Below are 144,179 nucleotides of genomic sequence, written 5' to 3'. Positions count from 1 at the left end.
GTTCTATTTTGTAGAAGGTATTAGTCCCTTTGCCAATCAAATGAAAATAAATTATTCATTAGAATTTAATCTTAAGGTATCCAAGAACTGGAAGCTAATGGACAACATGTGACTAACGAATAAATTAGCTGAGCTTTATTCCAAGAGTTGCCACCAAGAACTGTATAATTTCAGCCAGGTCATCCAAATTCTTTGAATTTTTTTCATGTGTGGAAAAGATTACTTTGGGACGAGGCCTAAAAGAAGGATCAAACCCTTGTAGTCTTTTTACCTAAAATGTAAAATTAACATGTTATTTGGATTATTTATTTATACTCCCACCTTGTTTCAAAAAGGATTTAAAGTAGATTCCATATTATTATTTTATTAACACATTAAGAATCCCTTAGAAAACCCATGAGAATTATAGAGGTTTCCCCTATTATAATTCTTTGTTTTAAGCATATTGTAGAATTTTTTTCTCTCAAGAATTTTATACAAACTGAAGTGAAAATCTCTTCTTTGGAATCCAATAATACTTAGAAAACATAGCAACAAAGAAAGAGGAAGAGATCATAATTAAAGAAAGTAAGTATGTGTTTGACTTCCAACATGACAAGTTTTCTGATGCCCTGTTCTAAATATCAAAATAATTGTATTTACTCAAATATAAAATAATCAATCTCCATAAAATAAGGATTATGATTTGATTGTATGTATCTTAGATTATTGTAGAGTATGTGTGAATTAATGATATCTTTTTTACCAACTAGTAGAAAACATTTAATATCTATTATAGTTTTAGCCTTCCAATATATATGTATATGGTCTAAAATATAAAAATATCACTAACCTTACAGTATAATTAAATATAAAAGGTGATTACCTTTAGTCAAATACATTTTTACACCCTAATTTTAACCCCTCAAAAACTAGATAAATATTTTAAAATTATTCTTTTTGTAAAATACAATTCTATAGGGTATACAATTATACTTATGGATTTTCAGAGGTCTTCATAAGAATCATAAATTATTGTATACTTCCCAATTATTGTTTCATTTCATGAGGTATTTTGTAAATTTGACCAAAAAATTGTATTGGATAGAGCATGGGGTTCAGAATTAGCCAAGCCTGGGCTTACCAGTGATGGGGTTCAGGACATACTACCCCAAAAATGGCATCTTGGCATATTGAATATCTTAAACTGAAGGAGTCTGAGAAAATGGCAGATCCAGGAAGATACTTGGATCTCCCCACCACTTCACCTTTCTTCCCTGAAAAGGGTCATAAAACTCCCATGTGGAACGTACCCTCCCTGTACCAGGAAGAAGGAAGACATTCTTATCACTGGAAATGAATAATTGGGGGCTGAGAAATCTGTACAAACGAACCTTGTTAAGCTAATCCTTATCTTCCTAATTACTTCTTGACCATTTGTGAAGACTCCCATGCACATGTAAAAATTCAATAAACCATGTATGGTTTTCTCCTGTTAACCTGTCCTTGGCATTTTAATTTTCAGAGCCAGCCGGGGACCCCAGAGTCCAGGAAAACTTTTCTGTCTCCTACACCAGCTTAACTAAGCACATATTGGATAACCCTGGATAATTTATCTACTTAAGTTGAAGAGCAGGTAAAGTGCCTACCAGAAATCAAGTACCTGTTAATTAAGCCTTACTTCCCCTTTCTTGAACCCAAATTTCTAGTAAATGTAAAGAGAAACAGGCACATTGAAGAAAATTTTCTTCAACTAATATAAAACAGAATATTTGAGGATTTACTCATTTATCTTAGTCTGTAGTTTGCCTCACACTATTTTCTTGACTAAGGATACCAAAACTAGACATTGTTTTTATCTCTGAATTTCAAGTCAGTTGTTACGAGTTGTGATTAAACTACTCAAGTCTAGAATCTTGGAGGAGGGGTGCCTGGGTGGCTAAATCGTTAAGCATCTGCCTTCAGCTCAGGTTATGATCCCTGGGGGCTCCCTGCTCATCTCCCTCCCTCCCTAGGGGCTCCCTCCCTCCCTGGGAGGCCTGTTTCTCCCACTCCCACTCTCCCTGCTTGTGCTCCCTCTATCGCTGTGCCTCTCTCTCTCAAATAAATAAATACAATCTTAAAAAAAAAAATCTTGGAGAAATAATGAACACTGACTACAAATTAAACTGATTATCACATATTCTATCTGGTGATTTGAGAGTCCACTTCTCCTTGTACACTGTAATTCAATGAAAAGATAGAATACAAAACAAAACAAGCACTTAGGAATAAGAAAAGTACAGACTTCAAACAGGCTGTTAGTGTAATGCACCGTATTAGAGATGAATAATAATTAAAATGTGCCTCAAGGGCTATTTCCTTCCCTCTTTTTTTCTGTTTAAAATACTACAGAGGAGGGTTTTGGGTTTTTGTTTTTGTTTTTATTTTTGTTTTGGGTTGTTTTTTTTTTTTTTTTGGATAAACAATTCAATCAAAATGGCCAAATCAATGATGTCTAAGGGAGTTTCCTATTCTTGACATCTAAGCCTTATTATAATGCTCTATTTCCTATATTTCCTTGCTTAAATAGATTCTTGCTCCAGGCAACTTATTTATCTGAACTTCTGTGTGTAGAAACCAGAGACTCTTATTGAATTGTTTCTCACTGGCTACTTGATGTTAACAAAGCACTAAAATGGGACTGACGCCCTGGGTTGTGCAATGGGGTGTTCCAGCCCATCAGTTAGCTGCACACCGAACACACACAGCTCATCTGCGTCAGGGCTAAATGCAATTAGGGAACCCAGAGCTAATAAACAGACTACTTCTCTTTTAAGCAATTCACCTCAGAATCAGTTAACCCTTCACTCTTTATAAAATAATAACAAAGTAGGAAACAAAGATACTACCTAATAGGTAGGTCTCCCAAAATAGATACTCGTTTAAAGGTTCATTGTTTTTAGTAAGTTACCTGGAATTTTCTCATGAAGGGAAATAAATGTTGAACAATGGTTACTTTTATCACAGAGCTACAGTTTGCAATAATAAACAGAAAGAAATTACTGTAACAAAACAATAACTGAATAAAACATAAATTCTACAAAATGATATAGAAAAATCAGTGCTTTAAATTTATCCAGATATAAATGTAAAGAGAATTAAACTGAGCATGAGAACATGGGGTTTCTAATCTTTGTACTGCCACTAACTACTAATGTCACCTTGAGCAAGTTGCCTGGAATCATATTTGGTAAACATGAGAAAGAACAAGTTCTCTTTTAAATTCTTGAGAATTGGTTTTTAGCTCTCTCCTTTGACAGCTTGCTGAGTAATGTAAAAATAAGAGGGAATTATTTAAACTTAAATCCTTTATGAGCTATATTCTCTATCTAATTTGTATAAGATTAGCAAATATTTTGCTGACATTTATTGACAAATCATAAATTCTTGTGGATTTCCCAATTGCTCCATTCTTGAGATATTTTATAAATTTTTGTGAAGGTGTATGGACAGTGAATGAACTTCTGAATGAGCCAAATCTGGGTCTACCAGCTTAACTAATACACTTGTATAATCTTGGATAGTTTATGTACTTAAACTGAAATAATCCTTTTAATTCCTTTTTAAAAAATTCTGCATCTTGGGTGCCTGGGTGGCTCAGGTGGTTAGGTGACTGCCTTCAGCTCAGGTCATGATCCTGGAGTCCAGGGATGGAATCCCACATCGGGTTCCCTGCCCGGCAGGGAGTCTGCTTCTCCCACTGACCTCTCTCCTCTCATGCGCTCTCTCTCTCTCTCTCTCTCTCTAATAAGTAAATAAATAAGAAAAACATTAAAAAAAATAAAATTCTCCATCTATTGGGGGGCCTGGGTGGCTCAGTCGTTAAGCTGAGCTCAGATTATGATCCCAGGGTCTTGGGATAGAGCCCTGTGTCTGGTTCCCTCATCAGTGGGAACCCTGCTTCTCCATCTCCCACTCCCCCTGCTTGTGTTCCCTCTCTTGCTGTCAAAAAAATAAAATCTTAAAGTAAATAAATAAATAAATAAATTGATTAATTTTATTTTGGATCTTTTGTGTTGTGAGTACTGTAGTTGGGCAAAATATTTTAAAAGGTTCTTCATAGAAGAAGATATATGATGATCAGTATCATAGTCATTAACAAAATATAAATTAAAATCAAAATGAGGTATCACTTTATACCCACTAGATTTTCTAATATTTGGAAAGCTGTCAATATCAAATATCGGAAAGGATGTAGAGCACCTGATCACTCATGCATTGTTGATGGGAGTGTAAAATGTTACAGCATTTTATAAGGCTAAACATACCTTTACTATATTACCCCAAATTACCAAATGTTCACTAACAATAAACAACTATCCATATAAAGATTTGTCTATGAATGTTCACAGATATTTATAATAGCTGAAAATGGGAAACCAGTAATACAAGCCCCAGTAATACAAGCAAATCAATAAACAAATTATGCCCTATCGATTGAATGGAATACTCTTCAACAATAAAAATGAATGAATGAATGAATAATACACTTATTAATATGGATGTATCTCAAAATCATTATCCTAAGTTCATGAAGCCAGGTACAACTAATCACATACTAAATGGCTTCATTTGCATGAAATTTTATAACAGGCAGATTTCATCCACAGTGACAGAAAGCAGACTAATGCTTGCTTGGACTTAGGGCTGAAGGGAGACTGACAAGGGAATACATTGGGGTGATAAGAATATTCTATATCTTAATTGGCAAGATGGTTATAGGATGTATATCTTTTTCAAAAACTCATAAAGCATACACTTCAAAAGTGGACTGCCAGATTGCCAGGAGCTTAGGAGGGAGTGAACAACTTTGAGGTAAAATGACCAGAAGTTGAACTGATGAACTCTTTAAGTCCAGGGAGCAGAAGCTTGCTTGCAATGACACCAGTCATGTATGAGCTGAAAGAGGCCTTTCAACATTTCAACATTGGCATGAGTTGCCAACATCTGGTGCAGCAAAAGAAAAAGGGCAGAGAGGTTAAGGAAAGAGAGGCAAAGCCCACCAGTGCTCCCACTGCCTCCCAGTCCAAAGATGCCCACCACTTTCATGGCAAGCTTTAATGACTAAACCAAGATTCTTAAAGGTCTATTACCTAATTGTTACAGGAGCTGTTGGAAATGTCATTTGGCAACAGGGGAACATTTTCCACTGAATAAATGTTAAAGGGAGAAATAAGAAACAAAAATAAAGTTGTGTTTTAATTACAGTGTCCTTGTTATGCCAATGCAACTTCAAGACAAACAAGGTACCAGCACCAACCATCCCCAGCAACTCAACTTTTTTTTTTTTAAAGACCTTAATTTATTTATTTGACAGACAGAGATCACAAGCAGGCAGAGAGGCAGGCAGAGAGAGAGGAAGGGAAGCAGTCTCCCCACTGAGCAGAGAGCCTGACTCGGCTTGATCCCAGGACCCTGGGATCATGACCTGCGCCTAAGGCAGAGGCTTTAACCCACTGAGCCACCCAGGCACCCCTAGAATCAATAGTCTTAAAACAAGTCAGACTTTTTCTTGTTTCACTGTGTTCAGTGAGAGGGACCTAAGTTCTCCTACTGAGAAATAGTAGACTCAACACAGAATGGAATTCCACTCTCCAGAATGGAATCTCGTCTCTGGGAAAAGAAGAGGAAGGAAAAGATGGATGAAATTCATTGAGAAGATGCTAAAAGAAGAAGAAGACGATGATGACGACGACGACGACGAAGAAGAAAGGGTGGAGGAGGGGAGGAGGAGGAGGAGGAATTAACAGATTTTTATCTGACATAGACCTTATTTGGGCTGGCTAGTGACATGATGAGAAAAGTTTTTAAATATTTGCAACACCCTCTGGTGTAGCCAAAGTGACCGCCTAGAAAGTCTGAGCTCCCCACAGTATTGATCCCAGGACCTGATCTTCCTACTTCTTAAAGGACCAGATCATTGGATCTTGCAAAATGAATTATGAATCATTTAACTACAAAGGACTGCATTTCTCTGACTGTGAATTTTTTTTAAAGATTTTATTTATTTATTTGAGCAAAAGAGAATGAGGGAGAGAGAACATGCTAGGGGAGAGGTCAGAGACAGAAGCAGACTCCCCGTGGAGCAGGGAGCCCGATGTGGGACTCGACCCTGGGACTCCAGGATCATGACCTGCACCAAAAGGCAGTTGCTTAACCAACTGAGCCACCCAGGTGCCCCTGACTATGAATATTTTTATAATCACTGAAAGGAGTTAAGTTGCAGTCTTCAAATCTTATCAGCTGACATATCACACACAAAAGGATTTCAGTAGCACACCAGAAAACTGACCAAAGAAAACTTGAACCAACAGAGAATCTATCAGGATTGTGGAATAATAATGACTTCAGAGTCCGTTATGGTTTCCATTTCATTTTTTACATGATTTTATAATTTACCTGTCCCCAGTAATATTTGGGGAGTAAATAACAAAATAGACATATAAAACAAGTATGTATAGTCAAATGGTACTTAAAACAGAAAAATTTTCTAAAAATGGACAAATAAAAAAAATTGTTGTGCTTTTTTTTTTTTCCTTTTGCTGAATCGGTGGAGTTATGGTATCCTGCTATCCACTGGGTATTTAAGATAAAAGAAAAAAGTGTACATGAGCTAGTTTCACCCACTCCAACATGGAACATTGAGTTTGGAGTGTGTGTGGGTGGGGGTGGAGGACTTGGGAGGTATGTATTAAGCTTATTAGATTACTCTTATTTTTTTCCCAGTTACCCAAGGGGAAATTCTACAGTCTTTTAAACATTTTATTTATTTATTTGTCAGAGAGAGAGAGCACAAGCAGGGAGAGGAGTTGAGGGAGAGGGAGAAGCAGGCTCCCCACTGAGCAGGGAGCCCAATGTGGGACTTGATCCCAGGACTCTGGGATCATTACCTAAGGTGAAGGCAGACACTTAACTGACTGAGCCACCCAGGCGTCCCTCTACAGGCTTTTTTTTTTTTTTTTCCTCTACAGGCTTTTACATAGGATATACTTCACACCAGAAAGTTAACAGATTTTTATCATTAAATTTTAAAACACATGCACATACATACAAACACACACAATGTGTCTTCTTGCAGTTTATTGACTCTAGTTGTTGCTACTGTTCATAAGTCCATGGTTTCCTCCTTTTAGATAATTTACATTTTTAAAGGAAATATGTTTTATATTATTTAATTGCCATTTTTTTCTGCCTTTTGTAGCAAGGACATTTGAGGTCAGCCCAACGTCATGCAGGCAAACACTCAACAAGGTCTTCACTGCCCTGTGCTTCCCACCACATCTGGGTCAGGTCCCAGCAAAGCTAGGGCGTGAGAATGCGGCTGCTCTCTGCTTTGCTCGTTAGTCCTTAGGGAAATGCAGGTCATTTTGGACATGAGGTTGAGGAAGGTAGTAGTATTTAGAACAAATACACATGGATTCTTATCATTCTTGCCCATACTATTTTAAAACTACTTTTTATAATAAGGCTGAGTTCCTCACTGGCTGTGTGGTAAGAGGCCACTTTGTTCACACTGACATTTTTCTAGAAAACATCCTACATGGAGAATCTTGAATGAGATAAGTTCAAAAAGCTGTGAGAAGAGGCCACAGCTGGGGAAGGGAAAATGAAAGTGAAATGAACTGAAATTAAAAACAAATGTCTTTTTTTAAAGGGGGGGATGAATCAAGTAAAAATGCTTGCTTCACTCTTGTTTTCACTTCATTTTCCCACATAGCTTTCAATATAGAGAAATCAGCCACCAAGAAGGAAACTGCTTATTATAACATACTATTTTTAATTTCATGAAACACTCTCAGTGCTTTATATTTTTAAAATATTTTGCATCTTTGCAAAGTGAGCACCTTTTCTACTCTCTGTCTAGTAATACACCACAGTACCTCCACAGTTAACAGGAGGAAAGTATGTAGTCAAAGACAATATTACAAACAAAAAAGTAATGAGAAATAATAATAAAACTAAGTGGAATCAACCTCATCTATTTCTAAACAACCTTTTCTCTTTCTTATTTTATTTAACTCTATAATACATATTTCTGCTTTATTGCCCATATTAAAAATTGCCAGGGTGCCTGGGTGGCTCAGTGGGTTAAGCCTCTGCCTTCAGCTCAGGTCATGATCTCAGGGTCCTGGGACTGAGCCCCACATCAGGCTCTCTGCTCAGCAGGGGCCTGCTTCCCTGTCTCTGCCTGCCTCTGGCTACTTGTGATATCTCTCTCTCTCTCTGTCAAATAAATAAATAAAATCTTTAAAAAATAATAATAAAAAAATAAATAAAATAAAAATTGCCATAACCTCCCCTCATCTTACTTTCAATGATCAAGGACTAACTCAAGTCCTACATAGGGTGATGGAATTAGGGAGTTAGAAATTCCAAAAGAAACTTAAAATTACTTAGTGTTTCTATATATGCCGATCATGGCTCAGGCCACTGCCCCAGGCCCACCTTTAGCTCAAACTGCTTTCCTCACCCTTATTCCCCAATGCTTGAGAGGGAAGCCACAGTAGCTGGTCCAATGATCTGGCTATTGACTGGATGAGAGATTGGAACCTAACCCAAGGAGATCACATCCCTCTGCTGGCAGCATCCCAAGAGGAGGTATGGATCAAAGGGCTGGGCTCAAGAGCTGAAAACATTTAGCTGAGCTTGTCAGATTCACTTCCTCTAGAATTTGCCTTGGAGAATTGAGAGCCATACTGGTCACTTGCCAGAGAAAAATGGATAAATCCACAGAGAGAAGCCAAAATTCTGTGAGATAAAGATTAAAAAGTGGCCATGACAGAGAGAATAAATATCCAGGGTTATCTGGAACCCTGCCAAGTTTTCTGGTCCTAGATCCAGTATATAAATTTTTCTAAAACTACCCCTCCCCATTTCTAAGGAAGCACAAGTTCAGTTTCTGTTACTTATAAGCAAAGGACACCCAGCCCCTTTCCTATCCCTCATCATCCCTATAACACTCAAAGTACATTCCTGCCCCTTGGTTATGCCTACATTTAAGTATTTCCAGTAGAAATTACCACACAAGTTATCCCAATATACTTCCAGGTAATGGAATTCTAAAGCTATTTCTTTTTTCTTTTCTTTTCTTTCTTTTTTTTTTTTTTTTAAAGATTGTATTTATTTCAGAGGAAGAGAAGGAACACAAGCCAGCAGGAGGGGCAAAGGAAGAGGGGGAAAGCAGACTCCCCACTGAGCAGGGAGCCCAAAGCTGGGCTCTATCCCAGGACCCTGGGATCATGACCTAAGCCAAAGGCAGAGGCTTAACTAACTGGGCCACCCAGGGGCCCCTAAAGCTATTTCTTATATTGAATAAACCCTTAATCCCCTGAAACATAGATTCTCCAAGTATTTAAGCTTCATGAAACCTTCCGTCATTCTGATTCCTCCCTCCTGATAATGTTATCGTTTATTTGTAAATTTTCCAAATAGTGGCTTCTGTAGCTGAAAATAATAGGTGATATAACTACCATAGATGGTCTGAACTACTACTTTCCTTGTTGTGTGTAAATATTTCAAGTACTGCTGCCCAAGACTGCAATAGACTTTTTTCAAGACACTCTCAAATCATTTTCAATTTATTGTTAATCACAAGCTAACTTCTTTTGAAATTAGTTTCAGACAACCCACATGTCCCCACCTTACACGTATGTAGTTCATTTTTTGGATCTAACATTAGGATTTAGGTTGATATTTTAAGATTTTATTTATTTATTTGACAGAAAGAGATACAGCAAGAGAGGGAACACAAGCGGGGGGGGCGGTGGCGGTTGGGGAGTGGAAGAGAGAGGAGCAGGCTTCCCGCTGAGCAGGGAGCCTGATGCGGGCTCTATCCCAGAACACTGGGATCATGACCTGAGCCAAAGGCAGCCACTTAATGACTGAGCCACCCAGGCACCCCTAGGTTGATATTTTATAAATTTAAATCTTTGCTAGGCTAAACTTTCTCAGTTTCTTGTCTTTCATCAAATGTCCCTCACCAACAACCCCTTTGTGAACACTCAATCCTCTGAATTGCTTTAGCAAATATATCTGTTTCACTCATTTGGTATATCACTTATACTACCTAATCAACTTTTTCTTCTTTAAATGAAGGTTGGCTCCAAAGTACAGCATTAACATACTTTGTTCTCACAACCTATAGTAGGCTGTACACAAAAAATTTACTTATAACTAATAATAATCAAATAATGAGAAAAAAAGAATATATCCAGTGGATCATACACTCTTTGGCTAGTCAGTACTTGTGAGCTTCCGGCTATGTGACCAAAGTGGGGCTATGCAGTGCATTCTGGTACGTTCTTTCCCATCCTTATATAGGATGAGTGGACAAGCCTCATGAAACATGAGTAGATAATATGCACCTTCAACTTTCAGGATTTCAGATATTCTCGGCATCTTTTAAAAATATTTCTAATAAACATTTGTATTTTAAGATTGTATTTATCTGAGAGAGAGAGAGAAAGAGAGAGAGCATGAGCAGGGGGAAGGGCCGAGGAAGAAGGATAATCAGATTCCGCAATGAGCATGAGGTCCAATACCAGGATTCATCCCATGACCCTGAGATCATAACCTGAGCAGAAATCAAGAGTCAGATGCTCAGCTGGCTGAGTCAACCAGGCACCCCTCTAATAAATATTTATAAGACAGACAGTACCTGTCCCAGTTGACAGGGTCATTTGGCTTGAGTCTTCAATGCTTGAAGAATCTCAGATTTAAACCTTAACTCAAATTAAAGTTACACATACAGTTATAGAGATACACTAAAGAGATTAAATCATGTCACTCAAACAATTTCAAACTCATGTCCCATTGAAACACCACCCCACTGTTACATGTTATGGATAAATATATTTTAATATATCCTATAATTACCATATGCACAGCAGAATGGTATTATACTGTATTGGGGGATTAAAATGAAAGCATTAATTTGTTAAATGAAAACATTTAAAACTGTGTGACAACTGTATGTCACTATTTTCTGTAATTTCAACATCAATTCAATATTCACACTGAATATCAATATCAGTATTATTTTTAAAAATTCTGATTGCAATCATAAATGGAGATGAGCCAGGCCTTTCTCAGTGTCTCAGAAGCCCTAGCAGCAAATGAGCATCATAATCTCATTACTGAAATGTTCTCCTGATGGCCCTTATTTCTAGCCACATTAAACTTATTCTCATTTAACAAGGCTTTTTACTAGCTGATACCTCTTGAGGTGGTTTCTATTTAGGACATGTTTAATGAGCAGCAGTAATTAATAACATCATCAATAGAATATATAAATGTGATCCTTCCCCTCAAGTATCTTCCCATTCCTAAGAAAGTCCACAGTTATATATGGCACAAAGTAAAGGAATAGGAATCACACTTTAGGAATAAACAAAATTACCAAAGACCAGAAAGAAAAAGATGGTCAGGTTAGGAGACATGGAAAAATTTGCCAGCCCCTCATGTCTATACTGTGAGCAATCCCGACTTTAGTCACAAAGGTTTTTTGGTCCCTATATTCCCGTTTCTTGATTTCAGCCCCACTTGCCATTCTTATTTCTGGCACACATCACACACAAGAAGGCAACGTTCCAGCGAGGAGAGGATACACAGTCACAGTTGTCCCTAATGCTTCCCCTGCCAAGGTTCCACCCCACTCGGCTCCAGTTCTACAAGTTCTTGAGCTGATATGGTTCAGTGCAGTATCTTGTCGAGGCTTGGCTCTTCTTAGCCAGTCTACCCAAGGAGTCCACAATATCCTTTCTCCCAGTTTATTTCAACTGGGCTTCAACAGGGCAAATGGAACTTTATTATAATCAAAGAAAAAGGAAGATCAAAATAGGTAAATGAGCTCTTACTTATTCTAGGGTAACTACCACTGATGACCTTGACTAAAAGCACCAGAGTACAATCACTCAATTTCATTTCTTCAACCCCGTCACCTTAGGTGAGCTTGAGAATATTTATTAATGAGTGATAAAAACCAGTGCTACTGGGCGCCTGGGTGGCTCAGTGGGTTAAGCCTCTGCCTTAGGCTCAGGTCATGATCTCAGAGTCCTGGGATCAAGCCGTGCATCAGGCTTTCTGCTCAGCAGGGAGCCTGCTTCTCCCCCTTCTCTCTGCCTGCCTCTCTGCCTACTTGTGATCTCTCTTTCTCTCTGTCAAATAAATAAATAAATAATCTTAAAAAAAAAACAAAACAAAAACAGCGCTACTGAGGATATATCATAGCTCATTCACCTACTATTTTAGATCATGTTCACAGGACCGTGGGCATGAAGTGACTGAGCTGTACTAGACAATAACCTCCAGCTTCTGGAGCCTGGGAAACGGTTTTGATCTTACAAAGTAAATATTATAAGTTGCAAACATGAAGGACCAAATTTGAATTTGTATTCCAGTAGAAATATGTCTTCCACAAAGACATAAAAGTACGTTCTGTCTCACATATGCAAAGAACACAGGCGGTAGGGCAGAAGATACTTAAAGTCATCTCAAGGCAGAGTCAGAGCTGCAGTTTTTCTGGGTCAGTCCTCAGGTTAATAATAAAGACCAGTAACTCTCTGTGATAAGTGATGTAGATCCCAAAGCAAGACATGGGCAGCCAGTGCTGCCCAGACAACTAAGTATATCTAAAATTAAGCCCAACATGGGATACACAGAGGGAACCCACATCATACACATCTGAATTGGATGAATCCCATTTGACCATGTTTTAGTACCCATAGGAGGTATCTTAATAAGGATTAGATTTGTCCATAAATGACATAAAACCCCAAATAACAGAAGTTTAAATAAGACTAAAGTTTTTTCTTTCTCATACTACCTGAACAAATCCAGATCTGACATATCTGCCATGGACCCAGGCCCCTTTGTCTGGTTACTCAGCCCTCTTCACTACGTCCAACAGAATGGTTGTTCTAGAATAAAGCTCCAGCTTCAACCATCGCATCTCTGTACTCCATCCAATAGGAAGGTGCAAAAGAGAGGTAAATTAGTACCCCTCTTTTTAAGGACATGCATTCTACCTTTATCCTCCTGGTCAGAACTTAGCCACAACCAACTGCAAATGAAGATGTGAATTTTATTCCTCTTTCTAGGTGGCTCTGATCCAGACAAAAATCAGAAGCTCTATCATGGTAGAAGAAGGGAGAACAGCTATTTAGAGCCAAGTGATGGTTTCTACTATAGTAACCCAAACTCCCTCCACATTATACAATTTGCTCTAACAAAGCTTTCTGTTTTAAAAAAAAAATTTATCTAATTATTTTTATTGATAGAGAAAAAGAGAGCAAAAGGGAGGGGCAGAGGGAGAAGGAGAGAGAATCTCAAGCTAACTCCGCACTCAGCATGGAGCCCCATGGGGGCTCAATCTCAAGACCCTGGGATCACAATCTGAGCTGAAACCAGAAATGAGATGCTTGGCTGATTGTGCCACCAGTCACCCTCTAACAACGTATTTTGATTGTGGATTGAATTGTGTCCCCCTATAAGATATGTTGAATCCTAATTTCACTATGGACTCAGAATGTGACTGGACCCAGTACCTCAGAATATGACTTTATTTGAAAGTAGGATCTCTGCAGGTGTAGTTAAGATGAAAGCATTAGTGTGGGCCCTAATCCAATATGACTGATGTCCTTAAAAAATGGGAACTTGGACAAAGACACAGACATGCACAGAGGGAAGAGTATGCAAAGGGACAAAGAGAGAATGCCTGTGAAGACGAAAAATTGGAGTGATGCATTTACAAGCCAAGGCATATTAAAGATTGTTGGCAAACTACCTGGAATTAGGAAGAGGCAAGAAAGGATTCTTCCTATAGTTTTCAAAGGAATTGTGGCTGTGTTGATACCTTGATTTCAGACCAATAGTTTACAGAACTTCAAGAATAAGTTTATGTTGTTTTAAGTCACCCAGTTTACTGTACTTTGTTACAACAGTAGTAGGGAACTAATAAAAATAGCTTATATCACTTGATTCCCACAACTACTGCTATGAAAGAGGTACTGTTTTTCTTCTTCACTTTGCACTAATAAAGAAATTAAGGTTAAAAAAGTTAAGCAACTCACCAAGATCCTTTGAGTTTTGGTTCAAACCCAGGTTCTTCTGCTTGCAGAGCCTTAACTCCTCATCTGCTATACTAGCCAAAGAATAAACAAAAATTTGTGTTTTGGGGGACCTGGGTGGCTCAGTGGGTTAAGCCTCTGCCCTTGGCTCAGATCATGATCTCAGGTTCTGGGATCGAGCCCCGCATTGGGCTCTCTGCTCACCAGGGAGCCTGCTTCCCCCTCTTTCTCTGCCTGTCTCTCTGCCTACTTGTGCTATCTCTCTCTCTCTCTCTCTCTGTTAAATAAAGAAATAAAATCTTTTTAAAAATTGTGTTTTTGGATCTTCCATCCAACAAACTGAGAAGTGCTATGCAGATATTAGGTGGTTTTATTATTCTCCCAGATGCATTTTAGTATGATGATGTACCCGGTCTTTCAAATTGGGACACTATTGAGAATGAAAAAGATGCTATTCATAATTACACTGGAAAAAGAAGCCTAAACCATCACTGTCTTGGTGAAACCAACACTATTTTTAATTCATTCCTCAGCACCCCCTCCCTCAGACTCCCAGCCAGAAATGACAATATGGTGACTTTACCTAATTCTAATAATTACAGTTAGAAAACATCCAAAATACCTAACAATGCAATAATAATAACATGGTACCACAAGAATATTTCTTGATGATGAGCAATATACAGATCATAAAAGATAGTTATAGGAATGATTTTGTAATATGATTAATCCATAAAAAGAGAGAATACATCTTGATTACTTAGCTGAAAGTATCTGAGCAGTCCTTCCAGACCTCTAAAGACTGAAGGACCCCATTCCTGGAAAGTTAAGAGGGAAAGGTAGGTCTCTCTTGTTTGAGACTCTGCATATTAAGGCTCTAATTATTATAGTAACCAAGCCAATAATCTAATATTGTGGAGAATGTCAAGCATACATTTTTACAAAAAACAAATTTGCTCCTCTTCCAAACTCCTTTCCAAGGTTAAGGAAAAAGGAATTTTCCCAGAGATGTGGACTGAAAGTTGTTATTTCTAGTCTCATCCAAACTTGAGCCTTAACAATGAGAGAAAAGAGGTTAGGCATCAGAACGAACTCATAAATTCAGGATTCTGCCAAGATAGAGCCCTCTCTGATCATTTCTAGGAGAGCTAGGTGCTCTTGGAGGTCACCTAGTCTGGACTGTATCTAAATAATAAAGTAATAATCTTACATGAGCATAGTGTACTATTATATAATTATACAATCTGATAAAAAGCTATAAGTACAGCTCTCTACATTCCTGAAAGTCTGGATCCCATGGCCTTATATCTGAGGCCAAGATGGACTCCGTAAAGCTGTTTATGTGCATGTAAACATGCAAACAACAAATATTGTATAATCTGAGTAAACTGTAGGGTTCTAAAAATATTAACTGTGTTTACCTTTATATGGAGGATTTCCATTAATTCTGTGTTCTACTTTCTTCCTGTTTTCTCACTGAGAATATAGTACTTTTGAAATTATATTTAAAGAAATAATACTTTTGAAATTAGAAAAAAAGTTCTTTAAGAAAGATCATCAAAATATGTATAAAGAACTTCCAGTTTCTGGCCCAGCATATAAAAAGCTGGAATATGCCACTCCAAAATAAAAACAAGGAAAAGACTGACAAAACTGAAAAATCAACAACTCTTCTTAGGTCCTTAAGAGAAGTAAGGTCAGAGGGCAAAACACAGCCTCCAAAATTAGACCAACAGACAAATACAGAGAATCTCTAACCCCCACAGGAACCCAGTGCTAAGGGAGGGCAACCTGAACTATAATGGACGAATTGCTGGAGGCTTAGCATTACATGCTTGAGAGGTTAGTCCAGGAGAATATAGTCTTCAGGGGTCCCTACGCTTTTATGAGTTTTCCCTCCAGAAAACCTCCAGGTTTTTACAATAAATACTAGAGAAAAATCTCTTATTTACTGTAAGAGGAGAGGAAAGGAATCATCTTTAAATACTCCAAAGCATTCTGTTCCTCTTAACAAGGTCTGCCCTCAGGAAAAGCTATCTGACCAGAGGGTAGACTGCTGTGGTTTTATCCGAGCCTAACTGACCTAGGGAAAGAAAACAAATAATGCCAACCTCCTCTAGCCATCTTATCCCATCTAAGGGGGAAGGTAGTACTGAGAAGCACACATGGAGTTCACCATCCAGAGGTACATACTCACTAAAAGACAGAAACTTACTCATTGAATTATAGAATGCTTCCGCTCCACTCTCTTCATCATCACATTACTAAAGGCCTATGTATAGCAGTACTTTTTATCCACTAAATCACATCCAGCTATCAAGATAAAATTACAAGACATACCAAAAGGCAAAAAAACACAGTCTGAAGAGACAGAGCTAGCTAGCATCACAATCAGACTCTGCTACAGAAGGGAGGTTGGAATTCTCAGACAAGGAATTTAAAACAACTATAATTAAGATGCTAACAGTTCCAGTGGACAAAGTAGAAAGCATGCAAGAACCAATGGGCAATGTAAGCAGAGAAATGAAATCCTAAGAAAGAACCAAAATGAAATGCTAGAGATAAAAGACACTATGACAGAAATAAAGAATTTATTTAATGGACTTATTAGTGGACCAGATGTGGCTTAGGACATAATCTCTGAACTTAAGGATATCAAAATAGAAATATCCAAAATTGAAAAGCAGACAGGAAAAAAACAGAAAACAGAAAAAACAAAAACAAAAACAAAAAAAACCCACCCAGGACAGAATATCCAAGAAATATAGGACAACTATGAAAGGTGTAACATATGCATATTAGCAATAACAGGAGGAGAAGAAAAAGAGGAACAGAGGAAATACTAAACAAGAATGACTGAGAATTTCCACACCCAAATTAATATCAGACATCAAACCACAGATCCAGCAAGCTCAGAGAACAGCAAGCAGGATAAAAGAAAAAAAAAATTTAGGAATATTATTTTCAAACTATAGAATTTCAAAGATAGAGAAAAAGTTCTTAAAAAAAAAAAAAAGCCAGGGAGAAAAATAACTGGCCTATAGAGGAACAAAGATAAGAACTATACCCAACCTCTCCTCAGAAATTACACAAGCAAGAAGAAAGTAGAATGAAATCTTTAAAATATAGACAGAAAACAACTTACCAACCTAGAATTCTGTACCCTGCAAAGCTACCCTCCAAAAGTGAAAGAGAAATACAAAATTGAGGGAATTTCTTACCAGTAGACCTGCCTTGCAAGAAATATTAAAATGGGTTATTTAGAGGGAAGAAAATGATATGTCAGAAACTTGGATTCATATAAACAAGAGAAGAACATTGGAGAAGTAAGTGAAGGCAAAATAAAAACTTATTTCTCTTATTCTTAACTGATCTAACACATAACAGTTTGTTCAAATAAGAGCAACAATGTATTCAATCAAATATGCTTATATGTGTAATATACAAATGTATGCTTATATACAAATGAATGAATGACAAATGATATAAATGATGGGAGAAAGGAATTGGGATTTTTATATTATTATAAGGTATTTGCACTACTTCTAAAGCAGTATAATGTTTTTGAAAGTGGACTTGGATTAGGTATAAAAGTACTTTGTAAACTCTATGGCAAGCACTTAAAAAAGTAAAAAAAAAAAAAGTACAACTGACATGTTAAGAAAGGAGAGAAAATGGAATCATGCAGAACGCACACATAAAACCATAAAACAGAAAAAGTGTGGGAAACAAAAATAGGAACAAAGAACAGTGGCAACAAACAGAAAACAGTAAAGAAATGTGATAGATATTAATCCATCTATATTGCTAATCACTTTGAAAGTCAGTGAAGAGACAGAGATTGCCAGAGTGGATCAAAAAACAAGACTCAATTATACTTTGTATACAGGAAACAAAAGTGAATGAATGAAAATATACTATGCTAACACTAATCAAAAGAAAGAAAGAGGGGCACTGGGTGGCTCAGTTGGTTAAGCAACTGCCTTCGGCTCAGGTCATAATCCTGAACTCTTCGGATCTAGTCCCACATCAGGCTCCCAGCGCAGCCGGGAGTCTGCTTCACCCTCTGACCCTTTCCTTTCTCATGCTCTCTCTCACTCTCCCTCTCTCAATTAAATAAATAAAATCTTGAAAAAGAAAAAAGAAAAGAAAAGAAAAAGAAAGAGCAGCTATGTTAATTTCAGACAGAGCAGACTTCAGAACAAGGAGAGTCCTCAGGGATAGAAGAGTATTGCATAATGATAAAGGGGTCTCTTCTACAAGAAATCATAATAATCCTCAACATGTATGTGCCTAATAATGGAACATTAAAACATGTGAGACAAAGATAGAACTCCAAGGATAAAACAGATAAATATACTATACTAGCATAGATGGAGATTTTTAGGTATATCAGAGATGGATATATCCATCAGGCAAAAAACCAGTAAGGACAAAGCTGAATTCAAAAATATAGTCAATCAACTGGATATAGTTGACATCTAGAGACTACCTCACCCAACAATAATAGCAGAATACATATTCCTCTCAAGTGTGCATGGAACATTTATCAAGATAGATGACATTTTGGGTCATAAAACACACCTTGACAAATTTAAAAGAATAGAAATCATACAAGGTCTGCTTATGGACCAAAACAAAATTAAACTAGAAATCAATGATAGAAAAATAGCTAGAACATCCCAAATACTTGGAGATTAAATAACATAAAAGACTGAAAAAATCAATAAGCCTGTAAGTAGGCTAAGAAAAGAGAGATGGCACAAATTAATAATTTCAGAAATGAGAGAGGGGACATCACTATAAATCTCTTGGACATCAGAAGCATAATAAAGGAATATTATGAATAATTCAATGCTCATATGTTTAATAACCTAAATGAGATGGACCAATTCCTTGAAAAATAGAATCTGTCAATTCTTCTTATGGAAGAAATAGTGAATAGGCCTGTATCTATTACATATATTAAATCAATAATTAATAACCTTCCTAAACAGAATGCACCAGGCCCAGATGGATTCACTAGTGAATTCTACCAAAGATTTAAGGTAGAAATTATACCTGTTCTCTACAATCACTTTCAAAATACAGAATCAGAGGAAATACTTCCTAAGTCATTCTATGAAGCCAGTATCTAATACCAAACTAGACAAAGACATTACTAGAAAAGAAAACTACAAACCAATATCTCTCAGAAACATAGATTCAAAAATCCTCAACAAAATAAGAATAAATAATGAACAAAATAATGAATTGTTTTTGAATAATTGAATATTCATAATAATTGAATATTCAATAATTGAATAATTGAATTTTGAATAATTGAAAACAAAACAAAATAATGAATCCTCAACAAAACAATTCAATTTGTTCAATTAAGTATTATTCAAATTCAATTAAATTGAATCCAGTAGTGTACAAAAGAAATTACACACCACAATCAAGTGGAGTTTATCCCAGGTATATCAGTCTAGTTCAAAATTCAGAAATCAATTAATGTAATTGATCATGTCAACAGGGTAAAGAAGAAAAAAAATCACATGATGATATCAATAGATGCAGCAAACACAGTTGACAAAATCCAACGCTTATCATGATAAAAATTCTCAGAACACAGGAACGGGGGTAACTTCCTTAACTTGATAAAGAATACGTACAACAAAACTTCAGCAAACATCATGCTTAATAGTGAGAAACTCAAGCTTTCCCACTAAAATCAGTAACAAGGCCTTTAACAAGGCCTCTCATCATTGCTTTTTAGCATCATACTGGAAGTCCTAAATAACGCCAGCAAAACAGGAAAAGGAAATAAAAGATGTACAGATTGGGAAGGAAAAAATGAAACTGTCTTTGTTCACAGATGATGTGATCATCCATGCAGAAAATTGGAAAGAATTGGAAATAAAAAATTCCTGGAACTAATAAATGATCATAGCAAGATTTCAGGTTACAAGGTTCATAAGCAAAGCCAATCATTTTCCTATAAACTAGCAAAGAACAAATGTAACCTGAAATCCAAAAGCACAATACATTAGCACTCAAGAAATTAAATAGGTATAAATACTTAGAACTGACACTACCTGACTTCAAGATTCACTATAAAGTTACAGTCATATATACAGTGAGGAAATGGTGAAAGACTAGATAAACAGATCAGTGGAAGACACCAGAGAACCCAGAAATAACCCTACATAATATAGTCAACTTATCTTTGACACCAAAGACATACAATGGAGTCTTTTCAACAAATGGTGCTAGAACAATAGGACATGTACTTGTAAAAAAAAAGAAACCTAACACAAAACTTAACACCCTTAAAAAATTAATTTAAAATGGATCGTAAATTTAAATGTAAAATGCAAAACCATAAAAATCTTAGAAGATAGCATCTAAAATCTAGATGATCCTGGGTTTGGCAACAGCTTTTTTTTTTTTTTTTTTAAAGATTTTATTTATTTGACAGAGAGAAATCACAAGTAGGCAGAGAGGCAGGCAGAGAGAGAGGAGGAAGCAGGCTCCCCAAGGAGCAGAGAGCCCAATGCGGGGCTCGATCCCAGGACCCTGAGATCATGACCCGAGCAGAAGGCAGAGGCTTTAACCCTCTGAGCCACCCAGGCGCCCCTTGGCAACAGCTTTTAAATACAGCACCAAAGGCACAATCCATAAAGGAACACTTGGTAAATGGGACTTTATTAAAATTACAAACATCTGCTCTGGGCGGGGGGGGGGGGGGAAACTGTCAGGAGAATGAAAAGAAAACCCACCGGTTGGGAGAATATATTTGCAAAAGCTATACCTGATAAAGAACTGCTATCCAAAATATACAAAAACTCTTAAAACTCAACAATGAAAAACAACCCAATTACAAAGACCTTAATAGACACCTCACCAAAGAATATACACAGGTGGCCAATAAGTGTATGAAAAGATGCCCCACATTATAGGTCATCAGGGAAATGCAAATTAAAACAACAATAAAATACCAGTACACATCTATTAGAATGGCCAAAATACAGAACTTTAACAACATCAAATTCAGGCAAGGGATATGAAACAACAGGAAATCTCATTCATTCATTTTACCATGCAATGCAAATGATACAGCCACTTTGGGAGACAGTCTGATGGTTTCTTACAAAAGTAAACATACTCTTACATAGAACCCAGCAATCCCACTCCTTGATATTTACCCAAAGGAGCTAGAAACCTTTGTCTAAACAAAAACCTACACACAGACGTTTATAGCAGCATAATTCATAACTTCCAGAACTTGGTAGCAACGAAGATGTCCTTCAGCAGGCAAATGGATGAACTGTGGTACATACAGACCGTGAAATATTATTTAACACTAAAAGAAATGAGCCATTAAGCCATAAAAAGACATGAACGAAACTTAAAAGCATATTACTAAGTACAAGCAGCTGATCTAAAAAGACTACATATTGTATGATTCCACCTATATGATATATGACATTTATATATATATCTGAAAATATATGAATAAATGAAAAATGAGTTAAAAAATAATGAAAAATGAAAAATATATATCTGAAAATAATGGTTTTACTTCTACCTTTCCAATCCATATATATATATATATATGGATTGGAATATATATATATATATATATATATATATATATATATATTGGAAAAGACAAAACTATAAGATAGTAAAAATAGGGGCGCCTGGGTGGCTCAGTGGGTTAAGCCGCTGCCTTCAGCTCAGGTCATGATCCCAGGGTCCTGGGATCGAGCCCCGAATCGGGCTCTCTGCACAGCAGGGAGCCTGCTTCCCTTCCCCTCTCTCTGCCTGCCTCTCTGCCTACTTGTGATCTCTGTCAAATAAATAAATAAAATCTTAAAAAAAAAAAAAAAGATAGTAAAAATATCAGCTGTTCCAGGGATTAGGGGGCAGGGGGACAGGGATAAAACAACAGAGCACTGAGAATTTTTAGAGTAGCTGAAACAAGTCTGTATGATACAGTAATGGTGGACACATGTCATTATACATTTGTCCAAATCCACAGAATGTGTAACATCAACAGTAACACTAATGTAAACTGTGGAGTACAGGTGATAACGATGTGCCAGTGTAGGTTCATCAATTCTAACAAATGAACTTCTCTGGTGGGGGATGTTAATGGGAGAGGCTATACCTATGTGGGGTCAAGTAGTATAAGGGAAATCTCTGTACTTTACACTCAATTTTGCTGTAAACCCAAAACTGTTCAAAATAAAAATAAAACATTCAATTTTTAAAGTATAAATAAAGACTTGAACAACAACTATATATATATATATATATATATATATATATATATATAAAATCCTCTCAGTTATCTATCACTGTATAACAAATAGCCCCAAAACTAATGGTTTCAAGCAAAAATAAACATTATCTCACATTTTTGTGGGTCACGAAGGAGCAGTTTGGTTGACTGGCACTGGTTCAGGTTGCAGTAGGAATGCTGGTTGGGGCTACAGTCATCCAAAGGCTTGACTGGGGCCAAAGGATTCCCTTTCACTATATCTCACTCACATGGCACTGGCTGGAGGCTTCAGTTTCTTGCTACGAGGACCTTGAATGCACTTACGACATTGCAGCTGGCTTCTACCAGAGTGAATGATCTGAGAAAGAACAAGACAGAAACCACAATGACTTCTATGCCTTAGAATCAGAGGTTATACATATAACTTCCATCATACCCAATTTATTACAAGAAAGTCACTGAGTCCAGCCCTCATTCAGGGAAGGGGAAAGAAGCTCTACTTCCTAAAGGAAGGGGTGTGAGCAAATTTGTAGATATATTTTAAGCTACCATAGAGACCATATTCACAAAAAGAAAAAAATGCACACACATACACAAACACATATAATATATTGAAAAAAGTCTTAAAGATAATTGAAAGTAAAAATACAGTCATTTAAAATTCTTTCTCCTTTTTACTTTATTTTACACTTTTTAAAAACAAACTTTTTTCATAGTCAGAAAAGGAGGGCACCTAGGTAGCTCAGTCAGTTAGGCATTTGCCTTCAGCTTGGGTCATGATTCCAGGGTCCTGGGGTTGAGTCCTGCACTGGGCTTCCTGATGGGCAGGGAGTCTGCTTCTCCCTCTGCCCCTCCTCCTACTCGTGCTCTCTCTCTGGATCTTGACCTCAAAAACAAATACAATCTTAAAAAAAGTAATTAAAAAAGGAAAAGTTTACAAATTTTACAAATTTACAGTCAGGGATATTTGTTGTCAATATAGTGAAACACTGTACTTAATCAATAAGTCAACATGGACAGAATCGATATCTTTATTTATCCTACTTATCCATGAATTTGCTATTTCTTTCCATTTATTTAGACCTTATTTAATTTCTCTTGATTATTGTAATTTTTTCTAAACAGACTGTGCACATCTTTGGTTGAATTTCTTCCTAAATATTTCATTTTCTCTGACAATATTAAAAATTAGTTTATTTTTGTTATAATATCTAGTTGTTTGTTGTTGCTGTAGAAAAATTAATATATTTGCAGGTAACTCTTGTATCTAGGCAACTCCCTAAAGTCTCTTATTACTTCTAATATTTTCCCTTCTAATATTTTATTCTGATCTTTTTACAAAAATAATCTTATTATCTGAAAATGATGGCTTTACTTCTACCTTTCAAATCCTCATATCTCTAATTTCTTTTTCTTTTCTTATTGCTTAAGGCTACAGACTCCAACATCATGTTAAATAAAAGTCATGATAATGGGTATTTTTGTTTCATTTCTTAATTAAATGAATGTGCTCCTAAAATTTCCTCATTAATGAAAATATCTGCTATAACTTATTAGTTTAAGGAAGTTGTCTTCTATTTCTAATTTACAAAGAGGAATTTTTCAATTGTGAATTCAACATTATCAAACTTTTTTCTGTTTTTAGTAAAATAATTACATGGTTTTTCTCATAATCCGTTAATGTGGGAAGTTACACTTACAGATATTTTTTAGTTAAGCCACCCTTTCGTACTTGAGTTATACCCAACTTTTCATGATATTGTTAACTTTTCATACACTATTGGAGTTAATTTGCTAATATTTTATTTGGAATTTTTGAATCTATTTTTTTAGTAAAATAATGCTGGAATTTTCTTTCTCTTAATGCATTTGTATTAGGATTAAGATTACTAATTTTGATTATCAAAAATATATATTTTGCGTAATAAAAAATGACACAAATAGTTTTAAAAGAAAGAAGCTGGGAGAATATATGTGCAAAATATATGACATAAAATTGGCACCCCAAATATATAAGTAACTCTCATAAATCAATAAGAAAAAGACTAACAACCAAAATCAAAAGGGCAAAGGACATAAAATGAAATTCACAAAGAAGACAACCTAAATATTTAATTATATTCATGAAATAGTATAAAAAGATTCTCAACCACACTATAGACTGGGACAATACAAATTTATACAATAAGTATATACCATTTAAAAACCCATTAGAATAACAAAACTTAAAATAAAAAAAGGAAGTTCTGGTGTTTAGACAATGTAAAAAAACAGGAATTCCATCACTGCTGGTGGAAGTGTTATTGGTACTACCAATTTGAAGAGCAATTTGGGAATATTTTGTGAAGTTTAAATATGCATGACTTATTTCCTAACAATTCTACTGCTAAAGAATCTGTCACTTAATATGCTCCAGAAGGGTGTAAAATTAGAACCTTAACAACCTTCCTTCAGTAGGAGGATGGCTAACTGAACTGTGAGAGATAAAATGAATAAACCTGCTTATATCTATATAATATATCTTGAAAACTACATATTGGGTAAACAAACACTAATGCTAGTGGGAAAAATAACATGTACAATATGTACAAAAATAATATGTACATATATTATTTATGGCTACAATTGAATGAGTTAAAATATAAAGCATGGATAGAAAAGATATACACCAACTTCATAAATTAGATGACTTCAGGGATGAAGAGAAAGGAATGGGGATGGACAAAGGGGTTTCCATTGGGACATTAAATGTTTAGTTTTTCAGTAGAAGAAAATATGACAAAATGTTAACATTTGTTGGGGTGTCCGGGTGGCTCAGTCTGTTGAGCTATGACTCTTGATTTCAGATGAGGTCATGATATTAGGGTACTGGGATCCAACCCGGGGAAGGGTTCTCTGCTCAACATGGAGTCTCTTGGGGATTCTCTCCCTCTCTCTCCCCTTGCTCAAGCTCTCTCTCTCTCTCTCTCTCTCTCTCCCCTCTCATAAATAAATAAATAAATAAATAAATAAATAAATAAATCTGTTTAAAAATGTTAACATCTGTGGGGCACCTGTGTGACTCAGATGGTTAATCAACTGCCTTGGGCTCAGGTCATGATCCCAGGGTCAAAATGGAGCCTGGAGGGGACTCTGTGCTCAGCAGGAAGTCTGCTTCTACCTGTACCCACCATGTTCTCTCTCTCTGAAATAAATAAAATCTTTCTTTTAATGTTAACATTTGTTAATTTGACATAGAGCATATTTTATAATTCTCTTTAGCTTTTTTCATGTTTTTTAAATGTTTCATAATTTAAAGAACTTCTTTAATACGTATTTGGTAAGTAGGGTATTATATTACCACTCTTACTGTCCTTGAAACCTTTCTCTATGTATTCCCTTTGTGATTGAATATTCCCTGGGCCAGTTTCCTCATCTGTCATACAAGGGTGTATAGGTGATCACTGAAGATTCTTTCTACCTCAGATACTCTAAGTGCTTTCCTTTTCCCATCCCCCTTACACTTCCCTCCTACCTGCTTTTAAGATTCACTACCTGAATCCATCAGCGATCCATCTCCTTTTCCACTCTTAAGTCTCCTTTTCTGAAAAGTCATCAGGAAACATTTAACCGAAGCATGCTTAGTAATCAACTTAGCTAAAACTCTAGAAAAGTTTTTGTTTGGTTGGTTGTTTTACATTTAAAATAAAAGTCCTACATGTTCATCTAGCATCTCTGATGCAGAAGATGTGTAGGGAGTAGGAGGAGGTGGTATTAAGTAAGAAACGATGCTCCACTGGAGCAGAGGTACTACTGCGTTCTTACCTGGACGTCAGTCTCCAGCCAAAAAGCTGCTAACTGTGGGATGGACTCAAATGAAGGCACCGTAACTCTTTTCACAATCTGGGCAAGGCAGCGTGGGGCGGAACACACTGTACTTTCCAACTGGAGGTAGGGTGGAAAAGGAGGGTGCAGGGAAAGAGGGCTGCCCACATCAGAAACATCCTGTAGCATCCCCTCGTATTAGGAAGGTGCATTGGCTGGGCAAGCTCCCGGAAGAAAGCGCCCCGGGCTGCTGCTGTAGCCGAGGGAGCTCTGAGCTGCAGCCCGCGCGCCAGGGGAGCCGAGGAGGTGGGGCCAGGGGCGACCGCCGGACCGCTCGCTCCCCTCTCCCGTCGCGTGCGCGCGTGCGCGCGTGCGCGCGAACTCCAGCTGGAGGAGGTCGCCGAGGAGGATGGTCAGGCTTGACTAGGCTACCGAGGCCCTCAAGCCTTCCACGTGCTGAGGACTCTGTAGCGGCCATGGGCTACCAGGCACAGGGGCCCGTCATCCCGCAGCAGGTAAAGCCGGGACGTGGGGCAGCTTCTGAAGCCAGGTCCTTTCCAATTTCATTCAGCCTGCAATAGAGAGCCGCTGACTTCACCGGAGTCTTGGTTTAGCACCGCGGAAAGTTCTCCAGGAGAAAAAGTTTTGCCTCCATCTTTTTTTTTTTTTTTCTCGACAGGCACTTTTCAATATAACCCCTTTAATTTCACAAAATCGCATCATTGACTCCCTAAACAGATCCTGTATTCTGGGATTCCGTGCGGCAGCCCTTGAACTTGGCGCAGCTGTAATTGGGACATTTTAGAATGGAGTTTGTCTACAATGCTCTGTTGAATTACCTGTTACTCTTAGTCATTATGTTCTTATAGTTACTGACATTACTAATTATTACTACTAATGTCGTGTGGGTGTCCTGCATTGCGTATTTGTCTGACACTTTTCTAATTTTTTGACCTAGTGAATATTTAATTGCCATCTTATATATTAAAATAGAGCAATCTAGATGACAGAGAAACCCTCGTTTCTGAACAGAAGCACAAAGGGAAAACTTATCACCAGTTCACAGCTGTTTTTAATGTTGTCAACTCGATTATAGGATCTGGTATAATAGGTAAGTGTTGTTTTGTTTTGTTTTGAATTTTAAGTGAAAAGACGAAATTTAAAATGCTTACCATGTTACTAGCATTGATTATTTTTAAGGAAAAAAATCTTAAATAATAAAGTTGGTAATTTTTCCCATTAAAAACCTTCCTTTTTTCCCAGTGTAACTATGTGAATCATACCAACGTCTTTTATGCTGAGATGGGACTGTGATTCAGACTTTTTCCTCATTTGAGAGCATCCTTCGTATGTGATAGATTAAGGTGGAACTGCATATGGGATATGCCAAATTTATTTTTATGGGTTATATGGTCAATTGATAATACTACCTAATATACTTTTTCCCTTTTCCTGAAATATCTACCATTACTTAAACCACCTTTCTGTGACCTTCTAGAGTGTAAATCTCCAGATATTTGGAAGTATTGAAGGTACATAAGTTTAATGTGAAAACAACAGTCTTGTGAAAATTAAATACATAACAGTATTTCCTTACCTATCTATACAGTTTTAATTTTAAAGTACAAACTTATAATGATATATTAATTTAAAGTATCACTTAATCAATAAGTAGATATTGGTTAAATGAAAATGCATAGATTATTTTATTTATCAAAGGAGCCAAATAATCAGTAGATTATTCATTGTAGACAACGAGCATGAAAGAAATGAGCAGCTCATATTTTCCCAGTTTGAACCAAGAGGAAAATTCTGACAAAATAAAGTGTGTTGCATTATAGTAATTAAGGCAATTATTTTTTCAGTGCTGATTTATCTTTTTTTAAGATTTTAATTATTTATTAGAGAGAGAGTGTGTGCACAAGTGGTGGGGGCAGCGGGAATGGGAGAAGCAGGCTCCCCTCTGAGCAGGGAGCCTGATGCAGGGCTCCATCCCAGGACCCCTGGATCATGACCTAAGCTGAAGGCAGACACTTAACCAACTGAGCCACCCAGGCACCCCTAATTATTCTTTCTTTTATTTGAAAAACCCAATTTAAGAAAAAGCAAGGACAAAACAAAATCCTGCAATATGCATTAAGAACACTACTTTTTCCTGTAAAGTTTTAACATTTTAATTACAGTCATCACTGAACATTTACCTGAATTGAGTTACTTTTTTCACCTTTTGCAAGCTGATGTGTTTCTTGATATTTCCTGCTTCCATATACAGACATTCTTTTTAATGGCACATAAAGTAGAGGTACGTGAGGCAAAGTAATCAAGTAGGGGCAAAGATTTGTTTGAAATTCTACCCCTATGGATTAGGGAGTTGTAGACAGCTCTACCTGGCAGAATTCCAGAGTTAATTCCTGAAGTTTAAGCTGATTCATGTCAGCAACATTAAAAAATATCTCTTAATTATGTTCAGCAGATTTTTTTTTTTTAAGATTTTATTTATCCATTTGACAGAGATCACAAGCAGGCAGAGAGGCAGGCAGAGAGAGAGGAGGAAGCAGTCTCCCCGCTGAGCAGAGAGCCGGATGCGGGGCTCGATCCCAGGACCCTGGGATCATGACCTGAGCTGAAGGCGGAGGCTTTAAACCACTGAGCCACCCAGGCGCCCCTGTTCAGCAGATTTTTAAGGGAAATTTTTCCAGAGAATAAAAGTTCTGGGTGGATATATTTTAAATATGTTTTATGTTAAATATTTTATTGCCCATAATCTAAAATTGACCATTTCCAAAAGAAATTCATAAGAAATACTTTCATATACCCCTTCAGATTTATTAAAAACACTTTTGCTATGCCCAGGTGGCTCAGTCCATTAAACATCTGCCTTCGGCTCAGGTCCTCATCCTAGGGTCCTGGGATGGAGCCCAGGGTAGGGCACCCTCCTCAGCGGGGAGTCTGCTTCTCCCTCTCCCTCTGATCTTACTCCTACTCCTGTTCTTGCTCTCTCTCTTTCTCTCTCTCAAATGAATAAATAAATCTTTTTTTTTTAAATATATAAATAGTAAAAAAAAATTAAAAATTATTAAATAATAAAAAATACTTTTGCCTTCTCATTTTTCTCTCCTGGTTACCCACTTTGATTCTGGAGTCAGTCTTTCCTTACATCCCATAATCCTTTCGTGCTCTTATTTCTGCTTTCCCAGCTAGTGTGTAAGGAAAGCTTTAGTTCATTACTTTCTGTATATTCAAGTTTATATTCCCTCCTGAGCCTGAAGTGAACATTATTTGTGTGAACTGGCATCTGTTTTTCATTTGCTCCTTTCTTATTCTTATTCCATCGCCTTAAGAACTTGCTCTCTTTTTTTTTTTTTTTTAAAGATTTTATTTATTTGTCAGAGAGAGAGAGGGAGAGAGAGCAAGCACAGGCAGACAGAATGGCAGGCAGAGGCAGAGGGAGAAGCAGGCTCCCTGATGAGCAAGGAGCCCGATGTGGGACTCGATCCCAGGACGCTGGGATCATGACCTGAGCCGAAGGCAGCTGCCCAACCAACTGAGCCACCCAGGCGTCCCAAGAACTTACTCTCTTGACCTGTCCTTAGCTTGCATTTTCTTCTGAAATAACATTAATATGTTAACATTTAATTTGAGTAGCTGTATGCACTGTTTACAACCATGTCCTATAAAATGTCAATTTACTTAGCCTGTTATATACAGGAATTGGGGGGAGGCTTCTATATTTCTATATGTTTTATTAATGTGGTGGGTGGGGCGTTTTATATTTTTCCAGGATTGCCTTATTCAATGAAGCAAGCTGGTTTTCCTCTGGGAATACTACTTTTATTCGGGGTTTCATATGTTACAGGTAAAATACTACATAATTGCTTTTTCCTGCAACTTAAATTATGCAATGATGATTACACACACACACACACACACAAAATAATTGAATTTCCTAATTAAGAAGTGCATCAAATAACTCTAAAGAATTCAGACATTTACATCTGAGAAGATTTACTCTTCCTGCTAATCCTCTGAACAGATTAGAAAAGCATTATATATTACCAAGCCTAAATCCTTTTCATGTGCCTTTTTCACTTTATGCATAGAATGGTAGACGGGGGAGCCATTTTAAAGGCTGATTAATGCTGAAAGAGACTGCTTTGAAATTGTAGACAACCAGGCCTTCTTTTCCCACAAAAACCTTAAGCAAGTGTACATGAATGAGCAACATTTTCTAGCAATTTTGGTGCAGGTACAACTGAAAGGGCTGGTGCTCAGCCAGCTGGGTTTACCACCCACTCCCCACCTCTCCTGTGCCTGCCCAGCCTCTCTGCCTGCCACTATCTTTAAGCAATAAGGTGCTTCTGTATCACTTCTGCTTTCCTCTTCCCGTGTAACCTGTTCGTTCACACTCATGTTTTGCCATTCCTCCATCTGAGTGCAGGCTTTACAACTCGTAGTCACCTCCTCTTTCTGCTGTTCTCATCCCTGCCCTGTCATACCACCAGCGCACCTCATGACAACCACAGGGTCCTTCCTCTACCTTAGAATTACTGTAGAAAAGGCAGTGATCACAAACAGATACCACCTGCAGTGGTTCTTTTTACGGTGGCCACTATGTGTGGTCACTTAGGTGCCCTTTTACCGGGGAATGCAAAACACCCCAGCCTTGTTTTTTCAGTGTTGACCTGGCTCTCGATGGCACCAGCTTCCTGTGAAGTTACAATCCCCAGCCACCATTTCCCCACAGCCTTCAGCTAATGACTGTCTATTAGGAACATAAAAGCTGTGTGCGCGCGTGCGCACACACAGGCACACCTGCGCCCCGAGAGACCAATGCGTGTTGCAGGTGCAGCTACTCTCCATCAGAGACAATCTCCATGCCGAACTGTTTCTCCAGCCCTAACCTGTCACTCCCATTCTCTTGAAGAGCTTTCCTCAAAGTCCCGCGTCCCACGAATCTCTGACTCAGCTCTGCTTCCAGAGACCCTGATGGAGATGCCATGTCCTCATAAAATCTCAGGTTTTGAAGGCCAGCCTGTAACTCTGCCATTTTTTCCCCCTCAGGCTGAGGAAGAGAGAATAAAGCATGCTATAGATACCCAAAGCACTGGACTGCCTTCCTCCCTCCTTTCTTCCCACCTCCTGTTCTCCCTAAACCTAAACTACTTTGAGCCTCTACAGCTCTTACTTTGTCACTTAACATCCATAACGTAGTAACTTGGGATCTCTAACACTGCTTATTCAGGGTTGTTGGTGTTTAAAAACTGCACTCCATTCACGAGAGCATTCACCACACTAAAAAATCCCACTCAAGGATTACCCTTGTCATTTTTAATTTCCTGTTTCCCAGTCAGTCAGCACTGACAAATAATTAATTTCCACCCGGGCATAATAACCATGGCTTATTTAAGTACATAGTAAACATTTGCGCACACTGTAAACTGTAGGGAAAAAAAATTTTAAATGTGTATCACCTAAGAATTAAATAGTTGAGGTGAATTAAGTCACATTATACACAAATAAATCATAATGTGAATAACTTTCTCAACTAATGCTATGCATATACTTGCAGCAATGACTGTGAGCAGCCCTTTGAAAAGTTATATATTGCAAATTTATTAATCAGTAAAAATTACTCTTGTTAGTTCAGTTGCATGATCAAAATCTTTAAATGATTTTGATGAATAAAGGATGACCACACAGAAGCAATAAAATGCATAGACTATGATTCATTTTATTTCTTAATTAGGCTTTTAAGAGGAAAATCTACAAGTAAGGTATAATATTAAATCTTTCTTTAAATTGACACTTTAATTACACATTGGTTTTTCTCTATAATTATTATTTTGTCTTTTTAAGTCTCTAATGAGATATGTTCAGCTCAGCAGCTAATTTTTCTAAGGCCTATTTTCATGTTTGTGAAATGTTATGGAATAAGAACAAATTATTTACAAAAAATGTTTCTTTTAATTTATGATTTTCATATTTGTTGGTTAGAGTGTAATAATTTTTATTGTCCAAACGTACATACTGATATGTGTGAAATGATAGAGCTATTGGCATTTAACCCAGTCTCAAAGAAGCAAGTATGTTTTGGGGACAAGGAGGCACCTCCACTGACTGTTTATTACCGAGCAAAGAAAATGGAAGGGCACTCTGAGGAGATGGAAATGTAGAGATGCGTAAGAGAACTGTGTGAGTGATTCCATCTGCTTAAGCATAGGGTTGATGTTTGTGAGTGGAGAGGGAGGAAGTTAGAGGTTTGCAGAGGCATTTATGAAGGCTCCCATGTAATGATAATCATTACCACATCCTGAGGACTAGCTTGATGCTGAGCATAATGCAGCCACTGTATCTAATCCTTCTGACTTCATGAACTAGGTGTTCGTGTTCTACTTTAGCGGAGAAGGAAACTGAGACTTTAGCAGGTTGAAATGACTTGCCCAGAGTCACCAGTTACTAGCAACAGAGTTGAAACTTTGATTAAGTGCATGGATTTTGGAGCCAGACTACCAGGATCTGAGTCCCAACTCTTCCTTTCTAGCCCTGTGAAGTTCAGCAATTTGCTTAGCCTTCTGTGCCTCACTTTTCCCATCTATTAAAGGGGGGAATGGGAGGTAATAATTGCACCTACTTAGAGTTGTTGTGAAGCTTAAGCAAGTTAATATGTATAAAGCATTTAGAAAAAAGCTTGGCACGCAAAAAGTGTTATAAAAGTATTTGCTAGTATTTTTGTGGTTCTTCTCATCGTTATTATTATCAGACTCCAGATACGGTGCTTTCTCCACCACCAGATGCAGCCTATTGAAAATAGCCAAAAGTAACACCAGTTCTCATTCATTTAGCCTCCATAACATGCCAGGCATTGTGGTAGACAGATACATCATAATATTCACAGACTTTTCAAGGTTTGGTGTATGGTTTTACTTTACAGAAGAGACTCAAGAAAGTCAAATTTTTCACCCAAGATCACATAACTAATAAATAATTTTATCTGCCCCATGAAAAGGATTATTTTATCTGAAAGTATTAGAGGATTTCCCTGGAGGATTTTAAGCAGAAGACAAGGTCAGATCTATTATGGTATGGTCAGATGCATCTGGTAGAAGAGGGATGTCAAGAAAATCTTGGTAGGGTGGGAATGTTAAAAGTGTTTTGAAGGGAGGCCACATTGGTGGATGAGAGAATAGGTGTTTTCACAGTAATCTAGGCTAGAAATGATAAAAACCCTAAAATAGAGTAGAGATTAGAAATGAGGGGATATCATTGAATAATCTATGATGCAATTGTTAATGGATTTAGTGACCAAAAGAAGGTAGCAGGTAATGGGTAATGAGAAGTCTAGGGTGATACTCAAATTTCTGTTGGTACTGTTCACAGTTTGGAGAAATAAGATGGAGAAGCAGGTTCCAGAACAAATATATAAATTAGAATTCAGACATTTGAATTTGAGATATCTTTGAGATCTCCAAGATAAATGTTCGTTAGATAGCTAGATATAGAAATTTGGAGTTTGGGAGGAGTCTGGGTTGAAGATGAAGTTTGAGGAATTAATAACATCTGTGTGAAAATTAAAGCTGCAGGCATGAATAAGATCATAGTAGGACATTTGAAGAGTGAGAAAAAAGTCCAAGAATCCAGGTTTTCAACAGAGTAAAAGAAACCGATGAAAAACTATATGATTGTTAGAAAATGTAGGAGGAAATCCAAGAGAAAGTGATGTCACAAAGACCAAGGGAAGGTGATTGAGGAAGAGGAGAATAGTAAACAGAAAAAAAAAAAAGTGCTACCGAGGTAGCAAATTAGATTAAGATTTAGGAGGTGTCAATTTGATTTATCAACTTGGAGCTCATTGGTGAATTTGTTGAAAGACAATTCAATGATTTGGGAGGGAATCAAGGTGGAAAACACATTATAATGATTTCTGTTTTCTTCTTTGTATTTTAATGGATTTCCAAATTATTTAAAGGATAAAAAAAAATCAACGGTGATGGAAGCATGAGCAAGAGAAAAGAAAAAACAAGAATCACACCCTGTGCATAGCTGTGTACCCAATACAACTTAAGTGTCATTCTCTTAACCATAGCTATAAAAGGGAGCTACTAGTAGTACTTCATTATAAAACAAATGATCTGATTCTCCTCAATCTATTTTTTTTCTGAATGCTTACATCATTTTTCATTCTCGGTTTTCACACATTGAACGTTTATGATATATTTGATTACCTACATTCTGCTGCTTGGACAGCTGAGCTGCAGCCTGTTAATAGTTGTTACACTAGCTGGGTTGGGAAAGTAAAACCTGATGCTTTGACTCTAGTCTGCATACCCTCTTCTGTCCAGGTCATTGCACAGATATGTTAAGTGTATTTGCAACTCAACTGAAAAATACATAACTGGAAACACTACTGTTTCATGAAAGGTAATGTTTTATGAAAGGAAAGTAAGCCTTGCCAAGCCAACTGACTGTAGCATTAAACTGAACTCTTCAAAGTTTCTTTCTTTAAGTCAAAACACAAAAAACTTTTGTATTAAATGTAGTCTGACGTTTGTTTAATGGCTGTTTTTGCCACAGACTTTTCCCTTGTTTTACTGATAAAAGGAGGGGCCCTCTCTGGAACAGACACTTACCAATCTTTGGTCAATAAAACCTTCGGCTTTCCAGGATATCTCCTCCTCTCTGTTCTTCAGTTTTTTTATCCTTTTATTGGTAAGTTGAATGTGAAAATGGAAAGTGTAACTCTTTCATAAACATATAACTATTTCTTTAGAAGGTAGTTTTAATAGGAGATTAAAAGTGAATGGGTAAAATTATAGATTTCTTCCGAAGCTGAAATATGTTTTTTTTTGAAAACCTAAGGGTTTGTGGAAGGCATGTGCAAGGCCAACTTGTAGTTTAAATCTGCACTGTAATGGTGGACATGTCCCCTAGCACTTCTTACATAAATTGTTAACATTCAACAACTACCAAATTGACATCATTTTTTAAAATCAGTAATACAGAAGCTATTGGTCAAACCATTAGCTCCTTATGTCTCCACGGAAGGCTAAGAATGTATTTCCCCAAAATCTGACTTTTTCAAATGAGTGAATATTTGGGAGCCTTCACAGTTTTCTATTATTGTTCCTCACTTAGAGCAACGTGTGTATTCCTGAAAACATATGTGGAAACTGAACTTTAATAACAAAAATCACATTTTAAATGACTACAGAAACTCGCTGTTAATTAAAGTTGTTCTGGAAAGAATTCATGAAGTGAAGATGTTTTTGTAACATAAATTGATATTCTCCCATATATTTGTTGACTAGTTATTTTTGAAATTATACATATTTATACTCACAATATATATTTGAAAGAAGTAGGATTATGCCAATATTTGGGAGTAACTGATTACTTTCAAAATAGCTTAAGGGTATTAAGGAGGGCACTTGTGATGGGCACCAGGTGTTGTATGTAAGTGATGAATCACTAAATTCTACACCTGAAACTAATATTACACTGTATGTTAACTAACTGGAATTTAAATAAAAACTTGGGGAAAAAAATAAAGTGTTAAATGCAAAAAAAAAAAAATCAAAATATTCATGATGAAATATATGCTGGCTTCTTGGTGACTGTATTGTTTTAATTATGTTTTTAGCTATGATAAGTTACAACATAATAACTGGAGATACTTTGAGCAAAGTCTTCCAAAGAATTCCAGGAGGTAAGTCCATGTACTTATTTTATGTGATATTCATAGTTAATGTGGTTCATAATAATTTACAACCAAAATACTTACAAGTGTAAGAGTTGGATGACTTCAAGTATCTAGCAATATCCATGATCCATTCTGATCCTAAAGCATTAATCTATTTTTTTAAAGATTTTATTTACTTATGTATTTGTCAGAGAGAGAGAGGGGGAGAACACAAGCAGGCAGAGCAGCAGGCAGAGGCAGAGAGAGAAGCAGGCTCCCCGATGAACAAAGAGCCCAATGTGGGACTTGATCCCAGGACCCTGGGATCATGACCTGAGCCGAAGGCAGCAGCTTAACCAACTGAGCCACCCAGGCATCCCTCAGCATTAATCTATTTTTATAGATAGTTTAGTTCTTATTTAGCTGTTTAAAGGATATCATTACAATTCATCTTATGCTATATATCACCAACTCTATGTAGTAACATTTTTCATGTACTGTTTTTACTATGCCACTTCTAAAATAAGCAAGCTGACTTTTTTCTCCATTATTTGTATTAAGATATAATATAATATAGTAAAAATTAGCCCTTTTTATTTTATTTTTTTTAAGATTTTATTTGTTTATTTGACAGACAGAGATCACAAGTAGGCAGAGAGGCAGGCAGAGAGAGAGAGGAGGAAGCAGGCTCCCTGCTGAGCAGAGAGCCCAATGAGGGGCTCGATCCCAGGACCCTGAGATCATGACCTGAGCTGAAGGCAGAGGCTTAACCCACTGAGCCACCCAGGCACCCCAAAATTAGCCCTTTTTAATGTTTAGTTCTGTAACATATAGTGTAACAAATGCTTATAGTCACATATCCACAACTACAATCAAAATACAGAACAATTCCTTTATCCACGCTCCAAAATTTTCCTTATTTCCCTGTGTACAAACCTTCTGTCATCTACAGCTCTGGGCAACCACTGATCTGATTCCTCTCCCTGGTTTTACTTTTCCCAGAATGACAAATAAATGGCATCATATAGCACGTACCCTTTCACGCCTGGCGTCCTTCACTTAGTATATTGCATTTGAGATTAATCCAAGTTCTGCATTGTATCAGAAGTTTGCTCCTTTTTTTTTTTTAATTGCTGAAGAGTATTCCATCATATGAATGTACAACAGTTTATCTGTCCCCCAATGGAGGGACATTTGGGTTGTTTTGTTTGGTATGATTCTGAAAAACCATTTTGAACATTTCAAGCAGACCTTTTCAACATGTGGCACAACCCCATTCCCTCTTCAGCCTTTCACCATATCATGGCAGTTTGAATAATTCCAAGATCATGAGTCTTTTTGTTTGAAGAGCTTCTCACCACACTACACAATCCTCATTTCATAGTGACCTACTCTATAGCTGTTATCATAGTTGAAAATGGTAAAAACACCTTTCCTCTTAGTCCTGAATCACTCCTTCTAGAGACAAACTAACCAAAATAAAACAAAACCTAAAACTAGAAATTGTACTTATTCCTTTCATAGAGTTTAGTGGAAACGGAAATCAGGGAGACTTGAGCATCCAGTCACAGAGCCACTGCTTGCTTGCTGTGTGACCTTAAGAAGGTTAATGCCCTCTCTGAGTTTTAGTTTCTTCATCTCTGAATAATGGAGTATCACCTGCTTCATAGAATTATTGTGTGAAACAACAGAGGTCATACACACAGCGCTTGGCATGTGGTAGGCTGTCCCAACGCCGTTAGCTCTTAGCAACATCTTCCATTCTAGCCACCAACTACAAATCTTGCTTTCATAAACTGAGATCATGAGAGTAGATAGAATGCTAAGGAAAAATGCAAAGAATATACTGTCATATATAAAATTTGACCTAATTATGTAAATTTTCTATTTTCATAACCAACTAAGGAAAAAACAAGAAAAAATATATTCACATGTAAACTGTGATTATCTTTTAATTACAGGATTCATGAGATTTTTATTTCCTTTGTCTTCTTGGTCTTTCAAAGGAGCATATATTAATTTAGAAAAATCTTGTTATCACTTTATCTTCATTTAAAATGCTTATTAAGGTGTATTATTTGTTAGAAGATCAGGATAAATAATAGATCTCACCATTAGATCCTTATTTAAAAATGTCCTTTATGGTAATAGAAATCCTTTGTTACTAGCCTCCTCTCTGCTATTCATAGCATTCTATTTCAGTGCTTTTCTAGGACTTAGAATTTTCTTAGTGAAGGAAATCTATATTTTCTACCAAACATATTGGTAAAGCAAATGATTTGAAAGGGTAAACAGAAACAAATAGGCAAGTAATTTAATTCAAATTATGCTCACCAGAAATATGTAAATAGTTGAGTTCAAGGTTTCTGGAACTTGAACTTCCTGTTTTAGTGTTTTGATTCACAACTTTATGATGATTGTTTAGTTATATCTGAGTTAAGCAAATATTCATGATTATTTTATTACACTATATATATAAGCATGTCACATTTACACTACTTTGAAATTGTATCTGGAAACGTCCCTGTAAGTGAGGTTATTAACCATATGAGAAAATTAGTCTCACTTAATTTTCCCAGTAATAAGTTTCTTTCTTTTTTATCTTTTTTTTTTAAGATAGATTTATTTGTTTATTTATTTATTTGACAGACAGAGATCATAAGTAAGCAGAGGCAGGCAGAGAGAGAGGAAGGGAAGCAGGCTCCCTGCTGAGCAGAGAGCCCGATGCGGGGCTCGATCCCAAGACCCTGGGATCATGACCTGAGCCACCCCAGCGCCCCTCTTTTTTTTTTTTTTTTAACCACATTCACTTGCTTATTCTGTAGACTTTAGACTTTGCAGAAATAAATGAACAAAGACTTGGTACCACTGGGGACATTTCCCAAACATAATGATATTCCTTCTTTGAAGGAATTCAATAGGAGCTAAAAAATGTAAGCAGTGGTATCTTCCTTGGAATAGCTATATAGCTATATGTACTTAAGACTGTGATTAGCACAGCCTTAAAAATATATAAATCCTTGGAAGTTTGTCTTATTTTATGTTTACAACTTTTGCTTGTATTTTATGATAGGTGCATGTGCACATACAGGTACAAACCGCCTCCCCAACAATACACAATTATGTACTCATTGGGACAGCCAAGACTCTGCAGTGGATACTGCTTTCAGCAGGGCTTCCCGATGGCTTCCCTATTTTGCTTCTGTCTACTTCTCTTCAGGGAAACCACTTCTTTCTCAATAAAAGTATAGAAATAGAATATTTTTATCTAAGGCTCCAGTCTTGAAGTTTTAAGCCCTACTGTTTCAATCTCTCTAGGATGCAGAATTTAAATTAAAAAAAAAAAAAAAAAAGAGGCTCAGAACATGCCCTCTTTTCATGTAGCTTACTTCCTAGAAAAAGAATTTGCCATTAGAGGGTTTTAGACAAAGGCTGACATCGTGTTTTTAAATCTCTGTACCTTCTAGGTTAAAAGTATATTCTAAGGGGACAACGGAAGGGTAGAAGCAGGAAGACTGATTAGGAAGCTCAAAATAATTTGAATGAAAAATATTGTAAGATTATTTGAACTATAGGTTCACCCTTAAGTTATATTGTATTTACATTTTTGTGAGTTATTTCAATTTTTACATGGTTTTGTGGGATTTATTTACTCAAAATCTTTGTCATTTAGATAACATTTAGTTATTTAAGTCCTTTTTGCCCTTAAATATTTGGCTGTTTCCTTGTATGGCTGGTGTGTTAACTCATACCTATAAAGACTTTATAATATTTATTGTGTTTTAGTTGACCCTGAAAACTTGCTTATTGGTCGCCACTTCATTATTGTGCTTTCCACGGCTGCCTTTGCTCTGCCTTTGTCCTTGTATCGAGATATATCGAAGCTTGGAAAGGTAACTTACATCTTAAAAAGGCTCAGAAATGCACTTTGTTACCCTGCACTGATTTTGTCAAACTTCTGTCTATGTGGCCAAGTTCTTAATTATAGTATTTGTCTTAGTTTCTTTCTTACCTTTCTTTCTAAGGTATATACTCTGATGTCAGACACCATACTTCCAATTTAGAAAATAAAAAGAACTATACTTACACCAAGTCTAATTTACTGAAAAAATGTTCTATCATTTTTTATGGATAGTGGTTTAAACAATTTAAGTTAGACTAAGTATAAGAAGTAAGGATGAATCACTTCACTGGCTCAAAATTTTTTTGTAAACTACGGTGTATTTTAAGTATCAATATGTCATGGCTCAATTCACGAGAATTTGGTCAGTGTATACGAATCTTATTGCTAAAGAAAAATGATGATGCATTTCTAATGAAACCAACAAAATAATTCTTTAACTACCATAAGGTATCATTAGCCTTTATCTATCCATATTTTTATTTCCTTACTCTAAAGGAGTGTTTGTATTTTATGCAGAATATTATTGGCATTATATCTACATTATGCCAAGCACCCTGATGAGTTTTTTAAAAGGGCTCTTTATATATTTTTATGTTCTAATTTGAAAAGTTAAGTGGAAAAAAAAAAAAAAAAGAAAAAAGAAAAGTTAAGTGAATTTTACTTTTCACTGTGATGTTTCATGTGTATCCACAGTTATGGATCCTTCCTTAAGGATCTTGTTATTGGTCCTATTACCCATGGTCCTTCCAGGTAAAGCTGAGAGTGAGAAGATACTCCAAAGTATTCTGACCACTCTACCTTTGTTCCCTAACAGACTTCCAGAAATAAATAAGAGTTCATCAAAAGCAGCTTTTTTGTGAATTATCTGAAATGCTCAACAATTTTCCATTTCCCATGTTGTAGGCATAAATGTTATCTTCTGAGAGCAGAAGGCCAGGCATTCATGAAAAGAAAGCTAATATTCTATCATATTACTAATACCTAAACATCTTTCCCTAAGTGTTCCTTAAAAGTGTCATCTTGGAATATTGAAGTAAATCTCCCAGTGAGTAAACCTAGAGCAGCTAGGAGCCCTGATCTGGAGTCAGGGTGCTTGCATTTGAATTCTTCTGCCGCATTCTGTGTGACCTTGGAAATGTTACTTAAAATCCCTTCCTCTGTAGATCAGAGGACTCATTACAGAACATTCCTTCTAGTTAAAAACCAACAACCCAGGAAACAAGGTTAATGATAACCAAATGAAATAAAAGCAAATTTACATTATGTTTTTCTTATTAGAGAAAGAAGTCAAAAATGTGCTCATTTATTAAAAACAATTAAGGGCAGAAACACAGATATAATAACAAGTGCACAGAACACATACACACAGACCAGTTTATATTTTAACCAGTTGAAATAGTGACAGACTAGAAAGGAAAAAGCAAAGACTTTAGAAACACAGACCAAAGGGCAAAATCAAATAGGAAAACTAGACTAAAAGAACTAGAGAACAGAAGGGAAAAAAGAGAGGCACCCCAAAAGTGTGTGTGAGTGGGTGTGTGTCGGGGGAGGGTGTGTGTCTTGATAGGGGGAGGGTAAGGTAAAGACAAAAGCAGAAGAAGCAAGTATAGATAGGAAAAAAGCACAAGTCAACACCAAAATAGGACTGAGGAAGAAAGAAACAACTTTCATTTGAATTTTATAAACTAAAACCACCAGTTTTGTTTCGTATTCAGTAGGCCACTAAAAACATTTAAAGCCATGTTGCAAGATTAGTCATATATGATACTTGCCTCCCTATTTGGGGGGAAAAAATGATACCATTTTCAATAAAAAGTTACATGCCTGAGATTATCAACAACGGTCTATAAGAAAAAACTACTACAGGATTGTCTAAACAAAAGCTGTATATATGTTTACTCAAGTAAAAAGAGAAACATCTAATATTTTCAATACAATAATCTCTCTTCCAAACAGATAATGCCTTTACATTTTCTTTTGCAGATCTCTTTTCTTTCTACAGTTTTAACAACGCTGATTCTTGGAATTGTAATGGCAAGGGTAGTCTCATTGGGTCCATATATGTAAGTTTTGTTGCTATATTGGTTAGTCTTTACTTTATAGCCTTCACATAGATATTTATATGACATATGGTAAATGCTGAAGTATAAAGTAATTATGGTACCAGAAGCACCATTTATCTTTAGTATTTGACAAAATGAGAGAAGATAATTACATCTACACAGACAGGCATTTTCCATTTGGCCCCTCTATGGCTGATGAAATTAAACTGAGTTTACTTTGTATGTTAATGACCGGTCCTAAGAATTAGAATAAGGAAGAGATTTCGAATAGTGAGACATAGGAATGAAGTGTAGAGCACTTGGGAGGGAAAATGGTAAATGGCAGAAATTTTTATATCTATCCCAGAGAGGGATTTGTTCTTAACAGAGTTTCACCAATATAGGCTGAAATGAGAAGAATAAAGAATATAGTGGAAGTTTTCTCCATTAGAGGACATGTAATCACTTGGCAAACCACCCTTTATTCTCTACTGAGGTTATATTCTTTGATTATTTTGTGTTAAAATGCTTTTGTCATTTGTGAACTAATGGCGGTAGCCTGTGAATGTTGCCTGTGAGGGGGGAAAGAAAAGGAAACCTGTTGAATAACTACCCGTGATAATGTGGTTCCCAAGGTAACTTCTTTTTCCTATTGATTAACTGTCATGCAAGATCACCTCATTTGCAACTTCATGTGCTTCTGTCTGGTTTCTTAGTCTACCAGGAAAGTTCCAAAAATTGTGCCTCAAATTTATTTGGAAGGAATTATGAAACATATAGTCTAATTGTATTTGCTATAATCTTTACTTTGAAAAAAATACCTATTTTTTAAAGGATTGAAATAAAAGAGAAAAGCATAAATATCTATCGTGTTTATATTAATGTTTTTAAATAACTGAATCCTAGTTCATGGTTGTATTAGCTTAGGCTCCCAGAACAAAATACTATAGAGATCTTAAACAACAGAAATTTATTTTCTCATAGTCCTGGAGGCTGCCAGCATGGTCGGGTTTTGGTGAGAGGTTATCTTCCTAGTTGCAGAAAGCTGCCTTCCTGATGTATCTTCTCGGGGCAGATGCCTAGAGAGACAGCAAGCTCTCTGGTATCTCTACTTAGAAGGACACTAATCCCATCAAGAATGCCCTGTCCTCAAGACCTCTTCTAAACCTAATTATCTCCCCGAAGTCCACATCTCCAGATACCAGCATAAAGGGGCTGGGGCTTCAATATATAAATTTTTGGAGGGAACACAATTCAGTCCTCTGCAATAGCATTTTTGAAATGCTCCCAGTTCCCTTTGCTGTGGCCATTTATTCTCTCATTTAGTGAATGCATACTGAATGCCCGTTGTGTCTAGCTATTTTGCTGCACGGTGAGAGAAAAAGAGCAGAGACAAAAGTCAGCACCTGTTGCAAGTTGTTCATAATCAAGTAGAGAACATTTTAAAAACAAAAAAGAAGAAAAAAGAAACAGCAGTGCAGTAGAAGTGCAAAATAGAAGCATTAGGAGCAGGAGCAGCGCCAAAGAAGAGAGTGCTTAAGAGTTTGTCTGGATCAGGAAGGGCTTCCTGGAGGGAAAAAAAATAGGATATGGGTGTTTTGAAAGATGAATCTGAATTGTTTCAGATAGATAAAAGTGTAAAAGGCATTCCAGGCCCAGGAAAGGTAAGCATAAAAGCCCAAAAGCTTATGTTAAATTCTATTGACATTTATTTAGTATCTCCTGTAATGGTACTGTATTCATCTCTGATTTTCTGAAGCTGAATTTATGCCACAAAAAGCCAATAAGTATATTGAACAGAATACAATACAATAATTGTTGGTTAATGTTTTTAATTGTGTAAGACAGAACTTTTTTTTTTTAGATTTTATTTATTCATTTGACAGAGAGCAAGAGAGCACAAGCAGGGGAAGCTGCAGAGGGAGAGGGAGAAGCAGGCTCCCCGCAGAGCAGAGAGCCCAGTGCATGGCTGGATCCCAGAACCCCAGGATCATGATGAACTGAAGGCAGATTCTTGACTGACTAAGCCACCCAGGCACCCCAAAACAGAACTTTTTTAATTGGAACTTTTATTATGAAAAGTGATTCTAGAGAATAAATTATTAGGTTATAATAAAAGGTCTTATAGGTCTTGGCAAATATAGTACTGTGAGGCAATATTGAGGAAAAAAACCCAAGTAGATAAAAGTTGGAGATAAATAAATTAATCATTAACTGAGCCCCAAGGGGGCAGTTTAAAACAATGATTTTTCAACTCTAACGTCACATTAGATTTACCTAAGTAGCTTTAAAAAATACTGATACCAGGGCCCACCTGCAGAGATTCTGAGGGTCTTGGTCTAGGAACCAATTCATTATTGAGCAGCTGTGAGTTTGTGAACACGCATCTAGAACTTCTTGGTTTCAAGAGATTAAAATCATGAGTACACCTTTGAACTGACATATCATTTCTAAAAATAGACCATAGATTTTGTGTTATTTTAGGCACTGTTGTGCCATTATTTTTAAGGATTCATTCTCCACTTACTGTTTTTATACAACATGTGCTTGAGATACTATTGTGAATACAAAGAAAAAAATATCTCTGCTCTCGGTGGCTCACCGTTTAGTGGGGAAGAGAGGGAGCACAAATGACTGTCGTTTAGCCTAGCGTATCTTGATACAAAGGAAAGAGGAAGGAGAGGCTACGTCCTGTTGGTACTAATTGAATTGATTTTATGGCCAAAGAGCTGTTTATTTCTGTTGTAAACAAAATGTGGTCTGTATCTTCTAACCTTCTTTGAGCGGTGATATCAGACTTCATCTGAGCCTTTGAAATTTTTCTAATAACAGGGATTATTTACTTAACTCTTTCAATATTTAGATGTTAAAGGTGTGTGTGTGTGTGTGTGTGTGTGTGTGTGTGTGTGTGTTTAATGTGTGCTGCCTTTTATTTCTGTTTGAATATTACTGCAAACAACTTCTGTTTGTCCAGATTTACAATCAGGCTAATCAAATCCCACGTTCAAGGGTTGGCATAATAGCTAGTCCGGCAGGCTTCTTTCTGAAATATGACAGCCATGAATGCTTATAATCCATAAAACATGAGAAATTCAATACTGCATGTGTGTTCTTCCTCATTTTTGGTTCAGAAGAATGATCAGAAAAGCTGTACTTTTTCACAGGGCTTTTTAAATAGTATTTGGAAAAGATCTTTAAACCCACTATCAGAAAAGAGGAAGGTCTGTAATGGCTACTGGTGTTGACCTTGTTACTATGGAAACATCTTTTTAGTAGTTTGTGTTTTAAAAATAAAACACAATTCAATTTCCTTTTCTCTAACTCATAAGGCTATAAATTCTGCTTTTTGATATGATTTCAAATATCTTATAGTCCAATGACTTTCAGTTCTCTTTGGAAATAATGTTCATTTTTATCGTATTTTCTAACCTTTTGCTTTCTTAAAAACTGAGGTGGCAAGGCAATTTAATTGCTTTCTAGAAAGTGTGCTAGTATCAAAATGCAATGACAGTTCTTTCTTTTTTTCAAACTACAATTGAGGGCATTATTACTGTGAAAACCTTCATTCTGTGCCTCATTAGTATTCCATTCTTTACATTCAGAATGGAAATGATAGCATGCAGTCCAAATTTACAATTGTTTTCTCTTTATCTAACATCTCTTTTACAGCATTTTAATCCTTAATGTGGTATTCCAAATATAATTCCAAAAAGTGTGTCCGTACTTTCAGCAGGCATTTATGCACATAAAATGTGCCATCTCCAAGGATCTTGAGGCATATTAGTTTCTTTACCCCTTATCCATTCTAGCCATGAAATTCTACAGTTTGATGCTCTCATAAAGAGGATCTAGAGGGGATTAAAAAAAGGATCAGAAAAAAAATTGGTAAAGATAGGGGAATGGTGCATATTTGAAAAAGGAAATATTAGTTCTGTCATACACTACCCATTGATTTTTTTATGATTAAATTATTGCCCTTTTTGTTACAAAAGACAGCAACCATAGAACCCTAACTGCTTAAAAAAGAAAATCTATTATCTCTCATAACTTTAAAATTCATGAATATTCCTGTTATTAGATTTGGTTGCGTTTAAGAGTTTAATCAATGAAATCGGACATGGTTTCTTTTTTTTCACTTTTTGGCTTTGATTCCTGTTTTGTCACCAGTTTCTGGAAGGTTCTCCCCTCATTGTGATGAGATGACAGTGGGACAAGCAGCCTTCATCCATCTATTCAAGTCCAAGTCCATAAAAAGACAATGAGCTTTCTCTTTTATATTACATCCAGCCTTACTTCCAGTATTAGTTCTGATTACCTCCAGTGAGGACCCATTGTGATCCCAAACCCTAACATCATGGCCTATGCTGACTTGCTCAGGTTTATGTTATATGCCTACACTTGATGCTAAGGATATGGTCAGCCCCCCACCCCCTAAAGTACATGGACTGAGAGTAGAGGAAAAGGTGGTCCCAAAGTCAAGGCAATGATGCCAGGAGAAGAAGGAGTAGCCACCAGCATAGTACAAGCTATAGATGTCCACTTCAGCTGACAGGAGGTTGTTGGTAACCTTTAGGAGTAGCAATCAAATGATATGGGTGGACATCAGGTTAGAGAGAATTAAGATGCAAGTGAATGATAGGGAAGTGAATTGGGCAAATACCTATCTCCTTTTGTTTTTTAAGAGCATCAAGGAATGAAAATAACATGACAAAATAGTGGCTTGAGACAGTAAGGTCTCCAACAAATACTTTTTTTTTTTTAACCATGGTAGATATTGAACTTGTTACTTGTTATAAGTCAAGCCATAAGATGGAACCCATGTCCACCAGGAGATCTTGAAAAGTTGGAATTTATAATAAAGAGCAATCCTTAAAGAAGAATTGGGATGCTTCTTCTTCCTCTTGAAACAATAAGATCAAATATAGAGAGTAAAATATGGTTACATTTTGAAGACCAGTGAAAGGCATTTGAATGTACATGGCCAGTAGGCTCTGTTTTTTAGAGATGAGTTTTTTATCTTAGAGGGTGGTGGACAGAAGTATGTTCAGAACCTGAATATTTTAGTTGGTTATATTTGGAGGTTTCACCACAGGAAGTGAGAAGGGATCTACACAATGGAATAAAATAATCATACTATATGTTAAATTATCTTTATTCATATTTTATGTGTATTCTTGTATATTTTATGTCTTTCAGACAGTTGTAAGCTCCATGAGAACAAGGTCACATTTGCTTTTTCTGCATCATATATCCATTATTCAGCACAGTGCCTAACACAGAAGTAGAATTGCAGCAAAAAAATTGTCAAATAATCCCTTGAATAAACCAATGGGCCCTTGAGCCTTCTGTTTTTGGTTGATTCAACCTGGAAATTAACTAACCATACTTTTGAAGTAATGAGACAATAAAGATTATCCTAGGATGATAAAAATTTCATGCAAAATCATTCCCTGTCAAAAAAAGTTTTCCTAACCCTACTTCCACGCTAGCAAAATCAGCTAACTCATTTGCTAAAATACCATTTGACTCCAAGCTTCAGCAACACTGTTAGAATTAGTAGTACATTTAACCAGACAGATTGCCTACATGAAGCAACAAATAGAACCATCGTTTGGCTTAAGCCTACAAGCAAATAGGAAAAAACAACTGCAAGACGATATATTCTCAGAGAAGATTAGTCCAGTCACTATGCTAGTGGAGCTGGAGGACTAGTCTAGGCTACTCCATGCTAAAACTTATTCCACTCATCATCAATTATTTTTATTAATGGCTGCCATAGTGAGTTTTGCCACCTGTCTGTTATTTCCAGCAAGAAGTCAGACTGGTCTGTGATTTATAGATTCATAACCAAAGAGCAAAAATAGTATAATCTCTTGTTTCAGTCAACAAGCATTTATGAAATATCTAGCTGATGCCAGTCACTTATCTAGGTATTCAAGCTATGAAGATGAAGAAAACACAGTCCCTGACCTTAGATACCTATAGTTTATGGATGGGGAAGATAGACATTTGGAAGAGAATTTCAATATAATAATTCATGGACTTACGGGAAAGTGCCTTGGAAACAGAGAAAGGGCCCTTAGTCCAACCTGGGCAGGCAGGTAATATTTCAACATAAGCGAATATGTAATCTGCTGCTTGAAAAAATGTATGAGTGTTAGTTGGATCAAAAAGGAAAGTGGAGAGAGGTTGAAATCTATTGCTGGCAGAAGTGTGAGGCCCAGACATGTGATGTGTGTATTGGCAGAAGCAGTTCAAGGTTCGAACACTGGGAGGGACTTGGAGAGGAGGGATACTGCCATTGTTTGGGGAACTATCAAATGAAAATAAAGTGCTGCCCTTGAGAATTTTCTCAAAAACTATTTTGCTTACATTACTCCTCAAATATATATTTTATCACAGTTTTAATGACAGTCATATCTCCATGTTGCCTCATTTGAAAAACTACTGAAGATGGTACTTTCCTGATCCACTGACCCCTCTCCATTCTCCCATCACCACCACCTCTGTAGCTTGTGTGTTTAAGAACTAACTGGACTGGTGATTCTGAGCTGAAAGTTTGGCAAGACTGTGCAAAGAAATGATCGTAGACAGGTTGGCAGAGACCAACAGGAAGGAAAACTTCATGTGTAGTGCTAGGAAATTTGAATTTGTTCTTTAGCCGATGGGGCATTGTTTCTTCAGCAGGAGAGCAACTGGAGCAAGTCTCTATATCAATGGACTCATCTTACAGCAGAGGTGAGGATGGACTAGAAGTGCAAAGACTTGGAAGGAAGCTATCTATAGCAAGCATCCAGCAAAAGAAAACAGTATAAGCACAAGGCTGGTAGAAATGAAGAAGAAGAAGAAGAAGAAGAAGAAGAGAAAGGTGATGCCCAGGTGTCCAGCTTGAACAACCAGACTGTTAGATGGTCCAAAACTCACCATCAAAGGGAGAAAATGGGAGAGTCTGTTTAGGCAATTAGCATTTGCTTACTGGGTCAGTCACCTTTTTTAGGATCTGGGGCTATGAAGACCAATATAACACAGTCCCTGTCTGTGGATCTCTTATAACTCATTGGGGGTGAGGTAGGGCAGATAAACACATAAAAGGTAACCTCAAAAAACTGTTTAATAGAATTAAGAGCATGGTGCTATAGAAACATAGAGGAAGGACCCTAGCTTCTTTTAACAACTCCTAGTTGCTAACTAGGAGAGGAAGCAGGTCTGGGATGATAAATGTTTAATGTTTTAATATCTTAATTTTGAATAACTCTTGGAATGGGGAAGAAAACAAAGGAGAAGTCATTCAGTGTTTTGGAAATGCAAGTTGAGTTTAGGGAGAGTCTGGAAGATTGTACAGGAACAATGTGTAAGGTGAAGAATGGTGTAACCCAAGGAGAACCCACTGAAAAATAATTATCTGGAACTCACATCTGAAATTCACATTGTATTTTAATTTAATAACATTTTGTGATAAACATACTAGAGAACCAAAACAACTCATAATTCTAACAAATTTTCATTCCATTAAAAAGTGAAGTGTGCCCCCTCACATCCATTCTCTGCCTTTTAACCCCAACTCACAGAAACAGTTAACACCAACTTTTAAATAGTTCACAGTGGAATTGGAGCCAATAGTGGGAAAAAAGGAAAAAGTAGATAAAAGAAAAAGAATTAAAAGTGATTGGTGTTCCAGATGGAAAACAGGAAGTATTTGTCATGTTTATGGTGCCAAGTTGTGCAAACTTTTTGTAGGATTCATATAAAAAAACAAAATTACATTTTGCCCCCCAAAAATCAGCATAATGTTTTATGTAAATTTCAATTCAAGATTAGCTTTACATAAAATTTGTTTTTTTAAAAAAAAGAATCAGCTTTGACCTTTCGAGTGATTCCCAAGAAGAACTTTCTTGAACAGCTTTATATGTTCACATAAACCACGATTGTTTATAGAAGAGAATCAGAAGAAACCAAGCTGGGAACAAAGAGGTGGCAGAGAGCTGTCAGCTGATGCCCCAGCTGGGGAAATGGACAGACCTACATGTGTCATTAATAGCTTGTGTATAATTCCTGGTGTGACAGGAAATGGGAGCCTTTGTGTACCAGCCAGACCACTTAACTCCTGGATGTGTATGGTTGAAGAGGTTACTATGTAAGTCTCTCTCAGCAAAAATGTAGGCTCTGCTGAGATTATATGATCCAGGAGGTGCCTACGTGTAGCCCCAAAGAGTCTGTTCAGGTACTACACAGAAGTGGATGTTTGATCCTCCTGATCAGAGGTCTGACGTTCTGGGGATCAGAAGCAATCCCCTTGAAGCTTGTTTTCATAAGTATGTGAAGACTGGAGATATATTTGATGGGACCTGCTTTCTGCTGTTTTGCCTTATTACTACTCAGCTGTTGTGGAGATAAGGTGGAGTTTGCCTTTCAATATAGGATGAAATGTGAATCCAAGAATCCAAACTAAAATAATTTTGCAAAGTAAATTTATCTCCCCTAAATCTCCCCACTCCCATCTACCTCCACACCCACAAAAGGTTTCTGAAAAGAATATAACTAAGCATCTGACTGGATTTTTTAGAGTTAGGGAAGCAGTCATTCTTTTGAAAGTAATTTACCATACAAAGATGCAAAGCACTATAAGCCAATCTCTATTTTTGTTAATAGTAAAATACATTAAAACACTTGAAGCATTGCGCCTTAAATGATTTAAATCTTATAGTAAACCTCTGTTATGTGGCTGTGATCTATTTGAAATTTTGTAAGACATTTTATAGGATCCTACTTCTTCCTGGTAGTGCTTTATTTGGATTTAATTTTTCCCAAAAGAATACATTCACATATTTTTATAAAATCAAATATTATAAATGACTTTTAATGAAATAGAGACTCCTCATACCAAATCCTTTTCTATTTCAAGTGTGTCTTTTGACATTTACATCTTCACTTCTGCATAATGTGCTTGTTAACTGTTACTTCTGGATTCTCATGCTTTTCTTATATAGTAGATGAAGATTTCTCTCTCCTAAATTATCTTACTTTTTAAAATGAAACAAGACGAAACCAGAGAGGGAGACAAGCCATAAGAGACTCTTAATCTTAGGAAACAAACTGATTGCTAGAGGGGAGGTAGGTGGGGGGATGGGGTAACTGAGTGATGGACATTGGGGATGGTATGTGTTGTAGTGGGCAGTGAGTATTCTATAAGACTGATGAATCGCAGACCCGTACCCAGGACGCAAGTAATACATTATATGTTAATTAATTGAATTTAAATTAAAAAAAAAACTAAAATAACTAACTAAATAAATAAATAATATGGAACATTTAAAAAAAGAAATATATCCAAAGAAAAGATGAGTACAGAATGACAGAATGTCCACAGCTGTGGCCAACTAATCCTAATTCCTTTTTGTGTACCAAAAAAAAAAAGATAAAAAAAATTTATCTTTCCTTTTGACCCTACCCTAATATGTGGAGATAAATACCATATTCAAAAGTAGTTATATTTCTCTTTTGGAACAATCTTTTTCTCCTAGAATGAGTACTTGCTTTTGATTGTAGTGTTTTGTTTTGTTTTTAAGATTTTATCTTTGTATTTGAGACAGAGAGAGAGAGGAGAGAGCACAAGCAGGGGGAGCAGCAGAGGGAGAGGGAGAAGCAAGACCTTGGGATCATGACCTGAGCTGAAGGCAGATACTTAACCAACTGAGCCACCCAGGTGCCCCTTTGATTCTGTTTTTAACCATGTTTACCTGGATGTCCAGTTTAGCTTTTTCTTTTCTTTTTTTTTTTTCAAAGACTTTGAGTTTTTTTTTTTTTTAATTTTATTTTTTATAAACATATAATATCTTTTCATCCCCAGGGGTACAGGTCTGTGAATCGCCAGGTTTACACACTTCACAGCACTCACCATAGCACATACCCTCCCCAATGTCCATAATCCCACCCCCCCAACCCCCCTTCCCCCATTAACCCTCAGTTTGTTTTGTGAGATTAAGAGTCACTTATGGTTTGTCTCCCTCCCAATCCCATCTTGTTTCATTTACTCTTCTCCTACCCCCTTAACCCCCCATGTTGCATCTCCTCTCCCTCATATCAGGGATATCATATGATAGTTGTCTTTCTCCGATTGACTTATTTCGCTAAGCATGATACCCTCTAGTTCCATCCACGTTGTCGCAAATGGCAAGATTTCATTTCTTTTGATGGCTGCATAGTATTCCATTGTGTATATATACCACATCTTCTTTATCCATTCGTCTGTTGATGGACATCTAGGTTCTTTCCATAGTTTGGCTATTGTAGACATTACTGCTATAAACATTCGGGTGCACGTGCCCCTTCGGATCACTACGTTTGTATCTTTAGGGTAAATACCCAGCAGTGCAATTGCTGGGTCATAGGGTAGTTCTATTTTCAACATTTTGAGGAACCTCCATGCTGTTTTCCAGAGTGGTTGCACCAGCTTGCATTCCCACCAACAGTGTAGGAGGGTTCCCCTTTCTCCACATCCTCGCCAGCATCTGTCATTTCCTGACTTGCTAATTTTAGCTATTCTGACTGGTGTGAGGTGATATCTCATTGTGGTTTTGATTTGTATTTCCCTGATGCCGAGTGATGTGGAGCACTTTTTCATGTGTCTGTTCGCCATCTGGATGTCTTCTTTGCAGAAATGTCTGTTCATGTCCTCTGCCCATTTCTTGATTGGATTATTTGTTCTTTGGGTGTTGAGTTTGTTAAGTTCTTTATAGATTTTGGACACTAGCCCTTTATCTGATATGTCATTTGCAAATATCTTCTCCCATTCTGTCAGTTGTCTTTTGGTTTTGTTAACTGTTTCCTTTGCTGTGCAAAAGCTTTTGATCTTGATGAAATCCCAATAGTTCATTTTTGCCCTTGCTTCCCTTGCCTTTGGCGATGTTCCTAGGAAGATGTTGCTGCGGCTGAGGTCGAAGAGGTTGCTGCCTGTGTTCTCCTCAAGGATTTTGATGGATTCCTTTCTCACATTGAGATCCTTCATCCATTTTGAGTCTATTTTCGTGTGTGGTGTAAGGAAATGATCCAATTTCATTTTTCTGCATGTGGCTGTCCAATTTTCCCAACACCATTTGTTGAAGAGGCTGTCTTTTTTCCATTGGATATTCTTTCCTGCTTTGTCGAAGATTAGTTGACCATAGAGTTGAGGGTCTCTTTCTGGGCTCTCTATTCTGTTCCATTGATCTATGTGTCTGTTATTGACTTTGAGTTTTTTTGAAGCAGTTTTAGGTCCACAGCAAATTTAAGAGGAAGGCACAGAGATTTTCTATATACTCACTATCCACACACATGTATAGCCTCCCCCTTATCCAGATCAACCCCCCCAAACTGGTACATTGGTTGCAATTGATGGACCCAGATTAGTATATAATCGTCAAGGTCTATAATTTATAACAGAGTTCACTTTTGTGTTGTACATTCTGTGGGTTTATACTAATGTATAATGTCATGTATCCATCATTATATTATCAAGCAGACTATTTTCTTCACTGCCCTAAAAATCCTCTGTGCTCTGTCTATCCACACCCTTTTCCCAACCTCCAACCCTAAGCAACTACTGATCTATTTTCTGTCCCCATGGTTTTGCCTTTCCAGAATGAAATATAGTTGGAATCATACAGTGTGCGTGTAGCCTTTTCAGAGTGGCTTCTTTCAATTAGCAATATGCATTTAAGATTTCTTCATGTCTTTTCATGGCTTAAAAGTACTTTTTTTTTTAGCACCAAATAATATTCCTTTGATTGGATGTACCACAGTCTCTCTACTCACCTACTGAAGAACATCTTGGTTGCTTCCAAGATGGGGCCACTGTGAATAAAGCTGCTGTAAACATCGTGTGCAGGTTTTTGCCTGAACAGAAGTTTTCAAATTATTTGGTAAATAACAAGTAACGCAAGTGCTGGATTGTATGGTTAGAGGGTGTTAGTTTTTTAAGAAGCCACCAAACTGTCTTCTAAAGTGGCTGCATGATTTTGCATTCACTCCAGTAATGAATGAGTCTCTTTTACTCCGCGTCGTGATCAGCATTTGGTGTTGTTAGTGTTCTGGATTTTGGCCATTCTGATAAGTACATAGTGGTATCTCATTATTGTTTTAATTTGCATTTCCTTGATGACATATGATATGGTGCATCTTTTCATACACTTATTTACCTCCTGTATATATTCTTTGGTGAGGTGTCTGTTAAGATCTGTGGCCCATTTTTATGTGGATTGTTTGTGTTCTTATTGTTGAGTTTTAAGTGTTCCTTGTACATTTTAGATAAGAGTATTTCATGAGATATGTCTTTTGCAAATATTTTCTCCTAGTTTAGCTTTTGATTTTGATCATTTTTGTTATTCCTTCCCCAAATGCTCAAACATGTAAGGTAATCTACAGATGTTATTATTTCTCCTGGAGACCTCCCTCCCAGAGCCTTCCACCTCCTTGTTCCTTTCTGAATGGATTGATTTCCATTTCCTGCCCCAATGTCATTCTAGGCTTCCTTTTACCTCTTTTTTGTGTTTGATGCCTTATCCCTGGATCTCATGTCTTTAATTTTTCTTTATTTTCTCCATTTTCCCCAGCATCTGACATAGCTTTTTGTTGTCTGTGAGTATTGCACACACGAGAGTTTCAGCTTTTTCATCATGAGCTCCTTCTATGTGCTGGTTACTTCTTCCATTCTCTGCAGTTACCATTTAAGCATCTGCTTTCCTGTTCCCAAAGGTCTTTTGCACTGATGGCTCTTTTCCATTATCCCCTCCCCCATGGATGTATCTCCACTTTAAATTCCTTTAATATCATTTTAGTAAGGTCTGAGGAGGTAAAGATAGTAAATGTATGTGACCCATCCACCATGTTCTTTAGATGTCCAAGTTTAACTTTTGATGGATTAATTTGCCTGAGGATTTAAGTAAAAATTCAGACATTTTTTTGAAAATATGTTCTTCTCCTTAGAGAAGTTATTATTATTATTATTATTATTATTTATTTGTGTGTGTGTGTGGAGCTTGCAACTATGACATGATGGAAGTAGACCTACTATACATGTACCCCAGTGGAGGACAATTAGAAAATTCTGTCTCAAAATTTATCCAATTACTGGATTATGCAATCCCCTTCTCTAGTTCTTAGTTTACAGCTGCTATTATGCTATTACTGGATTGAGAGATTAGGAAAGAAAAGAAAAAACAACTACCATCTGTATTGGCACTTGATTTAAAACTTCATGAAGAAATAGCTATGAAAAACAATGACTAACCTAAGACTTTATCTTTTTTTGCTGGGTATTTCTTTATTCAGCACCCAAAATGGGGAATTGATTATTTCTGCCTGTCCTTTATGCATTCAGCAAAAGTTTCTTTGTCTTCTATATGGCAAAAATCATGAGAAAATATTTCCTATTGCTTCCAAAGACTATTAAATACACATATGCACGCACACATGCATGCCTCAAGATTTTATATGTGTTTGGCTATTTCACCTTATTAAAGCAAAATACAGAACTTCCAAGTAATTGATGAAAGTGAAACTCTTGAGTTTTCTGATGAGGTTGGTAGCCTCTGGCTCTCTCTAAGAAGGTAGTGCTAAGTGTTTAAGAAATGAAATTAAATGTCACTATACTTATATTTTATCAATGCCAATGATAAAATATATTCTTTCATAATTTTCTCTGTGGTAAAATACAAAAAGAACTTTTATCTTAGCAATATTGACAGAATAAAACCTTTTCTATAATTTAAAATTGATATAACAAAAAATAATAAGAACCCTTGATTTGTGTATGTGATCCTGCTTGCGTGTATGTATAGATAGAAGCTTTAAAATGTAAAATTTTATGTAAAATTTTACGTAAAAATGTAATTTTAAACTTTTTTTCTTTTAAGTTATTAGTCTAAGATATTATCTGGTGATTAAATAATCTGGCAAGATGTCAAATATCTTCAGGTTTAATGAGTGCCCTCTTTTACTGAAACATTTAATTATCTTCCCTTGGTGGTAGTCTCCACACCACCTAGCAGATCTTACCAACACAGAGCTACAGTTCTGGGGAGACTGAGGGCTGAGCTAAGGTATAAGCCCTGGAATGAGGTGAGCAGCTCCCTGTACGCTGAGATTGTCAAAAATGGCTTTATGAGGCTGGAGTTTGCACCAATTCAACAGACCCACTTGTGCAGAAAATTGGTCTGTTGGACAGAATACTGAATATTTACTGTGAATATCCAAAGAATAAATGAATCATTTCATCGTTTTCATTATTATCAACCAAATGATTGCCCATTTGGTAGCATGTCTGTCTATTTTCAAGATTTATCATTCATTTATTTTAAGCAAAACAGCTCATCTTCCTCAAGGTCCCTTCATTCTCCAAAGGAATATAAATACCATGAGGAAGTTTGCATTTTGTGTACTTGCAGGTACTTACAGCTAGACTAAGACATGTATTGTTACTTTAATGATAACATAAGGAAAGGGATAAAGAGTAGAAGGAAGTCTCCTCCAACATTGATTGTCCACTATATAATACACTCATTCATTTTCTCATTTAACCTTATGTCAGATATGTAAATAGAATGAATAATATTGTCTCTATTTAACAGAGAAAACTGAAACCAGTGTCATTAAGTAAGCTGCCCCAACGTACTCTGTTAGTATAGAATAATGCCAAGATTTAAATCCAAGTCTGTCTGACCTCAAAGCCTGGTTTTTTTGTATGTTTGTTTTTGTTTTTTCCATTATAGCTTTTTGTTTCCCATTTGGTTTTTCTTAGTTGTGAGAAAGGTTGTCCTTCACAGAGGAAATTAAGTTCATTATTATTTTCGTTGTCCTTTACCAATATTAACCACAGTTTGTCTGTGGTCAGCAAATAATCACAGTAAATAAAAGAAGCAGGTAGAAACCACGTAGAGGTAAAAAGCTAGTCCATTCATCAGCAGGTAACATTAACACTTGCTGAAGAGATGCTATTGACCTCAGTGGACTAATTTCAGAACTATTGGCTTCCATTGCAAACTCCAGACACACACCAGTGAATGCAGTTGGTTTCAGTTCCTCAGGGAAATAAACTTCAACAGTAGCAATAGAAGAATCTAAAACAAAGACGAATTGGAGAGTAGTTCTTATTTGGGGATTTTTTCAGAAGAAAACTTGCCTCACTTTGTACAAAATAAATACTCCAGAAGAGTTGTATGTTAATTAGTATGTTTGAATTTGAATGATCATTTGAAAGCCATTCCCTGTTTATGGATAATTTAATGTGAATTATACTTTAAGTTTTAAAAAAGCACTCATCCTATAATCTGATTATTTAATACAAATTAAATTTCATTTATTTGATTCATATTTTATAGTATTTCAGTTATGACTATTATGTACTATGTCTTTTCTGCCAGGTCTCTATTCATAATAACAATTTCAGTTTGTTTCTCCCAGTTTGTTGGCGTTTTTGTTGTTGTTATTGTTGTTTTGCTTTTTTTTTTAATTTTGAAGACGCTCTGATATTCATGGTTCTTTATAAGTTAACAAAGTATTTTTTCTGTTTATTGTTATACTCAACTCCTCCATTCTTCTACTTGCCTTCAGAAAATTCAAGTGGTAAACAATACTGAAATATATAGCATAAGCTACACTATAGGAAAAAAGGTTTTTTAAGCTTTTATTAATTTATTTGACAGAGTGAGAGAGCACAACAGTGGCGGGGGAGGGACAGAGGGAGAGGGAGAAACAGGCCCCCCACTGAACAGGGAGCCCACCAAATGGGGCTTGGCCCCAGGATCCCAGGATCATGGCCTGAGCCAACTGAACCACCCACGTACCTCTACGCAATAGGAAAAAATTAAACCTGTTTAGGTAATTTCTTTAATTCTTTCAGACAATTAGAAAATAATTAGGTTTCCCAGGTGACTGGGAGGCTCAGTCAGTTAAGTGGCTGCCTTTGGCCCAGGTCATGATCCAGGGGTCCTGGTATTGAGCCCCTGCTTGGTAGGGGACCTGTTTCTCCTCTCCCTCTCCCTCTTCCCCTCCCCTCCCACTCATGTTCTCTCTTTCGCTCACTCTTTCTCTGTCAAATAAATAAATAAAATTTAGAAAAAAAAGAATTAGGTTTCTCAACAAAAGTTATCCATATGATTCCTTCTAGCTCTGTATTGCCCAATATAGTAGTAACTAGTCACATGTGACTCTTTAAATTACATAAAATTAAATAAAATTAAAAATGAATTCCTTAGAGGTGCCTGAGTGGCTCAGTCAGTTAAGCATCTGCCTTCGGCTCAGGTCATGATCTCAGAGGCCTTGAATCCAGCCCCACATCCAGCTTCCTTCTCAGCAGGCAGTCTGCTTCCTTCTCTCTCTCTTTTTCTCTTCCCCTTCCTTTGCCCCTCCCCACTGCTCATTCTCTCTCTCTCTCAAATAAATAAATAAAATCTTAAAAAAGAAAATTAATTCCTCAGTCACACTAGCCATCATTTCAAAGGCATGGCTCAAGAGCCACATGTGGTTAATAGTAACCATATGGGATGTCAAAGGTATAGAATATTTCCATCATCACAGAAAGCACTATTATACGGTGCTATTCTAGATTATGATACAGAATATACTCCAAGATAGTTGATTTCTTTCTTTTGTCTTTTTTTCTGCAGTAGCCTCAGTGATTTATAACAGTGATTGCTACATTGGTAGTGGTCAACAAATACTTGTTGAATATTGAATGAATTGAACAAGAGATTGGAAAGCAGGAGGAATGTAGTATCCGTAGAGTATTTATGGAAATTTAAGGCTAAAAATTAGGTTCAGATCCAGAAAGGTTTTATGTAGAAAATATTGTATAATCCTATAAAGTTCAGGAAGCGGAAATTGGGCTACGTCTTTTTGAAATAATTTTCTATATTTACTTCAATATTTATCAGTAATAGATTATCATATTTAAAAGTCAATCCATTTCTCTTTCCCTAGAGGTAATTATTATTCTTAAATTGGTTTAAATCATTTCTGTTTATGCTCTTATACTAGTACTATGCATTTATGTATTGACAACAATATCTAGTATTAATTAGTATGTTTGTGAAATATACATAAATAAACACTCTGGCAAAAAAATGCACATTCTCTTCTATAACTCATCATTTTTCCTTTAGTATTGTATGCCATATATTTCCATTTTGATACAGTTAGCACTGAGTGACTTTTTAACTGCACATAAGACACAATTTTATGATTATATCATGTTTTACTTATGGATTGATTTATCAATTCTTTGCTTAAAGTTGAGGTAGTTTCCAAAGTTTGGCTAATATAAACAATGCACTAGTGAACATGCTTATCCATATCTTTGTGTGCACACGTGTGCTTTCCTAGCCTAGAATATATATGTAGAATCGTAATTGTTTGCTTGCAAGCTTCAAGTACCTTCAGCTTTACTAGATACTATCAAACTCTTCTCCTAAGTGTTTTATAATTTATAGTTCCCTCCATAATAATTGCAAGTTGTCCTTTCCCAGCAATTTATCAACTTTGCTATTGTTGAATTAACTGTGAAATGTCTTTATGGATTTCATTTGAGTTTCCCTGATTATAAAGGAAAGTGAGCAACTTATAGCATAATTATTGACCATTCTCATTTCCTTTTCTGTCAATTGTCTCTTGTTCATTGCTTATTGGAGTATCTTCTATGCATGACAAATTTCATTTCCAAGTCTTTAGCTTATCTTTATATTTTAACTTTGTATATGGATTATTTTACTATACAAACATTATCAGGTTTATCAATCCTTACTTTTATGTTGCTTTTATGGGTTTTTTAAAAACATATATTTTCTCTTTGCATATCATATTTTATTCTTTGAATTTAAATATTAATTTGGTGGAGAATGGACATCTACATGATATTGAGTCCTCCTATTCATAAATATGGATACGGTATATCCTTTCATTTATACGTGTCTTTCTATACAATTATATCATGCCATTACAATTATGCATATCTTTTAAAATATGTAGTGTTTTTATTACCACTGCCATTTAAAAAACATTTTAATTGGTTATTATTTATGTACCTCAACCATATTGATTTTCATGTATCAAATATATATATTTCATATATCCAGTAACCTTGCTAAATACTCTTATTAATTCCAGTAGCTTGTCAGTAAATTCCCCTGAATTTTCTGTGTACACAATTCTGTTGTGTTCAAATTATTTATCCATTTCCAATGATTAAGTATCTTATCACTTCTTATTTTATTGCATTAACTAGGAATTCCTGTAATATAGTCTGGAAGCAGTGATAGTAAACATCCTTATTTGATTTCCACCTTTAATTGTAATATTTCTAAATTTTCACTTTTTTATTTTACTTTATTTTTTTATTCATTAAATTTTTTTATTATTTATAAACATATTATTATTAGCCCCAGGGGTACAGGTCTGTAAATCACCAGGTTTACACACTTCACAGCACTCACCATAGCACATTAAATTTTCACTTATAAATGTATCATTTGCTATGGATTTTGGAGATATTCCTATCAGATTAAAGAAGTTCTATTTTATTAATAGCTTGCTTAGCATGTTTTTTCAAAGTAAATACTAGATTGTAGGCTCTTCTACATATTTTGAAAGCACATAAGCATTTTTTCTCAGTTAATCTGTTGATGAGATGAATTGCATTAATAGATTTTTCTGTTATTGAACAACCTTTGCATTTACTTTAAAAACTCTGCCTAGTTCATGACTTTCTCTTACACACTGCTTATTGCATTTGATATTTCATTTTGTGTTTCAGCATCTGTAGTCTAAAATCAGAGCAGTATATAACTTCATTTTCTCAATCATTGTGGGTATCAAGTTTCCAGAAATCTCTAAATATGTCAAGAAACTTAGACACACACTTACACTCTCTTCTCTCTCTCTTTCTCTTTCACACGCGTGCATGTGTGTGTGTGTAGCTAGTTGATTCTGCAACTAATTCTAATTTCAGGCTATTTTATAAAATATCAGAAAGCCATATTTAATGTCCCTTGCCCTAGATTTGGATGCACATCCTTTCCTATCTGCAGCATCTTTTTTTATTATTTTCTATCTTATAAAATCAGCATCATCGGGGTACCTGGGTGGCTCTGTTGGTTAAAAATATGACTTGATTTCAGCTCAAGTCAAGATCTGAGGAGTGGTGAGATCTAGTGCTCAGTCAAGCTCTGTGCTGGGCGTTGAACCTGCTTAAGATTTTCTCTCCCTCTCCTTCTGTCCCCTGCCCCCGCCCAGTCACTTGCTCTCTCTCTCTCTCTCTCAAAAATAAAATAAATGAATAAACAAATAAATCATAAAATCAGCATCATTAAGGTAAACACAAAAAAATTCAAAATTGTCTCTATGTACCAGTTCATACTCCATCTTGGAATATATTCAGTGCAATATATGGACAGGAAAGAGTTTAAAAACTTGAATGGAGGAAGAAAAATGAAAATCAAACTCCTACATTTTCATTACTAATAAATGAGTTTAAAAGTAGGACACCACTATAATCTGTACTTAAGGGAAAAATGAGTATTAATCATGTGCAAATACCCTAACAGAGAAAGTAGATATTTTAAAACATATTAAAAAGCTTACAATCTTCCAAGTTTCTGTAGTTTTTAGTGCTGCTTGCTTTTCTGAATCTTTTTTTTTTTTTTTAAAGATCGTGAACAAAGTCTGTGGTTTTCCATAATAACCTTGGAATTTGACAGGTGCTCTTATCAGTTCATGTTCACTGCAGTAAGAATAGTGGAGGCAGCAGGTGGCAGCAGCTCCCACTCAAAAAACTGGGAATCACAAGTCTTAGAGCAGCCTGAGGCCTCCCTCACAGGCGAGCTAGTTCTTTTGTGCCTGTAACTGCGCATTTCAAATATGGGGGGGAGAGAGGGAAATAAGACAATGCATAAATCCCACTAACTTTGACAAAGCAAATGAGACTTTTTTGTGTGTCTGTTTTACTTGGAGAATGACTGACAAACTTATGAAATAGGTGGGTTTACACCTATTGCCTTTATGCTTTCTGTGGCCCTTCTTCCCCTTTTCCCCTCTTCTATCTTAATATATTCTTTTGGGTTTCACTCAAGCCTTTCCTTTTCATGGAAGCTGGACATATTTTAGCCATTTTGTCTACTTTTATTAAATGACAATGAATAATAATAATAATGAGCTAATAATATTAGTGTCCAGTTATTAAACACTGACTATAATATGTAAGTCTCTCTTTCAGAAATCTTACATATTTTATCTCATTTAATTCACACAATAACTCAATGGATTAGGTACTATTATTATTACTGTCATTTTATAGATATCAAAACTGAAGCACAGAAAGTTTCATAACTTGCCTAAGATCACACAGCTAATAGGTGGAAGGGGACAGAAAACTAACACAGGCTGTCTGATCTCAGAACCTAGACTCTTCACCGTTATTCAGGGATACGTTAACCAGGGAGACCAATCTCTGCCAGCAGACAGGTTGGCAAGTATTTTAATTCCACTAAGAAATAGAATGTTCAGATAATTTAAAGTTCATATATTTCCAAAATATCTTTGAGAACTATTTCCACAGGTGGGAATTTGAGGTCACTGAAAGTTCACTGTGAAAGAGATACTGGGACAGACAGCAAATCTCAGCTTCACTTATTATCTGTGGAAGCTTGACAAATTTTATCACCACCCAGAGCTTAACTTTCCTAATGTATTAAATAGTGACAATAATATTTGAGTGTTACTGTGAAGATTGAGAAATCATAAGATAATTCCCAGAATATAGTTAAGTTAATGTTTAGTTAATATTATATTATATATAATAATATAGTTAAGTTAATATTCAGTTAATATTAGTTCATGTCTACCCTCTTTAGTAAACTGTAGTGGCAACTATGAATTTCCCTGAGGTAGGATGAGCCTGGAGAATAAGTTAAAGGGGAATGAAGGATGTATTGATTAGCTGAGGAGGAACATTGCATTATTAATTTTTGTATCTCCCTCAATCAGTATCTTCAAGGATGAGTGCATAACAAATGTTTGTTGTTAAATCGGTGAGTAAAAAAATCATAAAATTAAGTAGTCAGTGGATATTTTAAATATGTAAGAATAAAGTCTTCCCAAGTATTTGGCATGCATTTTAGAGGACCCGAGGGAACCATAACATGCATGTTCCTGGGAAATTATTTATAATTAAAGAAAATTAATGGGGACCCCTTATTAATTCTGACTTAAAGATACTCAGTTTTTATTGTGACACCATTTCTTGTTCTCTGACATGCTTAGGCTTGCATTTGTTTGCTCATTCGTTAAATTACCTGATTTATCTTCTAGACCAAAAACAGAAGATGCTTGGGTATTTGCAAAGCCCAGTGCCATTCAGGCTCTTGGTGTGATGTCATTCGGTGAGTGTATGATTTCACAGGCCCTTTCTCAATATGGAATCTTCTGTATAATGAAAAAGTTTCATATTTGTGTCTGGAAAGCAGATGTCAAAGTTTTATACTTCCTATTAGCAGCATATGATCTAGTTTGTGCCAACATAAAATTAGGCTCAAACTTTTCTCACTCATCACTAAAATTTGATTTAATTTGGACAAGTCTCTTTCTCATGCAGAAAACTCATTATGGTCATCTTGTTTTTTAACTGAAAATCTAGCAAGTGTTATATGCTTATTTAAAACCTTGCACACAAGGTATTACAAATTGGCCAGATGTCTAAAGCTACTCTGTTATATCCCAGATTGGAAAGGAAGCCATGGACGGAAAATATAGTGTTGTTTAGATTTCCCTTAAGATTGGAAGGCCACCAGGAAACGGAAAATGGGAGAGAAAGTTGGATAGAACTGGTTTGTATCAAGAGTGACAGGAAGAGACCACATAAGTCTAACATGAGTGAAATTTCTCATTCCTACAGTTGTTAAAAAAGTTATTTTCTGACAGAGCTAGTAAATTTATGTATTTGAACTTCAGTTCAGTAGCATTCCAAACTCCCATACATCTCTGAATTTTTGGAGGAAAAAAGAGAATCTTAGTGCTTGTGATGAAGGACAGTTGGAAAGCAGGCAGGCAGGGACAGGGGGCCCCTGCTCTAAGAAGAAACCACCCTTAAAAGGATCTTACACCACGGTGGAAGGAGCCCTCCACCCTTTCCCATGTGATAGGTAGATGACAAAAATGTGCTTGGATGACAGGTGCCGGGAGGGTTAATCAGATTAAAACAGCCCTCCAACAAGCCCATAAAAACCCCTATAGCTTTAGAAACTCTAATGGCAATCCTCTTGGGTCCTGCTGTCCTCAGAGCTTTGTACTCTCACATTGCTGTTGCTCAATAAACCTCGCTTTGCTGCTGCCCACCACTCTGATCTACCTCTTCTTTCTTCGAAGCCCTGTGACACCGTGGGCCCCGAAGGAGAAGGAAATCCAGTAACACTTGCTTTAATGGTGCTCTTTTTTTTTTTTCTTTTTTGTATTGCAGCATTCATTTGCCACCATAACTGCTTCTTAGTTTATGGTTCTTTGGAAGACCCCACAGTAGCTAAGTGGTCCCGCATCATCCACATGTCCACCTTGGCTTCTGTACTCATCAGTACTCTCTTTGCTACATGTGGATACTTGACCTTTACTGGCTTCACCCAAGGTAAAATGAGAGATTCGGTTGTCATTATATTTTGTTACTCGTGGAGTGGTTCTGTCACTTCTCATTTAGGGCACAATTATACCCAGTGTTCTACTTCAGCGTATCACTAATCTCTTTTATCCATTCTCTCCTCTACCTTCCCACCTGTGCTGTTTCTGTTTTCTTGGTTTTCTCCCTTTTCAACTCTCTTCTTCCATTGTTTCACTTAAAAGCACTTGAAATCTGGCTTCCCTCTCCACTGCTCTACTGCAGCTTCACTTTCAGAAACGCCAGCATTCTCCCACTCTTCAAAGTGAATAATCTTCTTGGTTCTGATTCTCATGCATCTCTGTGAATCACATGACAGTTCTGAACGTCCTATCTTTCCTCCTATAGAAGAAGGAGCACTGCCATATCATCATTCACTCTGTTAATATTTTCTTTCTCCTACCTTCTCTCCTCTTCTTCCCCCACCTTCCATTAACTGGCTCAGACAAGTTGCCTTCTTTTCTCTCAACAAATTCTCTGGAGATTGTCATTGTTTTAAACTCTAGTCCAGACCTTTCTTTTCATCTCCAGCCTCTTGCCTGCAGGACATTCCTACTGAGTTATCCCATTCTTGCTTTAAGCACAAAACATCATCTTTCCCACAAAACCAGCCCCACCCCTCCCCCTCTCCTCCAACACACCACCCCACACTGAATTTATTTCTCTTTCCCCTGTTCACCCAGGCCCAACAGCGGAGTGGCTATCTCTTCTGCTTCCTTTGACCTGTGCACTCACTTCTCTGTGTAGTATAATACCCAGGGTAATCTGACAGCCCACTAAATGCTGTGATTCAGACATGTCACAGCTTTTGCCGGTCTATTATCTCATTTGACCTTGAAACAACCCTATGAAGGTAAGTGGAATAACTAGTTTTACCCCCTGCTTAAAACACAAAGCGGTGAAGAAACTTGCCCAGGCTGGCTGGTGACAAAGTAGAAAACAAGTCTCCTGACTTCCAGTTCAATTTTTTGTTCCACTCTCTCTTGCTGTCTAACCTACTTTGGTCAAGTGCAACCCATTAAAAGCTGTCTCTTACCCTCAAGCTCCTCTTCACTTAGTTTTCATATGATACGAGGTACTCTTGGGTGTATTGTTTCAAATAGTTACAGATGACTATGATTATAGGCAGAGATTTCTCAAGAAATAAAGAAAAAAGTAAAAACGGCTTCAAAACAGTGTTTAACATAATTCCAGTGCCATCGAAAATATAATCTGTATATGTGCCATTTGAGTGCAGCAATAAAGTGACTGTGAAAGTCTTGGTAAAAATTATGTTTCAAAATACAGCCATGTATCACTATTGCTACATCATTTGCCAAGGTGAATGGCCTGTAGGGGCCAGTCTGTACAAAATCTTGGTTTTTAAATGCCTTCCCTGTAAGACATAAACCCTCTTTCTTACTAAAACCTTCCTGGTGGTGTTATCGGTGGTAATTGCGTAGATACAATTAAATCTTTATATAACAAAGCTGACAGGTTGGTTTTGGTTTGGCCTTTTTGTTTTTTTTTTTTGTTTTTTTTTTTTTGAGTTTTTTAACTTAGCTGTAATTCCCAAAGATATACTTAGACGCAAGCTGGAATAAACTTGACATTGTTTCTTCAGGCCATTTCATTTTGGGCAAATCTGGTCTTACCTGTGCAAACTGCATGCTTTTTTTCTTTTCCCTTTTAGTAGATAAATTTTAGCTTGTTAGGCAGTAAAGAAGTCGAGGATGTTCTTGACATTCTCAGTCCCTTTGGAAAAGGTGTAGGATCCATTTTTTTTAGTGAACGTTGGTGATCAGAGACCTTCTGTCCTCTTCTCTGAGTGGTAAAATTTTTTCAGTCAACCTTGAAGCAGGTCTCTGTCAGGACTGCTTTGTGGTTTAATCCCTTTCTGCCCCAAAGGGACCCTAGAAAGTAATGTACATTGGTTCCAATTTATAGGGGGAGGGGAGAAGAGTCATTAAAGTAAGTCTTGGCAGAGGGCGTCATTTAACTTTTTAATGAAAAAAAAAAAAAAAAGAACAGAAGTATAGTTTTGTTTTCTTCTTAAACATTGAAGTACTATGTGACTTTGATCTGACTTTTTCTTCAGTCTAACTGGAAAATATGACCCAAATTTTAAAATGTAAGTGTGTTATATTTAGGAAATAAATAAGCCCAAATAGTGTTTGTTTCAGTATTGGGAAACTTTTTGCTGACATGACTTTTGGACCCTCATCAGATCCCTCCATTTCTTCATAGATATCTGAGAAAATAGAGTCTCTAAAAAAAGAATTGATTCAAGGTGTACATGGTCCATTGTTTAGTTTGGAACTAATTAAATATAATGCTTTTCCTCAGAAATAAACATATTTTTACAGTTTTGTATCAGTGCACTTGCACTCGGGTACATGTCAGATACCATAAAAGGTGAATCCTTACTGTGGCCCTGGGTCTGGGATTAAACCCGATAGCATGATTACAGGAAATTCAGCTCCCCAGATGTACTGGTCTACTCTTCCTTTCAGGATTGCCCTTGATCTAAGAATAACATTTCAAAAGGAAATTTGTTTATTTTAACAGACTTTTTTTTTTTTTTTTTTAATAACGAAGTCACTTATTTGCCAGAAACAAAGACCAGAAGCAAGTTTATAAAGCTAATGCACAAGAATTTAGGGAGTTGATTCAGGTGTCAGAAGACAATGGATGAAAGTATTTTCCAGAAGTTGATACAAATTTAAGGCAGATCTACTAAAAACAAACTGAGAGTAAGAGAAAAACTGTCACTGATTAATTCATCTTCACGTGGAACATATACTAGTTTTAATATCAGGATATTATTATCAGTATGTATAGTTATTAAAAATATTGAGAAGTTATTGAAAGTGTTATCAGTATGTATAGTTGCTGAAAAAAAAATGTGTATTTAGACTTGGCAGTCTATTCTATTAATTAAATGGAGTTCATGGAGCTCCACTTATATAATAAATATCTAATATCTGATTTGTTAGATATTTATTTCAAATATTCTGTTGAAATTCATCTATTTTATATTATTCTCTAGGAGACTTATTTGAAAACTATTGCAGAAATGATGATTTGGTAACATTCGGAAGGTTCTGTTATGCAGTCACTGTCATTTTAACGTACCCTATTGAATGCTTTGTGACTAGAGAGGTAAGCACAATTCCTTTCTAACATTTTACCTAGTCAATCCCTCTTACTACGTTTAATTTAGGAAGATTTGTAAATAATTTAATTCTGCATATTCACAAGTGCATGGCAAGTCATATAAGTTAAACATTTACAATTTATATTCACATGTTTACAAATTACTTTTTTCAAATGTTGAATTTTAAGATGATGTTTGGTGGTTTAGTTTATATTAGCATAAGTATAAATATTTATACAACTGCATTCCAAAATGAATGCCAGCCTTTAATAGAGCCAAACTAAGTTATTCTTTCTTAAAAATATTCTTACAAAGAAATTAAGTACTAAGATTAAAAACATTTTTTACAAAATCATCCTTTGAACAGATTTTGATCGGTTTTGTTATTCTGAAAAAACTAAAATGCCTTATTGTCAATGGAAAACCAAAATTTAACTTAAACCACTAGTTTTACAGATATATTTCATTTATATATTTATAAAATATATTTATATTTTTATACCATGTAAAATAATAGACATAGTATATTTCATATATATGTATTTGTGATGTATTTGTACTATATGTATGGATTTTTGAAGGAAGATTAAGTGAAAAAGAACTCATTCTTTTTGTGTAAAGCTGGAGAACATGGCTTGTCGGGAATCCCTTATACAGTCAGTGAAAAATCCACTGTACCAGTCAGCAGAAAAAGCATGATCCTGCTTCACAGTGGTTCTTTCAGCAATCACACTGAAAAGGGCTTAGTTTAGGATCTATTCCTAGAGGCTATTTACACAGTGCACCATGTGAATGGGTCTAATGTGTGAAGTGAAATGCCTACAGAGCTTTAAATCCGCTAACTAACCATAGGGCTTCTAGAGAAAGACCAGTGCTTACCTTATGCCAGTTCTGGGGGTAAGGAACTGCTCAGGGAAGTGGAATAAGGAAGTGTTCAGCACTCTGTATATCCTTTTACAATTAGCACTTGTCCTCACCTACAAATGTCTAACTCACAGGCCAGTTCTCCACCTTGAGTATTACGGGAGAAGTAGACTAAATTTTATGAAGACTTTTCAAATCTAAGAACCTTGAAATTTTATCGCTCTTGTTGGATGCAGGAAATGGTTTTATTTTAGCTTCTGCCCAGTACTTTGGGCTCAGATCTGATCTGTAGATCAGCGTTTAACAGATGGTACATTCTCATGTGGTTTCTGGTGACCACCTGAGTCACTCTACCTGCACAGCTTATATCTTTAGTCCTTGGAACTTGTTTCCTCTCCAGCTGCCGTGATTGATGGGAAGATAGAACTAAATAAAGATCTCTTCCATGGTAGCAAATACTAGGCAGAGGAATCTCAAATCTACTTTACTCATTCACTTCCTTTTTCTCTCCTTTCTATCCCCCCCATACACATACACACACACACTTAGTATAAACACAGTCAAAGCCATTTCTACTTGTAGGTAAAGTAGCCAGCCACATACAAGGACACCAAAAATCCTGTCCATACCACTAATGAGTATCTCTCACCAGTCTGCCACACTCAGTGATTTTCTACTATTATAATCATATATTAGAGGCTTCTATAAGAATGAATTTTAAATACCTGAAAAATATCACCCATTGCAAAACCATAAATGAGTAAAATTTATTACTATTCATGGTAATTGTTAGCAGGGTAATTGTTAGCGGTCTGTGCAGTCTGTGAGGAATGTTGGGTAAGTAACAGCTTGCAGAGTTGGTTTCATTAAGGTCCCCAGCATCTGACCTTCTACCATTTCCAACTCTTGTCTCAGGGTTCTCTTGCACAGTCAACCCTATTCAGATTGTCTCCTTTTTGTCTTTCATAGGTATCTTTCCTGTTCTTCTTTCCTCTTTTGCTCTTTTCACACTGTTACTTCAGTCTGTAATTCTGCTCTAAATCCTACCCATGTTTCAAACCTTACCTCAAGCCAAAGTAGGACAAGGACATTTCAGGATTGCTATAAAACTGATTAAAGAAAGTTGGACCTAGGTAACTAAAGCTCCTTCTAGTTCTAAATTCTATTTGATCTTTTTTATCCAGTCACAAATTGATCACTATTTGTTTTCTTAGATTGGTTGATTCTCTTCAGTCTCCTCTCACTCAAATAATCTAAATAGCATCAATGTTTCTTGTTGGGTTCAAATACCTCATAAGGTAACTTCCCAAGATCTTTCTTACACTTGAGAAATATGTTTTTTCACACATTATATACCATGTTTTGGGTCTGTAATCTGTTGCCTGTCTAATAATTCAACAAAGAATACTTGTTATTGAATTGTGTGTTTGTCTATGTGTAAGTACTTTGGAAAAGATAGGACATTCATATGGCTTAAGATTTGACTGACTGTCTTACTGGTAGTTTTTTATACAGTCCTGAGTGCTATAATATGATATACTTTCTTGATAAGTCCTGCATGCCTCTGAGACTCCCTCTCTAAATAATGTGTTTATTTGGCAGGTAATTACCAATGTGTTTTTTGGTGGGAATCTTTCGTTGGTCTTCCACATTATTGTAACAGTGGTTATCATTACTGTAGCCATGCTTATATCATTGCTGATTGATTGTCTTGGAAAAGTTTTAGAACTCAATGTAAGTACATTTAAAAATTTACACCTTCCATTCTAAAAATCTCTTCAAAAATAATGTTTACATTTAACAAAGGATTTTCCCTAACAAAGGTATCAGTTTCTGAAATGAGATGAAAATGTTTGTTATGTGATAATAAATATTACAATGATGATATTGTGTACTTTCTAAAACTATATACTTTTAGAGCAGTGATTCTCTAATGGGGAGATTTTGCTCCTCCTTACCAGGGAACATTTTCGGCTGTCACAGGTGGATAGGTGGGTGCTTCTGCATCTATTGGGAAAGGCCAGGGATGCTGCTAAAGTCCCCAAAATGCACAGGACAGCCCCCATTATAAAGAATTTCCAATCTAAAACATCAGTAGTGCTAAGGTTGAGACACCCTGGTTTGGAGCACTTTTTCATATTTTATTTTCTATAATAAACATAAATATTACTAAAAATAACTACATATTAAGTGGATCTGGAAGTTGCTACATAAAAATAGGTCTAGAGGGATTCATTAAAAAATTGTGAATGAAGAGACTTATATCTATACCCCACATTCACTTACCACAGCCCAAGTTCTTTTTCTTTAAAATATTTTGTTTCCTTTTCTAGACCTTTCCCTCATAATCTCTCCTTCTCTCTCCCAAGTCTAAGTCCCCGTCATATCACATCTGAATTAAAACTGGCTTTGCGTTTCAACTAGCACGTATTTAAGTTCTCCTTCCAGTTTATCTTGACAATGCTTGAAAATCTCCACTTTCCTACGAGAGCAAGCATAAACTCTGTTGCCTCTGTAATCTGACCCTGTGCCTTCTATAGAAGGTTATTTACCATTTACTTTCCCAAATCCACCTTTAGCTCTAGTCAATCTTATTTTGGGCCTATGAGTAAGCCATATTAATTCTTTCTTTTATCCTTTGGCTTATGTTTATTCTTTTATAATTATTATTTTCCTTTCATTTTTTTGTCCAAATATACAAAGATTTAAGGTCTAGTGCAACTTCTAACTCATTTATTTATTGATCAAATATATATTATTTTTATATAATTGAGATACAATGATGGGAGGAAATCAGAAAAGATCCATGCTTTCATGGAGCTTACAATCTCACAAATAAACCCGAAAAGTTCAGCTGCTATATAAATCAAGATGAAGAGAAAGGAAAGAGGTGGATTCCCAAAAGACACATATAAGAAAAGATTAAGAGGATTTGGTGACACAGGAGGCTAGAGGGACACATCAAGAATGACTCCTCGGTTCTACTTTGTGGAGCTGGGACAATGATGCCATCTGGTGAGAAATGAATAGAAATGGATCTACCACTTTAGAGTCATTAATTTTCCTCTTCTACAATCCTTATGGAATTTCTACTCAGAATCCCACCACTCAGCATTTATTAATTGTGCACCAAAGGGAGGGCAGACTTTTACAGATGAGATCCCATGTCATTATTTCCTCACTCCATTGAGAGTTGAGGGATAGGTGAAGGTATTATTGTCTCTGCCCAAGACACTATTCCCTCAAGATACCATCTGAATTTGAAGTTACAGACAAAACAGATTCAGTCAGTAATAAGACTCTTGAGGATGTTCTCGTAGCAGGGTATACGAAGAGTAGGGAATAGGCAGCTTCCCAAAACCACAGGACCCTGGAGAAACATCTATTCCACCAGCAATAGAAAGAAATCTCTTAGAAAGATGCATGAATATCAAAGGTAACTTTCACTTACTTCTCAGTTTTGCATAGGCCAAAGGCTAGACAGTTCCTACAAAATCATTTCACATTCCAACCTTGATCTGTGTAAGTGGATGGCTGTGACCTCAATGCACTAACTTGATTTATGTATTGTTATCATGTACTGTTTGGACTGTCCATAAGCTTGCCTTTCCTACCAGAGAGTAAGTTCTTTGAAGACAAGAATGATATTTAGCTGCCTCTTCCATCCTCCACAGTCTATGGCATAGTGCTAAGAACACAGTGCTCAAATTACTGCATGGGCAATTGCCTCTTGGGACCACAGAGCAGGAACTATTTCTACAAATGTTCCTGGACATAAAAGACATCCTTTAGAGTAGCACTGGTATATTAAGTGTTACCAAAAATTGATTGCATTGGCAATGATAGTAATCTTTCATCTGTGCTGAGGTGTGATCAACGTAATGATTCCCAGATCTGTTATTTCTTATTTTGTTAAATGTCTCATTTGAGTTCATCTTTGATTGTCTGTTCTTTTAATATTATAGGATTTTGGTATAAAAAAATATGTTTATCAACTACCTGATAGCTCACCACATGTCAATCGCCTAACAATTTTTTATTCCCTTTAAGTTAAGCAACCTCATACATATTTCTAATTTTTTAGTAATGATATATTTTTGTAAATATTACCGTAACTTTCTGCTAATTGCTTATCTCTCTGACAGCAAAACTGTAAGCGCTTAATTACATTAAATATTCCCTGTTGGACTTATGTTGAAATTTTTTTGTGTTTAAGACAGAATTCTGGTATTATAGAATAATAAGGGCAGAATATTGGATGAATGTCTATTACAAAGTCAAGATCTGGGCTGGTTGTGGAAGACTATTTTTAAAAATTTTAAACATGATTCAAGATTCTTAGATTTTTTTTTTAAACCTGGTTATATAGATACTCATAAAAAGACAAATAAGAGTTTTAAGTTGTCTGTTATGATCTAATAACCCAAGACAATTACACTAGGTTTAAAGAAGTGAGTTCGTAACTATATGGTCAATTAAACACTGGCAAAGCAGGAAAGAATATTAAACGGGAAAAGACAGTCTCTTCAACAAATGGTGTTGGGAAAACTGGATAGCAACATGCAAAAGAATAAAACTGGACCACTTTCTTACACCAACACAAAAATAAATGCAAAATGTGAGACTTGAAACTGTAAAAATCCTACAGGAGAACACAGGCAGTAGTAACCCATTTGACATCAGCCATAGCAACTTCTTGCTACATATGTCTCCTGAGACAAGGGAAACAAAAGTAAAAATAACCTATTGGGACTACATCAAAATAAAAAGCTGCACAGAGGGAAACAATCAACAACACAAAAAGGCAGCCTATGGAATGAGAGAAGATATTTGCAAATGGCACCTGTAAACGGTCGGTATCCAAAATATATAAAAACCTTATGAAACTCGACAATCCCAAAATGAATAATCCAATTTAAAAATGGGAAGAAGACATACAGATGACCAACAGGCACGTGAAAAGATACTAAACATCACTCATCATCAGGGAAATACAGATCAAAATTACAATGAGATGTCACCTCACAACCGTCAGAATGGCTTAAATTAACAACACAAGAAACAAAGATGTTGGCAAGAATGTGGAGAAAGGGGAACTCTCTTGCAGTATTGGTGAGAGTGCAAACTGGTGCAGTCATTCCAGAGAACAGTAGGGAGGTTCCTCAAAAAGTTGAAAATAGAACTACCTTATAACCCAGCAATTGCACTACTAGGTGTTTACCCAAAGAATACAAAAACCCTAATTCAAAGGGATACATGCACCCTAATGTTTATAGCAGAATTATCTATAATAACTAAACTATGGAAAGAGCCCAAATGTCCATAGAGTGATGAATGGATAAGAAGATGTGGCATACATACACAATGGACTATTACTCAGTCGTAAAAAAGAATGAAATCTTGCCATTTGCAACAACGTAGATGGAGCCAGAGAGTATTATGCTAAGTGAAATGAGTCAGAGAAAGACAAATACCGTATGATTTCACTCATTTTTGGAATTTAGGAAATAAGCAAAGGGGAAAAAAAGAGAGAGGGAAGCAAACCAAGAAACAGACTCTTAATTAAGAGAACAAACTAAAAAAAAAAAGAAAAAAGAAAAAAAAAATAGAACAAACTAGTGATTACCAGAGGGGAGGTGGATGGCGGATGAGTTGTACAGGTGGTGGGGATTAAGGAGGCACTTGTGATAAGCACCAGGTGTTGCATGGAAATGCTGAATCACTGAGGGCATTTTGAGAGAATGTAGTATAGGATCTCCATTCTTTTACAGATCACCTGAGCGTATGTTTTTCCAATCAACAAAAGTCTTTTGGCATGCACAACAACATATTCAGGTCTTTATTCAACTCCCTTCATGTAGACATTTGTCACATTTAATAGAGCCAGATGAGGCATCATTTCTCTCAGTAACAAACATAGGCCGGATCTAAAGCATGCTGTGTTCCACTTCGGAATGACAGTGTGAGCTAACAAGTATTGATGACTCTGTGCCAAGTGTTTTGCATGTGTTACCTTCCTTAATCTGTATTAGTTTTACAGATGAAGAAACTGAGGCATGGAGTGATTAAATAGAGTGACTAAATAGTTCACACTACCTGCAAGTGGCAGAATCAAGATTTGAACACAGGGTTTCAGCCCCTATAGACCACATTTTTAAGTATTATGCTAGCCTAAGGTTTCCTAAATAGAAGGCTTTAAATTATGCAAGATAAGTAGGTTCATTTCTCTCTCCAGTTTTTAAGTTAAAAACCTATGCATTAAACTTACCTATAAGTGAGGTTAAGAGTAATCTATGATATATATGGTTAGACTTTAATAATGAGTTAAAATCAATACCAGGAGATGAAATAACATGGAACTGAAAGTTTTTCATCTAAATTAGTTTTTAGCTAATAGTTTTATATTAGTTAACAATTGTTGTACTCTAAGAATTCTTTTCTACTGTCTGAATCATCACTAAGTAGAATAATGATCTTCACTTATGAGATGTGTAATAGAATCAGACTCTCAATTTGCAAAGTTGGGGAAATGCTGTTACTTACTATGACTAGAATAATATAGGATAAATATTTGGAGTTACATTAGTTAATAAAAAGCAAAACCCCATTTAGAGCGTAGCTTCCTTATTATTGCATTGTTTTCATAACAGTAGACAACAATGACATATTTTCCAAAGGAAATGCACCCTCAATTTTAAAGGATTCATTTTAGAAGCAAATAAAATAAACAGAAGTCCCATTCTTGGTATTAAGAATCCAGTATCTGGGCACTGATGTTGCTATTAGAGAAAAAAGCCATCTACAGTAATTGGGCCCGGTGGGTTTTTTACTCGCAGTACAGAGAGAAAAGACGAAGCAGCTGGGGCCAGTAGCCAGAGTAACCAGCCCAGTGAGCAGTGTGTACAGCTTCACGTAGGAGGAAGCAAGCAAGCCAGTTACCCAGCGCGGGCCCACGGAGAGAGATACAGTCATCAGGGTAAGCAAGGCGTAGTCCAAGCTGCCTGAGTGAGCCCGAGTTTCTCTTCAAGTTATAAGAATCCAAACTGATTACCAAGTAGAAACCTAGAAGAGGTATAAGCATTCTTTTGTTCAGTTTTCAGCTGCCTTGCACCCTTTGAGACGTTTCTATTCTGGTAGGAGAATTAAGGTACGTTCCCAATTTGTATTGCCAGTAAAAACCCTCAACACCTACTGTTAATTTGCTTACAGCAAATTGCAGAATGCCCTGGTATCAGTAGTGTTATTATCAAAAGACAGTGCTGGCTTGCCTTTAAATTAAGGCTGTATCTTAGGGTCCCTTTAATGAAAGTTAGGATGTTTACATCCTGCCTAGCAATCCCAAAAAATTATTCCAAAGCCAGTGGTGTAGTCTCACACAAGGCTATATTAAACAGATCAAATAAGCAGGACGAATTTACAGGAAAAAGAGCAGATGGAACTGCTGTGTCATTCTACTGATGATCTTGGATCCCAACAACAACCTCTAGCAGGACTGTGCTTTCAAATATTAAGAAAGTAACCACTATCTAGACAAGATACTCAACTGGACTTCTTCCAGTACAAACATCAGCCATATAGTTTTCCCACTAATTACTACTTTCTCAACTCTTAAGAATTATAGCATAAACAGAACACCCATTGCTTTGGACTGCCCAGCAAGTTAGGTTTGGAAGTGTCCCAAAATGCTGGCAGAGGAGAGCTTCTTAACAGCAGCTGGTGGCGGTTTTCATCCTGATAGCATTTTCAGCACTCTGAAGTTCAGAGGCATTAGTCTCACATGTTTGTTCCTGTGAAGAGAAGAGACTCTATACATATACACACCCCCACACCCACATACGTATATTTATATCTTAACCCTTTTTTCATTGTTTTCAAATTTTTTCAAAGAAATCAAAAGATAATAATCATTATAAACACAGATGGAGTTCTACAGTATTTTTCCTAAAAGAACATTGTCAGTTTCGAGTATTTCAAGACAGCTTAAGGAGTCCATAATTCATTCAGTTCTTGCCATATGAAAACTAATGCTTTATATCTGTGTACCTTTGTAGTTATTCATTTGTATGCAGGTATTAGAAATAGCAAAATTACATTTTCCATATATTTTAAAATTAGAATACAGTTAGGCACCTCTTTTCCCATTCTTATCTCTAGCTGTAGGCATATTTTCCATGAAGTGTGGTCCCTCTTATTCTTCCCCAAGTTTTTAGATAGTGCCTCAATAGTCATTTCATAATGTATTCCAATCAGCTGCGATTTCTCTGGACTTCTGCTATTTTTGTAAAAGCTACAAAAGTTATATTTTTGGAATCATAGTTGTAATATTTCTGGTATGAGGATGGTACTGAGTATAACACAGTAATTTTAGTAAATGATGCTATTGAGAAAATATTTATTTTAAAACTATTTCAAGTTATAATCTGTTTTTTACATCCTCCAGCTTCAAAATCAGTTTTCTGTGATTTTTCCTTGGGGAAATCTACCAACTAATGTGTCAGAAAGCTTTTAAATCTTAGGTGATAGGTATATAGGGTTTCATTATATTATTCTTTCTACTTTTCTGTATATTTACATATTTCCATAATAACTTTCTCAAATATAGCAAAACGTGTATTTTATGGAAGGCTTGCTTTTAATTTTAAACCGATATCACATTTGCTATTGTCTGTTTTTAAAAACTTGTGTTTTATGGCCTAAGAGAATGTCATTTGTTATACAATTATATTTAATATATTTAATAGTATGTTATATTTTGTTTAATGTATAATTAACATTTAATATAATTTTAAAACTATATTGCCTAAAATGCATTAAATTTTAACATTATTTCATTTGCCAAGTGTATAACTCAAATTTAGCCTCTTCAAAGGGAAAGTATCTTTTCTTGAAGTCAATAACTCTCGGTATTTTTTTTTTTAAATATTTATTTATTTATTTATTTGCAAGAGAAAGCGAGAGCACAAACACATAACACGGTGTGAGTCGGGGGAGGGGCAGAGAGAGAGGGAAAGGCAGAATCTCAAGCGCTCTTCCCTCTGAGTGCAGAGACTGACATGGGGCTCCATCTTATGACTGTGAGATCACAACCTGTGCCTAAATCAAGAGTGGAGGCTTAACTGACTGAGCCACCAGGCACCCCTCCTGGGATTTTTATAATAGACAACACTACTCCCCATAATTTTCAATCTGACATGCCCCCTCAGGTTGGATTTATCCATAAGCTAATGCAGGGGAGAATGAATGAGTCATAGTCATTTAGTTCTGCTGTCAATTTTCTAGGGTAATTAACATGTTTAGTTTTACTTGAAAGAGGATTTAGAAAAGCATTTCATGTTAAGTGCCCCAGGGGTGATAGTTTTCTTTTCTCATACAGAGGGGAACCTACTTTTACACCAACTCAAGAAAGAGGAAAGATGATCTCCTCTACACACCTCCCAGTAGTCAGTCTCCTCTTGTACATAAATGACAAATAGACCACTCATATTTGAACAGCATACTCAGCAATTTGAAATAAGAATATAGGAAAATGTGATGTGCTGAAAATATGGGAAATTTCAAGAGTTTGCCAGAAGTTGGTCTTACCTTCTGCTTTATTTTCTTTATTATTATTTTTTGATCATTTTTTCCTTAGGTCTGATATACTATTATTTTATTCTCATTTGTAAATATATCATCAGAACGAGGAAAGCCTATTCCTAAGTCTTGGGTTATTCTTCTTTCCCTTGGTTGATTCAACCTATTAAACTTTTAATATGTACAAAGATAAATACATTTTATAAATGTATTTCAAAAACTGTCCAAAGAATGCTCATTTGGTAACATATTGCTATTTCTTGTTTTCAATATGCAGGGTGTGCTCTGTGCTGCTCCACTAATTTTTATCATTCCATCAGCATGCTATCTGAAACTGTCTGAAGAACCGAGGACACACTCAGATAAGATTATGTCCTGTGTCATGCTTCCTGTCGGTGTTATGGTGATGGTTACTGGACTCCTCATGGCCATCACAAATCCTCAAGACTGCACCCATGGGCAGGAAATGTTCTACTGCTTTCCTGACAATCTCTCCCTCACAAACATCTCAGTTTCTCATCTTCAACTGACAACACAACTTTCAGTTTTAAACAGCAGTATCTTTCAATGAGTTGACTGCTTTCAAAAGTATATATGTTTTCAAAGACTTATAAACCTCATCACATTCACACATTTTAGTCTGTATATTATAAAATTATTATTTCGGCATTTACCAAGACTTGGTTTTCTTTACTCTTTAGTCCAATATAAAAGATAAAGAGGATTGGGGTGCCTGTGTGCCTCAGTGGGTTACAGCCTCTGCCTTCAGCTCAGGTGATGATCCCAAGGTCCTGGGATCTAGCCCAGCATCAGGCTTTCTGCTCAGCAGGGAGCCTGTTTCCTTCTCTCTCTCTGCCTGCCTCTCCGCCTACTTGTGATCTCTGTCTGTCAAATAAAATAAATAAAATAAAATCTTTAAAAATATATATGTTTAAAAGATAAAGAGGGAAAGAAAATGGAAGATTTTTTTTTGGTTTATTGCTTTATTTTAAACAAAGTTAATGTTTTAATGACTATGCTGCCTTAATCTCAATTGTAGGAGGAAAAGTGAAGCCCTTGGCCCTTGCTGCCATCCTCTTAAAGCATTACTCTTTTATTCAATGGGTGAGCCAACATACTGCCCTCCAAAATAAGTAGGTGATTGTGGGTTGGAATTTTATGTATGTATCCTTTATGAGAAAAAAAAAATGTGTTTCTTTCTAAGTTTATGGAACGGGAGAGAAGGGAAACTGAAAACTATTAAAGTAAACAGATATCCCAAGAGCAAAGCAAAAGTCTCCATTACAGTTTTAGGAGATCCCTTGTTTAGAGGGGAGTGAATCCCTGGAGAAGTGAGTAAAGTTCTTCCCATGGTAAGAAGCATGAATAATAGACTGTACAGAGCAAGATACGTGAGAAATCAAAATTACCTCTCGAGTTTTGATCCTGTGGGAATACAGTGGCAGTGCCATTAAATAAATTATAATGCAGAGGGAAAAACCACAAGTTCTCAGGCACAAGCCCAAGAGATCGGTTATGTGTCTGCTTTGGACCTGCTGAATTTCAAATGCTGATGGGAGTATACAACCGGAAGCTGAACTTACAGACTAGAAGCTTGCAAGAAGAGTCAGGACCCCAGAAGAGGAATTCTCACTCCTCTGGGATCCTCAGAGAGGGTCTTGAGTGCTTGTTGGCTGGATTCTTCAGAAGCAGACACTGAGATGGAGTTTGGCATGCAAGGTGTTCATTAAGGATCATCACTAATGGGAGAGAGGCAGAAACCAGGACTGGGAGGGCAAGATGGAACTGCAAGGCAGGCCAACAAAGCATCAGTCAGGTCCATGGGAAACTGGAACGTATGTGGCCCATCAGAGTTGTCCCTGTTCGGGTGAAATAGCCAAGTTTTAATACCACTGCCTCCAACTGTCCTTGAATGTGGGTACCTGTGGAGGGCAAACCCTGGCAGCTCTGCAGCTGAACAAACCCTAAAGGAACTGAGAACTGGATGTGTCTTCTAGTGGCTGGGGCACCACGTGCTTCCTTATAGGGCAACTGGCAGGCACAGCTGCATCCACCACAGCGGCACTCCGTTTTTAGTGAGGATTTTTAAAATACCTTTTCGTGAGGATTTCACATCTGACACTCTTCCAAAAATAATAAGAACATTTGGGACCATGTGGACAGCTACCTTATACCAAATCACCCCATATTTCTTACCTTTTCATTTGTAGTTCAAGTTGACAACCGATAGCACTGTATTAATTGTTGCCAAACAGAAAATGTCACAAGCAGAGTTAATACACACATGATGTGTTTGTACAAATCACAGCAAAAGAAAAGAAAACCCACAGGAAGTGTATAAAGGGTAGTTTCACAGTGGTTTGAGTAAAGAAGTGGTAAGAGGTGAATCATCATGGGAGTCATAATGAGAAAGACCTGTAGAAAGCACAGAAAGCTGCACATTAGGCAGAACCAAGCTCAGGCTCAGAGTGTGATTTTTTTGCTTCAACAAAACATCCACATGACTCAATTAGTTTAAATTCTATGGGCTGTATAACTTTTCTGTATTTACTTTGTAGATTTGTTTTTTATAATTTAAGAATCGTAAGGTTAAGTAGTTTGTACCTATTTTTAGATTGGCACATGTTCTGGTAAAATAATAATAAAAATACTTTAATTCCATACTGAGGGAATGTAAGAAATTTTTGCAGCCGTCTTTCCCTACATTACTCAAAACTGAGAAACATTGACCTACATAGTTATTAGATAAAATCACAAGAGATGAGAGTTCCAAGAATGTACAAAGAGAAGCACATCAAGGATAATGTCATTTAGCACTTAACCATCTATTATCGTGTAGTTTGGGTATTGCTTCAGATAACCAAAAGTTAAATTAACCTTGACTCTTCAAGTAGGTTAAAAAAACAAAACAAAACTCCTGGTAGGAACTGAGTATTGTATTATTGCCTAATAAATATTTGATTTTTTTTTTTAATCCTAATCCACTGTAGAACAAAACCGCCTTACATGAATTATCAACATCTTTCAAATTATGATAGAATAAATCTTAGAAACTTACATCTTTTTTGCAAGAATATTTGTCTTCTCTTTATTTTGCCACCATGCAAAACTTCAAGAACCACCCCATATCTATTTTCTGCCTCAATTTAATAAGAGATTTCTATGAAACTCATTCCCTCCCTGACACTTCTTGCCCTTAACATAGCAACTTGAGGATTTAAAACCAATTTCTGAGGTTGCCACTACATTTGGATTTATAAAGTGCTCTTAATTTAAAAAAGAAAGGAGGGGAACACTATCTTTACACATGAATGTAAACATCTAGCAATACATTTCCATTAAAGTTACAGATGGGATGACACCTGTGTAACTTGTGAACTGCATCCTTGTCCGTGTAACAATCTACGATAGGATCTTTCATTTCAACCCTAACTTGAACTATCTTCAAATATCGGAGCCCGTAGACCTTCTTGCCTCTGCCTGTTTCCAATGGTGTCAAGCAGTAATGGTTGCCTCTTGTCTTTCCTATAAGAACTCTGAAGTCCAGGTTATCCAAATAAGAAAATCCCCACTAGTCCTCTGCTGAAGGCACATGGCACACATCAATTTAATTAAAGATAAACATATTGGATAGGAGTAGGCCTCTTTCTGGTCTATCTTCTGCCATCTTCTCAGGAAAGCAGTATTGGTCTTTGTTTTGTTGTTGTTGTGTTGTTGTTTGGGAGACCTGGCCACTGACAGGATCTGGTATTGCAAGGTATTCCAAAAGTGGCTCAAGCATGGGCCAGCCAGTGACCATGAGGTAGGGCAGTCATAACTGCGGTGGGGGTAATAATAAGCTGCACCAGTCAGATAAGGTCCTTTAAGAATGTATAATAATTCTGGAAATTATATAAAGAATTTACCCTAATAACAGAGCAAACACGCAGAATGGATGAGAAATACGTGAGCTAGACTGGGAGAGAGAGGAAAGAGTACATTCTCTGGAGCAGAGGTTCTCAAACTAAAGCATGTGACTGAATACCTGGAAGGACAGATTGCTGGGCAGCCCTCTCCAGAGTTTCTGGTTCAGGACTCTGGAGTGAGGCCTGAGAACTTGCATTTCTGAAAAGTTCCCAGGCGGCACGGCTGCCATTGGTTCCAAGATCACATATGAATAAGGCTGGAAGTTGGACAGAAGAGAGTTGCTAGATGGTGCCACTGGTTTAGAGGCTGGGCAAAACACCAGGAAGATGTAGAAACGCCATGCCGGAGCTCAGGAAGAAGATGGAGATTAGGGACAGAGGAGGAAGAGCTATTGGCATAAATTCAATGTCCTTATCCTTTGTCTCTTGAAAAACCATTTGGAGAAGCTTACAGAGGGAAGAGGTGAAACCAAGATCATAAGATTAGTGAAAAGTAATGACACGGGAGGGGGAGGGGAGGAGAGTTAACAACAAAGAAGAAAACAGAGATTACAGTCTAAAGTCAACACAGCTGCAGCGGTTAAATCGAAAGCCTGGTTTGGAGCCTACAGGCATTCAGGGAAGATTGCCTGAGCTTCATAGGAAGAAAAGAAGAAAGGAAATATTCCAGTTCTTCAAAAGTACACCAAGTTTTCCTAGGACTAAAGTCTCAATGGAAAGTCTTCCTTGGAAAATTACATAGGGAACATGAGAATCACTGGGCTGGATTCATAATAATATCATGCAGATAAGGAATTCCTATAGCAGTCTTATATAGGACATTTGAATAAGTATTCCACTAATGTTTGCTTAACCACAATGAAGATTATCAATAAATTTAGCTTTGGAGTTTTTATTATATTATTCATTTATATTAATATGCTAAGTGCTCTTTTAAAACACACACAAGCAGGGGCACCTGGGTGGCTCAGTGGGTTAAGCCTCTGCCTTCAGCTCGGGTCACGATCCCAGAGTCCTGTGATTGAGCCCCGCATGGGGCTCTCTGCTCAGCAGCAGGCCTGCTTCTCTTCCTCTCTCTCTCTGCCTGCCTCTCTGCCTACTTGTGATCTCTTTCAAATAAATAAATAAAATCTTTAAAAAAATAAAAATAAAACACACACACGCAGATTTAGTCTGTCCAGTTCTAACTTCCACCTTTTTCTGGCCCTTACCAACTCACTCCTAGACTAATGTCACAACCTCTTACCAAGTACTCTGCCTCTGGTCTCTTCTTCCTTCAAGGGATTTGTTTGTGCATCATACTGAGAATCACCTTATTAAACTGACATTATTAACCTGTTGTTTGATAACACCACATGCTTGTTCAAAAGCTTCCCATGAAACTCTTATGCTTATAAAATAAAGTACAAACTCCAAACTGTAGCCTGTATTCGAAACTTTCATAATATGGCCTCAACGTGGCATTCTGGCCTTATCTCCCGTGACTCCAGGAATGGACTCTCAAGTCTAACATAATGAAAGCATTCCTTACACTGACCCTGCTCTGGGCTGCTTTTGACTTTGCCCCTAAATTCTTGGCATTCTCTTGTTTGAATATCCAGCCCCTCCCTCCCATCAAAATTCTATCAGTTCTTTGATCTTCTTCCTGTCCCATACCTGACAACTCAAACTCCACGCAAGTCAGTTTTTCCCCCTTTGGAATTCTGTTAATTCTTATAGTTATGTTACATGAAGAAATCCTGTCTAACCAGACTGAAAGTTCCTTGAGGACCAACAGTGTGCTGCTTTTTATTCAAATCTCATGGCAAGCAGCCTTGTAGTAAACACAAGTATTTGAAGGGAGACTGATAGTGTAAAAGGGAAAAAGGTTAATAGTACCAGTACCATACACATTATTTTATTGGATTTTTTTAGCTATAATGATTATCATTATAAAGTATAATAGCATTTTAATGTGATGTAGTCAATCATCCAACAAGCTGGTTTAGATAATTAAGTTGGGTTTCTTATTTTGCTTTATTATGCATTGAACCTTCAGAGAAATTATTTGGGGTATTCGTAAAAGGACTCTTGGAGTAAATACCAATCAGCAGGTATCTTTTCACTTGTTTTGACTGCTATATAAACATTTGCTTGTATCTTTCTTAATTATAAACTCCTTGAGACCTAAGACCATGTCATGTTTAGCTTTCTTTTTTGCCAGTGTATGCTCATATCTTATTCATAATGCTTGGTAAACATTGAATGACTTGACTTTATCTAATTTATATATATTTAACTCAAATTTATAACCCACCAAGAAAACTCATATTAAACCTTTTATTTAAGATGATTCCTTAAAAAAACGAAGCACCAAAGCCAAATGTGTTTATGATTTAGGTACAATTATCACCTTGCCTAATCTCAGCAGACAGCTCAGTAATTTCATAGAGCACTGAAAAGGAGAGGTGATTTGGGAACGCACAGGCAAAATTTAAGCACCACACTTCAGGCAACATATCAGTTTGCAGTTTTAAGTTTGAAAGGCTTTGGAAATGTTTATATCCACAATACAGTGGCAGCTATGTGTTTATCATTTTTAAATTTCGTTTTGCCAGAGGACAAGGCCAGTTCCAGAAAAACAAATCCAGCCCAGCCTTCTTAGAGTCAGGTCCCGTTGCAAAACAACATTGTTCTTTAATCTTTATGTTCTGAGAGAGAAAAATAGTAAAACATCCACCAAAAAAGTCGCCATTTGGGTGACTTCTCTTGCATAAGTTTGCATTTTTATAAAGTCTTAAAAAGAATTTCTAAGTTAAAACTTTTAACTATTATTCCTCCATGTACAGAATGTAGATAAGCTGGAAGTTGAGTAAAATGACCTTGGGTTTTATGTGCTCTGTCTCACAGCATTTCAAAATGAACTTAGATTTATTTAAAAAGCTGTAAGAATAGACAAGGGAAGGAAATTAACTTTAAACATTTGGAAAAACAGGGCTTAGGAAGGGGCTTATAGAAGGGGCTGCTTGACGGCATAAACACAGTGGGAGGGGTTCCCTGTTCTAGAAGACACTCTGACCTTTTAAAGTAGACCTTTTAAATGAAAGAATAAGAAACTAAAAATAACAGCTTCAGGTGGAAAATTTCCTTGGAGTAAATGGTTTTATATGTGTGACCTAAATGGCTCCCGAGAGTTCCTTGCCTCCAAATGATCTGGTTAAACTTGATCTTAAACCTCATTCTGTAGTCAGAGGCCTACTTCATAATTTCAGCAAATTCTTCTAGCTTGCTTTCTCATGCTTCTCTAGGCCGCCATAAACCAGTGTTCTTTTGCTCTTTATCTGTAAAATTTGATGATACTGTAGATGCAAAACACAATCTCTTCATCAGTTTCCATAAAAACCCACTCACACCATGCATTGCTTAAAGTTTTTATTGCTGTTGCATCTTTTGAAGATTTAGAGTGGTCACATTCTGCAGCATGGCCTTCGACAATCTTTAGGCTTTACCGTCTAAGTGCCTCCTTCACTCCTCTAATTTTTCATCTCCTTCTCCAGATGAACAGGCAACTGAGGGAACTCAGACTTCCTCGCTGAGGTCACAGCAACTTCCAGCCTCTAGCAGACCTCTCTTCCACTTTATCGTGTACCTTGTGATTGTATTTTCCTAATACAACTGCCATTCTCTTCCTAAGAAAAATCCAGATGGAAACTGTCAATATACCCATATTTTTCCATTTCCTTACATATATGTACCCTGTGATTTATATTCTGAATTGTATTTCTGGTGACTTTGCTCTCCAAAAAAAGAGAAGCCCAGAAGACGTCTGCCTCGCATAAAATTAAAATGTGGACTCCTGGCTTTAACTAGGAGCTGCTCCATCTGAATGGGTGACAGAAGGGTGACCACTGTGGTTTCCCAGTGTAGCCAACCCACACTGCTTAAAGCTGTTCCCCCTGAAGACTTCTACTTTGTGTCTTCAGCCGTTGTAATTTTTCACTTCAACACCAGTACTATTCTCCAAACAACAGCTGTGTGTCTGCCCACTTCCTTTGCACTCTGGATAAATCTGGCCTCTCAGAATTCCATTAGAGCAGGCCCAGCAGTAGTGGGTGGATAATTCTCTGCTTTATAAGGAAGGAAAATCTGAAAAGTTTCTCTGCTCATTTTCTCAAGTATCTTCTATGGAATGATACCAAGGTATCTGACATATTGTTGATTGCCTTTCAGTACATAGAACACAGACATCCCTTAACACTGGGGCATAAATCAGAGGATCCAGATTAACAATTAGAAGAGTAGCTCTAAATTCTAAGCTCAAGCAGTGGTTCATGAGAATGCTGCCCTCCCCACTCCTCTCCACCTCCCTAAATTCCAGCAGAACTTCGGATTTTGCCCAAATGCCTCCTTCTCTGAAAGGTCTTCCCAGCCTTCTCCAGCAGACTGTAGCTTTTCTTCTTCTGCAAGACTGGGTATAATCTGATGATTAATAGAAGGAACAACCCAGTGTAAATAAAAACTTTCTAACAATTAGAGTTCCCTAATATTGGCATGGGCTACCCTGGGAATCAGTGAGCCTTCTGTGCCTGAAACAACTTAGAAGTCGGAAAAACGATTGTCCACAACGTGGCAGAAGCAGTTTATTGCTGAATAAAAACTGAACTTGATGATCTTCGAGGTCTCCCCTGATGCTGAGTTTCTAGTTACTGCCTTGTGTCCTCTGGTGAAATAAAATATAGCACTGTTCTGCAACTGCTTCATTATTTTTGCATGTCTTTTAATTTTTTTCTAAATAAATATGAAACAGCTCAGAACCAGCAACCTCTTCATTCCCTTTCAGTGCTTCGACCACTTGGTACAAAAAAATTTATGAATTGAATCACAAGAGCTGGTTTTGAAGGGAGGTGAAGAAATGGAAGGGAGGACAACCTGGAGACCATAAAGCAGATATGGGGCAGCACCACAACATGACCATTCTAGGGATCAGGTCCTACGGAAGGATGCGAGCTCACAGGGCAATCCTTCAACAACTTCAATTATTCTACCGCTAGGTCCATGCAGAAATTATTGCTGCCACTGCTAACCAGCATGCAAAAGCAGTTCTCATTCTCTTCCTCCTTGTCATCATTCCTGATTTTCTACATATGCAAAAGATGCTCATAAGAAACACTAAATGAAGTGTTTAATAATTATGGCAAATATATCCATAAATTCTTTAATTGTCCCCATTTGATTGGAGGAAATTCCATAAAAGCAGACTGGAACCCAATCACAGACAAGATAAAGACAAGTGCATCAAGTCCTTAGTTAGGTTCACAGATGTGCAGCATCTACTGGTGATTGAAAGCTGGGAGGTGATTATACTGCCTTGTGCTGAAAAGAATGGTTTGTGGATCACCAGCATTGGCACTGCCTGGGAGCTCTTTAGAATTGACAAAATTTCAGACTCGACTTCAAACTTACTGAACCAGAATCTGCACTGTAACAGTCCAAGGTTGTTCCTGTTCAAGTTGGAAAAGCACTAGCGTACAGGGCCTTCTCTTTTGGGAGGGAGCTTATCAGAATCAGCTAGGAAAATTGGTTAAAGAAAAAGCACCTCCTGGAGAGTCTAGTATGCCCACACTAGTGCTTCTGTTACTGATAAGAATTGTGATAACATATTTCTGAGGATTTGAGGGGGGGAAATGATTGTAAATCATTGACCTATGGTTATAACACTGAAGCCCATTTCTGTTTATTGTGTTTTTTTTCCAGTATAATCATGCAATCAAAAATGAGGTATTTTATCCAACATTGTCTAAAATTGAAAAAACTAGTCATACCTTTTCTTAGATCAAAATGGAAATTTCTTTTTAACAGTGCTACAAAGGAAAAATTTTAAGACAACCTGTTGACTTCTAGTTTGTATGTAAAAAGCCATACTGAATAAGTCAGAAAGTTTTTAGCATGGAAATATGCTTTGAATTTATGATCATATCTGGGGATTGGAGAGTGGAGAGGATTACCACTGCATTAAATATTTAAAGCCTGAACATATCATTTATATTTGCTATAATGCATGGAGAAGTATTATAAGTATTATAACTTAATATGTAAGTGTATGAAAGTCACCAAAAATACTCTTTATGTTGTTTCTAAATTAAGCAGTTGATTAAAGCAAATACTATCATAAGATATGTTCTCCAACTGAAGAACGGCTTAAAATACATTTTTTTCAATAAAGATGAACATGTAATTACTTTGTTGACATTAAAAATTTAATGGAAAAATATGCTTTATTTTGAAACAAAAAATAACAATAATATAATGTAATTTAAATTTAGTTAGGGTCTGGTATTCAGAAAATGGAGAACTTTTCTCATTCTAACTTCAAGAACTATTGACTATGAGGGGGAGCCACAAAAAAATTCCTATCTAGATGACAGCCACTCAGATTTCCTCAGTCATCGGCGTGAGAGGTCATGAGGTCTGAATCCAAAGTTAGAAGAGTGAATCTCAACTTTGTCCTTATTCATGTAAGCAAGTGATTTAACCTTTTTGATCTTTACTTCTTTCATCCATAAAATGAAGAAATTATTATATACTAGGTATCTATGAGAGTTTTTTCATATGTTTATTGATAACGTGAATTACTGTATATATATTACATTTACTTATTTTCTCTCATTGTGGTTTTTGCTTTTTTTGGATGAAATGATATCATGTCTTTATGAATAACACATGAAATAATTTTTAAAATTGGATATTTACCTTTTAATTTTGTTAATCATCATTTTACTTAACAAGTTTCTAATTTTATATAACCAAATATATTATTTTTTAAAAAGATTTTATTTATTTATTTGACAGAGAGAGAGATCACAAGTATACAGAGAGACAGGCGGGGGTGGGGAGGAAGCAGGCTCTACCAAGCAGAGAGTCCGATGTGGGGCTCGATCCCAGGACCCTGAGATCATGACCCTAGCCAAAGGCAGAGGCTTAACCCACTGAGCCACCCAGGTGCCCCAGCCAAATATATTATTATTAAGATTTTTCAATTATTTTCATGAAAGTCATCCTTCAGCTCAAGGGAAGATAATACTTTATACAAATAATCTAGATTTGAATTAATTATAATTTATTCATGTCTTTTAAAGTACTTTTATTATAAAATTATAAACTGCACATTGTAAATAAAATATTTTGGTTTTGCCAATATTTTGCCATATTATGGTTAATATTTTGATTTATTTCTTTTTAGTTATTCTTCTATGTAGATTTTGTCCAAAATTAGGATAATAGTATTATGAGATAATGAGAAATATACATTTGGTCTCTGTTTCCAATTTCTGACACAGAGTTCCTAAAACCCTCATAATATTTTTTTAAATGATAGAGATGCTAGGAGCATCTTCTCTTCTAATATTTGGTCTTTGACCCAGATTTCTGACACAGGAGTTTTTAGACCCTTGGAATTTCTGGGGTCATAAGAGTGTCTTTTTGTATACTAATGAGATGCCTGGTGGCTAGGAACCCCTAGATAGCTTCAGGTTGGGGATAGTTCACCAAAAAGACATGAGTAGAAGGTTGAACTATCATCCCTACCTTCAACCTCTGGGGAGGGGAGACAGGGTGAACTTAATCACCAATGGCCAATGATTTAATCAATTATTCCCAAGTAATAGAACTTCCAGGAGTGCCTGGGTGGCTCAGTGGGTTAAGGCGTCTGCCTTCAGCTCAGGTCATGATCCCAGGGTCCTGGGATCGAGCCCCACATTGGGCTCTCTGCTCCACGGGGAGCCTGCTCTGCCTCTCTCTCTGTGCCTGCCTCTCAGCCTACTTGTGATCTCTGTCAAATAAATTAAAAAAAAAAAAAGAACTTCCCTAAAACTCCAAACAACAGGATTCAAAGTGCTTCCTGGTTGGTTAACACGTGGAGGTGCTGAGAAGTTGGTATGCCTGGAGAGGGTGTGGAAGCTTATATCATCCACCACCCCCAATACTTTGTCTATGCATCGCTTTCATTCAGCTATTCCTAAGTTGTACCCTTCATTATAAGCCAGTCATAACGAGCAAAGTTTTCTTGAGATCTGTGAGTTGTTCTAGTAAGTTATATAATCTGAAGAGGGTATTATATATATTACGTTGAGGTGCATATATTAATATATGCTTCAGTTTGAAAGTATTTTATCTTAAAAGAATTAAAAACCTGGCTTTGTCCATGGCAAAAGCCTAGAAGTAAGTACGCATACATAACATATTTAGCACAGCAATGTCAAACTGTGGTCTCCAAAAATCTTTCCCACTAAAAGGAACAAGGGCTCCTTGGAAAAATGCCTCAATGCAGAAGTGGAACAGAAATGTGAAAGGTAAGAATAGAGCATCATTTGACAACAGAAAACAAGCAAGCAGAGCCATCAAAAGAACTTGGAAGTCAACTTGAAGGGCTTTTTCCATTGGTCAAAGATGAGACAGCATGAGCACCAATCAGGATAATAGCAGTGGGTTAAACTAAATCCTGTATGTGTTTATAAAAACAACAACAACAACAACAAATAACTCATTTATCATCTTTGGAGGACTGGAAAGAATGAGTGTATTATCTGAAAACTAATAAGCAAGGAGGAAATCAAGTATTTGGGTAGTCTTTCCTTTACAAGCTATATCACTGGGTAACCAAAGAATCAGTGGGAGAAAATTTCTCTTTGTTAAAGTATTCCAAATAATAAATGAAAAAGAGGATGATATAATTAAAATTTCACCATTTATGACCTCTAATGAATGAATAAATGCAAGCAGTGATCATCAACAGTGGTAACATCACAAAAAGAGATAACCTGATATTGTTTATCATCAATGGAAAAACCACAACTCCACCTATCTAGTAGTCAAAAAGCATAAATGAAATAATTGAACCTGAATTATCAAGACTCTAAATCTAACTTCTAATTTTTAGAAAAGAAAAACAGAAGAACCCATTAAATGGTATCATTGGAATGCAATTGCCAAAATTCAGACTTGGGAAAATTCTTCAGAGCAAATAACTCAGTTTCTTCAACAAATTGTAAAAGTAAAAACAAAACAAAACGAAACAAACAAACACAGGGAGAAAAGGAGGGAAGGAGAGGGAGGAGGAGAAAGAGAGAGAAGAGAAAAGACTGCAGAGATATGTAATATACCTCATTTTTTACAGAAACACACTGAACTCTTTATGGGTGAAATGATATCTGAGATTTGCTTTCAAAATAGTCCATAAGGTAAAATGGTAGTAGATGAAGGTATAAATGAAACAAGATTGTCCAAAGGTGATAATTTTTGTATAACTGAGTAACAGTGACATGGGCCTTTATTATATTAATCTCTCCTTTTGTATGTGTTTGAAATGTTCTACAATAAAAATATCTTAAAAAGAACAAAACACTCTTGAAGTATTCCCCATGAGAAGAGAAGAGGGAGTGAATCTAATCACAAATATCCTTCTAGAACCACAGAGAAGAAATTGCATAGTCTGAACCTTTTTGAATTACTTTTTGAGAATTTAAAAAAAAAAAAAAGTGTGAGCTCATAATTTTCTGATCTTTGTGAGAGAAATGTTATCCCTGAGCCAAAATGTTTGCCCAACTTAAATTGTATAAGAAAATGGAGATAGCTCTTAAGAACTCAAATGATACTTATTAATGATACTTACTTTCTTGGGTGCAGAAATGAAGTAGAGGTGAAAATACGGTTATCAAATATTCTCTTTCTTAGCTCTCTATTATTTCTTTTTTAATATTAAAAAATAGTTTGCTGGGGAAATAATAGTTGCTAGAATACAGACTAACCAAGTTTATCTTCTATGTTGAAGACTTAAAATTATTATCTGCCGTGAATTTATTCTTTTAAACAGTTTGCCAGTGTGTGAATCAACTAAAAGACATTCAGCTTCCAAATGGAGTGCTCAGATTTGAGGCACAAATAGATGTCTTTCCTCAGTGGGTTCCCTCCAACACTTGCTTTGAATATTCTGGATAATCACATCACTTTGCTTCCCAGCGATACCCAACCTTGTGTTGTCCCCAGAAACACAGCACCCTCAGGATGCATCAACATACACAGCACCATAGACCAAAACATCTGGAAAGGCTCTGAATCTCTGTTACAGTGTGAGAAAATTCAGAATACAAATTATATAGTGTTGAGGTAATTTGCAAGTACAGAGTCTCACATTCCTCAATTAACTTGGCACAGGTTTAAAGCCTTAAACAGTCTGTTGTTGGATGGCTTCACCTGTATTCTTCTTGAAGGCGGCTGGCCCCGTCCATGGCCTTGATTTAGGGTCACTGTCCTTTCTTGCTAGGCAAAGCATTGCCCCAGGCCTCTACTGAGTTTTACTTCTACAGGTTTCCTAGGACTCCAGAGAGCTAGGCTACTTTCCAGCCTAGAGCCCAAGTCAAGTTCTCTGCACTCACATGGAAACTGTTCTGGCAGGTCCAGATATGTGCTAAGAATTTTCTGACCAACCTTCCTCTGGAGTCTGGGCAATGACAGTTTGCCTGAGCTAAAGATCCTCCCTTAATGAATATGTTCTGCATATCTTGTAATTATTTTACTTTTTTCCTCTCCTTCCTATGCTTCAAATTTTCAAAGACCTTGTATTATCCTCTTTTTTCTATTCCTTATCACATACACCTAAGGACTCCCTATCACCATTCTCCACTCCAACTTCCAATCACAGTTTCCAAGAAAACGCCCTAGCTCTAAATATATCCTTGGACTTGTAAACTCTCTCTCACAGTTGAACCCTTATCATAAACACTTTAGCCCAGTAAAATGGAGAATCACATTTCCCAACTTGAATAAAGATCTGTGACAGTCCTGGGTAGCAATACACGTGAGAATCACCCAGCCCCTTGGATCCTTTCTTTGGAGAACTGACCTTGCCCCTTCTGCCCTTGTTCTTTGTACAGAAAACTGGAAGTGCCTGAGAGGCATTACATTCCTGGGAAAACCCATAGCCAATTACTGATTTGTGTGAGAGTGTGACAGCCCAGACTATGCCTCAAAGTGGGACGTGTCTGAGATGTAATTTATGTTCCAGAGTACCCATGGAATCAGTCTGAGGCTGAGAAGTAACTTGAAATTTCTCTCTTGCTCATTTCCTTCCCCCTTTTCAGACCGGCTTCCTCTACTCTCTTACTTGCTTCTCCAGGGAGCACTTCCGTAATAAATCCAACATTTATATATGAATTCTTATCTCAGGGTCACCTTTGGGAGAATTCAACCTAAGAGATCACTCAACCATGTCATAAAAACATTGGTTTAAAGATTTACTTATTTTATTTGGGGGAGAGAGAGAGAGAGAATGCATGAGGAGAGGCAGGGGACGAGGGAGAGGGAGAAGCAGACTTCCTGCTGAGCAGGGAGCCCAATGCCAAACTTATCCCAGGACCTTGGAATCATGACCTGAGCTTAATCAACAGAGCCACCCAGGTGTCCTTAAAATAAATTTTGAATATAATGCAGACAATATAATATAATATAATATAATATACAATATATTATATATTATACATATATTATTTATATTATATACACACGTGTAAATATTATATATTATATATAAATATGTAAGCTCACGTAAGTTTTATTGATTTCCCAAAACATATACTATAGCCCATAAAGAAAATTTTAGAGGATGGTTGTTTATATTGAAAATCACAAGCTATGCTTCCTCCACCTAGTAGATGGCCTGATACTGGAACACAATTCATATTTGATAAATAAACGATGCCTTATGGTTAAAAGTAACTTTTATTCAACCTTGTGTTCATCAACTGATTAGGCAAGATATTTCACAATGAGTAACAGGCTTACATTACATATTGAAATTCAGAATTCATATTCACATATAAAAACCCCTAATTAAAAAAGAAACATCTACTCACATGAGCATGCTGACCATTAAACAGAAATACAGTATAAGAATTTCATATTTGTATCCCCTAAATGCAAACATTCATGTGGAAATAATTTGAGGTTTACATTTATTGTCATAATCTTGCTATCATTTCACAGTCACTGCTTTTAATATCGCAGTTCTATAGAAAGCCTTTAGTTTAGAAAATGCTTTATTGACTATTGAGCACATTTGACCTCAGTTTCAGGATCCTCATACTTCAAATGTGAACTTGCCTTAATCCACTGGAAACAACGTAGAGACTTATGGAGCTAATTTAAGAAATTGAGTACTTTTACTGGAAAAGAGTTGTATTCTCATATCAACACTAGATTAAAAAATGGGTTAGTGTTGATGTAAGAATCTCAGTCATTTGCAGGAGAGGTTTCACAATTATTCTTCCCTTACATTTTTTTCAAATAGATTAAATATGTGGCATCTTTATATCAACATTCAAAAAGCACTAAAACATCTGTAATAGCAAAATATCACTGAAGCGCCCCCTGAATTTTCACTCAGTAATCACTGTCATAGCATTTTTTTTGGTCCAGCTCTTCTGTCTTCCAAGAGTAAAACCAAAGCAAGAATGGGTTTAATTCTTAGCAACAAAAATGAGGCATCACAGTAAAAGCAATTCTAAAAGGGAAGTCCATAGCAATACAGGCCTATCTCAAGAAGCAAGAAAAATCTCAAATAAGCAACCTAATCTTGCACTTAAAGGAGTTAGAAAAAGAACAACGACCACAACCTAAAACTAGCAGAAGGAAGGAGACAATAAAGATTAGAGCAGAAATAAGTGATATAGAAACTAAAAAACCTTAGGGCGCCTGGGTGGATCAGTCAGTTAAGTGTCTGCCTTCAGCTCAGGTCATGATCCCAGGGTCCTGGGATGGAGCCCTACATTGGGTTCCTTGCTCAGCAGAGAGCCTGCTTCACCCTCTCCCTCTGCCTGCCACTCCCCCTGCTTATTGCTCTCTCTCTGTCAAATAAAGAAATAAAATCTTAAAAAAAAAAAACTAACTAAAAAAATGAAGAAAACAACAGAACAGATCAATGAAACCAGAATCTGGTTCTTTGAAAAAAAATCAATAAAATTAATAAACCTCTAGCCAGATTTATCAAGAAAAAAGGAGAAAAGACTCAAATAAAATAACAAATAAGAGGAGAAATGACAACCAACACCACAGAATACAAACAATCATAAGAGACTACTATGAAAAACTATAGGCCAACAAATTGGACAACCTAGAAGAAATGGGTAAATTCCTAGAAAGGTAAACTACCAAAACTGAAACAGGAAGAAATAGAAAATTTGAATAGACTGATAACCAGCAAAGAAATGGAGCCAGTAAATTCCAACCAACAAAAGTCCAGGACCAGAGGAATTCACAGGCAAATTCTACCAAACATTTAAAGAAGAGTTAATACCTATTCTTCTTAAACTACTCCAAAAAATAGAAAAGGAAGGAAAGCTTCCAAATTTATTCTATGAGGACAGCATTGCCCAGATACCCAAGCCAGATAAAGACACCACAAAAAAGGAGAACTATAGGCCAATATCCCTGATAAACACAGATGCCAAAAAAAAATCTCAACAAAATACTAGGAAACCAAATTCAACAATACATTTTAAAAAATCGTTCACCACAATCAAGTGGAATTTATTCCTGGGTTGCAAATGTGGTTTAATATTCACAAATCAATGTGATACATCACATCAATAGGAGAAAGGATAGAACCATATGATCCTTTCAATAGATGCAGAAAAAGCATATCACAAAGTATACAACATCCATTAATGATAAAAACACTCAACAAAATAGATTAGAGGGAACGTACCTCAACATAATAAAGGCCATCTATGAAAAACCCACAGCTAACATCATCCTTAATGGGAAAAAACTGAGAGCTTTGCCCCTAAGGTCAGGAACAAGACAAGGATGTCCACTCTCACCACTTTTATTCAACATAGTACCAGAAGTCCTAGCCACAGCAGTCAGATAACAAAAAGAAATAAAAGGAATCCAAATAGGTAAGAAAGAAAGAAATTTTCACTATTTGCAGGTGACATGATACTGTATGTAGAAAACCCTAAAGACTCCACCAAAAACAAAAAACAAACGAGCAAACAAAAAACCCTGCTAGAACTGATAAGCAAATTCAATAAAGTCACAGATACAAAATCAATGTATAGAAATCTGCTGCATTTGTATAAACCAATAATGAAACAGCAGAAAGAGAAATTACAAAAACAATCCTATTTAAAACTGCACCCAAAATAATAAGATATATAAGAACAAACCTAGCCAAAGTAGCAAAAGACTTATACTCTAAAAGCTATAGAACACTAATAAAAGAAATTCAAGATGACACAAAGAAATAGAGAAACATTCCATGCTCATGGATTGGAAGAACAAATATTGTTAAAATGTCTATAACTACCTAAAGCTGTCTACATATTTAGTACAATCCCTATCATATACCAACAGCATTTTCACAGAACTAAAACAAACAATACTAAAATTTATATGGAACCACAAAGGACCCCAAATAGCCAAAGCTACCTTAAAAAAGAAAAGCAAAGCTGGAAGTATCACAATTCCAGACTTCAAATTTTATTACAAAGCTGTAATAATCAAAACAGCATGGTACTGGCACAAAAATAGACACAGAGATCGATGGAACAGAATAGAAAATTCAGAAATAAACCCCAAATTATATAGTCAATTAGTCTTCAACATAGCAGGAAAGAATATCCAACAGGAAAAAGACAGTCTCTTCTACAAATGGTGTTGAAAAACTGGACAGCAAACATGTACAAGAATGAAACTGGACCATTTTCTTACACCATACATGAAAAAAAAAATTCAGATTAAAGACCTAAATGTGAGACCAGAAATCATAATTATCCTAGAGGAGAACATAGGGAGTAACTTCTTTTTTTTTTTTTTTAAAGATTTTATTTATTTATTTGACAGAGAGAGATCACAAGTAGGCAGAGAGGCAGGCAGAGAGAGAAAGGAGGAGGAAGCAGGCTCCCTGCCAAGCAGAGAGCCCGATGCAGGACTCGATCCCAGGACACTGAGATCATGACCTGAGCTGAAGGCAGAGGCTTAACCCACTGAGCCTCCCAGGCGCCCTAGGGAGTAACTTCTTTGACATCAGCCATAGCAACCTCTTTTAATATATGTCTCTCAAGGCAAGGGAAACAAAAGCAAAAATAAACTATTGAGTCTATATCAAAATAAAAAAGCTTCTACACAGTGAAAGAAACAGTCAACAAAACTAAAAGACAACCTATGGAATGGGAGAAGATGTTTGTGAATGACATATCTGATAAAGGGGTAGTATCCAAAATATATAAAGAACTTATCATAGCTAACACCCCAAAAAACAATAATCCAATTAAAAAGTGGGCAGAAGACTTGGACAGACTTTTCTCCAAAGAAGATATCCAGAAGGCCAACAGACACATGAAAAAATGCTCACCATCACTTATCATCACAGAAATGCAAATCAAAACTACAATGAGCTCTCATCTCTCAGAATGGCTGAAATCAACAACACAAGAAACAACAGGTGTTGGTAAGGATGAGGAGAAAGGGAAACCCTCTTGCACTGTTAGTGGGAATGCAAACTGGTGCAGCCAATGTGGAAAATAGTATGGAGGGTCCTCAAAAAGTTAAAAATAGAACTACCTAATGATCCAACAATCACACTCCTGAGTATTACCCAAAGGATACAACACCACCAATTCAAAGGGATACCTGCACCCCAGTGTTTATAGCAGCATTATTTACAATAACTAAGATATGGAAGCAGCCCAACTGTCCGTCAACTGATGAATGGATACAGAATGTAGTGTGTGTGTGTGTGTGTGTGTGTGTGTGTGTGTGTGTGTACTATTCAGTCATAAAAGAGAATGAAATCTTGCCATTTGCAATGACATGGATACAGCTAGAGAGTATAATGCTAAGCAAAATAAGCCAGTGAGAGTAAGATAAACACTGTATGATTTCACTCATATGTGGAATTTAAGAAACAAAACACACACACACACACACACGAGAGAGAGAGAGAGAGAGAGAGAGAGAGAAAGAGAAAGACAAAGCAAGAAACAGATTCTTAATTATAGAAACAATCTGATGGTTACCAGAGGGGAGAGGTGGAAGGATGGGTTAAACAGGTGATGGGGATTGAGGAGCACTTGTCATGATGAGCACTAAGTGATATATGGAACTGAAATTAATACATATACTAACATATTGCACACTTGAAACTAATATAACACTGTAGGTTAATTAACTGGTATGAAAAACCAAAAAATTCAGCATTAAATAAAGTTTCCTAGAACAAAATACAATGAAGAAGATGATTTAATATCAAACAGGCTACCTTAGCAAGAAGGTCTAGATAGTCTAGCTCAGGGCATCTGAATAATAGAATGACTGTCACTATCTGGCTTCATGCAGAACTGTGTCATTTCTTGAAGACCTTTCCAATTGCATGAGCTTGTGATTATTCATGGAAGAAACTCTTTTGTATTATTTACAAAAAGTTTGACCTCTACAACTTTAGCTTTATGGAAAAAGTGAGACAAACTTATTTTCCAAGCGATGATTTAAGAGGGAAAAATATTTATGAGGTACTAGATTGTGATGTCTTGCAATGCAAGATGCAATAAAACAAATGAGGTTTTTCTTCACCCAAGGTACTTTTCACTGATTCAGGTTTAAAAATACATAGTTATGGGGCACCTGGGTGGCTCAGCTGTTGAGCGTCTGCCTTTGGCTTAGGTCACAATCCCAGGGTCCTGGAATCCCACATCAGGCTCCCTGCTCCGAGGGAAGCCTGCTTCTCCCTCTGTCACTCCCTCTGCTTGTGTTCCCTCTCTCACTGTGTCTCTCTCTCTGTCAAATAAATAAAATCTTTGAAAATAAATAAATAAAAATAAAAATATATAGTTAAGTGCACATGTACATTAATGAAGTATTTGAAGGGAGAGTTAACATTTTAATAGTACATGTGATTAATGATGTCTTGCATGAAGTCAAAGCAAAAAAAGTCAGTGCAAATGACCTCTGAATTGAAAAAAAAAAAAAAAAAGCAAGCTAAAATGTCCTCAGTAATTATTTTGGCTGTGTAAAATCTGAAACAATGAGTGAGGTTTCAAAGTTCTTTTATAGAACCCATAGGACTTAATATATCAAGTCTTGGGAAGAATTATGGCTATTTATTTAAATTAAAATATGACAACTAGTAATAACATTATTCTAGTTGTAGTCAACATGCACAGCCGGCCTTTGCCAGCTTCATGAAGCAATGAAAAACAAAAACAAAAACTTTTTCTTGAGTTATTCTAGTAATTTTGAACAGCTGCAACTAGTCTATGAGAGCATAATTTTTGCCAAAGATATTTTGTCATGCTCTTTCTTTATCATCCAGTTAAATATTCCTTATAATTCAATACCAGTTAAACTTCTTTCTTATTTCTCAGAAATACGAATACAACTAGACAGGCCAAAGATGGTGTCAAGCTTTTCATACTGTCTCTTATTCATTAATCATACATATGAAACACCTAAGGTATTTTGCTAGTTAAGAGCAGCACTTGGGCTGAAATCCTGGCACGGTTCACTGCCAAAGGGATGAAATGTAGGGCACCCCAGGGACTAAGCATTTCTCCCAGCGTGTGAAGGCCCGTTGTAGCATTCCTTTCGCTTTTGCTGTTTGTTCAAATATAAGCGAGTAAGTTGTGAATTTTAGCTCATCTGGGTCCTTAGCCAGTTTCCTTTGCCCTACATCCCTCTCTTCTACTTAGAGATTCACCCCAGCTGCCTTTTCCAACTCTAGTCTGAGGAGTGCCCTTTGTTGCCCTGGCTGGGCACCAAATTTATCCAGGAAAGGCCAAAACAAATAGCACCATTGAGAGACATTACAAAATGGCTGTTACTTTGCCAGAAGCTGCAACAGACTCTCAAGCCCTCAGGGGGTCTCTAGGGATGAGTTGAGACTCACATTCAAGTCTCCAGACTTTCTGAAACTCTGCTGCCCAGGGATCAATGCTCTTTTCATAGGTAGAGGATGAGGATAATTTCAGGATGACTTACTGGCTCATTTACAGAGCCTGTCTATGGCTTCTGAGTATAAAAAAAGGTAAAGACAATGTCCTTTCAAGTGGAGATGGGTAGGAAAATGGCTGGTCATGCCAGGAAAGCAACAGCACTTCAGACTCACTGGGTTATGCCTGCCCAATAAAACCCATTGTACGGTATTTTTAAGCAATGTTACTAACAACTAACAATGGACAGCCACTGGAGGGCTTTGAGAAGAGGAACGATGTTTTTAAAAGGTTATTCTGGCTGCCCTGCAGAACATAGACCGAAGAGGACAAGAATGGGAGGGACAAGATGATTTCAGAATCCACTATAGTGGCATGGGTAAGAGAGGATGGTGGCTTGGTTTAAGGTGTTGGTATGTGGGCAATGGCTACAAAAACAAAAACAACAACAACAACAACAACAAAAACCAGTGTTCCGTTTCAGAATTAATCAGAGGACCTTTTTTTGTGGAAATAATCACATAGCAAAGTTGATTACAAAGGCCACTTCTAGTACCCTAAAATAAAACTATGTCATCTATATGTAGTAGTGTGCCCTTAGCTAACCTATCTTTCAACTTCCTCTCCATAAAATGGGTTAATCTACTTACCTCATGAGATTGATTGAAAATTAAGAGCATTAATACATGTAAATCTCTTAGAACAGAGTTTTGCACATAGAAAGTATAAATAAATACAGCTATTAGTAACTTTCTATTCTCTGTATTATGGAGTGTCAAGTGGGAAGGCATAAATAAAAGTCTTTCAAAATTTGCACAAAATCATTACATTTTACATTATAATGTAAAAAAGGATAAAAAGATAACCTTGCTTTACCACACTGACAAATATTATCTGATCTCTCTTATGAACCAATCTTTCTATTTACTGACTCTGACCTTGCCGACTGTCACTATTGAACAAAATTCAGTTTAGCTAATGGCTAATTCCTGTCCTCAGTATCAATACCCAGAAGAAGTCTTTGAAAGACACAAGCAAGATTTTGTTATCCTAAGATTTTCTTGCAAGGAGAAGTGAGGGTATTTCTTCTGTTCTGGTGTCCAAAGGAATGACCGTATGTATGTCTCCTCCATGGCTCTAGCTTGCTGGTAGCATCCCCAGCCCTTGTCACCAGTAACTACTGATCATCATGGTCCTAGCTCTACTCTCAGTCCAGTTTCTGGTTTCTGTTGACCACATATTCATCTGTTGTCCTTTCAGACTAAGAGTAATTAGAGTGATCAATTCCATGTATTAATTTCCTCCATTTGAAAGATTGAGGGTGGCTTCTCTTTTCCTGGCTACATGTTGAATGATAGAATATTCATGCAGGTGATTAAGTAGAACACATTGGGAAAGATCAGATCCCACTATGCACAGAATTACATAAACTTTTGGAGGCAGGAAATCTGGGTGGTGGGGGAAGCAGTATTTACATTTAACCAACAAAATTTCAGCTTATTAGATCTGAGGTGGTAGATAAGATAGCATAGATACCAATTTAACATTAATTCTATGATACTAAAACTTGAAAGAGGTAGGAAGGAGAGGAATGAGGATTTATTAATAAAGAATCATTTGACCCCCCTCTTCTACTAAAAGACTAGCAGGAGGCAGTGTCAGTTACCATAGGGGAACAAGTAGGCTTCGTAATCCAGAGACTTTCTTCTAGCACGGAACAAAAAAACATAGAAGGAGGCTTCCAACTTCATATTCCACCTTAATTGCTAAATACTTTCTCTTCAAAGACATACTCTTGAGCTTTCTCTTTTTATTCATGAACACTGTACATCACATACAATACCAGGAGGTTGCTCACATGACTTCAGATAATCTTACAAGTCAGTTATATTCTTCATGGTAGTTGACATATTTCAAAGACCTCAAAAAATATAAGTTAAATGTTCAAGAATCACTCAAGTTGAAAGAATTACCTCCAAAAATATAAAATATTCTAGAATTTGAGAGAATGTAATGAATTTATCACATTGATCATTTAGTCAACCAAGAAAGTCTATATGCTAACCAAGAATCATTATGAATTTATCTATAAAAATCATCATTAAAATGCATTCCTTAATTTCTCTTCATTACTTGCTTTCTTGTCAGTGGTTATTCTATCACCTTCGGATTTCAGGAAGAGATCAATAACAAATGGCGGGGGAGTCTTGTCCTCAAAAGGAAGAACTCCCTTAATTTTACAAAGGCTACAGACAGCCTGCCTTCTGTGCTGGAGGTTAGAGAAGAATGAAGCAAACTCACTCTCTTGTTGGTAAGGCAGAGCTGAGTTGGCAACTCTCTCTTACTGAATGAATTCCAAGGCCAAATAGCTCAACAACTTCTTGTTGCATTAGCCTCAGTCCCATGGAGCACAATTTGGAGTATTCCATTTTTTTAAAAATTTAAAATAATAATATGTTTTGCAATTTTGTACTACAGTAGTTTAATATCAGTATATGTTATCAAAGTGAGGATGTGGAGAAAGGGGAATACTTTTACACTGTTGGTGGGAATGCAAGCTGGTATAGCTACTCTGGAAAAGGGTATGGAGGTTCCTCAAGAAATTAAAAATAGAGCTACCTTACAACCCAGCAATTGAACTACTGGGTATTTACCCCAAAGATACAGATGTAGTGAAAAGAAGGGACACACGCTCCCCAATGTTCATAGCAGGAATGTCCACAATAGCTAAACTGTGGAAAGAGCTGAACTGTCCATCAACAGGAGAAAGGAAAAGAAGATATGGTCCATATATACAGCGGAGTATTACTCAGCCATCAGGAAGGATGAATACTTACCATTTACATTGATATGGATGGAACTTGAGGGTATTATGCTGAGCAAAGCAAGTCAATCAGAGAAAGACAATTATCATGCAGTTTCAATTGTGTGTGGAACATAAGAAACAGGGCAGAGGGCAATAAGGGAAGGGAGGGAAAACAAAATGGGAAGTCATCAGAGAGAAAAAAACGATGAAAGACTTAACTGTAGGAAACAAACTAAGGGTTGCTGGAGGGGAGCTAGAGGGAAGAGATATCTGGATGATGGGCATTAAGGAGGGCTTGTGAGGTGATGAGTACTGGGTGTTATATGAAACTGATAAATTATTAAACACTACATCTGAAATTAATGATCTACTAAAGGTTGGCTAATTGTATTTAAATTTTAAAGGAGGGGTGTGTGGGTGGCTCAGTCGGTTAAGTGTCTGTCTTTGGGTCAGATCATGATCTCAGGGTCCTGGGATCTAGCCCCACATTGGGCTCCCTGCTCAGTGGAGAGCCTGCTTCTCCCTCTTCTTCTGCCTCTCTGCCTAGCTGGTGCTCTCTCCCGCTCAAATAAGTAAATAAAATCTTTTTAAAAATTAAAATTAAAATTAAAAAAATAAAAGAATATGTTATCAAAGGTTATCTCAGCTTAAAGTTGATAATAACTGATCAAAAAGTATTACAAAATTATGAACCAACCAGCATAATAAATCATATTTTCTACTGGAAGTTCTTTCTCTTTTTATCTCTTGCTTCTTCTTCCTTCTCTTCCTCCTCTTCTCCTTTCTCCCCTTCATTTCACTTGTCCTCCTTTCTGCCCTCTTCTTCCTTCCTATTTCTTTATTTTGCATAAACGTGGTCCCTAAAACTCCCTCAGGTTCCAACCCCATTCCTGACACCTACTTATTTCCTTCTCCACAAAATGTCTCAAAATTTTATCTATACTTACTTCCTAGCTCTTTAAACCACTTAAAATCAAGACTTCAACACCACATTTAAAAATTTAAAATGTGATTTGTGAAAGTTATTGACACTATCCCATTGTCACCATCAATTGACAAAATCAACAATGACAATGTTAGAGTATCGTTGAGAAAATTCATCAGCTGTTGGAAACCAATTATGATGTGCCATATCCCAAATGTAATCTATACACTATACTTAGAATATAATCAGGTTTTGTATCACATAACAAAGTTTCTACAGATATCAGAATAACTCAAATCAAACCAACTTTGAGTGATAGACTAGTCAGCATTACAGGCTTACTAGAGGTGGGATCTGAAGGTCCCTTAAAAGAAATTAATATTGCTGTTATCAATCATGGCAAATGAGGAAATGTAGCCTGAGGAAAGGATGCCTTACAATGGGGTGAGGAAACAAATATTTAGTCTTGCTCTAGGGCCGGTGGTCAATGTGGACTCTCAGGCATAGAGAGCTGTGGAAATTCTGGTTGTGGGGTGAACTGCCTGGGTCATGGAGCAGCCAAGAGAATAAAGCTGGAAGCCAGTGAGCCTGGGCCTAGAATAGTTGTAAATATTCTCTGTATTTTCCTTCCATTGCATCATTCCCTCCTCTTTTGCTGCTTTTTTTTTTTTTAAAGGCATAACCTGATCTTAGTTGTGCAATGAGTAATTAGAAAAAGATCTGTGTCTCAGTCTGGACCGAAAAGGTATGAATGCAGTATTTCCTCCCCTAAGTCTGGAATGGGCAGAGTGGTGGTATAAGCAGCATCAGAGGCAGCAGCTCAGGGGGAAATGAGGAAGCCCAGCAGAGCGATATGAGCCATATGGAGGTGGCCTTGTTTCTACAGACCCCTGAGGCCATAAACAGAAACTGAGGAAGAACTGAGAGTGCTGGTTCCTGACAGAAGCAATGGGAGTCAAAACCATGCAGTGTAGACTGCATCTGTGTCTATATCAAATTTAAAGAGGATTAAAACTAATTCATAGGAAACCCAGACAACAGAAAACTATACAGTGAGTTTTAAGGATTTTAATCCAACACAGTAAACATTCATTCAGTGCTTTCTACGTGTAAGGAAGTTATACAGACTGTGCTTTTGAGAAATTTACAATCTACAATAGAAATTCCAAATAAAAAGAGGAAATAATAAAGGCCTCAAAAGTAACTCAGAATTTAATAGGCATACCGAGGAAGAAAATTTTATTTCTGAGCTGGGGATTAAGGTAAGGTTTAATGTGTGTTATGACAAGGTCAGTGATAACATAATCCGAAGAAGAATCCAGGAGACACAATATAGGCGTGAAACACATTTCCCTCATGCACCAGTTGGAAATTGTGCTCAGGTATAAACAACCAAAAACCCAATGTGTAAGCTAACTGAATTAAACTTTCATCTCTTTACCCAACAAGAATTTCTAGACAAGTGTCAGTGCAGTGGCTCTCAGAGCCATCAACATCCCAGGCTCTTTCATCTTTCTGCTCTACCTTCCTTAGTGTTCCAACTCTCATCCTGGTAGTTCCAAGATGATTCTGGTTTCCCAGCTATCTCTTGATAAAGGATAAGGAGAAAGAACGAGTCATGGAAGAGACAAGAAAATGTTGCCAAACCCCCCAGCAGACTACCAGTAGGTCTCTTTGGCTAGAAGTATGTGGGAAGACTTTGGTCCTTGGAGCACCTAGGTTGTTCATTCAGTTAAGCATCCAACTCTTGATTTCAGCTCAGGTCATGATTTCAGGGTCATGAGACTGAGCTCTACATTGGGCTCCGCACAGGGGGCAGAGCCTGCTTAAGACTATCTCTCTCCTATGCTCTGCCCTTTCCTACCCTGCTGTCACGTGTCTGCTCTCGCGTGCTCTCTCTCTCTCTCTCACACACACACACTCTCTCTCTAAAAAAAAAAAAAAAAAAAAGGAAAGAGAAGAAAAGGAAAAAAAGGCTCTCTCTCCTTGTTATCAGGAAGATTGAGATTTGCACTTTTTGTTTTCTTCTTGTTTTAGGTGATCACACTGTTAATACCCCTTCTGGAAAAATAAAAGGGTTCTGCTATAGAAAAAAATGAAGAAAGAATATTAAGTTGGTAACTACCCAGATGTGCCAACACCCCACTCATTAACTATGCAGCCTAGGATAAAAATCACTAACATTTCTGTATGGCAGTTTCCTGTACCTGTGAAATGGTTATAATAATATCTTCCTAGCATGCGTTTGGGTGGGGATCAGGGACTATGTATTCAGGATATTCAATATAGTCTTGACAAGTTAGGGAGTATGATAAAGTGTAGCTGCTGTTATTATTTGGTTAATTGGTTTGTTAGTTTGTTGGTTGATTAGGAATTGAACGAGGAGTCAGTTTTCAAAAGGTAAATACTGAAAGAATAAAATTTTAGATGAAGGAAACAAGAGTGCAAAAACATGCAACTAGAAAATACATTAAGAAAGTTTAAAGAGGGGCGCCTGGGTGGCTCAGTGGGTTAAAGCCTCTGCCTTCAGCTCAGGTCATGATCCCAGGGTCCTTGGATGGGACCCCCACATCGGGCTCTCTGCTCTGTCGGGAGCCTGCTTCCCCCTCTCTCTCTGCCTGCCTCTCTGCCTACTTGTGATCTCTTTCTGTGTCAAATAAATGAATAAAATCTTTTAAAAAAAGAAAGTTTAAAGAGTGTTCAGGAAATTTTACATAGTTCAGGAAGGCGGTCACCAAGTGAAAGGGAAAAGGGGTAATGCTTGAAAGGCTGGAAGTGGGTCATAAACTGAGTGTTGGCAGTGGGGTTGGGGAACAAGGGCATAAGAGCCAGGTCAAAGGGTTTGGATGCCTTGGCAGATAATGTGGAAGCAGCGAAGGTTTCAGTGCAGGATCAAGGGCACACTGTGCTTCATGCTGGCCACTTTGACAGCAGTGCATAAGATATACTTGGGAGCTGGAGAAACCAAAGCAAGGAGAAGAGTAAGGAAATTAATTTATATCCAAGCCAAACATAATAAGAGCCTGAAGTGAGATAGCAACAACAGAATGGAAAAGAAGGACTGATGCGGGAGTCATTTTTAAAGCATTAATTACAGAATTTGGCATCCAACAGAATAGAAAAGGTCAGGGAAAAGATGGTGCCAAGGTAATGAGCTAAAATTTCAAGCTTAGTGGTGTCGTTACTAACGGTGGAGGGTAGAGAGGAGGCCAGGGAGAAAGAGGACCGCATTAAAAAAAAGTGGAAGGAAAGAATGGAGAGGGAAGTTGAAGGGAGGGGACAGATGGAAAAATACTGAGAGTAGAGAGATTTAGTCATGTAAAATAAGTTGTATAAAAATGGTTATATTGCAAAGGGTTCTTTAATCCATAAAAGGAATTTTCTCAGGCAAATTAATGAATCTGTAACAGCTAGATGCCTAAGCCGAGTCATGTGCTAATCTGGCAGTGTGGGGAGGCACCGCCCCTGTACACTTTAGAACATTTACTTGCTGTTGCAATGGCATTAGCATAGAAATAGTCCAAAAGTACGCAAACAAGTTTCTGAAGGAAATTCCCACTACTTAGTCTTTCACTCTCATTAGGATGCAAAATTATTCCTCTGGAAGTATTTGGGCACAGTTTTCCCTTCCTAGAGGCAGAGGGATAAGTTAATTTACCTCTCTAGGATCCCTTGCAATGTTCAGATCCTGTGATCAAGGGCTCTGGGCTCAGTTTCAGCAGTTAATGGTCACAATGGAAACCCAAGGCGAAAGCAGACTGGGGAATCGCTGCTGGAATCAAAGCATTTTGTCACTTTGAGAAGAACAGAGTAAGGAACATAAGTGGCCTATTGACAGAATTGTTTGCTTATCATTTTTGGCACCTGGCATTTAAAACTGGGCAGGAAACACCTTTGAAAAATGATCATCCCAAACAGTTAAGCCTAAATACAGTACTTTCATCTCCGTTTCTGGGATTCGGGGTCGTTTAGATTTTGACATTGTAGCCTTAAATCATCTAAATACATTCTTAAGTTTGCGGAAAGGGATAATTAGAGTCTAAGATCATATTTTTGAAGAATTATTCTGAAAATGTTTTTAGTGAAAGCTTTTGCGCAGACACAAATCTTTAGATTCAGTATTATTTTAAGTAAAATGCTAGTTTGTTTCAAACTTCAGAACGGTCTTTGAAAAATGTTATGTGTTTTCTTACAGTATTTTGGTTTACTTTAGAGATAATCATTTCTCCCTAAATGAAGTTACTGGAATTTACTACAGCATTTAATTTCATACCTGCTTGGTCTCAGGCACTTAATCAGCACAGATGTAAAAAGGTACAATTTGATTATGCTAAATTATCTCACTTGTGATTAGGACTAACTAGTTTTAGGAGCCAAAGTGATTGTAAATAAATTCATATTAGAGGGCTGAATGATTAGAAGTCATGTTTTTCTCATTTTCTTGAATTTTATTACATGTGAGATTACAGATCCCATGAGTTTGTGGCACTTAACCTAAAAGCAGTAAAAGTGCTAAGCTGGGTATATAATGATATTCATAAATCCACTTATCATAGAAAAAGACTGTGTAACACTTTTTCAAGTTCTCAGCTGTCTACAATGAAACTAAGGAGTCCTCTTTCCTCCTTCATATTTATGGAAATACTCTGCTAGTTTGACTCTCACTTGAGGTCCCCAACTCCTAAGTAATAATGACTTATATGTAAGGCATTCCTTGTAGAGTTTTTTTGGCTAATAATGTCTTGTATGTAAGACCTTCCTTGTAGAGCTTTTTCGGCAAAACATCAGTCAAGAAAATAGAAGATGTCTATAATAATCTCCTTTTCCATCCCCATAACTACATATTTTATAGACTTAAAAAGTAAAGATTAAGTCAAGGTCATCCAGTTAGAGATTAATTTTTTAACACAAAGTCTAGTGTTCTATTCATTACCTTATCTTTATTACCTTAAAAATCACATTCAGCATGTATTATGTTTAAGCTTTGTAAATCATAGGTTAGTATCTGAATCAAGGTATCATGCCTTACAAGCAGCTTTCTTAATAAATCCATTTGCTCAGTGTATAATGCCAAGTTAAAAGAATTTAAAGAACTCAGATTAGGTTGCTTTTTAGTAATTCTAATTGTGACTTACTAAATTAAATTACAAATTGAAATGCAGCTGAAATAACTCTGTAACTGGTGCTGTTATGGTTAATGAAAAGGTTTCACCCATCTCTGGAACATTTATTTTCATGAAAGTGAGTTCTATTCAGCAAGTACTAATGAGACATTTATCAAGCTAAAACTTTGTGTTTGAATCTTCTTAAGAAAATCACAGCAACAAGCTCAGAGAAGTATGCAGTATGGATAGGATTTTAATTAGTGCTATTCCAATTAGCATTGATTTCAATTAGAGCTATTGATCTTCAACTATATGCCAGACCCTTTGTCCGGCACCTTCATGAACATTACGACATTTAATTCTCTCTCAAACATGATGGGGTAGGCATGGCGATCTCTACTTCACAAATGAAAAAATTTCAGGATTCTGAGACTTAGTTTGATGTTCTGTCCATAAGCTTCACTAATGGCAAAATAAGCTGTCTGAACCTTGCAGGGGAGCCCAAGGATAGATTAGTATATAATATATATCATAATGATAATATTTATCACGAATTGGTTGACTCATTTATAAATTGGGCTGATATTATTAGCAAACATGAAGCTATACTTGAATAAAATGAAACTTCAGTAGGGCTGTGGCAGTGGAACATATTGTAGAACTTTAAATATTTCTATATTGCTTAAATGTTTATTAGAGTAAATACTAATTGTAACTTCAAACAAGCAAAATATAAGAAAATGATGAGAAAACTTTGGTTAGATTTACTTTAAGTCTGGGAATGTCCACCTATTTTTATTTGATGCTGGATCTCCATATTATGTGTGGTAGAAAACAGTAACAACAATGACAACAATAATAATTGTAAACATTCATGTTGTATATATTCAAACACATTACTGTATGACATATATGTTCTATATTTATTTATTTATTTATATTTTATTTATTTATTTATTTTAAGATCTACTTATTTATTTTAGAAAGAAAGTGTGCAAGTGGGGGGAAGAGAAGAGAGTAAGGGAGAGAGAATCCTTAAGCAGACTCCCTGTGGAGCACAGATCCCAAAGTGGGGCTCAATTCCAGGACCCCAAGATCATGACCCGAACTGAAACTGAAATCAAGATTCAACTGCTAAACCAACTAAGCCACCCAGGCACCCCTCTTCTCTATATTAACTCATTTAATCTTCACAATCTTTTGAACTAGAGATAATTATTATCTGCATTTTAGAGATGAGGCAATTACAGCACAGAGAGGCTAAAGAATTTTTCAAATTTACACATATAGCAGGTTAACACATACCCCTAGCAATATGCCTCCTAAATACAGGCCCTTTAACACCCAGTCTTTTTTGCCATACATACTTGAACTCTCCTGTGGTCTAGTTCAATGACTATTAGGTAATATATCATTTTGATAGTTTTGTTTTGGCATTAAAATCACAAATTCCTGGGATGTCTGGTGGCTCAGTCAGTTGGGTGTCTGCCTTCTGCTCAAGTCATGATCCTGGGGTCCTGGGATCGAGTCCTGTGTCTGGCTCCTTTCTCAGTGGGGAGCCTGCTTCTCCCTCCGCCTGCTGCTTGTGCTCTCTCTTTCTCTCTGACAAACGGATAAATAAAAATCTTTTTTAAAAAATCACAAATTCCTAATCCTCACCTGATTTAGTATTTAGAAAACCAAATTACTTTCAATTCAGTTTGGTACATATCTGTTGAGAGCCTGTCAGATGCCAGACGATCTTCTGGATGCTTAGGGTATATCAGCTACCTTTGGGGAGCTGAAGTGGTAGAAGGAAAAAAAATTATGTGCCTGAATTCTCCATAAAGTAGAGCCTGTAACCAAGACTGATGTAAGTATAAGTAGATAATTTAGAAGTATGATCTCAGTGGATAAAAGTTAAGGACAGGGGGAATAAAAGAAGGATGGTGGAAGAATCAATTATTGGACACAGTAAATTGGCAGCCAGTGTCTTGTTCTATAATCCATGGGATACTTTGTAAAATGTATCCAGGAATATCTGCCTGAGGGAATAAAATACCCACCTCCCTTGGCCACGAATAGCCATGCAGGATCAAGTCCCCTCACCTTTGGGTTACAATTTTGTACCCAGCAATCTCTCAAAGGCAGTCTGCACTGCCAGAGAAGCTCTAAGACAGGAATTTAAGATGTGAGTCTGAGGTAAGGTACTGCATGCCTGAGTCAGGCTGAAACCGCATGAAGCTGGTCAAAGCCCTCAGGGAACCAGTGACCTCTGCCAAAGCCAGAATCGTAAGTGAGGCCAGCAGGATTGAAAGCTATATACAAGCTAAACAATGCAACAATGAACAAACACAAGTAAATCACATAATATTAAGAAAGTGACAAATGATATTGCTAAACAAACAAACAAATAAATAAATAAAGCAGTTTAAGATTTGGAATGAGGATGGTAAAAGAATTAGGCTGAAATCTAAATGCAGTGGTCAGCCTTGCCTCATTAAGAGAGAAATAATTGAGCAATGACTTGAAGAAAGTGAAGGAACAAGTCACGCAGGTAATTGAAACTTACAAATAATTTGACTACTGTCAATTATTAAGAACTGTTGAATAAGTTCCTTCTCTTTTTATTTCAACATCTCTAGTTGGAGAGGGCTTTAAAGTGTTTGTTAAAATCAACGATTAGTTAGAACTTTTGGTTTGGTTTTCAGGCATTCCATTAACTTCTTTCAATTTACTGCCTTTGTTTCTTTCCTCTCAAGTAAGGCAAGCTTTTATCACTTTTAGGTACAAAAGACTAGACGGTAATGAAGTAAAGAATGTACATATCCAAACCAACTTCTCCCTTGGATGCCTGACCTATAGATCTACCGCTGATGACTTAACATCTTCACATAGAGTCCAATAGACATTTCAAATACATCATGTCCAAAATTAAGCTCCGGATATCTCCCTGCCTTACTTCAAAAGTGCTCATTTTACTTTTAGTTGACTACAAATTCCACTTTTCAAGTTTTCAGTGCCAAATTCTTAGTGCCATTCTTGCTTCTTTTCTTTCTCTTACTTTCTATATCTGGTTTGTAATCAAATTCTGATGTCTCTAATTTCAAAATATAGCCAGAATTTAGCCACTTCTTCACAGCCAGAGGCTTGGTTTAAAATACCATCATCCCTCATCTGCATTACTGCAGTAACTTCCAATGGTCTCCTCCTTTTCTTGCTTCCTCTCCTACAGACTGTTGAAAACTTGCTTCAGATCTTGTCATTCCTCACTTAAAAGCCTCCAATGGCTTCCTGACCCACCCTGAGTAAAAATCAAAGTCCAACTCTGACTTGCAAGGCCTTGTATGTTCTAACTGCCCATTACCTCTCTGACCTCATCTCCTAACACTTTCTTGGTCCAAGCAGATACACTAGCTGCTCTTAAGCCTTTGAACTTGCTATTTTCCCCCAGATATCAGATGACTAACTCCTTCAATTCCTTCAGATTTTTCTCAGGAATCACTTTCTCAATGAGACCCCCCCCCACACACATCCCTACTATGGAGAATAATACAACTTTTCCCTTCCTCCAAAGCTTCTACTTGTCCTCTGCTTCATTCTTCTCCACAGCATTTATCACTTTCTAACACCTTCCTTCTCTCTCATTTATTGTTCACCTCTGCCACTAGCATACAAGCACCCGAAACTGTACTGAGCACATAACACATGCTCAATAATTTTTTTGCTGTATGAAAGAGTAAACAAACGATTTTGGAGGCATCCATTCACCTCTAGAATAGTTCTGAGGATTATAGCAGGAATCCAAAAACAAGAAAACGTTCAGCTTTTGAAAACCAAAGTGTAATTTTTCAGCTAGTCAATAGGCTTGAGTATCAAAATTTGTTAAGAAGCAAAATATTTTCCAAATTTCTTTAGCTCCCATTAATATATTAAGAACAAGTTTGTGTAAACTTGTTGGCAAGATTTTATTATAGACCACAGGAAAGAGGAAACCTATGATCTGGCATCAACAAATTTCTTTCAGAAAGGAAGGAGCAGAAAAGCTTTCTCCTCCAGGAAAGGTAATATTAGGGAGGAAGAGAGGGAAAACAAGACCTTGGATGTGTGTTATCTGCCTACACTTCTCTCGGTTAACATCACAGGAGGTGGAATATTAATTAGATTGAAAGGAAAGCCAGAAGCAGGAGCTTTTGCCCATTTCCCACGGTGCCCTGAGACTATATTCACACTGATACTGGGGCAGGGAGAGGAGAGTTGTAACAGTGCTCAGGCACTGGAGGGAAGTGGTTTAAAAAGTCGTTACAATGAGGAAATCAAAGCACTCCTAGAATAAAAAACTTCAGTGCACGCAGACCAGACCAACCAGAAAGCATGTGAGAGACTCACACGTGGGTATGGGAGACACACCCAGAAGAAATGGGGGATCTGTAGTGCCATCTAGGATCAAGACAGTACATAACTGAGGGGAAACAATTAGGTTCTTAGTCAAGATAAACCATAATTTCTAAGCCATAGATTTCAATGAGGAACACTAGCAAGACACTCATGGGCTGGACCAGATTGAGCACATCAGTATCAGCCATTGTAAATTCAAGAGTCAGACCAACACAAAAACCATCATGAGGCACTGCACCCCTCCAGTGAGGATCCTAAACTTTCCCTTCATCTAGATTCCCCCTTGAGAAGTAGGCAGGCATAGGACATAATAGTCCTGATAAAGAGTGTTTTTTTTTTAATTGACTAAATGTTTACCTCATCAAATTGTTTTTAACTAGAAATGAATTGTGTAAACTGAAAGAAAATTATATACACTAAATTGGCAAACTGAAGTTTTGATCTATACCAGTTACTTCCGAGAGTAAACTGAGGGCTCAGGACAATTTTATCAGTTACGGATAAATAAAAAGCCCCACACATTCTTTGCATGTCTGTATAATAACGAATTTTTTTTACCTTATAGCCACAGCAAATACATCATCCCTTACCTCCCTAACCAGTCCTAAATTAAAATACTATGGCCAATCTGAAAAAAACCTAATCAATTTTTCACTTGTGACTTCACACTGACCATTATAGTACAGGATAGAATTTCAACCCTGTACAGGCTTTTTAGTCTACCCTTCTGAGAAAACTTATGTAGACATGAAAAATAAGCTTTTACAACAATGGAAATGTTGGCTCTCAACATAATTAGGAGTGTATCAAATACAAAAATATGTAAGTAGAAAAAAGATATCTACATAGTTTAGTCAACTGTTTTCTCCTGGGATTCCAAGGAAATTCAGGACACACTTTCATCCATATTCATCACACAGTCAACCAACATCCAAAGTAGGAACTGTTTCCAAATGGAATACCAACCAAATATATCATGTGACTTCAGGTAAAAAGTTTAAATCAGGATATCCCTTAATAAATGTAATACTCCTGAATGAAAATATTTTCTTTGAAATGATGTAAAATACCCTTTTTTATTTACTGTAAATTTTTTATTTACTGTAAATGTTTATCTTGGAAATACTAGTTCAATGTTATCTGTAATAGGGTCTCAGCTTTTGCATTGATCATGTGACAAAAGAATTTAACCTGTCATTTGCTGAATTTAATTGCTACTTTTGAGATAAAAAATAAGGAGTTATATCCTGTTGTTGTTTTTGTTTGTTAGTAACTGACTAAAGGAGTTTCTTGGCTAAGCAATTAAATTAATGCCATAGTAATTTCTTAAATTATAGATTGGTGTCTAAGACTTACTGGGGAAAATTGATGGTCACGAAGACTTACTGACTAATCAAGACCAACTATTCTATTCATCTTATAAAATCTCTCTCCAGGATAAGACAGGTAAGAACAATTGACATAATCATTTGAAAGAATACAATTTAATCTAGGTATTCAAGTCATTTAAAATATCATTACTGGGGGTGCCTGGGTGGCTCAGTGGGTTAAAGCCTCTGCCTTCGGCTCAGGTCATGATCTCAGCATCCTGGGATCGAGCCCCGCATCGGGCTCTCTGCTCAGTGGGGAGTCTGCTTCCCTCTCTCTCTGCCTGCCTCTCTGCCTACCTGTGATCTCTCTGTCAAATAAATAAATAAAATCTTTAAAAAAAATCATTACTGGCTTTAATGTGTACATTAAAATGAAAGACATTCTGTAAGAAAATTAAAAATAAAGCAAGAAATAGACATATTTTATTGTTTTTTTCCATGTGAAAGTTACTAAAAATAGTGTGAAACATTAAAAGAAAACTTTTTAACGCTAATATCACTATCTAGTGCTCCTAATGATCACATCCTATACTCAACCACTGATATTTACTCCCCTTTCTCTAGTGCCAGCTCTTATTTACCCAACTACAGTTGCTCTTAAATAGCAGTACATCAAGCTTCACAAAAGCATGATCTCTCAGGTTTCTTTAATGTAAATATGACTATAAGTGAATGTAAGTATCAAAGTTATCAATGAATTTACTGATGAGAAAATACTATTGCAGTGGTACCTGGGTGGCTCAGTGGGTTAAAGCCTCTGCCTTCAGCTCAGGTCATGATCTCAGGGTCCTGGGATGGAGCCCTACATAGGGCTCTCTGCTCAGCAGGGAGCCTGCTTCCTCCTCTCTCTCTGCCTGCTTCTCTGCCTACTTGTGATCTCTCTCTGTGTCAAATAAATAAATAAAATCCTAAAAAAAAAAAAAAAAAAGAAAGAAAGAAAGAAAATACTATTGCAAACTTAAGACAAGCAAGGAATAAATTGCCAAGAATCTGATATGATGATTTTTAGGTTCAAATAGAGTGCTAATCTAAAATAACCAGTTGATTTAGAGAAATATAATCTTTTACTCTGATTTAACATCACAGAAATTTCCAGAATCGAGAGCAAGGTAATTATTAAGTTACAACAGTGGTTCCTTTAAGATTTTAAAAGTTAATAGTTTAAAAAGAAAAGTTAAGCAATCTTTATGTCAGGGTGAAATTCCAAAGTTATAAATTATCAATCACAATAAAATTATGAAAAGTTAAGTATGAAACTTAAAGTGGATTTAATTTTATTTTTGATAATGTGTCATTTTGAAAAAGCTGAAAACATTACTCTAATATAAATATAGAGTTAACATGTGCCAAAACTTTAGTTTATTAATTAGGGAAACAGGATGTTAAATCTGGTTCCAGTGGGAAGAACACCCAAAATTACTAGTACTGGTCAAAAAAAAGTGTTCTCTCCAGCAGACCTAAAATATTTTCCAGTTGACTTGGACTCACAAATATACAAACACCAAAGAAATAATCCCCAAAGATTATTCTTGAAGACAAGAGAAGACTGGTCTCATTTTATCTTGATAGGTAAATGTAGCAGGAGGTGTTAATTAACCACAAAAACCTCCTTGCTGAGGTGAGCTGATCCAGAGCCATGCAGAATTGAACAACTACCCACGCCAGGAAATTAACTTCTGTGTAAATTTTATAAAGAATCTCAGACTGCATTTTCAATAACCTCTATTATTCCAGATACAGTTTATGAATTGTTCTTATTAGCTGTTTTATTCTGAGACCAAGAAACTAAATCTCAAAAATTCCTCTCAACAAAGTTTACCAGTAGAATCTATAAATTTGAGTAGATTCTTCTCTCCTCAAGGTTCCGAAAATACAATGAGATTTTTGGGCTGCCAAGGAGTGACGTTATTTACAGCCTATAAGCTCTGGAACACATATCAGACCAATTTTCTGGGACTGTTTTATGGGCATTGGTTTCACCTATAAAGTATAACCTTTATTCCTTCATGGTGAGCTTGTCAGAACTGATGAAATGAGATTTAGTCTCCTACAGTATGATACTTCCAGGTATGGTCTTGGTTGCATAAGCAATTTATCTAATTCTGTCCTGGTAAATAGGAGGACAGATTCTGGTCTGAACTGGTACAGCTAATTATCATCACCATAAAAAAAGCTAAAGACTCAGGAAAGTATTTGTTCCCAAATTCTGAAGCTTCAGGGAGAACAAATTACCATTTAGAAAACGTTTTATTTCAAAAAAGAAAAAAAAAGATAAAAAGAAAATGTTTTATTTCAATTTACAAAAGCATAGTCTACTAAATTGAGGGCTAGGTAGAGATCAAGAAAAAAGAAAAAAGGTTTTCTTATCTACCTAATCAGAAAAAAAGAGCACTAAAAACATTATCAAAATTAGATTTTCCTCCTATTTGAGTATTAGAAATTAGTTCAACAGTCCTGCTCTCTTGAGATGTCCTCTTCAGGACTAAAAAGAGTGTTGTTAATCCTGACTCAACTTTTAATATCTGACAGTTGTCTAAGTAGTGATATTTTAAAATTCATATCTTATATCCATAAGTGTGTATATTGAAATATCAATAGTTAAGGGGCACCTGGGTAGCTCAGTGGGTTGAGCCTCTGCCTTTGGCTCAGTCATGATACCAGGGTCTTGGGATCAAGGCCCACATCGGGCTCTCTGCAAAGCAGGGAGCCTCCTTCTCCCTCTCTCTCTCTGCCTGCCTTTCTGCCTGCTTGTAATCTCTGTCTGTCAAATAAATGAATAAAATCTTAAAAAAAAAAAAAGAAATCTTTTTCACAGTTAAGTGGGAACCAGGTCTTTGAGAATCTTCTCTTGAGACAGCCCTCTTTGGTTCCACAACTCTTCCATCCACCTTGTGTGGCCTTGCATTCTTGGCTACCTCCACCTCCACAGTGGCATACAGGATAAACCCAAAGCCCTGGAGCACTTGGTGTTTGGATCTCTCATTACCACACAGTCTGTAAGCGTTTCTCCCATTGCTCAAAATGGCTCCTCAGACTCTCATCAGTTGTTTCAAAGCTCAAACCTCTGCTGAAGAGCTTCCACAGCTGTTCAGGCTCTTTGGGAGACTCTAACTTACACATGGCAGTGTTGGGAGAGAAGACTTTAACGATGCTTACTTGGCAGAGTTCTTGGGCGGAAAGGAGTAGTCTAACAAACATTATCTCCATCTGAGCTCTTCTTGTTGGCTGTCACCCAGTGCCCACTGTCTGCTCCTAGAGGATGCCTGTATTCCTTCTCACCTAGCCCCCTCCATCTTGAAACAGCAACCATGAATTGAATCCTTCTCATACTTTATCCCTGGCTTTCCCTTCCAGTACCAGCTAGAAAAAATTTTTTGCTTTTAAAGAGCACCTGTGATTCCATTAAGTCCAACTAGATAGTCTCTCTATTTTATAGGTTAACTGATTAGTAACCTTAATTACCTTTGCAAAATCCCATCTGTGGTGTAACATAACATAATCACATGGCTCATCATGTTCACAGTCCTGAGGATTAAGAGTGAAACCTCAAAAGTTAGGGATGTAGCAGCATTTTAGAATTCTGTCTGCCATGTAATCCTTTTTAAAGGCTCTTAGACATTTGTTCTTTCTAGCCTATAGTTTAGAGCAGAGTCTGCAAAGAAGAAAGAGGAAAGGAGAGGCTGCATGTTGATGATATGACTGAATATTTAAAGTTAATTCATTATAATAACTAACAATATCAGAATAGAAAAGATCCTCTATTGGGGTGTCACTTATAACTATTTTATATGGATTTGACCAATTTTTCTCTTATGAAAAAGAACATATGGACAATGTGGGAATTGACGATTCCACACAGAAATATTCTGAGTGTTACAAATAAATTACTACTTCATGATTTCAGACTCAGTATTTAGTATCTACAAATGACTTTTTCAGATTACTTGGAGTCACTAAAAAATGTTAATATGGGAGGGGCTCCTGGGTGGCTCAGTTGCTAAGCATCTGCCTTCGGCTCAGGTCATGATCCCAGAGTCCTGGGATCAAGTCCCATGTCGGGCTCTCTGCTCAGAGGAGAGCCTGCTTCTCCCTCTCCCTCTGCCTGCCTCTCTACTTGTGATCTCTTTCTGTCAAATAAAATCTTTTTCAAAAATGTTAATATGGGAGATATTTACATGTTTCACATTATTCTTAAACTTCTCTCAAACATACAGAAGATGCTGGTTTGAACTCCAGCCTCTTCTACAACCCCCACAAAAGATGTTAAAAGAGAAAAAGAAGTTAAAGGCTACACTTCGTTTTCTTTTTCTTTGAGTTCTTGTTATTCTGTCACACCAAATCATTATTTCCTTTTGAAAAACCATCCAGGTGGTGATAACATCTGTTCTAGAGCAGCTTCTTTGTTCAAAGAAAGAACTGATGCCCCTCAGAAACTCCTATTTGGTGGTCCTTTGTTTTCTTCTTTTCCTTTTTGTGTCTCTCATTTTAAATTCACAATTGTATTATCCCTCCACGTCATCCACAGAGCACAACATGCCCTATATTAGAATAGAACAAATACTGCTGTATTATTTTTTAGACCTCTTAAAAGGTTCAAAACGCCCATATTTATTGAGAGCCCACAAGATAAGAGATTCTGCAAAAAAGGTGTCATTTTTGTTTTCAAACATGATGCTATTTATTCTTCTCAGTAGAACAGTCATTAGTAAATTATTACTCAAACAATGCCGAGGAAATTCTACAAATCCACCTCCAGATTTTTACCCTATATTTTTATGACTGTTCTCAAGAATTCACTGTGAAGTTAGAGATTAGAGACCACGAAGCAAAGTGGTCCATGTGATGTAGTATCTACAGCCTAGTAAAAGCATGCGTGGCATTGGATTTGATCACTGTGTCTCCCAGAAAAGTATATTCTAAACCACTGTACCTATGAGATTTTTTTCCAGATTTACACAATATAAACATTAAAAGAGAAAATTTGATATTTCATATTGATGTGATAATTCACTATATCAGGGATTGGCCGACTTTTCTGTAAAGGGACAGATATTGGACATTTTTTAGGCTTTTGAGTCATACAGTTTCCATCATAGCAGCTACTTGGTTCTGTTGTCCCATGAACACAGCCACAGAAAATATGCAAACAAATGAGTGTCGCTGTGTTCCAAAAAAACATTTTTATCAACACCAAATTTTTAATTTTACATAATTTTCGCATCTCACGTTACTTTTCTTTTGCTAGTTTTCAATCTTGATAAAATGTACAAACCATTCTTAGCTTGCAATTGTTAAGCCCTGCATTATATCATACATTAGGCAAACTCTAGCATTTCTCAAGCTAGTATTTAGGAGTCTGGGGACAGCTGCTCTAATGGAACACTACAGCCACAAAACTCAACCTTTCCTTAGGGTTGATAAGAATAAACTGTAGAAAGTCTGTCATCTCCATTTCTTGGGTCCTTTTCTTACAAGACAAAGTGGTATACGTTAGTAATTGCTAGAATTATATTTGTCACTCGCTTCCAACTATTATTAACACCTACTATGTACAAATTACTCTGATAGGTGCGTTGGGTGCCTGATATTGAGGGTATATATATATCAAAAAAGAATAAGGGAAGAACAAATAAAGACAAAACCGACATAATAAACTAAGAGATCATGCAGCTAACAAGAAGGCAAGAGCTCATATATTTGGGGAGGGTGAGTGGATTTTTTAAGGAAGGCTATCAGATGGAGGTACAATTTTGATCTGGCTTATAGGAGGGGTACAATATCGATATTAAATATTGAAAAAGGACATTCTAATTGTAATTTAGCTAATGAAGTTACATTAAAAGCCCTGTGCACAAATCCAAATCACCTCTTTCTTAAAAAGTGATAGTTATCCACTAATAATCTATGAACTCAAATACTAGAAGTCACAAAGGAAAATACTTTAGACACCCTAAAAGCCCTGAAAGTTTTGTATATTTATAAAAATCACCAGTATTTGCTAATTATTAAACCCAGAAAAATCCATCTACCTCTCCATTTAATTCAATCCAGGGTCTAAACCAATGAATTTCCGTGTCTCTCTGTATAATAGTGCAAAATACAGTGTTTTGAGTTGTGCTGTGAACTTAGTGTGTAAATAGTACTAGCTATATGGAGATGTATGTACCAAACAACAACAATAAGCTAGGTGCTGTGTACATAGATAAGATTTCTCTTTTGTGTGCTGTATGTTTGCTGTTGTTTTATGCGTTAGATGTTATTCTGTTAAATGCTCACAAAAAACAAACCATGGAGTATGATATCACATTTTTTTTAACTGACTTACAGGAAAATTTCAGAGATACTTAAAAACTGAAGAGAATTTATCTTAAATTATTGTTACAACACATTTACTTTAAAATCCTAGCATTTACTTTAAAAATCCCTCTTTACACACATATTTTCAAGATTTGCTTACATTTCTACCTACATTTTTCTCTAAATTAGAGAAGCCAGCTAACCTTTGAATCAAAACGAGTCACCCTCAGTTATCTAGCTGTTAGTAACAATGTTAATTTCCTGTGAGCACTGCATTAGCTGCAAATAATTTCTCATATGATGTACTTTCATTAACATAAAGGTCTGAAATATTTCCTAATTGCCCTTGTGATTCCTCTTTTCACCCATGAACTATTTAGAAATGTGTTAATTTTAAAGTATTTAAGATTTTCTCTAAATATCTTATTGTTACTAATTTCTAGTTTTATTCCATTTCAGTTGGAGAATATACCCTATATAATTTTAGTTCTCTCTCTTTTTTTTTTTTTAAGCTTTTATCCATTTATTTGACAGACAGAGATCACAAGTAGGCAGAGAGGCAGGCAGAGAGGTGGGGGGGCAGGCTCCCTGCTGAGCAGAGAGCCTGATGTGGGGCTCGATCCCAGGACTCTGGGATCGTGACCTGAGCCGAAGGCAGAGACTTTAACCCACTGAGCTACCCAGGTGCCTCTGATTTTAGTTCTCTTAAATATACTGAGTTTTTTACATAGCTCTATGTATGGTCTATACTGGTGAACATATCATACAGTTTTAGGATATATTTGGCTATAAATGTTAGGTTTTAATGGTTTACTGTGTTGTACAGATCATCTATTTCTTTACTTATTTTTTTTTTTTTGCCTAAAAATCCTTAATTAGAATTATACATATATATTTTGTATATACATATATATAATGCATCTCCCCCACCCCCCCTTTTTTTTTGCTCCAGTCAAGTTCTTATAGGTACCATGTTAAAAATAAATAAATTAATTAATTAATAAATAAGTAAATGGAAGAAAGGCAATACAAGAGAACAATAACTAACTTTAGAACTAGTTTATTTCTTATTTTTTATTTTTTTTTTTAGAAGGAGTTTAGAATAAAAAGGAAAAAAATGATTCATACATTTGATGAAAAGTGGCATTTTGGTTTTGTGGTTTGGTTTTTTGGTAAAGAGCAGGCAGCTGCTGGAGTGTTTCTTAGCTAAAAAAAACTTCTATGATCAAAGACATCAAAGATAACCATCTCTGTTCTCAGCCACAACACTCCCCATCCACAGTCAGCCAAACTGTCAAGTTGAAAGAGGACACTTAGAGAAAGAGGGCGAGGATGGAAACAGTTGCGCAGAATCAGAGGATATGGCACCAACTTCCTCACTCTCTTTTCCCTCTCAAGACTCAATCAAGCCATGGTTGATCGTCCCTCTCTCTGCTCTGTCAAGAATAAGCATGCTCTGTGTGCTTAATTGAAGTTTTGGCTGAATCATCCTTATCCTCATGAGCTACTCCTGTGAGTGATATGGTAGGGGGTTGACGAAGTAATCTTACGGCCCCCTGTATCACTTTTAAATGATTCAGTCTCCTTCAAGTACTTGTTCAGTTCTTCAGATTCCTATCTCTATAATGTGGCCTCTGGGCATATAGGGGACTTAATGTGAATTCATGGAGGAAAGGGATAGTGGCACCAGAGATCCACATGTGCTATCTTCTGGATCTTGCTGGGCCTGGAGGATCCCTGGATTTGTTACCACTATGATGCTTACTACATTTGAGTCATCCTCATACACTAATGCTCTTTGTCCTGACCCCGAGTCAGCCTATATTTGCCCCTACCTTCCTTAACATCTTCTAAAAGCTTCTGGCTAAGGAATATGCATGCGGGCAGGAGCACTGTATTGAGCTCACTCATCTCTCCATCCTTTTCACCATTGTACCATGTTGGTATGTCACCAACCTGGCTCTTACTAGAAGCCTCAGGATATAGGACACATCTTTAGTGTTCTCAGGTTATCTTGTACTTATCTGAGTGTTTCTAATACATTCTACTTCTGGAATTTCTACCTTTGAAGTGGGGAGATGAGGACACACAGGTCTGACCTTCGTCCTCTACTGCTATTAGTTTTCCTTACTCACTCCCCTAGGCTAAAAAGCTGGTTTCTACTTCCCTTTCCTCTGTTAGCACTTCAATTTAGTCATGGCCTTTTTCTTCAAGGCACACTTACCTGTTGATTTAGCATTAATGGCAGGTGCTGAGTTTCTCTACTCAGTGGAAGAAACTATAAGATCTGGGCATATCAGGCATGTGTTCAAAACACAAGCTGCTGCATCACGAGGATCTGAGGATAACTAACTGTAAAAATGCATTGGTGCATTATGTCAAATGCAGTATCTTTATTACAGATGTCTAAAATTTTCCAGCATCTGGGAACTTACTTGTTTTTAGAGCAGGGTGAAAATATTTATGGGGAGACCATATAATTGATTCTTTTATTCCTCCTAAATCACGAATGAGGTTACAGATTATTATGAGAAGGAGAACTTTTTCGTATATATACAAAATATATATATATATATATATATATATATATATATATATCTTCCTTTGTATATATAAATCTTTTGTGTATATATACATTTCCCTCAAAGAGTCAAATTGTACAGGAATACTTGTATCAGACCAAATAGACTTATTTTTAAAAAATATTTTATTTTATTTATTTATCTGTCTGAGAAAGAGAGCACAAGCAGGGGGAGCAGCAGGCAGAGCGAGAAGCAGGCTCCCTATTGAGCAAGGAGTCCAAGGACCCTGGGATCATGACCTGTGCTAAAGACAGATGCTTAACCAACTGAGCCACCCAGGCATCCCCAAAACAGACTTTAAAGTAAAAACTGTAACAAGTGACAAAGAAGGACACAACATAATCATAAAGGGAATAATCCAATAAGAAGGTATAACAATTGTAAATATTTATGTACCCAACCTGGGAGCACCTAAATACATAAAGCAATTGTCAACAAGCATAAAGGGAGAAATTGGCAGTAGTACAATAATAGTAGAGGACTTTAACACCCTGCTTACATCAATGGATAGATCATCCAGACAGAAGATCAACAAGAAAACAGTGGCTTTGAATGACACATTGGACCAGATGGATCTAACAAATATATTCAGAATATTCCATCCAAAAATAGGGACATCTGTGTGGCTCAGTTGGTTAAGCAGCTGCCTTTGGCTCAGTTCATAATCCCAGGGTCCTGGAATCAAGTCCCACATCAGGCTCCTTGCTCAGCAGGAAGCCTGCTTCTCCCTCTGCCTGCTGATTCCCCTGCTTGTACTTCCTCTATCTCTCTATCTCTGACAAATAAATAAAATCTTAAAAAAAATAGCAAAATACATATTCTTTTTGAGGGCCCATGGAACATTCTCCCAAAGAGATCACATGTTAGGGCACAAATCAAGTGTCAATAAATTAAAAAAGACAAATCATATTGTACCTCTTTCTGATCACAATGGTATGAAACTAGAAATGAAGCATAAGAAAATATGGAAAGAACATAAATACATGGAGGTTAAATAACATGCTATTAAACAATAGATGGACCAACCAAGAAATCAGAAAGGAAATAAAAAAAATACATGGAAACAAATGAAAATGAAAATAGAATGGTTCAAAATCCTTAGAATGCAGCAAAAGTAAGAGGGAAAATTATGGCAATACAGTCCTATCTCAAGAAGCAAAAAACAAAAACAAAAACACACCCAAAACTGCAAACAATCTAACTATACACCTAAAGGAACCAGAAGAAGAAAAACAAAGCTGAAAGCCAGCAGAAAGAAGGAAATAATAGAGATTAGAGCATAAATAAATGAAATAAAGACAAAAACAAAAACAAAACAAACAAACATAAAAACAAAAAATAATACAGCAATGAAACAAGAGTTGGTTCTTTGTAAAGATCAATAAAATTGCAAACCTATAACCAGACTCACAGAGAAAAAAGAGAGAGGACTCAAATAAATAAAATCAGAAATGAAGAAGGGGAAATAACAACCAACACTACAGAAATACAAATAATTATAAGAGAATATTATGAAAAATTATATGTCAACAAGTTAGACAATCTAGAAAAATGGGTAAATTCCTAGAAGCATATAACCTCCTAAAACTGAATGGAAGAAATAGAAAATTTGAACAGACTGATTTCTAGCAATTAAATTGAATCAGTAATCAAGAAATTCACTGGGTGGCTTACTGGGTTAAAGCCTCTGCCTTCGGCTCGGGTCATGATCCCAGGGTTCTGGGATCCAGCCCCACGTCCGGCTTTCTGCTCAGCGGGGAGCCTGCTTCCTTCTCTCTCTCTGCCTGCCTCTCTGCTTACTTGTGATCTCTGTCTGTCAAATAAATAAATAAAATCTTAAAAAAAAAATTTTTCACAACAAACAGAAGCTGAGGACCAAATGGCTTCACAGGGGAATTCTATCAAACAATTAAAGAAGAGTTAGGGGCGCCTGGGTGGCTCAGTGGGTTAAACATCTGCCTTCAGCTCAGGTCATGATCTTGGGGTCCTGGGATCGAACCCTAGGCATCAGGCTCTCTGCTCAGCAGGGAGCCTGCTTCCCACTCTCTCTCTGCCTGCCTTTCTGCCTACTTGTGATCTCTGTCAAATAAATACATAACATCTTAATAAAAAAAAAAAAGAAAGAAATTAATTCAGTATTTGAGGTCAGCATCCTCATACCAAAACCAGGAAAGGATACTATGAAAAAAGAAAATTGTAGGCCAATATTGCTGATGAAGAAAGATGCAAAAACCCTCAACAAAATATTAGCAAACTGAATCCAACAATACGTTAAAAAAAATCATTCAACACAATCAAGTGGAATTTATTACAAATCAATCAATATGATATATTACTTTAACAAGAGAAAGGAAAAAAAATGATCATCTCAATAGACACAGAAAAAGCATTTGACAAAGTACAATATCCATTCATGGGATAAAATTCATTGATATAAAATTCTCAACAAAGTAGTTTTAGAGGGAACATACCTTAATATAATAAAGGCCGTATATGAAAAACGCATAGCTAATGCCATACTCAAAGGTAAAAAAAACTGAGAGTTTTTCCTCTAAAACCAGGAACAAGACAAGAATGTCTACTCTCACCACTTTTACTCAACATAGTACAGGGAATCCCAGCCATAGCAATTAGACAAGAAAAGGAAATAAAAGGCATCCAAATTTTTAAGGAAGGAGTAAATTTTATACTATTTGCACATGACACAATACTGTATATAGAAAACCCTAAAACCATTATATACCATAGAAAATCACACTCATTCCCATTTATTCATTCACTTAACAAATACACAAAACCTATGGTCTGCAAGAAAATTTACATTAAAAAATTTTTTTACCTGGAAGGAAACCTATTACCATTATTAGTGGGTTACCCCTGTACTGTCTCCTACTTAGTAGTTGGAGGAGAATACATGGGACTTAAGCAACCCAAGAAACTTAGAGGAGAGTCCCTGCTTGGTTTGCTTTGAGCAATGGTGTTCCTATAGCTTCTTTCTGCTTAGGCTCTTTCTGCTATAGAAGACAGTGGTTCCTCAGTGTGAGCCAGGGGACAAGCCCACCGGTTCTCTCCAGGTACTGTTCAAAGTGCTGGAGAGAGAGCAGCATAAAAAGCAATTAGTGCCTTGGCCCCTATGGAGGTCTCCTATAAACCAAGGAAATATATACTATTAAGCATATAGGGGTAAAAACGATATCTTCAGGACTTCATTATAATTGGAAACACGTAGAGATGATTTCCAAGGCAATACTACTATATTCCCTTATAGGCAATACTGTGGTCCTTATAGTGGAGTTAAATTGCTATTAAAAAACTATTTGTTGATCTTTTATCTTAGTGAGAATGAAGATGCTATAATGTCTTTCCTGACTACTGTAATGAACATAATTTCCTGCTTCCATGTGAAAAGGCTGGCACATGTTTTCCTCAGTGTTTTTATTAGTTTTTTTAAAAATATTTTATTTATTTGAAAGAGATAGAGATAGAGCATGAGTGGGGTTGGAGTGGAAGAAGCAGGCTCCCTGTGAGCAGGGGGACCGACATGGGGCTGGATCCCAGGACTCTGGGATCATGACCTGAGCCAAAGGCAGATGCTTTAACCAACTGAGCCACCCAGGTGCCCCATTTTTACATTCATTTTGATGAAGCACACCCTACTATACTATAATAAGTGCTTGCTAAATATTAGTTTTGATCATTCCTGTAACAAAATATGCAAGGTGATGTGAACCAAATAGTAATAGATTCAAGGGTTGACAGCTTAAAATATTACTGAGAATTGGGAAGTCAGTAAAAGTTGATGAGATTGGAAGGAAAAATAATGACATAGGTTTCAAAAGCTAGACGTCTATGTTATCCAAAAGATAATGAGGTTATTAGTAATGAGAAAAAAAGGAAAACAATGATGAGCTCAGATTTCAACTTGTAAGTTTTTACAATTTAAATACCCAATATATTAAGCAATTTAAATTATTGTAGATGTGGATGTAAAATTGGATAAACTATTGGTGTAGATTTGGGAGTTATTAAAAACAGAGGCTAGGGGAGCCTGGGTGGCTCAGTGGATTAAGCCGCTGCCTTTGGCTCAGGTCATGATCTCGGGGTCCTGGGATCGAGTCCCGCGTCGGGCTCTCTGCTCGGCAGGGAGCCTGCTTCCCTCTCTCTCTCTCTCTCTCTGCCTGCCTCTCCATCTACTTGTGATCTCTCTTTGTCAAATAAATAAATAAAATCTTAAAAAAAAAAAACAACAAAAAACAGAGGCTGGGTGACATCATAAAAGCAGATGAGTTTCCTCAAAAGGTTTATATGAAACTGAAAAATAAGGGTCCAGTATTTGGACTGAACTCATAAACAGGAAAAAAAGTCAGCAAAGATATTTTCATTTATTTAGAAGTAATTCTTTAACTGCCTGCCAAATAAGGCTGAAGGGCTAATATATATATATATATATATATATATATAGCAATGAAAATTTATCAGAAATGACATATTCCTGAGCTTGTCTAATCACTTCTGAACATTAGTAGAAGCAGGTAAAAAGGACATCATTTACTCTCTCCCAAAAAAACCTGCTTTGGCAAGCTAGCAATTTACTTTTGCTCTCTGTTGGGTATATGTGGTGAACTCTCAAGGCTGTGTCCTGAGTATTTGTTCAGTTACACATTTTTAAAATTAACATTTATAAAATAAACTTGGCCTTTTTAATGTTATACACATCCCACCTTCAAATTCAAAGTTCTCCCTGAGTTTCAATGTTTCTTTCTTCAGTTTTGTAATCACAAATGCCCCCTTTAGACGGGGTCTATATTGTCTTTCAAACTGAGAACTCATTTCAGTGACTACAGATTAGGTCTTGCAGATTCCACAGTCAGGAATGTTTGTGTACCTGCATTTTATCTCTCCAAATTTACATCTATTAAGGGCTCTTTCTTTAACAAAGCCTTCCAGAGATTCTCTCCTAGTCAGAACTTCCAGAGCTTGCTTTCTGAGCACGTGTTGCCGGGCTGCCTTTTCCGTGGCCAGGTCTCATCACACCCAGGAAAAGGAGCAAGCTACTGTTAAGACAAGACACTTGTTTATTCTTTATGTTTTTACTTTGTCAATTCAATAAATGTATGCTGGACCTTATGCCCATTAAACTCTGTGCTAAGCACTGGGGATATTGACATCCTTGAGGAGTTCTAAGTAGAGTCAGGAATCTCACAGTTATTTGGTATAGTCCATAATTTCTGTCTCAGGAGAGACAAATGAGGGGCGTAACAGATTTATTTATTTATTTATTTATTTATTTACCATGGCTTAACTAAGAGGTTCTCATATTTTGAAATGAGAGTACTTTACACTTGGGGTATATACGTGGAGGGGCAGGGTGAGAGGAGATGGGAACACTAGGAATCAATATTTTTAACATGTACAGCAAGTGACAATGCTGCTTAGCCAGGTATGAAATCCTCCATCACTGATGAAGATCAAATCCTAGAAATGTCACAGAATTATAAATTCCATAATAGCTTTATCTAAAAGATATTTATCTTTTAATCTCTGCTATTGCAAGATTTTGTTAGCATAATTAGTGGCCAACGATTAATTAAACATTTTGAATTTACATTTTAAGGACTTTATTTGACAGAGAGAGACACAGCAAGAGAGGAAACAAAAGCAGGGGGAGTGGGAGAAGAAGAAGCAGGCTCCCCGCTGAGCAGGGAGCCTGATGCGGGAGACTCGATCCCAGGACCCTGGGTTCATGACGTGAGCCGAAGGCAGACGCTTAACCACTGAGCCACCCAGACGCCCCTGAAATTACATTTTAAATATTGGGTCTGCCCTCCACTGTCCTTTGAGTCTCCTTTAGCATATAAAAATCCTTTTTGGAACTTCCCTTATCTTTTTACTTCCCCAGGCCCCAAAACATGTAATTGGTTGCTCCTCACAATCCTGGAATAGGAGCTCTTTCTGCCCATAGGTCCTGTCCCTGTGCTTTAATAGAATTCTTTCCCGGCATCAGTTCCAGACCTCACCAACATTCCAAACACATCAATAATTACAACTTTTTTTTTTTTTAAAGATTTTATTTATTTATTTGACAGACAGAGATCACAAGCAGGCTGAGAGGCAGGCAGAGAGAGAGAGAGAGAGAGGAGAAAGCAAGCTCCCCGAAGAGCAGAGAGCGCGACGCGGGGCTCGATCCCAGCATCCTGGGATCACGACCTGAGCCAAAGGCAGAGGCTTTAACCCACTAAGCCACCCAGGTGCCCACAACTTTTTTTTTATAGGTTGAACAAACAGGGTATTATCAACTTTATGTCGACAATTTTGAAAACATATAAAATGATTAAATTAGGAATTTGTATGAAAAGGATAAATTTAACTCAAGGAGAAATGAAGAAGCTTAAGATCTTTGGGCCACAGTGACCTCATAAGACAAGGCCAACTCAATAGCCCCTGGCCTGTTTCGAGGAAGCCCCCTAAGTTATATACCCTGTCTTTAACTGAATGTGTTAGTGCTGAAGTCTTGGATTTAAGTTACTGACAAAAATGAATAGAGGTAACTTGTGGTAATAAAAATATATTATAAAATAAGTCATAATCCCCAAAACACCAAGTTTAGGTCTGAATTGGGCCAGAAGATGATACTAAATCTAATTTTTACTTTTTCTTAGCTAAGATTCTACTTAAAAATGACTTGAGTTACTGACTAGAAGTATCCAGAAACATGCTTTGAGGAATAGCTACTATTCAGCTCTGGTTAACAGGGGTGACCAACTGAGTTTCTTACGTTTTAGCAAAAATTTAAAAAGAAACTCTGATTTGTAAATGTAAGCCCTTTTTTTAAATTCTGAGGCAAAAAAAAATAACTCAGAGTTTGGTAACTAGAATCAATAGATTCAAAGCTTTCCTTTTTAAACAGTTACGTTGTTTCCAGTTTCTTATGAAATTACGGTTATGAAATATAGTTATTTTCTTTTCTAAAACATGCTACTATAGGGGTGCTTGGGTGACTGTTAGTCAGTTACTGTTAAGCGTCTGCCTTTGGCACCTGTTGTGGTCTCTGAGGGACCAGGGATTGAGCCTAGCATGGAACTCCTCGATCAGCAGGAAGCCTACTTCTCCCTTTCCTTCTAGCACTTCCCTTTCTTGTGCTCTCCTGCTCTCTGTCAATAAAATAAAATAAAATAAAATAAAATATGCTACTATATAACAATCCTTTGTAGGAATGTCTGTAACTCCTTAATTGTTCAGATTCTGTTCCTGCCTCAGCATTTAGTTAACTATATGTGTTTTGAAAAGAATTATGATACCTTTAGGGTAGGATTGCCAGATAAAATACAGGGTGCCAGTTCAAGTTGATTTTCAGATAAATAACCAATAACTATTTTGCATAATTAAATATTGCATGGGACATACTTAGGCCAAAAATTATTCACTGTTACCTGAAACTCAAATTTAACTTGGCATCCTGATTTTTTTGTTTTTGTTTTTATTTTTTTTTTTTTTGAGGATATAAACCAATTTTATTGTCCATCATTACGTTATACAAACATCTAGGAAGAACAGATTTGTAGAGAAGAAATAAATGAAGAGTAAGTGAGAGGACAATGCAAATTGTTTAAGCTTGGATTATTTCCCAGGACGTTAGGCTGAAAACCATCTCAAAGCATGGATGGGACTGGCTTCAGAGTAGGACAGTTCCCTGGGCAAGGCCTGCCATGAATTTAAGATGTTCAATGTCTTTGTCTGCACTTCTGACTCTTGACAAAACTTTTGAGATCTATGAGAAAAGTAATGTATTCCTGGTGCTCCAGGGCTGTGCAGAGATCCACTAATTCAACTACAAAAGTGTTATCCGCCCCTCGGTCTGCCAAGAAATCCACCAGGTGGTCATATAAGGCCCAGGCCATGGAATTGGTGTTCAATGTCCTTTCACAAAGACTTGCCAATGGACTGAAAGCTCATTTTGCCGATGGAGAAAATGTCGCTCTTGTCCTCCTCTTTTTGCCCAACCTCATCTTCTGGGCTCCTCCTCCCCATCAAATGTTGGCAGGATGCTATTACAAATGTTGAAAGTGACAGTGATCTTTTCTCTAGCAACTTTCCTCAATAGTTTGGCTTCTGTTCCATTCATTTCCAGCTACCAACCTCCAGACATCTTGGGAGGGACTTAATGCTCTGTATCTTCTTTTCCTCTTTAATTTCATCATTCAGGGATTCAACAGAAGTTTTATCCTCCTGGGTTGTGCAGAGCGTCACAGCTGCACCAGGCCCACGTGTACATGGAGTAGTCCAAAGGTCTGCACGCATGGTTGGGGTGGCGAGGTGCATCTGGCACCGAGTCCAGCCTCAGCCAAACCCAGCCTACAGGGCACGGGGTACCACAGAGGCAGCATCCCAGCAGGGGACAAGTGCAGGCATGAAGCACGACCCAGGCTGAAGATCCCGACCTCCTTCCCCAGGGAAATTCTGCCCTTGGGCATCCTGTATTTTTGTTTACTAAATCTGACAACCCTATTTTTAAAAAGATTTTATTTATTTATTTGAGAGTGAGAGATAGTGAGAGAGAGCATGAGTGGGTTGGGAAGGGTATAGTAAGAGGGAAAAGCAGGCTTCCCACTGAGCAGGGGGTCAATATGGACTTGATTCCTGGGATCATCACCTGAGCCAAAGGCAGGCGGTTAATGACAACTGAGCCACCTAGGCCCACTGACAATTCTATTTAGAAGTCTCTGTTTTCCAATAAATGTAAGAGATGGTTCTTTCTCAGATTTAACATTTTACAATTCCCCTCTGTGACAGACTTTTTTGTACGTATAATTGTTACTTATTCGTAATTCAAAACTTCCAACTCTGTAGAGCTGGAATTTATCAATTTATCACTGTCTTATTGATGAAGAAACTAAAAGTTATGAAATTATTTTCCAAACTTTCTTTCAGATATGGGGATTATGAATTCCCACTAATAAAACTGTAAGTGTAAAGTGACTAGCCTCACTGGATTGCCTTGATGTTCAAGTTTAAAGACACGCTAATGCTGAAATAACTAGGTATAGTTATTGTTTTTTTGTTAGACTTCTACAGCCAATGTCATTTGAAGCACAGAACTCATAAATGGAAGGATAGTATTCTGAAACTACTGTTAGTATGTTCTACCAACTCACTTTTCAAAATTCCTCAACTTCCTCTAACATCATAAAAAAAAAAATCAGAAAGCATTGGAAGGAAGCTCTTGGGTGTTGAAATAGTGCCAGCAATACCTCAGCTTGTTGTATATATTGACAGGTAGCAAAATTTATAACATGCACAAGAATCATGCCTGGGGCTATGAGGCAATTCTTAATCCAAACCAAAATATATAGAAAGTAGTCTCATATTTGCCTGACATAAAACTGTGTTTTAGTAACATTCCACACAAAGGTCACTGATTGTCATAAATAGTTCCCATGCCGTCAGGAAATTCAGAGGTTAAAAATGATATGGTTGTATATCATTCCTTTCACACCCTCAGAAAGAACATCTTTTTTTTTTTTAATTTTATTTATTTATTTGACAGTCAGAGATCACAGTAGGCAGAGAGAGAGAGGGGGAAGCAGGCTCCCCGCTGAGCAGAGAACCCGACGAGGGCCTCGATCCCAGGACCCTGAGATCATGACCTGAGCTGAAGGCAGAGGCTTTAACCCACTGAGCCACCCAGGCGCCCCATAAAGAACATCTTAATTCCATTTTTATTTTTTTATTCCAAAGATAACTATATATTTACTTAGTACATTCCCAGATCTCTGTATGAGAATGTTTGTTCTTGTTGACCAAAGTTATCCATCTTATGTATTACAATAGAAAACTGTAAAGAACTAGAAAATATATACTAACTGAATTTATACAGTAGCTCCTATAAATAATCATACGAAAACAACCGAAGAAAATTACATTATGCAAATAATCTTCTACCTAAGTATCTTGCGATGCCTGATAAATGTAATATATACAGAAGAAAATACATTAGTCAACAGTGATCTGCATAGCAACTTCTCCTACCATTTCTTTTTTTGAGTACTTTTTAAAAAAAATTTTATTTTTTCGACAGAATGAGATAGCAGGAGAGCAGAAGCACTGGGAGTAGCAGAAGCAGGTCCCCCTCCAAGCAGGGAGCCTGATAAGGGGCTCAATCCCAGGACTCTGGGATCATGACCTAATCCAAAGGCAGTCCCTTAACCAACTGAACCACCCAGGCACCCTTGAGTACCTTTTTTTTTTTTTTTTTTTAAGATTTATTTATTTATTTGACAGAGAGAGAGAGAAAGAGAGAGAGAGATCACAATTACTCAAGAGAGGCAGGCAGAGAGAGGGGGGAAGCAGGCTCCCTGCTAAGCAGAGAGCTCAATGCTCTCAGGGTTCAATCCCAGGACCCTGAGATCATGACCTGAGCTGAAGGCAGAGGCTTAACCCACTGAGCCACCCAGGTGCCCCACCCCTGAATACATTTTTAACTCAGACATAGACTTGTATGGTCAAAGCTGCTTGAGTACCCTCAATGTGCTGGACATTCTGTTCAGTCTGTTAATGAATAGGTATTATTGGGGCGCCTGGGTGGCTCAGTGGGTTAAAGCCTCTGCCTTTGGCTCAGGTCATGATCCCAGGGTCCTGGGATCGAGCCCCACATTGGGTTCTCTGCTCGGTGGGGAGCCTGCTTCCCCCCTCTCTCTGCCTGCCTCTCTGCCTACTTGTGATCTCTGTCAAATAAATAAATAAAATCTTTAAAAGAAAAATGAATAGGTATTATTTTCCCCATTTACATATAAAAAAGATTCAAGTTGATACACTCACATATATACAGTTTATAATTCCACCCTTTTCTGCTTTCCTATCACATTTTCCCACTTCTACCGCGTTCACCAGGGCAAAATAGTTAAAATATCCAGTAATTAAAGATCAAAATTGCAAAAAAAAACAAACTCTATACCTAATATGTGCTAGATACATTAATTTTTATTACTTTACCTGGACTTTTAGTAGTGTACTCTTTCCATCATACTATCCATATTCCAAATACATAGTTTGTGAGTTATTTTTCTTGACTGGCTGCCTTTGATCTTCTAGGGTGAATTTTTTTTTTTCTTGTCAGTAGAGGGAAATATACAGTGTAATTGATTTAGGTCAAGGGTGGCTCACTCCAGAATGCATCCGAATTTCTGATCATCTTTAAGTTTCTGTGTTTTGCTTTTCTGACCCTCATATTTCTTGGATGAAACTGGAAACATCCACAGTCTCAAAGTCTCCCCAAGCAGATCCTTTGGGACAAGCAGGTTTAGGTAGCGAGTATGTTTTCTTTTTTTTTCTTTTAAAGATTTTATTTATTTATTTGACGAGTGAGTGAGCAAGCACAAGCAGGGGGAGCAGTAGAAGGAGAGGGAGAAACTACTCTCCTCCTTCTACTGCTTGGCAGGGAGCCAGATTCGGGGCTCTAGATCCCAGAACCCTGGGGTCATGAACTGAGCCAAAGGCAGATGCTTGACCAACAGAATCACCCAGGTGCCCCTAGCCAGTACTTTTGACCTAGAATTCAGAGATGGGAAATGATATTCAGCGTGATATTTATATAATAATATTAATTTTCTATGGACTAACCTCTTATCCTTGCAGCAAGGTAATTGTAATGTTACTAAAAAAAAAATTAAAAAAAAAAACTTTTGCTTCTCATTTTGCCATTTCCCTAGTTTTGAGTCCTCAGGCAAGTCATTTGTTTCAATTTATAGAACTGTAATATAGGGATATGAGTGTTTATCTCTGCAAACTCTTAAAGGTCTCAAACTATACTCAGTGAATGAAAGTACTTTGCAAGGTGTTACAATGTGAAGTTTTGTTATTAATAGTCTTTATACATAAATTCAATAGCTTTTAATGCAATGAGCTTGATTACTCAACACAGAGGGAAAAAGAACTGAACTCATGGGGAACCTGGGTGGCTCAGTGGGTTAAGCCTCTGCCTTTGTCTCAGGTCATGATTTCAGGGTCCTGGGATTGAGCCCCATGTTGGATTCTCTGCTCAGTGGGGAGCCTGCTTCCTCCCTCTCTCTCTGCCTACTTGTGATTTGTCATAAATAAATTTTTAAAAAGAACTGAAACTCATTATAGAGATAAGGAGATTGAAGATTCAATAGTTTAAGGACTTGACTAAGGTCATCACAGGCACAGAAAGGCAGACTCTCCCAACGTGAAGCAGGAACATTCCGCTTTACAGACTAGGCCTTAACCAAGACATAGGCTCCCATTCTTTAAGAAAAGGGTTTCTGTCACCCTTATCGGATGCTTATATTGCCTTCACTGAATGCTTATTCTTTCCCAAGAACAGTAACTCTCCTAATGTTACCCAGATAGTGAGTAGCCAAGACAGAGATGTGAACCCAAATCTGTCTGGCTCCAAAGTCTGAGCTCTTAACTGCTGTGGTACTTAGTTAACCACACACGTGCTCAGCTTCCCAAGAGAAAAAGCAGTTGTTGGATGAGGAGCCCTGGCATAATGTAATATGCTGAGACTTGTTACATTTTATGCTTGGAATGCCAGAGTCAGTGACTGCCTCAGTCAAAGTTGTACATTTTGAGATATAAGGACACTGGCAAGTAGTTAAGGGCTTACAAATCTCCTTAAGGGAGAAAAGTAGTGCCCATCTACAGTTACAATTCAATAGGCATTAAGATATAATTTAAGTTCACTTTTTGGTCATTAGCCTGTTTTTGTTTTGGTTTTTTAAGAAAAGAGAGAAAACACCCATATGAGAATGGTGTTTAAATTGTAAATCACAAGGTTAATTTTAACAGAGCTGACACTTTTTTGGAAATTTTTCTTTTTCCATTTAAAAAATTTAAATTCAATTAATTAACATATAATGTATTATTGGTTTCTGAGGTAGGGATCAGTGATTCATCATCAGTCTTATATGATATACCCAGTGCTCATTACCTCACGTGTCCCTTTAATGTCCACCACCCAGGTACCCAACCTCCTACCACCCTCCCCCACAGCAATCCTCAGCCGGCTTTCTATGATTAAAAGTCTCATGTCTTGTCTCCATCTCTGATTTCTTCTTGTTTTATTTTTTATTTTTCCCTCTCCTCCCCTATGATCCTGTTTTGTTTCTTAAATTCCACATATGAGTGAGATCATACGATAATTGTCTTTCAAACAGTGCTGATACTTCAATGACATAAAAGGGCTCACTGTTTTCCAATGAGTTAGACAATTACTGCCAACCAATAACAGATTTATAGAATCTAGGAACGGAAATTCATTGTGACAAAAAGACTTCTTAAAGAGGGAGTAAGAAAATGGATTTTAGACAATTTGGTGTTGATATATTAGAATCTGTAGCTTGGAATTTGGATGGGCACTGAAAACTCAGCCCTCCTGCATGCCTATAGTACTTAATATTTTACACGTCTGCATGCCCATGCATGTTTCCAGAGGCCTCACCTCTATCCTGGAATGTATGCATGTTAATAAGAGTCTTTGCTTAGAAATGTATGTGATAATATAGAAATACAGTGCCATTTATAAGAGCCATTACATACTAAACTCAGACATTTCTTCTTTTGATCATTAGGGTTGAAAAAAATGTTTAATTTTATCGATTGGAAGAGAGGTAGGGATCCTTCAAACGACTAATGACCAATTTTCTTTAGATTTTCACTTGATTGAGTCTCACAAAAATATTATTGATAAACCCAGTGGTCTATCAGCCCCTCCAGGGCAGAAGCAGTATCTTTGCCATCTTTGTTTCTCAAACCCAGTGTTAGGTATTATAGATATTCAATAAATGCTCCCTTTATTCAAAATTTAATTCATAAATATATAATACACTTGGAAATTCTAAGCAAAGAAAATATACAGGGATTTTCTAAGTTTTGAAATATAAAATATAAGTTAAAAGCTTATTGAAACGGACAAGAAATCATATTTATTTTGGTACTTCACTTTCCTTTAAATTTTTATAATTTTTTTATCTTGGTACTTTTAATCTCTAGAATGCTTGTATAGAAATGACCCCTCCAAGAGATAAATGGGGGACACCTGGGTGGCTCAGTGGGTTAAGCCTCTGCCTTTGGCTCAGGTCATGATCTCAGGGTCCTGGGATCGAACCCCGCGCATCGCATGGGCTCTCTGCTCAGCAGGGAGCCTGCTTCCCCCTCTCTTTCTCTGCCTGCCTCCTCTCTGCCTACTTGTGATTTCTCTCTCTGTCAAATATATAAAATCTTAAAAAAAATGATAAATGCTATAATGCGATAATAAAATTGTAATTCCAAACATAAGGTCATGAAGAGCACAATTTACATTTTATTCTATAAATAGTATTGTTCCTATTTTCTTCAAACTCTGATACAAGTAAATGTTAAACTTCATAGAAGAAAAGTGGATTTACTGATATTTTAGAAATATTATAACCAAATATGACTTCTTCTAGTAGTATTTAAAAAACCATAAAAAATATAACATCCTCCACACTCAAGTACCCTCATACACATGATCTATAAAAATTAAAGAGGAAATATGTATTAAACACTTAAAAATATAATCATTATACTATACTACCATTTCATTTTCATTTGCGTATGTTACTTATTTCACATAGTATACATTTTATGAGCATTCTTTACATATAAAAATGGCTATAATTACCATGGTTATTAAAAACTACATAATAATACAACCTTTAGTTGTTGCATTTGCTTTTAATTTTTTTTTTAAGTAAGCCCTACACCCAGTGTGGGGTTTGAACTCATGACCCTCAGATGAAGAGTTGCATGCTCCAGAGACTGAGCCATCCAGGTGCCCCTGTTTTGATTTTAAATAAATGTAATTAACATTTGGTCTGGAAGTAATTTCAATGGACAAAACTAATCTGTAAGTTTTACCATAATTATATACATTAGACATTAGACAAACACACATTTAAAATTTAATAATTTTTCACAAATTCCTTCAAATGTATTTCTGTCTTCGGTGCAAAGAGCATCCCTTTCCCACCTTCCCCCATAGTCTCTCTCTTTCAAGTAAATAACAAAATCTTAAAAAAAAAAAAAACTTAAAAAAAATTGTTTCGTAGGTGAATTTATTTTCACCTACGAAACAATTACTGAGCAGTTTGAAAGTGAAAAGCATTAAAATAAGATGAGAAATAAGAGAGGAAGGAAAAGCAGTTATGCCAATGATAAAGATAGGGACAGTAGTGACTAAGTAGAAAACCTGTCTAAGAATCCTGGCTGCCAGAGGACAAAAAGGATTTGGGTACTTTAGGATAAAGGATAAAACTCTTTCATGGAGTATTTATATTGAAGACACTGACTTCTTTTTTTTTTTTTTCTTTTTACAAAGAGAGATCACAAGTAGACAGAGAGGCAGGCAGAGAGAGAGAGAGAGGGAAGCAGGCTCCCTGCTGAGCAGAGAGCCGGACGCGGGACTCGATCCCAGGACCCTGAGATCATGACCTGAGCCGAAGGCAGCGGCTTAACCCACTGAGCCACCCAGGCACCCCGAAGACACTGACTTCTAACAACACTTTCTATGTTTTAAATCATGTGGGAGTATTCTATAAATTATTAGAATACCATAAGAAGACAAAATGATAATAAACTATTATGTATATATTCCAGACTTGGGAATAAAGCCATAAGCCTGACTTTTAGATTCCTGTTGTCAAAAATAAACTCTAATAAAGACCTTAATAATAATAGTAAAGACGTACTTGACTGAGATTAAGGGGCTTCTATGAAATACAAAGTCTGAAGAGGTTCATTAAAATTGAATACTACCTTGCAACATCTCTGATCTTGCTATATAAAACCTCTCACACACATACACATACACAATCTAAGAAGACATAAGCACTTTCTTTAGGCTATACTATGCTAAAGGGAAATACAAATGAAGATAGATCACCTCTTAAGTATGATTTTTTGTTTTACTTTTTTTTTTTTTTTAAAGATTTAAAAAATTTATTTGAGAGAGTCAATGCGGGAGAGCATGTGAGGGGAGAGGGGCAGAGGAAGAAGCAGACTCCACATGGAGCCGGGAACCCTATGTGGGACTCGAGGCAGGACTTGATCCCAGGTCTCTGGGATCATGACCTGAGTCAAAAAGGCAGTCGCTCAACCAACTGAGCCACCCAGGCAACCTGATTTTTTCTGTTTTAAATAAATCTATTCTGTAGCACTTATACTCGAATAAAAACGTAAATATTAAAAAGTTTTTCATTGTCCCAAATAATTTACAAAATATTTAGACAGACTCCAATTCTATTTCTCCAATAACTTTTGCATTGCCCACTTCATACAGTGTCTGCTTTTTATATAAGCACATACATACTTATTAAGTATGTAAACCTTTTTCTCTTCTAATATTCTCCAAGAAGAAATCTAGAACGTAAACTATCATTTGAAGAGATATATAGCTAAATGGATCTTCTTTCTACCTGGTGATTTTGAAACTAACTCCATCAGGTAGATGTATAATAAGTCTCTCCCAAAAGGAACAAATTCAGTATATGCTCCATTTTAAACGGTCTACCAGTTTGGTTTTTTTTTTTTTAAAGATTGTTTTTTATTTACTTATTTGACAGAGAGCGAGGGAATCAATCCATTCCACAGACATTTGCAAATAGCATTCAGGGTTCTGGGCAATTCTTTCAGGACACAAAGGATGAGACATGGATCCTTAAGTTCACTCCACCACACACCCCATTACTATGTAACTGAAAACTGAAAATACCATGGGTCCCTGGACCCACCCAACAGAATTTACTGGGGCTAAGAAAGGGAAGGGCTAATACTACCTATGTAGTCAGGAAGGTCTTTCAGAAGAGAAAATACCCAAGTACATGCATTAAAAATGGTTGGACGGACTGAAGGAAGGGAGATTTCCAAAGAGTAATTGACCAAAATCTTGGAAATTGGGTAATTTTGCTATAGTTCAGCATAACCAGAGGGAAGGATTGAGAGCAGGTAGTTTATAGCAACTGTGATTACGGTTTTGCTAATGAACTATTTATGTAACTAGCAGACTCTAGGAGATATAGGTTAGTACCATATGAGAAGAACATCAGGTCTAGGCTATTAGTGATTTGGAAAGTTGTCAATCATGATTATACCTAAGGAAGGCTAAGTAATAGTTGGCCTGCTGGCTACTTCAGTCCTCTGTCCTTCCATCTTAATACTCACTTCACGATTGCAGCAGCTAGAAAAGAGAACATAGAGTCAAGCACTGGCCCTTCAGTGATTCCACCAGGAAATGAAACGTTTCATGTCTGTTCACGTTTACTTACTAAAACAACGCTATATCTATTTTCAATGAGGTTGAGAGTGTAATCCTCCCCTACACCTAAAACTAGGTCAGGAAAAATTGGTGATCACTGAAAATGGTTTCAGTAGTTATGAAATGTTATGAAAATGTTTGATGTTTCAGTTTAGACTAATGTAGTCAATATTTATTAGCATGTCATAAATTAAGATTGAAACTAATTAAAATGTAATCTTGATTTTGTGATTGAAAGGCAATAGACTTTAGTTTCACCGTTACTCAATACTTGTATTACTGTCTGTGCAAGCAACTGTAAGTCATTTAGAGGCAAGATTAACTCATAAAATTGTTTAATCTTAGTTATTTAGAGACTAAAAGCCAGATACATTTAATTAATTTGATTAATATTTAAATCAGGTAAGATATTAAAATGCAACTTTTCTGATATGGTTTCAATATGGAAATAAGCCACTTTCCCCCCTTTTCATATGTAAAGATACATTGAAAAGCATGTATCATGCACAGAAAGGTGTACATAGTAATGACTGCCCATAACAGACAGATGGCATATTGCTAGGTATTCAGTATGTTAGTTTCAGCTAACATTTAGTATGCTAGTTGATTGCTACAGTGCTTAAATACTAAGGAGCATTAAGTCAAGACTTGGTTTTATATATTAGTTTTACTACCTGCCAAACGTGATCTTCTCACTGGGGTGAAGTGGTTAACACAGCTGGTTACCTGATGCTAATATGACAGCAGAGGCCTCCTTTACCATGCTTTCACCTAGTCTCTGCAAAAGTTTATTGAAATATTTTTATTCTTAAACTGTAGTTTAGGGTTAATTTCTTAATTTCACGTTATTTTTCTGAAAGTGTTCTTATTTAAGAACACTATAAGATAAAATGATAGCAGACTATTACGTATGTATTCCAGGTTTCGTAATAAAGCCATAAGCCTGACCTTTTAAGCTCTCTGTTGTCAACAATAAACTCTAATAAAGACCATATAATAATAATAATAATAATAAAGACATGCTGGTCTGAGACAAGCTTTTGGGCCCGTCAAAAATGGCTTACACCTTTCAGTTGGCATTTATGATATACAAGATATGCAAATATACCTGTTTGTCAGGTGTAAAGAACCATCTACAGAGCATGTGCTTGGGAACCGAAATGGACGAACAAGCACCCAGCTGTGTGATTCTTTTATTCCTGTAAAATTTCCAAGAGATGAATAAAATCTACCATTTGTTCTTAGTTAATAGGTTATCATCAGACATTATCTTCCAGTCCTCATGTCACAGCTGTTATATGCTTAAAAAGAACGAAAGAAATATGCCTCTGAAGACAGGGCAAGCTTAAACCTGACACCGATTAGAAAAATCAGAGTCACAGGTGCGCTTTTAACCGAATAGCAGCAAGCTTAGAGGTCAAGTTGGGGGGAGGAAAAACAAAACAAACCGCCCAGGATGTGGAAGGTCGAACCACGCGAAGAGCAAGCTGCAGGCCCTGCTCGGGCGAGTTTTCTCTCCGCACTTCCGCGGCAGCCCGGGTCCTCCGCGCAGGTTCTGGAAGGGCAGGTACCCTCCCTTCCTCCCCACCTGTTCGGCTCCTGCGCGCCCGGCTTCCGGAGCGACGCCCTAGCGATGGGAATGGGAACTCTCTGAATGGGAGTTTCCATTCCGTTCGGCTCCCCGAGCCGGACCCCAAAGACCTGAAATCGGGTGGGAGGGAAATTCCCACTCGGTCCTAGCCCACCCCCGCCCGTTTCTGGCTCTGGCTCACTGCCTCTCTCGCTCCGATGCCGCCGAGGCTCGTCGGCACTTCTGGGTGGCCGACCGGAGGAGGTGGCGGCGAACTCCGGGGCTCTGGGCTGGGAAATGGGGCAGGGTGAGTAAGCCGCCTTGGGAAAGGCCCTGCGGCGCCCCGACAGGGCCAGCCACCCCGCCCGCAGGGCAGGGGGAGGCGCTGCCTGCTCCCTGCCCGCGCAGGGCTGAGCCTGGGAGAGGCTGCCGCGCTCTCCTCCTTCAAGTCCCGGCTTGAGAGACCAACTACGAGCGTGCGGTCCGGGGGAGGGAAGAGTGGGAGAGGAAGCCGCGGGAACGAACAGGGGAGCCACTGTCTCCTGAAAAGAAAGTAGGAGCCCTGGGTGGGAAAAGAGGAACTAGCCCTCCTAACTTTTCTTCGCGAAAAGTTTTCCCAGGGCGTTTTGTTTGTGCAAACTCGGCCGGGGGAGCCCGGAGACGCGCTGCCGGCGTGGCGGCGGTGCCTCGGATCCTAGCTTCTTGCCCCGCTCCTCCTCCTTCCAGCCTGGGGAGCTCCTCTCCCGCCCCGAGAGGCGCCAAATGGCTACCCAGTAAGCCCCACGGGGCGGGGGCTGCAGCGCCGCCTTCCGCCCCCGAGGCTGCCGGCGGCCGCTAGGACCTGAGGCGGCGGTGCCCGCGGGCTGGGAGCGTCGGCCCGCAGGTGGAAGCGCACCCGGAGGCGGACCGGCCCGGGGCTGGGGGGCTCGGGCGGGCTCCTGACGCGCGGCCCGCCCCGCTCAGGCCTTGGGTAGGCGCGCGGCCCGCCCTGACCAGCCGGCCTCTCCCACTCTAGTAGTGACACGCCGCCTCGGAGCTGGAGCCCGCGCCGCGCCCCGCAGGGCGATGGACAGCCGAACCCCGCGCGCGCAGAATGCCCTGGCGGCGACCACGCCGCCCGCCGCCCCAACAGGGTAAGTCCAGAGCGCCGCGTCGAAGTTCTTGGGGAGGGCGAGGGCAGCAAGGCCGCAGCGCGTTTACCTGGCTGGCAGCTCGCTGCCTGACTCACTGGCTGCGGGAGAGGCGGCGGCGGAGCCGGCTTCCTCCCGGCCTCCTTGGAGGCCGCCCGGGCGCGGGGGCGGAGGGCTATGGTAGTTTTGATTGCTTTTCTACTGGGGCTGCTCGGAGTTGCTGAAGGGCAGCTGAATGCCAGGAATTGGGTGAGGAGTCCTGGAGCAGAAACTGTAACAAAGAGCCCCTTGTTTGGTGCCCTGGAAGCGCGGCGGACGGTACCGGTAAGTGAGCTCTTGGGAAGGGGGGAAGAAAGTTTCTTTGGCCGAGGGCTGAGGCCCAGGCAGGTGAGCAGTGTCAAAGTGACTGTAAGGAAGGGGCTTTTCTGCGAGCGGTGGAGGGCCACGGGAGGGTGTACCAGCTGTCAGCCCGCATGACAGTTCCGGGTCCCGGCAGGGTGAGCGCCTCCGATTGGGGGTGTGTGTGCCTCTGGCCAATTGCTGGTGCCAAAGCGTAGCGCAAAGTCAGACTGCAAACAACGATACTTTTCTTTGTGTCCTCACGTGTTTGAAGAGAGATTGGAGGGGAAGGGGCTGTCACATGGTGAGTTAATATTAAATGAAGCATGTCTTCCTGCCAGATATGCTAATCATCACCTTGCTAAGCGTTTGGGTAAACAGTAATGAGAACAGGTAGTTTTGCAAGAGATGGGGAAAACCTGAAAATAACCTTCGGTTTGGTAAACAGTGAAGGCTGAACATGGGCACTCTTTTGAGCTTCTGAAGTGGGAACCCCTTT

General features: G+C 37.1%; 1 protein-coding gene across 2 annotated transcripts; it reads left to right on the top strand.

The window, feature by feature from the left end:
• The first annotated feature begins 26,356 nt into the window (after positions 1-26,356).
• On the top strand, positions 26,357-78,595 carry LOC111145150 (solute carrier family 38 member 11). 2 transcript variants are annotated; one of them, XM_022499851.1, is made up of 12 exons: positions 26,357-26,678; positions 27,157-27,274; positions 29,945-30,019; positions 34,735-34,869; positions 35,801-35,866; positions 39,626-39,732; positions 41,727-41,806; positions 63,119-63,189; positions 64,263-64,424; positions 67,480-67,592; positions 70,054-70,185; positions 78,302-78,595. In XM_022499851.1, exons 1-12 carry the CDS (start codon positions 26,640-26,642, stop codon positions 78,593-78,595), a joined length of 1,392 nt encoding a protein of 463 aa, XP_022355559.1. In that variant the 5' UTR covers positions 26,357-26,639. The 2 variants fall into 2 exon arrangements, with proteins under 2 accessions (XP_022355559.1, XP_022355551.1); XM_022499843.1 differs by lacking the exons at positions 26,357-26,678; positions 27,157-27,274; positions 35,801-35,866 and having other exon boundaries at positions 29,959-30,019.
• Positions 78,596-144,179: the final 65,584 nt, after the last annotated feature.

This window comes from Enhydra lutris, unplaced genomic scaffold (genome assembly GCF_002288905.1).
Source record: "Enhydra lutris kenyoni isolate GAN:26980312 unplaced genomic scaffold, ASM228890v2 scaffoldscaffold1, whole genome shotgun sequence".
In the NCBI taxonomy this organism is placed as follows: Eukaryota; Metazoa; Chordata; class Mammalia; order Carnivora; family Mustelidae; genus Enhydra; species Enhydra lutris.
Note: the sequence above shows the minus strand (reverse complement) of the source record. Positions and strands in the feature narration are given on the sequence as shown.

Coding starts and splice junctions, on each gene's coding strand:
- LOC111145150 (XM_022499851.1), top strand. CDS start 26,640: ATGGGCTACCAGGCACAGGGGCCCGTCATCCCGCAGCAG. Junction 34,870..35,800: donor GTTTTTTTATCCTTTTATTG/GTAAGTTGAATG, acceptor TTATGTTTTTAG/CTATGATAAGTTACAACATA. Junction 64,425..67,479: donor CTTTACTGGCTTCACCCAAG/GTAAAATGAGAG, acceptor ATTATTCTCTAG/GAGACTTATTTGAAAACTAT.